This window comes from Mchenga conophoros, linkage group LG9, assembly GCF_057382185.1.
Source record: "Mchenga conophoros isolate Kocher_MC1m ecotype Shallow Benthic linkage group LG9, M_conophoros_male_GT1.1, whole genome shotgun sequence".
Classification (NCBI taxonomy): domain Eukaryota; kingdom Metazoa; phylum Chordata; class Actinopteri; order Cichliformes; family Cichlidae; genus Mchenga; species Mchenga conophoros.
Window position 1 is genome coordinate 11,049,145 of NC_140534.1, and position 127,511 is coordinate 11,176,655.

General features: G+C 42.1%; 13 protein-coding genes and 1 long non-coding RNA gene across 22 annotated transcripts; 8 read left to right on the forward strand and 6 right to left on the reverse strand.

Annotated features, from left to right (window-relative positions):
* Positions 1 to 402: 402 nt before the first annotated feature.
* Positions 403 to 35,206, reverse strand: LOC146566821 (DIS3-like exonuclease 1). 4 transcript variants are annotated; one of them, XM_085286354.1, is made up of 19 exons: positions 35,069 to 35,206; positions 32,176 to 32,332; positions 28,303 to 30,204; positions 26,404 to 26,532; positions 24,742 to 24,863; positions 23,142 to 23,309; positions 21,388 to 21,466; positions 21,105 to 21,278; positions 18,169 to 18,338; positions 17,474 to 17,635; positions 11,225 to 11,472; positions 9,113 to 9,205; positions 8,742 to 9,030; positions 6,074 to 6,309; positions 4,735 to 4,889; positions 4,381 to 4,559; positions 4,145 to 4,290; positions 3,310 to 3,481; positions 403 to 1,741 (listed from the first exon to the last, which is right to left on the reverse strand). In XM_085286354.1, the coding sequence occupies exons 3-19, from the start codon at positions 28,325 to 28,327 to the stop codon at positions 1,424 to 1,426; spliced, it is 2,865 nt and encodes a 954-aa protein (XP_085142480.1). In that variant the 5' UTR covers positions 28,328 to 30,204; positions 32,176 to 32,332; positions 35,069 to 35,206; the 3' UTR covers positions 403 to 1,423. The 4 variants fall into 4 exon arrangements, with proteins under 4 accessions (XP_085142480.1, XP_085142478.1, XP_085142477.1 ...); XM_085286352.1 differs by having other exon boundaries at positions 4,145 to 4,559; positions 28,303 to 28,514; XM_085286351.1 differs by having other exon boundaries at positions 4,145 to 4,559.
* LOC146566822 (serine/threonine-protein kinase pim-2-like) lies at positions 28,389 to 30,202 on the forward strand. The gene is made up of 4 exons (XM_085285822.1): positions 28,389 to 28,568; positions 29,584 to 29,764; positions 29,851 to 30,021; positions 30,111 to 30,202. The coding sequence occupies exons 1-4, from the start codon at positions 28,389 to 28,391 to the stop codon at positions 30,200 to 30,202; spliced, it is 624 nt and encodes a 207-aa protein (XP_085141948.1).
* On the forward strand, positions 33,481 to 37,368 carry LOC146566823 (uncharacterized). Its single transcript, XM_085286436.1, has 5 exons — positions 33,481 to 33,673; positions 34,082 to 34,324; positions 34,459 to 34,611; positions 34,733 to 34,827; positions 34,965 to 37,368. The coding sequence occupies exons 1-5, from the start codon at positions 33,613 to 33,615 to the stop codon at positions 35,103 to 35,105; spliced, it is 693 nt and encodes a 230-aa protein (XP_085142562.1). The 5' UTR covers positions 33,481 to 33,612; the 3' UTR covers positions 35,106 to 37,368.
* LOC146566824 (serine/threonine-protein kinase pim-2-like) lies at positions 35,155 to 36,968 on the forward strand. Its single transcript, XM_085285823.1, has 4 exons — positions 35,155 to 35,334; positions 36,350 to 36,530; positions 36,617 to 36,787; positions 36,877 to 36,968. Exons 1-4 carry the CDS (start codon positions 35,155 to 35,157, stop codon positions 36,966 to 36,968), a joined length of 624 nt encoding a protein of 207 aa, XP_085141949.1.
* A 2,356-nt stretch (positions 37,369 to 39,724) lies between the features above and the next one.
* LOC146566825 (uncharacterized) lies at positions 39,725 to 46,373 on the forward strand. The gene is made up of 4 exons (XM_085285824.1): positions 39,725 to 39,821; positions 39,945 to 40,255; positions 44,864 to 45,011; positions 45,470 to 46,373. The coding sequence occupies exons 1-4, from the start codon at positions 39,725 to 39,727 to the stop codon at positions 45,562 to 45,564; spliced, it is 651 nt and encodes a 216-aa protein (XP_085141950.1). The 3' UTR covers positions 45,565 to 46,373.
* A 179-nt stretch (positions 46,374 to 46,552) lies between these two features.
* On the forward strand, positions 46,553 to 49,060 carry LOC146566826 (TIMELESS-interacting protein-like). The gene is made up of 4 exons (XM_085285825.1): positions 46,553 to 46,590; positions 46,753 to 46,828; positions 47,137 to 47,259; positions 47,346 to 49,060. The coding sequence occupies exons 1-4, from the start codon at positions 46,553 to 46,555 to the stop codon at positions 47,430 to 47,432; spliced, it is 324 nt and encodes a 107-aa protein (XP_085141951.1). The 3' UTR covers positions 47,433 to 49,060.
* A 3,886-nt stretch (positions 49,061 to 52,946) lies between these two features.
* LOC146566827 (DIS3-like exonuclease 1) lies at positions 52,947 to 64,026 on the reverse strand. The gene is made up of 9 exons (XM_085286367.1): positions 63,769 to 64,026; positions 61,657 to 61,749; positions 61,286 to 61,574; positions 58,618 to 58,853; positions 57,280 to 57,434; positions 56,926 to 57,104; positions 56,690 to 56,835; positions 55,855 to 56,026; positions 52,947 to 54,285 (listed from the first exon to the last, which is right to left on the reverse strand). The coding sequence occupies exons 1-9, from the start codon at positions 64,005 to 64,007 to the stop codon at positions 53,968 to 53,970; spliced, it is 1,827 nt and encodes a 608-aa protein (XP_085142493.1). The 5' UTR covers positions 64,008 to 64,026; the 3' UTR covers positions 52,947 to 53,967.
* Positions 64,027 to 86,199: 22,173 nt separating this feature from the next.
* Positions 86,200 to 87,925, reverse strand: LOC146566828 (TOG array regulator of axonemal microtubules protein 1-like). The gene is made up of 6 exons (XM_085286437.1): positions 87,803 to 87,925; positions 87,584 to 87,686; positions 87,246 to 87,484; positions 86,995 to 87,150; positions 86,735 to 86,897; positions 86,200 to 86,645 (listed from the first exon to the last, which is right to left on the reverse strand). The coding sequence occupies exons 3-5, from the start codon at positions 87,404 to 87,406 to the stop codon at positions 86,759 to 86,761; spliced, it is 456 nt and encodes a 151-aa protein (XP_085142563.1). The 5' UTR covers positions 87,407 to 87,484; positions 87,584 to 87,686; positions 87,803 to 87,925; the 3' UTR covers positions 86,200 to 86,645; positions 86,735 to 86,758.
* On the reverse strand, positions 87,799 to 89,035 carry LOC146566829 (uncharacterized). The gene is made up of 4 exons (XM_085285826.1): positions 88,994 to 89,035; positions 88,547 to 88,877; positions 88,084 to 88,323; positions 87,799 to 87,926 (listed from the first exon to the last, which is right to left on the reverse strand). Exons 1-4 carry the CDS (start codon positions 89,033 to 89,035, stop codon positions 87,799 to 87,801), a joined length of 741 nt encoding a protein of 246 aa, XP_085141952.1.
* On the reverse strand, positions 88,738 to 93,700 carry LOC146566830 (uncharacterized). Of its 4 annotated transcripts, XM_085286359.1 has the most exons (13): positions 93,546 to 93,700; positions 93,040 to 93,337; positions 92,666 to 92,818; positions 91,601 to 91,677; positions 91,062 to 91,392; positions 90,599 to 90,838; positions 90,318 to 90,441; positions 90,096 to 90,201; positions 89,758 to 89,996; positions 89,507 to 89,662; positions 89,259 to 89,409; positions 89,086 to 89,194; positions 88,738 to 88,877 (listed from the first exon to the last, which is right to left on the reverse strand). In XM_085286359.1, exons 1-11 carry the CDS (start codon positions 93,618 to 93,620, stop codon positions 89,268 to 89,270), a joined length of 1,941 nt encoding a protein of 646 aa, XP_085142485.1. In that variant the 5' UTR covers positions 93,621 to 93,700; the 3' UTR covers positions 88,738 to 88,877; positions 89,086 to 89,194; positions 89,259 to 89,267. The 4 variants fall into 4 exon arrangements, with proteins under 4 accessions (XP_085142485.1, XP_085142487.1, XP_085142486.1 ...); XM_085286361.1 differs by having other exon boundaries at positions 89,086 to 89,409; positions 92,666 to 92,737; XM_085286360.1 differs by having other exon boundaries at positions 89,086 to 89,409; positions 91,074 to 91,392.
* Positions 93,701 to 94,386: 686 nt separating this feature from the next.
* On the forward strand, positions 94,387 to 97,855 carry LOC146566831 (leucine-rich repeat-containing protein 31-like). Its single transcript, XM_085286460.1, has 4 exons — positions 94,387 to 94,534; positions 94,860 to 95,024; positions 95,167 to 95,322; positions 95,596 to 97,855. The coding sequence occupies exons 1-4, from the start codon at positions 94,480 to 94,482 to the stop codon at positions 96,051 to 96,053; spliced, it is 834 nt and encodes a 277-aa protein (XP_085142586.1). The 5' UTR covers positions 94,387 to 94,479; the 3' UTR covers positions 96,054 to 97,855.
* Positions 97,856 to 101,476: 3,621 nt separating this feature from the next.
* Positions 101,477 to 103,787, forward strand: LOC146566832 (uncharacterized). The gene is made up of 5 exons (XR_014893839.1): positions 101,477 to 101,855; positions 102,385 to 102,604; positions 103,112 to 103,208; positions 103,329 to 103,560; positions 103,659 to 103,787. It is a non-coding gene; the product is annotated as an uncharacterized LOC146566832 (long non-coding RNA).
* A 4,648-nt stretch (positions 103,788 to 108,435) lies between these two features.
* On the reverse strand, positions 108,436 to 112,131 carry LOC146566833 (uncharacterized). Of its 3 annotated transcripts, XM_085286386.1 has the most exons (3): positions 111,243 to 112,131; positions 109,670 to 110,266; positions 108,436 to 109,318 (listed from the first exon to the last, which is right to left on the reverse strand). In XM_085286386.1, the coding sequence occupies exons 1-3, from the start codon at positions 111,258 to 111,260 to the stop codon at positions 108,641 to 108,643; spliced, it is 1,293 nt and encodes a 430-aa protein (XP_085142512.1). In that variant the 5' UTR covers positions 111,261 to 112,131; the 3' UTR covers positions 108,436 to 108,640. The 3 variants fall into 3 exon arrangements, with proteins under 3 accessions (XP_085142512.1, XP_085142511.1, XP_085142510.1); XM_085286385.1 differs by lacking the exon at positions 111,243 to 112,131 and having other exon boundaries at positions 108,436 to 109,315; positions 109,670 to 110,522; XM_085286384.1 differs by lacking the exon at positions 111,243 to 112,131 and having other exon boundaries at positions 109,670 to 110,522.
* Positions 112,132 to 122,200: 10,069 nt separating this feature from the next.
* Positions 122,201 to 123,300, forward strand: LOC146566834 (TIMELESS-interacting protein-like). Its single transcript, XM_085285827.1, has 4 exons — positions 122,201 to 122,238; positions 122,401 to 122,476; positions 122,785 to 122,907; positions 122,994 to 123,300. The coding sequence occupies exons 1-4, from the start codon at positions 122,201 to 122,203 to the stop codon at positions 123,078 to 123,080; spliced, it is 324 nt and encodes a 107-aa protein (XP_085141953.1). The 3' UTR covers positions 123,081 to 123,300.
* The last annotated feature ends 4,211 nt before the right edge of the window (positions 123,301 to 127,511 follow it).

The following is a 127,511-nucleotide window of genomic DNA, read 5'->3' on the forward strand; positions in this document are numbered from 1 at the left end:
CGAGTAATGTTGTGCATTTCTGGTGGTTTATATCTTGAGCACATGTTCCTACTGTGACGTCAGCTTTGGGTTAGCAAAGACATTTATAATCAATGGAAATAAATGTTTTTCTTATTTTTAAAAGTCCAAATCCTAAACGTATTTACCATGTGTTGGTATCTGTTACAGAAAAATATTTGAACTGATCCACAGTTCCTGCTCTGATGCATCTTCTTTCTCCAGTTTCACTATTGGCAGAATTTTGGTTGCAAACATGTTTCTATAAAAGGCCTCTGTGTGTGTGTGTAGTATGTGAGCTGTCAACTGACCATCACCCTCTTCCAAGCATTAAGTGCTCGTTCAATTATGAACAGTTCTTTCTTAAGCTACTGCAGGGACATGAAACGCAACACGATGAAGTGGCTCCATCTGCGCTAATGAAAACACCATTTTTAATTACAGGCCACTGCACACATATTGAAATAGTTATGTACAGTTCATATTTCTGTTGGTAGTTCTAGAAAACAATCTTAAAATCCACAAACCAAAAAACGCTTCTGATTATTTACCAGTTCAAACAATAAAAATGTCCTTGGTGTTGGTGTCTTCTATACAGGCTCTTGATATACAAACTATAAGATAAATACATCCTAGTTTTATACATCACTTCCAACACAACCAACCTCAGGTGTGTTCATTACTCTACGGGTTTATTTTAAAGTCTGCTAATGAGTGACATGAAGTTTTATCAGTCCGGTGACCTGTCCAGGGCGTATCCTGCCTCTCACCCTATGACAGCTGGGACAGATTCCAGGACGTGCAGAAGAAAATGGACGAGTGGACGTTTTATCATCTCCAGAACAATACTCGTGCTGGGTTTTGTATGAAGTGGTCACAGGTAGTACAATATGTGTGAACTCACCAAAAATGGTTCTATAACACAAGACATTTAATTTACACAAGACATTGATCCCACCAGTGAGATATTGAGATCACTGGTGCTGAGAGAAAAGCCTTTTGTTACCAGACTTCTTTAACCTGCTGCAGTTGACTAGTTTCCTGCAGGATTGAACCACATTTGCAGTGAGTACTAGGTCTTGTCAAAGTAACTGCTGACACTTCACTGGCATTAACACGTTCCCTATCCTCCTTACAACTAAGTTTAACTTGATGTGATTTTAAAAACTAACTTTTACAAAACGTATCCACTGATTCGGTTTGACTCTGGTTTCTAAAAAGATGGCGGGACATGTTTTTACTTAATATTGTGTTTGCTTTCCTGTGACTTCACACACTCGTGTGGTTTGTCCACACACAATCTGGAGCTACAAGAATGACCTGGATGACTCAGCACGAGTGATCTTCAATGATCACCGTTCTGTTAGCGCACAGCGTGCAGTTCTCACAAGTGTCTGCTTGGAGGTAAAGCTGGGCTACAGCGTTTCTATGCTGTTGTTGCCGGGAGGCGTGAAGCCCTTTCCAGATCCATCAGAGCCAACTCTCTGATTTCTTCCAGAATAGAGTACAGACTGGGAGTTTTGCTCTGACGAAACTCTCTTTCCTCTTTGGAGAGTTTGGGGCGCCGGGCTGTCTTCTCCTGAGCCAGCGCCTCTTCATTCTGACGCACCACCTCTTTGACCAGCTGACTGCGGCCCTGAGGGCTGGGCTGCTGGGACTTGGCACTGTGGTGAGGCTTGTTGCTGATGACCTCGAGGTTTAGACGGTCAGCGTGGCAAGTTGAAGAGTGGACAGAAATACGAACCTGAAGAGAGCAGAGAACGTAAGTCACAGTATTCCTCAGTTCGATCACTACACAGTAATGGCACCTACTGAAAATAGTCTAATGGAATGCTATGCAAAGACAGGCCCACTTAAGGTTTGTGACGTAATATATAACAGCAGTCCTCTCAGCACTGTGCGCAGCGTCACAGCTAAGTAGACAGTGGTGTAGAGTGGAGAAGTTTCCGACTGTGCCACAATTTTGTTCATAAATAGGATAAATTGGATACGTATGTTACACACACGTATCCAATGTAACAAACGTTCATCCATCCGTACACGAACTTTCTTTACTGTGCTTTCTAACATTCACACGACGTGGAGACTGGAGCAGAGGGGGAGAAAAACATTCATTAACACTGTGACCTCGGTCAAGTGTCACAGTGAGGTTGTTGTTTTGTTGATTTGTTTGTTGAATATCATCATCATCTCTTTGTTTGATATGATCATAGCTTGACAGCAGTCAATGCTGTGGTGGACAACTTGTGTTTGGGCTAATGTTTCTTTCTATCTTGTTTTGGCCACATGTGTCATCCATCATCATCCATCAGTAAGCTATGTTGTTAGCATTGCCTTTGCCCTTTGACATTTATGACCCCAGGATAAGTCCATGAAAGAAAGAAAAGATGTTGATAACAGTGGAAGCAGCAGTACTCTGTCACTTTTTCATGTCTTAAAGCCAAAGATGTGAGAATAACACACCGTTACTTCAGTTTCTTTTTGTTAGCTAACCTTAGGGTAATGTTTCCTGCTCTTTTTGCTTAAATCACATGCACTTATTCCTCACAATCATCGTGTGTAACATGCCTGAACTTAATATAACTTGACGCCAGTGATGGGCAGCAACGCATAATTAGATTACTTTTTTCAAGTAACGAGTAAAGTAAGGGATTACTGTTGCAAAAAAGGTAATTAGATTACTGTTACTGTCCCGTAAACACGCTGCTCTACTGTGTTACTAAACCGTGAGTTTGTTTGCAAGAGTGTCTCATGACAATGACATAAGTGCATGCGACGTTTGTGGTAACAAACGTGTGCAGAGCAACAATGGATCATTTATCGAGTGCGAGAGAGAGAGTGCGACCGTGCAGCGTTTAAAGGCGTTTATGTGAAAACAATTACCGCCCACTGTCATTTTTTATCTCCCTTTACAAAAAGGTTTGTGTAGAAACGCCACAAACTGGAAGCATTACATTTCTTGTCTTGGAGGAGAGCCTCCCCCCCCCCACACTTATGTTTTTGTTTTCATATAATATTTAAAAACAATAAACTGAATAACTTTAAATGATTTATTTTCAGGAATCATTTTCGTCTCATTCATCTTACTGACGTTTTGTTACCTTGAGATTAGCTAACAAAGCAGCAACCACACAACACTTTATCACAACAAGATCATAAAACGTCTCTTAATGTTGGACCACAAAAGATCCAGTAGTCGTATGAACCTGTGATTCATATACACTCATGCATATATATTTGGAATCGTCGCCTTTAGGCGCTGCATTGCTGGAAACCTTCTAAAATGATTGATTAGCGTTTTCTGTGACTTACGGTGATGTGGTCAAACAGTTTGAAGGTGGAGGTGCCACAGCTGGAGGTGGTGGTAATGCGGTCCGGGTATTTTCGCACAGTGCCACCCTGCCAATCACAGCTGCCGTCCTGTCCCGCTACCACCACCAGGCCCTCTTTGTTCTTCAGATACACAGGCCCCCTCACACCATACCTGTGAACAACATGGCTGTGGTCAGAGGCAGCCTTACTTACTCAGTGATATTACTCAACCTGCTTTGCGCCCTGTGATTTTAATCATTACATGGATTCTACAGCCTTCTCAAAATGACCACAGGTTACATTTTAATAAACTGTTAATATTGCATATCCCTGTAACACCACAAGCATGGAGAACACTGATGTTATTAAATTACACTTTCCTTGCAATAAACAAGCAGCAACCTCCAGAGGTTAGCTAAGCTAACGTAGAAGTGCCACAAACACAAGGCTGGCTCCAAAGCACCGTCCCTCCCCACAGACTCAACTTCAGCAATGCAATTAACTTATTTAAAGCCTGGTAGAGAAAAGATTCGGGGTTTTAGCCGATTTTCCCTGCTCACAATAAATGTTTAAGGAATTAGTTTAGTAAATTTATACAATTTAAAACTCATTTTGAGGTTTTTTAAGAGAAAATAAAACTAGCGTGTATACTGTTAAATATACATTGATTAGCGTGCAATTACATCTTCCAACAAATTCATTCATTGTCATAAACTTTGAATTCGTCTATTAAAAATACACGAGTGGTTGGCCGTCTGTGAGCTGCTGTACAGCTCCATTAAACAAAGGAAAAGAAGAAGACTGCAGAACAAAACACAGGACTGAAGGTTCTTACTCTGGGATAAACACCAAGACACCGTTGTCTCGAATGGAGTAGACAGCAGCGTCAGCCACACAGCACGGGTCTGTCTGAGGGTCTCGTTCTCTGAAAAACAGACACTGAAACAGTGCTGTGGATCGCATTTGGGCTGCCTGTGCTGCCTGCAAATGAAACACAGACGTCAGCACAGCTTCTGTTAATAGAGTAAGAGGTGAATCATTGAAAAACACAAACAATAAAACACCCCTGACCCTGTTCTTGCTGTTGACATGGTGAGCCATTTCCTCCACTTCTTTGTTACTGGCTGGTGCTTTACCAGATACAACGCCCCTCTGCATGTGCAGGGCTGCGGTAAGAAGGCGGTGCACGACAATGTCTGCGTACCGACGGATGGGTGAGGTAAAGTGTGTGTAGCGATCCAGAGCCAGACCTACGACAACGAAGCAAATATCAGCACGTTAGCCTTCTTTCTAGTTCTCAGTCGAATAATTCTTCACAAACAACAGACGTTGGACAAGTGTGTGCAGACGTGTGATGGATGGACTGACCCACAGTCACACTGAAACTCTAGTGCAGCCAATAAAAGCTGTGCAGCGGTATCGTACCATAATGGTAGTATTGGTCTTGAGGATGAGCACCAGTGGAGAAGTACAGAGCCTGTGACATAGCAGTGGTGGCCATCATTCTGAACAACCTGTTCACCAAGGGGTCCTGTGGGTCCACAGCTCGGTCCAGTGAGGCAGCTAAAGCCTTGTTGGACCTGAAGGAACAGAGCCAGAAACCAGGGATGAGTGAGGCCTCTCATCTCAGCAGTCAGTGACACAAAGCTACTTGCATCACCATGTCTCTTGTCCTGGGACCGGTTCTGCTGTTGGTTTAACCCCCCCCCCCCCACAATCCTCCAACCGCACATTCATATTTTGTTTTCAAACTCCATTGCAGTTCATTCCACGCCTCAGATCCTCAGACCTTTTGTAAACAGTTAAACAAATAAAAGTTAACTGTAATAGATTACAGGTTGTAATTAAATAAATCACTGCCTCTTTTAAAAAACAGAAAAACAAACCATCTTTAATTATTTGAGTTGTTTGTTTTGTTCCCGTGTGAGAATATTCAACACTGCTCTCTGTGCAAAACGGGTTTAAAAGCATAAACAGCTGTGGGATCCTGTTTGTCCGGGATTTGAACCGGGGAACAAACTGCGGCAGGATCAGCGTTGTGCCGAGGTCGGCATCGCCGACAGCATGTGTTCCCCCTGCGTGGCGAGCGTTCGCTGGGCACGGAGTGTGGATCCAGGTTACGCCGCCTCCATTACAAACAGTCAGACGTGGAAGTAGTGATGTTTTAGTTTTGTAAAAAAGTGAAACCTGAGTGTCGTTACATTACCATTCAGTTTAAGGGTTACAACAGAAAATGAAATATTTATTGTCCTCTCGTGGTATCAGACGGGATTATTTTAACAAACGAAGGACATTTTGCCTGATAATTATATTTATCCTGTAACTTTACTGTGTAAAGAGCTAAAACCTCCAAAGTTTCAGGAGTAGTTAGTCGTTATAAGAAGTGTTTGTGAACTGAAAATCAAGAATGTGGGATCCTGTTTGTCCGTGATTTGGACAGCCCAGCGTGTGCTCCCGACGCAGGGGAAACTAATTCTGTCGGGGAGACCGACCTTGCCACGACAGCTGTTGTGAAGCTGAAGCCAAAGGCAAGATATGCTTCATCATATGTTCTAGTCTTTGGTTTGGAAGCATATTTGGCTTCAACCTCAACCTGAGCTGAAGGAACATGTCTTCTTCTTGTCTGACTGCTCATGTGACACCTGAGTGTGTCCCCGTGTTATCAAACATTTCAGGTTCACACACTTGTGTGTCTGAACATGATGTGCGTTGGACTACAATATGCATTTCCTCAGTTTCTATACTGAACAGTCAAAAACATTACCTGGTGTCAATGGTGAAACCTTTGGCCTTTGCAGTGTCCACCAGCTGGTTGAATAGCTCCTGTTGTGGTGGTGGGTGACACCTTAGAAGGGCCTGGTTGGGGAAAGCTTCCTGGATCTTGCGGGCCACCCAGTGGTTGGCGTAAATCATGCACTCTGCCACGGTCTCATGGACCTCCAGGGGCTGACGAGGGACCAGGGCCGTAATGTTCCTCTCCTCATCCAGCTGGGCACCCACCTGAAAAGGGAAAATGCTTCTAACGTGACTTCAATGAAAAAGAATATGAAAATGCATCAGTGGGCCACATTTTACTACAGTTTACTTTAACTCAGTTGAACATGCACCATTCCACCGGAACAAATGCTGCACGGAGAACCAAATGTGAATGAATCTCAACCTGAAAACAGTCTACTGTCTTTCCTACGTTCAGCTCTCTATCATACCAGTAAGAACACATATCCCTAACAGGCACACAGCTCTGCTCATGGGCACAGAAACTCCACCGATCTGCTGTTCATGCTTTTTGTTTATAGTGGACAGCCAATCAGAGTTTAAGTTAGCTCAAAGGAAATGTGCCTTAAAGAGAGAACAAAACTTTTCTCAGACTAAGGATGAACTGAGGGGACCCAAAGCACTTCAGCAGGAACCAAAAGAAGCCAGAAAGTTTGGATTTGAACACAGTTTTGGCCGTTTTATATAATAGATCAAGATGAAACATCTGTTGTCCTTATCCTTCAGGACAACAGATGTTTCACCAGCGGTCAATAATCCAGCTTTGTCAAGATAAGAACTTGATTTTTGGGTGGCAGCTCAATCATTAAACACACTTTTAGAAATATATTGGTTTTTCCACTATCCCAGAAGCAACCCGAGAGAATCATTTTTACTTCATATCAATATTCTGTGTGCGTACAGCCATAACAGGAATGCAATAACTGAATAATAAATAAATCCAAGACATCCTATTAGAGAGCATCTTATAGAACAACAGGAATTGTCCATATGAGGTTTTAACAGATGGCCGACCAGCCGCTGTAGATAAATGGCTGTGATCTAATGTGAAAACTGTCAGTGGTTTCACAGTGGAGTGCTTGGTTTCTTTATTCCAATATTCTCACTGAAATGACTTTCTGATAAAATGTTTTCTGCTGAGGAACGTGTTCTGCTTAGACGCCTGATTTTAAAAATAACGTCTCTATTAGACCGTACTATAATTTATTATCGATGAAAAGAAATATATGGTATCCATCTGTAATTCTGTAAATAACACAGCAAAAAACCAAACTAAACATAAAGACCTGGAAGACTCCTGCGTCTAAATTCATTCAGTTATTGTACTGAGTCCTGAACATGTTAGAAATATGGTATCTAAGCAGATTCTTACTCTGGATGGCATTACCTTGGCCTCCAGTAACGCTGTGAGGAACCTTGGAGTCATGTTTGACCAGGACATGTCCTTCAATGCACATATTAAACAAATATGTAAGACTGCGTTCTTCCATTTGTGCAACATCTCTAAAGTTAGAAATATCCTGTCTCAGAGTGACGCTGAAAAACTAGTTCATGCATTTATTACTTCCAGGCTGGACGACTGTAATTCATTATTATCAGGATGTCCAAAAAACTCGCTGAAAAGCCTTCAGCTGATCCAAAATGCTGCAGCAAGAGTCCTGACAGGGACTAGAAAGAGAGAGCAGATTCCCTTCATTGGCTTCCTGTTAAATCCAGAATTCAAAATCCTGCTCCTCACATACAAGGTCTTAAATAATCAGGCCCCATCTTATCTTAATGACCTTGTAGTACCATATCACCCTATTAGAGCACTTCGCTCTCGCTCTGCAGGCCTACTTGTTGTTCCTAGAGTATTTAAAAGTAGAATGGGAGGCAGAGCCTTCAGTTTTCAGGCCCCTCTTCTGTGGAACCAGCTTCCAGTTTGGATTCAGGAGACAGACACTATCTCTACTTTTAAGATTAGGCTTCAAACTTTCCTTTTTGCTAAAGCATATAGTTAGGGCTGGACCAGGTGACCCTGAATCCTCCCTTAGTTATGCTGCAATAGACCGTGGCAGCTGGGGGATTCTCATGATGACGCCGAACATCATCATCACCTCTTTGTCATCATTATCACTGACTACATGTTTATAGACCAATCTCCATTTAATCATTAGTTATCATTAATCCCTGGCCCTTTTCCACAGGTGTCTTTTGACCTGATTTCCTCCCCTCGGCTGTATGAAGTGTTTCGGGGTGACTGATACTGAATTTTCTAACCATGATGTCATCTGACAAAATGACCAAACACAGAGGTTAAGTCAAACTTTCACTTAGACAGAAGCTTAGAAGGGAGAATCTTCTGCAGCTGAAATGTGCGAGAAAGATAGTGGTTCCAGTTTTTAATGTGCAGAATGGATTTCTCTCCACTGAAGCTATGTGCACGGTTTACTTTGTTTGATTCACTTCAGATTCATTGAATCATTTTGTGTCGTATGTTAGACGTCAGTAGTGACGATGTGTTAGGGTTAGACACTCAGCTATAACATGCTTACGCTTTCAATTAAGAACATGAACCTTAAATGTTTGCAGTCTTTATTTATATAGTCTTACTGTTAAGTACACACATTACCAAAACACACAAAATACTCTATGAAGATACAAGAAACCAATCATACCTCCACTCCTTCCAGCTCCAGCGCTCCTCCTCTGTCCCTCTTTGCCCGAAGATGTCTGGCTACATGTGTGAGCATCTCAAGTGCCTCAGTGAGTTGAGCTAGCTTAGAACCCTTTTCCTGAGGACCCAGGTTGGCCAGTTCCGCTACCTCAACCTGTTCTCCGTTGAGGAGCGCCTGAGCCAGCTCGTAGTGGAGCTGATAGGAGGAGCGGATGAGTGTACGACCATACCAGACCTCTTGGACTTCAAGGGATTCTGCGTCAAGCTCCCAAAGCACGCTCATTGCATACCTGAATTTGAAAGTGTCAGTTACACAACTAGCATGCATTTTAAGCATATGAAAATGAAACGTGTGATGGGAAGTCTACTAACCTGTCAGCACCTCCCAGCAGTGAGCAAAGGTCTGCGCTGAGAATAGCAGGCAGCATGTCGTACCTGCGGTCTGCCAGGTAGTAGGTTGTAGCCCTTAAGAAGTGACATAATAAATATAAAAAGGCAATGAGATCAAAGCAGCAGCTTTATCATCTTCTTTCTAATCAAAAGTGAGACATAATTTGAAAATAAGTACTAAATATTCAGAGTTTGTTCCACCTTTGTCATTTTCATCCTTCTGTTTATTAATAAGTCAGGAAGGATGAAATAAATAAGCAAAATGTTTTTCTTATGATTTAATAAATATTCCCCATTTTCTGAAATAGAATTTAAGGCTTCAAACCACAATCATGAGATTTTAATTTACTTCTTTAAAGTGTGGAGGCGAGCTGGACAGGTGGGTGATCTGCACGCTGCTTTGTGGACAGCTATGAAATGTAAAATGGAATTTTAGAGTAAGTCAGAGAGAAAGCAGAGGACCAAAACTACATTAAAAATCACAACATAAAAAATATATAGTAAGATTTCAGTATTATTTTATAAGTGCACGTTGTTAACAGTCTACACGGAGTTTCTCTCCTCACTCGGCTCTCAATCATCTTCTGTACATGCTGCTGCTGCTGCTGCTGCTGCCTTTAAAAAACGACATGCACTTCATGGACCTTCTTACTAATTTATCTGCAGACTACACTTTATCAGATACATTTTATTAGCACTGGGTTAGACACTTCTGCCTTCTGAACACTCCTTTCTTCACTTCCAAGACTCAACAAGGTGCTGAAAGAATTCCGTAGAGATTTTGGATTATAGCGAGATTACACCGAGATGACAGCAGAATGCATTTGCTGCAGATTTGTCGGCCGTTCAGCTGTGACACAAATTTTTTTGGGCTGCTTCCCTGTCACATGGTGTCATCGCTGCATGTTCCCAGGAAGGAAAATTTGTGGAGATCAAGTGCAAGCATTACTTTTGCAGCCCCGACCTTCACTTCATTTACTGCAGATATTTTAAACTCAGTTTTATTCATTTGTACAATACAGCACAAAATAAATAAATAAATCAGAACATGTGCATATATCTGGACATAAACACAGATGAATATCTTCTTGTTCTATTACTGTGGTTCAACTGTCTTGTATCATCATCCTCTTTATTAATAAGATGCACTGAAAGCCAATTATAGACAAACCATTAACACCAGGTACTCAAGGTCACATGCCATCATGTGACCTCCGGTGTTTTCCTGACACCCGTAACTGTACAAAGGGGATCTGAAAACAAATGATGTGTGACACACTGTTCTTTACTTCTACCACTCAGTAGAATAAAACTAATTTAGTTGGAAGCGGACTCATTTTTCCTTTTTTTGCTGCATGACCTTCTGGTTGAATGTTGTGTACAAGTATGGCTGCCATGTCCCGTAGTAATATATGTTTATGAAGGCCACAGTGAAAATCACTCAGGCTTTCCCACAGCGGAAACATTCCCCTGTCCTGTTAATGGCATCGTACTCAAAATGAGCACAAGTTCTTCGTAACAACATGGACCACTGTGTTCTGTGTGTAGCAGTTCTCTACTGTGAGAACCCCAACCACCTTTTAGCACGACCAGCATTCGTCCATTCGCACACATATTCATACAGCGCGTTAGTCTATACCTTTAAGCATTTTCTCTCACATGCACACTCACACTAACGGATGCATCCAGGGAAATTTGGGGGTTAAGTATTTTGTGCAAGGTGACTTTAACATGAAGCCCGAAGGCACCAGGGATTGAACCAACAACGTGCTGACCATTGGTTCAATTCCTGGTGCCAGTGATACTTTCAAAGCCATCATGGACCCTGTGAAGTCCTTCTACATGTGATTAAATGATAGACATTTAAGGCTTAATGCTTCACATCAGACACGAGCCTTATTTAAGGTGGCCCTCTGTGTTATTTATAATTGCGCTACAAGGCATGCTGCTGATGCAACATTAATTCAGGCAACAACTTTCTTGCCTCTTTGTACTTCTGAAAGTTCCTCTGAACACTTATGCAAGATGCTGTAATTTTCTTTTATCCTTTTATATCCCACCTACTCTACCCAACCACTCCAACCAGTTCCTCACCTTGAACGTGCCTCCAAGTCTGTGAGCGAACCCTCTTTGACAAAGTGAGTGACATCAGCAATGTGAACTCCCAGCTCCAGCCTTCTGTTGGGGAGCTTGTGTACAGACAGCGTGTCGTCTACATCTTCACAGCCGCGTGGATCGATGCTGAACACCAGGCGACTGTCCCTAAGATCCCGCCGCTCTGCCACCTCAGAGGGGTCTACCGTCCACGGCTTCTCCAGAGAGTTGACCGGCATCTCTCTCAGCTGATGGCAGACGGACAGGCACAGCTAAACAGCCGCATAGTCTTTTGAACTTTTCACATTTTGTTATGATTCTATACAAAACATTAATAATAATAATAATAATAATACATTTTATTAAGCGCCTTTCAAAACACTCAAGGACACTTTACACAAAGACAAAGCAAAACAGTGTTTCACTTTCAGTTGCTCCCTTGTCACAAGGGGTCACCACACCTGATAGCTCAGCATCTTTTGATACGGCAGAGTTTTATACCAGATGCCCTTCCAGGCACAACCCTGATTTGTATCTCCGGTTGCAATCGAACCAGTGACATTTTGCCTGCAAGCCAGTGTGTAAACCACTGATGAAAAAAGGAAAGAATGAACTATTCCACATATTTAATGATTCTTTAATATTTTGTTGATTTGATAATAATAATAATAATAATAATGGATTGGATTTATATAGCGCTTTCCAAGGCACCCAAAGCGCTTTACAATGCCACTATTCATTCACTCTCACATTCACACACTGGTGGAGGCAGCTACAGTTGTAGCCACAGCTGCCCTGGGGCAGACTGACAGAAGCGAGGCTGCCATATCGCACCATCGGCCCCTCTGGACAACAATAGCTATATTGCAATCTTTAAAACCTTTGGTTACTATGGTAACTCTCTGATAACCAAGCACTCTCTGATGTGACCAATCACAGAAGCTCTACTGCCACCCCCTTTATAACATAAAAAGTTATGAATGATGTTCCAGTCTATGATAGTGGACTCATCTGTGCTTGTCCTTTGTTACAGCCCATTGCAACCCTTACACTCCTTACAGTGGAAATGCAGTTGTCTTCAGGTGTTGCCTAGGTTTAACTGCCGATTGTCTACACCTGGTGAGGTGTGGCTAAAGGCGTTCCTGAAGTGGTCTAGTCCAATCACCTTCTCCAGGCCAATCAGCATTCATGCTGTGTCCTCGGTTATTCTTCCTTGTACACGCCTCATCTCATCACTCATGCTCCATTCAACCATTCCACCACCAGCTTCCAGGCTCTCGGGGCTCCTGCTCTAATCCTTTTCACAGACGGGGTTCTGTTCCGCTGAGATAGGCCATCTGAGTCTAACGGCAAATCACCTGTTTAAATTCTGTTCATCAGTAAATCAATTTCATTCTTTCAAATAACCTCTCCTTATTAAAATATCTGTACTGTATTTAGTGATGAACAATTGTTAAACTCTGGTGTTTGCTCCCATAATTTCCCTTTTATTTTGACGCTCTCTGCTCTTTCCTCTTTCACCTGATCTCTGACTGCGATTGTTTGGAGGTGAAAACCAAACATCACCTGGGTTTCAGAAAACCAGAGTTACCCTGGTAAGCAACCATTCTCTGTATCTCACTATGGGAGATATAATCTACTTCCAGGTTGTAAGTTCTTTATCCTTAACAAGGTATGGAGCAGGGTAAGCCCACACTAAGGACTGAGTGTGCCAGTGAGGATGCAATAATATCAAAAACGCATAACCTAACAAATGTAATAGATGGTCCTCTGGTGAACTGTGAAGGTCACACTCTCAGTAGCCTTCAACAGCCACACAGACAGATACACTCAACAAAACAGGAACACACAGATGCTTCAATCTATGCAAAGGAGTGCAAGACACAGAAAAGCGCTATATATGGCTACATTTTCAGCAATTTACCGTTTAAAAGTGGGCCCTGCATAAACAGGATGTGGACCAATTGGTGCATTCCCAAAGTAAATGTGATACGAAAGAGTAGCTAAATGCAGTTTAATAAATGGAAAATAATCCTCTCTTATTTAGCTAATCCTGAAGGAAACATAACATGTGGAACAGAGTTAGGAATGGGTACCGGCAATGTTTCCTCGAAGCTGTGTGTGTGCACAATTGCGCACTGCTGGCACGGTCTCTGCGCACAGAAAATCTGCGTTGCGCACAAAAAAAAAAAATCTAACCTGAATTGAAATTAAAATCAATACTTTAACAAGTCTGTTTTGCAGTGTTAGTCAGTGACTGGCTGCTCCCGTATGGGATCCAGCCAGTAATGCGATTCACATTCGTATATACGCAGCTAATCAATGTCGTTGACAGGCTCTGACAGCGTCCTTATGTGCCGACACCGGTGTTTTAGCGAGCAAAGCGGCGTGGCGACGTTTAGTGTGTGTCAGAACAATGAGGCGACTGCTGAGTGTTACAGGTGTTACAGCAGTGACACATCTGCTGCTGTCAGGCCTGCAGGTATCAGGCTGTTGTTCTCCTTCATCTCATAGTTGACAGAAATTATTTTTGGAGTGGCACAAATAATTTGTGTGGCATCAGATTTGATGCAATTTGATGATTGTTCTCTAAATAATTTAAAATGTTTATTTAAAAAAACGCCTTGGCTGCATTTTTAGGTAAACAGCTGCAAAAAACTTTGTTGTTTGCATAACTCAGTTACTTTTTTGAAGAAGTAACTATATAATTAATTACCCAACATTGGTCATTATTTACTGTATTTTGCAGACAGAGTTACAGACTCTCTCCCAGACCACAGACTCATAATACAAGTCAGAGCTTTATGAAAAAAAAAAACAAAAGAAACTTGTGTTTTCAAAATTGGAGTTCAAGTTATTTTTACTTCCAATAGTGTTAACATGCTACACAGGTCATGAACAAGATTTTTTTGTTTTGTTTTTTTAAATTTTCATTGTAAGTGGGCTAAAATAGTTAATTAAAAGTAGTCTAACATAAATGTAAATGCTGTAATTTTATTATTTTAATAAACCATGTAACTTGCATGGATTCAATGCTGGCGTCACCACAGTGCACACGTCTGCTGTTGCTCACAGTGGTCCAAGGGATCGCTCAGGGAGTTTCTGTGTTCGCTCAGACACATGAAAAATTAGAGGGAACATTGGGTGCGGGTATACCGGATACGGGTGGCTTTTTTTTTTCTTGAGATGTCATACACTTTGGATTCTAGCCAATCATTTTACGTTTCCGAGGATAGTAGGCGGGTCCAGGTACGTATGTTCTTTGAGAGCAGAGCTACAGATTAAATGTCCAAGGCAAAGCGGTCAAAAGTCTGGCTGTACTTCACAGCAAAATATGCAAACTCAGCAGCAACAAGTGCTTTAAGGTGATACTGTGATACTGTGCAAAGGAAGTAACACCTCGAATCCAATGAAAGACCTGGCAACGCAATAGCGTTTTTTTAAAAGCAGAGAAATGCGCAGTATTTGATAGCTTGCTGCGAGACTTCACACCGAGCACATCTGCTGCGGGTGGGTTGCCTGTTATTGGACCTGGAGTTAGCAACATCCCCCAAAAACCCGAAGAGGAGAGTCCTGGCCCCTAGCCCTGCCAGTGTAGCAGACGGATGATGATGCAGCAGCAACCGTTCTTCTCTGCGTGAGGAGCTTAATGTTGTTCGTGTGTAATTTACGTTGAGTAGGCTAACCACGTTATTACATTAATGCATGTAAGGTGAACTAGCAAACACCGTCGTAGTTACATGCGACTGTCTTCTTGTTTGATAGAGTGATACCATACATGCCCTGTAGCTGCAGAAAAAGCTAACACCGTTATCTTTTTACAAAAAAAACAAACAGCTAAACATGTTTTCCATTATTCACCGGTTCCAAACAAAGTAGGTATGTTGTATCAAAAGAAAAGGCTAACTTGGTTATCATTTTGCAGAAAAAAGAGACTGCTAAAAATAAAAACATAAGAGGTTTTTGGACAAAGTTTGTGTTCTCCATTCTTTAAGCAATTCAATTCAATTCAATTTTATTTATATAGCACCAAATCACAACAAAAGTCGCCTCAAGGCGCTTCATAGATACAGAGAAAAACCCAACAATCATATGACCCCCTATGAGCAGCACTTTGGCAACAGTGGGAAGGAAAAACTCCTGTTTAACAGGAAGAAACCTCCAGCAGAACCAGGCTCAGGGAGGGGCGGGGCCATCTGCTGCGACCGGTTGGGGTGAGAGAAGGAAGCAACGGTTAGAGCACCATTTAAGCACCCGCACAGTTTCAAAAGTACCGGTATCGGATAAAACCTAAACGATACCCATCCCTAAACAGAGTATAGATAAGGAATCTCTCAAATACTTCATAAAATGAGCATGTAGAAAGTGATCTAGCATTCTGAATGTTCACAATGACTCTCAGAGAGAGACCTGCTTCATTTTAAATCAGCCACTCGTGTGCCACGCCCAGAGTGCTGACCATTTGGGATGTGGAAGAAAAAAATCACGCCAAGTCAATGTTCAAAGGCAATGGTCATGGCCAGTAGTGGAACAGAAAAGCTAGTTCTGCCATCAATGGCCTGATGGGCCAGTATGGGATCTATAAAAATGAGAGACAGCTACTCCTCCCTCACCCCACTCAGTATCACTGGTATGAGGTTGAGAAGGGGAAAATGCATACAGGTGCCCTTATCAAGCAGGTGGCCAATGTCCTGAAAGAGCTTAGCCAAGTAAGCTGACAGTAGGGTGACCACATTAAGGGTTATTATGGACCGAGCTGTCAACTTGCAAACCTTTTGGTCATATAAGTCTGTGAAGGTTCTCAGTCATCCAGGTCATCGTAGTCTAAGGAGCTTGGAAAGAAAAGCGTCCAAACTTCTATAAGTTCCTTGAAGACGTTTCACCTGTCAGAAGCTTCTTCAGGTCTAGGAGTAACTGGTGGAAAGAAAGGCTGTTGGCTCTTTTAAAGGGACAGTACCTAACCACTGGTACAGATATGTTGATGACACATGGGTCAAAATCAAAACCCAGGAAGTAGAATCCTTCACTGTTTACATCAACGCTGTGGATAAAAACAAAGTTCACCAGGGAAGACACAAAGGATAACAGTATGCCATTCCTGGACTTTGCCGTGCGCATTAAAGAGAACGGAAACCTCAACATGAAGTTTACTGGAAGCCCACACACATGGACCAGTACCTCCTGTTTGACTCCCATCACCCTCTGGAACACAAACTTTGAGTAATCAGGACCCTACACCACCGGGCAGAACATGTTCCCTCTAAGCCTGAAGGAAAAAAGAGGGAACACACACATGTAAAGGAAGCTCTTAAAATGAGACAAGACTCAGCTGTCAGAAGACATAGTTTGAAAGAGAAGTAAAAGAGGCATCTATGTCCACTGTGAGCGACCATCTTTGAACAGAGGCAGCGGCTTACGACACCAACTGTCTGCCATCTATAATCCAGTTTTGAGATCCCTTCCCAGACGCTTCCACTCACATCCTGGGCCATCTGACCTCAGGAAATCACATGATAGGCTGGGGCTAGGATTCACAGTGGGTTCACCCGAATACTTGGCTGATTGTGACCCACACCCATTTTCACACCTTGGCTCGTGTGATTAGGTAGAGGATCATTAGGGGGTCCATCTCTCCTGGGGGACACTCCCATAGGGCTTAAAATCTGGGACTCTGCACCAGTTTCTCCTAGAACTGAAGAAACCTCTCAGATGAGAGGTGAAACATCTTCAAGAAAAAGTCCAGACTCTTTTTTTCCCCAAGCTTTTGGTATATGGAGCTGCTAGGGTTCTTTCACTGCTTGGTGATTTGGTAATAATGTTTTAATAATGTCCAGCTGTTTTTGGACAATTCTGAAGCTTATTAATCCTTAACAATCAAAAACCTACATCCAAAGTACAACCAGAGCTGGGAATTAGTAACAAAAACATATTTTCTGAAATTACTTAACTTACTAGAATCCTGCAAGTTTTATCACACAGGATGAAGCAAATTACTCACCAAAGTATTTCCAAACTGTGTAGATGGGTATTTGCCACCATTTGCGTCAATTATGGTTGAATTTAACTGTTTAATTGCAATTTATAGACATCAAAAAAAATCACATTTTATCATAATATTTATATTCACAATAATTGCTGATGGGTTCACAACAGCTAAATACGAAAGGTGAAACATACTATATAGGCTTGTGGAATTTGCCTTTTAGAGATGTAAAAACTTGAATTTATCTCTAACGTAGGTGCTCTCACCTGTGCGTCTGAGAAAGGAAGAATATGGATGCAGTTCTCTAGGAGGATGGTCTGGACCTCAGTCTCAAGCTCTCCAGCTCGACCCAAAACCCGTACACTATGGCCGTTGGGATAGAATGACATGCTTTCCCATGAATCAATGCGCACCACAACTCTGTGGTCCTAGGTGAGGATGAGAAGACAGGGATAGAAATGAGACAGCACTTAGTAAACACTGGTCACACTATGAGACAAAAGCATAATGCTATAGTAACACTAGAGACTGGAGCGCAAACAAGATCGGTGTTGCTATGTGCAATGAATTTGCAATATTGTTGGCTTTGAAATGCTTCTTTGGAAGACGGGGACTAATTCTGCAACTACTCTCAGTCAGTTACTTTTATTTAAAGGGTGCAAAACACCAATCAAATGGTGATAAGATGGTCTGGAGATAGAGTCCTGCTTTTCAAGGCAATCACCTTGAAAGCGTTCATCCAGAGGTTGACAGTGTTGTATTCTCAACCTTTGATCGACCAGTTGGTTGCCGTAACTACTTGTAATTGAACGCTGAATGCAAAATATTCACTGCAATCACTGGAAAAGCAGCGTTTTTTCTTTGTTACAAGGCAGGTGCCGTCCTATTTTTACTCATGTGACTAAGCCATAATGTACATCATGAAAATAAAATCAACCTATAGATGTAAGTCAAGTCAGACCTGCAGAGCTTCAGCCTGTTGAGTACTGATGCGGATTTTAGGAATACGCTGGTCCCAAGGTATGGTCAGTATCCGCTGGGAATTCCTGCTCTGGGACTGAATCCCATCCCTAGTGGGGAAAGTTACCACGTAGTCTCTCCAGTTCCTCTGCAGGATCCCTACAATACGACCTGTGGGGTTAAATGTCAGACATCAGTACAGAGAGACATTTATGGAGTAAGTGAGGATGGACTCGATGATTGCGGTGTAGAATTGCATCATCGTCCGTGTTGGCAGGTTGAATTTCTTCAGCTGCCTCAGGAAGCACATCCTCTGCTGAGCCTTCTTTATGACGGAGGTGACGGAGGCTCCCACTTCAGGTCCTGGGTGATGGTGGTACCCAGGAAGCGGAATGAGTCCACAGAGGTGATGGGGGTGTCAGTCAGGATGATGGGGGGGAGTGGGGCTGTGTGCTTCCTGAAGCCCACAATAATCTCCACTGTCTTCTGGGCATTCAGCACCAGGTTGTTGTGGCTGCACCAGGACACCAGACGTTCAACCTCCCTCCTGTAGGCAGACTCATCCCCGTCCGAGATGAGTCCAATAGCGGTGGTGTCATCTGCAAACTTGATTAGCTTGACAGACTGGTGGGTGGAGGTGCAGCAGTTGGTGTACAGGGAGAAGAGCAGAGGAGAAAGAACGCAGCACTGGGGGGGAGCCGGTATATACATATGTACTACATAATTACATATGTGTTCATTCATAGTTTTGATGCCTTCAGTGAGAATCTACTATGTAGAAGTACCAGGCCATGACAGAAAAACCACTAAAAAAAAAGGCGTGTCCACACTTTTGACTGGTAGGGGCTTCAGGTGTGCTTAGTGAATACCTCAGGCACCAGAAACCCAAGAAAGAGGAGCAAGAAGAGGAACCATCATGGAAGGACAGGATCCTGCACAGTACCACCAACAGATAAAAGAACTAGCTCACATCCAGAAATCCTACCAGTGGCTGGACTGGACTGAAATAGAGCACAGAGGCACTAATAATGGCAGCACATGAAGCCATAAGTACAAGATCCATAGAGGCTGGGGTCTACCAGACCAGTCAGTCAAGACCCCAGATACAAGCGTAAAGATGCCCCTGAGACAATCCAGCACATAACAACAGGGTGCAAGATGCTAGCAGACATACATGGAACGCCATAACCAAGTGGCCGGCATAGTATAAAGGGAATATCTGTGCCGAGTATGGCCTGGAAGTCCCGAGGTCAAAACGGGAGACGCCCCTTAGTGTGATGGAGAATGACCGAGCTAAGATGCTTCGGGGCTTCCAGATACAGACGGACAAAATGGTGATGGCTAATCGGACATAGTGGTGGTGAACAAGCAGAGGAAGACGGCTGTAGTGACAGATTTAGCAATCATCAGGAACATCAGGACGAAGGAACATGAGAAGCTAGAGTACCAAGGGCTCAGAGAAGAGCTTGAGAAGATGTGGAGGTGACGGTAACAGTGGTCCCCGTGGTAACCTGAGCACTCGGTGCGGTGACTCCCAAGCTAGGCGAGTGGTTCCAGCAGATCCCGGGAACAACATCTGAGATCTCTGTCCAGAAGAGCGCAGTCCTGGGAACAGCAGAGATGCTGCGCAGGACCCTCAAGCTCCCAGGCCTCTGGTAGAGGACCTGAGCTTGAAGGATTGACCGCCCGCAGGGGGGGGAAGTTTTTTGTCCTTAGGACCTCGTGTGTAAAAATAATAACAATAAGAAGGGTTAACAATGGTCAATTGCCTCCAGTTAGATTAAAATGTATTTTATGTGTTGCATATTTTTTATGTAAAAACACAGGGTGTTCCCATTAGCCAAATTAAAAGTGTGACAAGCTAAAACAGTATTTTTGCACCTGAACTATCCCTCCCTGTTCTAGGTCTGCCACAGCTGAAAAGATTATTGATTATTTGTGCGAGTCCACGTGTATAGTTGCAGGAGTGTTCCTCGCCTTTTGAATACTGGGCCCTGAGTTGTGTGCTTAATTAATTAGTGTTTTTCTTTCTTTCTCTCTTTTGTCATTTGCGAGGTTACACTGGCAAACTTATGGGGCCCCGTCTGTCTCTGTTCTGTTGTGTTTGGTAAAGGGAACTGTATGTTAGTGGAAGCTCAGGATGCGTTCCCTGCCATTTGTGTCTCCTAGACTTAAAACTTTCTTTTGTATTGGACGAAAGAAAAGGTGTCAGACGTAAAAAAAATTCTACAGAAGATGAACAATATCTGCCATGTCATTAAAAAGCAGGAAAAACCAGCAAAGACGTGACACAGAACCTGAGAGATGCATTTGGCCCTTGAGTTGTTCGACGAAACTTCATCGTTATTTGAATCTCTGGAAATGTGGCTGTCAAGAAGCTATTCCCTGACGAATGGAACCATGGAGAAGAGGTTCAGTTGTGCCAAATTACACCAGAACTGTAATAAAAATCAGTAGCAACTTTAAAAAAAGTTTAATTGTGAATGCCTGTCCAGAAAATAGCTTCCAAATGTTATTTCACCCAAATATGTTCTTATAATGTTGCTTCATGCAGGTGATATAAACAAGAATGGTGAATGGACTAATTCTTATACAGCTCTTTTCTACTCTCACCCAATCACCCCATTCACACAAGCACTTCCTTCTATGCGTTTAAGTGCTTACTAAGCAACATTCACACTCACTATACTCCAATGGATGCATCGGAGAGCAACTTGGGGTTAGTATCTTTCCCAAAGATACTCGGCTTGCAGACTCGGGGAGCCACGGATCGAACCATTCATGTGGTTCGATCAAGATGCTTCATTGTTTTCATTACTTATTTGTGAGATATCCTGAACATATTTTAGGCAAATCAGACAGAAAATATAATACACAAAATATCATTAAATACAAAAATAAATCAAATGTGAATGAATGGAGTACAAACATTCCCACCTGTTGGCAGAGGTGTACTCTCATTGTCCTCTCCAGTTTTTTCATCCCCATCAGTCAGGGCTGTGTCCCTCCCTCTCCACTCGTTCTTGGGCAACAACTCCACCACAACCTCGTCCCCATGCACCGCTCTGTTTCGATTTTTTCGACCATACACAAGCACATCCCAAGTCAGATCTAAGATGGATAGGGGGGGTCAAAGTCGGGAGAAGAGATCAGAAACGTCTAGCAAATATAAGTTTAATGTGTCTGTTCCACCTGTTTTGAAAATGTAAGGCATTTTCACCTGTGCTCTTGGTTGAGAAGTTCTTCGGCCTGACGAAAGCCTCGTTCTGTGCCCGATGCTTGTTAACATTCAGTGTACCCTAGTAAAAAGGAATGAAACAAGACATTTACTCTTCTGCCACTGAGGTTGTGTTAAACAATCTGGTGAAAAACTCCACTGCCTTCTCTTTGTGACATCTCCATACCTGCTCAGGTACAGTTGGGGAAATAATTATCACTGCTGAATTTGTAGGTTTCCTCAGTTACAAAGAAAGAACAATTATTCATGTTATTTCTTTAATGTTAGTTTCATTTAATGGAGAGCGATAGAATATCAACCAAAAACTGTCTGTGAAGGTTCTCAGTCATCCAGGTCATCGTAGTCAAAGGAGCTTGCAAAGAAAAGCGTCTGGACTTCTTTAAGTTGCTTGAAGACGTTTCACCTCTCATCCGAGAAGCTTCTTCAGTTCTAAGGTCAAATGGTGGAGAGTCCCAGATATAAACCTAGAGGGAGTATCCCCCCACAGAGGGACAAAAGGACCCCCTGATGATCCTCTAATCGCCTGAGCCAAGGTGTGAAACTGGGTGTGGGTCCCAATCAGCCAGAGTTTCGGGTGTGTTCATTGTGAAACCTGGCCCCACCTTATCATGCGAATTCCTGAGGTCAGATGGCCCAGGATGTGAGTGGGCGTTAAGGCGTCTGGGAAGGATCTCAAAACTGGATTATAGATGGCAGAGAGTTGGTGTCGTAAGCCCCGCCTCTGTTCAAAGATGGTCGCTCACAGTGGACATAGATGGCTTCTTTCACTCCTCTTTCAAACCATCTGTCCTCTCTGTCCAAAATGTGAACATTGGCATCCTCGAAAGAGTGACCTTTGACCTTTAGACGCAGATGTCCATCTGCCTCAGGAAACTCTTTCTCCCCATCGTCACCCTCTGACTACTCCACTTGATACCAAGAAAAGTCTTACCACTGGCAACAAAGGTCTCTACCCCAAATACTAAGCCATGTTTTGCTTGGGGACTCACTGAAAGTAACTTGCCAATCCCTTTATGACTTTTTAAAATAATAATAATAATAATAATGATGTGTTTTTTCTGTCTCTCTCCTTTAAAATTAAACTGCAAGAAAACTTAGAGACAGTTCATATCTTCTTCATTCAATAACAGTCCTGCTCTTCATCTCATTTTCTTTATTCGTCAGCCCCTCAAATACTCCTACCTCCTCAGCACACTCCCTACACTCATCAGTGTATTTCGTTAGTATAGATTAGTATATGTATTAAAGGTACCTGCAGTTTCTCTGAAAAATGAACAGGCTTAAAGCTACTAAAATATTTAAACGTTGTTCCTGCAGTTGTTTTAAACTCGTGTTTTAAAGAGAGATCCGGTATACTTAAAACAGGAGTTAGAGAATTGTGGATCAATATGTTTGTCATTGCACAAGATGATCAGATCTTTAGCATGAATGCTCACCTCTGTTTTCTACACACACACATCACTGATCACATCACATGCTCACAGAGACACATTCACATACACACACATCACATGTTCACTCTTGCAGAGACACACGTTCACATGTGCGTGTCTTATCTGTCGCATCATTAATGTTGATGTTTGTGTGACCACTGAAGTTAATAAAAGGGCTTTGAGGGAAGGCTGGAGTTGGGCTAAGATCAGATGAAGACCTTCTCCCCTTGCAGCAAGTAAAAGAAAGCGCTGAGTCAGCGGGGTTTGAGCGTTAGACCCAACAACAGGTTGGTACATTTTTACCTGAATGTAACGTTCAGACTTTATACCAGCCTCCAGGACTTCAGCGGGAAGATGTTCGGGAAACTCTTTCTCCCCATCGTCGCCCTCTGTCTCTTGTTGTGCCTGAGAAATGGAGCTAAACAGTTCATGGGCTGCCTGCAGATCTGACCAGAAGCTTTGCAAATAATCCTGGCAAAGGAAAAACACACAGGTCAAGAAATAAATTACTTCAGTTGGCCTTCTTAGCTCCAGTAACATCCCTTCAAGGGCCTAAGTTTTGGATCCTCTTCCACTTAACCTTATCAGGTTCGAGAAAGAGAAATAGAGTAAAATCTTTCAAATTCACCTCAAATCAACAGCCAGATGCTTAAACCTTTTGATACAGTTAGACGTCCTCAGTATTAGTATTACAATAATAGTTAAATAGATATAAGAACTGGTTTCAGAATAAATAAAGCGAGTTTTTGGAATGGGCTTCCCAAAGCAACAACCTCAACCCTGTTGTTAATTGTTGGACCGTGCTTAAACGCCACGACCGTTTTAGGAAACCAACCAATTTAAATGAATTCTACCAATTCTGGTTGAAAATTTCTGTTTTCAGTGACCGAAAACGCCGTTTACGTGTGGACGAAAGGCGCAAACACATAGAAAAATCTGCGTTTTCAAAAATACCCGGGTACGTATGTTTGGATAAAAATATACAAATCTGGCAGCAATGTATCAAAAATGTATCACAATAGAAAGCGATGTAATATTAATTTCACGGCTACTAGCATGTACTGCTCTTTTTCCTTTAAATAAACATCAGACTTGATATCAGTCCTTATTGAGCAATGAGTTTACTCTCTGACCGACTCGTGTTTGCGGCGTTCCAAACACGTTGCCAAGAGGGAAGATGCAGAGTACCTGTGAAGCCAAACATATAATATCAATACCCATAACATGGCTAAAGGCTGTTTCTAACCTCTCTTCTTTACTTTAACTGTCATTTATTGACCATTTTAAATGGCGATACCAGTGTATCGACAAATAGGTAAAAAGTGTAACTGTTTTTTTCTGACAGAGCTCGGATCAATCAGTGCAATTACAAACAAGGCTGTGACCTTCACCTTTAGCGAAATTCTCATTTACATACTAGTTTAATAGTTTTCTGACTCATTGTCACTGTGTTTTATACAACCACAGCATGCTTGCTAGGCTGACATGAATTGAAAAACGAAGTGCAGCTCTCCGTATGTAAACAGACTAAATGCCACATATATTTACATTTTGTCACTTAACCAAGAAATCATGTGTAATGACCGAAAGTTTGACAACAACCACCAATTTCACTTCTAAGTGAGACTGTTCTAATACTGCTGCCAAAAATGTAAGTGTTTCAAAAACCCATGCCTGCTACATGCTACAATAGTCCCACTGAAGATTAGTGAAATAATACAGACCAACCAACTGTTCCATCATATAGGCTCCAACACAACGACTTTAACACAAAGAGCTGACTTTCAGTTTTAGGTGTTCAAACCACGTGTTTCTCTAAATGCATGATGATAAATCCCTGTAAGGTGGCTACATATAAGAAGCCGATATAGAGTAGATGGTATTATAAAGGTATTTCATATACCTGGACGGAGATGACGTACACTCCAGACGTCAGGCTGCTGAACTGAGCTACGGCCTCAGGATCCTCAGTGATCATCACTATATTCATCATTCCTGCCAGGTGGTTGTAGTACCACACTGCAGCTGAGTACACACACACACACACACACACACACACACACACACACACACACACACACACACACACACATTAAATGAACTCACAAGTTTAGCATAAGATGCATGAAAGCAAATTGCCCGCTAAAGCAATAATCTTTAACATATCCCACTAAGTTTTTGCTGTTTTGTAGGTGGAAGTTATGATTTCACACTACTTGTAATTCAAATGGTGCTTCCACAGAAAGAATATAAAAAATAAATAATTGAGTGCCTTATCTATATAATAAACACATTTCATGAGAACACACTGCACTTCTAGCTTCATTTGTTGGCACAACATAAAAGTTTGTCAGATCGTGATTAACATTACAACCAAGTCTCTATTATTAAAAACACTCATTAAATCCTTTTGGTGCTTTTCTCTATTAAACTGGTATAAATATTAATCACTTTTAAGCTGCCATTCACAAGTCCTCCTGACTTCTTTGTTCCTGCACTTGTTTTCTACCTGAAGTGGAGGAAAAACATTTTTGAAAATGTTAAAATGACCCCTTTACCCATTGAACCCCTATTGGGACAAAACACTATGAATGCTCGATTGACATCTTAGCCAGTACGTGTGCTCTAAGTGCCATATGCATCTGCACCGCTGGCCTGTTGCACAATTTGAAAGAAAGTTCAAATGTAATGTTTACATTTTTAAATCTCCCAGATGAATTTTGCACACGTGTGAACTATACATTTATGTCACTTTCACAAAATATTTTTTAAACCCAGAGACTTAACATTTTTAGAAACACAATTTCCTTTCAAGAGTTGCTGAGCAGAAGTAGTCAGCAGGTGCAGTCAAAGACATTTTGTGTGATTGGATGATTATCAGGATGTCCTAAAAGCATCATTTGAAAAACCTTCAGTTAATCCAGTCCAAGAACAAAAGAACATATTTCTCCCATACTGGCTTCCCTGTTAAATCCAGAATTTAATTTAAAATCTTCTTACACAGAAAAGTCTTGAATAATCAAACCCCTTTTACACACCCACTTTACTCTCAGGCTGCGGGCTTATTTGTGGGGTTTACAAAAGTAGAATGGGAGGCAGAGCATCAGCCTTCATGCCCTTTTTTGTAGAACCAGCTTCCTATTTGCACACGGGAGACTGACGCCCTCTCACTATTAAGATTAGGATTAAAACTTTCCTTTTTGATTTATAGTTAGGGCTGGATTGAGTGACCCTGAATCCTCCCTTAGTTACGCTGCAATAGGCAAGATTGGGGACTTCCCATGGTGCAAGTATTTCATCTTTACTGAAGAACTGAATATGTTTTATTAGCATAATCTCCATTATAATTAATGAGATTTACAAATTTCACCTAGTGAAACATGTAACGTCACACTTTGACCCAGAAAAACAAAATGAAGTCAAAGAAGTATAAGTAGAAGAAAAAACATGACAAAGAGGAAAAAATGAGAAAGGAAAAGACTCTATAGACTCTATTTCTATGCTACATGTGCTGCAGCAACTTGACTGTACACTTCAGTGAGTGTGGTAAATAATGAGCACTGACCTGGTCTGCCATTTTTCCTGGCTCTCGCCCTTCTCTTGTGGACAGTAAGAGTACTTCTGAAATTCATTGGCAAACAGCACGCAGTCGTGTCGAGGGTCTTTGACAAGGGTTTGCAGCCGCTTGTAATATCTGCACAAACGCACATTACAAAAACAAGTACATTCAATAAAATCATAAATTACACTCAAGAAAGCCTCTCATTAGTTTGGGAGAATGGTGGGGATGTTAGGAGAACGTTAACCCTGAAGCACGAGGGAGAAAAAATAGACCAACGTATGTTGACTTTTCCTAACATAATTTATGTTCCTTTGTTCATTTTGGCTCATTTTTTAAATTCACTCTTGTTTGTAAAAATCAAAATAAAACAAAGACTTGTCTGTCAGATAATATGCATTAGACCTAAACATAAGATCCTGATCTGAAATTATTGAAAGAGGATGACACCTGGCTTTGTTATCCTTTGAGTTTCACAATAAAAGCCCAGTTGGTGAACTAAAGCAGCAGATTGCTTTTTTCTGAAACATGTTGACTATGTGTGAACACTATACTGCACTAACTTTAACGTGGCACATTTCAGAGTACATGTAGTAGCTGTTTCACACTAAAAATGAACACTTGTACTGATCAAACAGATGAAATAAGAAATAAAGGCCTACAAATGCCCCGATCACTAGTTGAGTTAATATAGATGATGTATAGAAAATTCAGCGATTCTGCAAAGTGAAACTGCAAAGAGAGTCCACGATGAAGCTTTTTTCTCTTTGCTGTGTACGTTAAATTCAATGGAAAACAGTAAGTAGTGATTCAGTATGACAACTCTGTATGTTTCACCAGATGTCCACCTAACGCTATCAAAGTGAAGCCTCATCACATTAATGATGCAACACTCTAAAATGGCTGTGTGAGCACAAATCAGGAATAAACTGGACTGAAACCCGAGTTCACGTGGGACTTCTTATTTACAGTGCTCATCAAGTTTGTCCAAAGCGCTCCTGCATGTTTATGCTGGACACATATTTCAAGTCACAGGCTGCGTCTCTTTCAGCTTTGTCAGCAGAGCTCTGATATAATGAGGCTGACCCCTGGTCAATGTCTACAGACATGTGTAGCTAGGTTAAGCTGGGCACACAGCTAACAGCTTGATTATGAATGCAACTCAACATTTCAAACAGAGCATCAGAATGGGGAGGAAAGTCGTTTAAAAGACTTTGAGCACGGCTGGTTACTGGTTGCAGATGAGCTACTCTGAGCATTTCAGGAAGCAGGTGCCGTGTTTGGGGATAGTTAACAACGCAGACAAGTTGCATTCATTTTAATGACATCACCACTAACTGCATTTTAAGACATGCAGTTAGTGGTGACAGGTTAATTGGAAACACTAAATTGCCCATAGGTGTGAATGCAGAAATGCGAGTGTGAATGGTTGTGTTAGTCCTGTAAGACTGGCTGACACATACCCAGGTACTTATATTCAGGTGAAGAGCAAAATGAACATTTAGGGTACAGCAGAGAGTAATTTGTGTGACAGCTGTAGTAAAACCCAATTTGTGTTTGTCTGTTTAGGTGACTTCCAAGCAAGATACGTGGAGGAGCACCGGCTTGGAGAAGGAGGCTGTGGAGCAGTGTTTGCTGGCTACCGCATAAAGGATCATTTACCAGTAAGTGTTCAGATGGTGGTAGTAAGACAGGCAGTAATGCAGATAAGGGATAATATCGTAAGCTGAGATGTATGCTGTTTTACACCTTTAATGATGTCATACTGAGGAAATGCTCATCAATGCCCTGTGTCTTTTAGGTGGCCATCAAACACATCCCAAAGGGGAAAGTGTACTGCAAAGTGAAGGTAAATGTGCAAGACTTGAATTGTTTTTACATTAGTGGATTGCATGCAGCGTTCACCTGTGGAACGTCTGTGCCTCATCATCCACTTTGTTGAAATATTTCAGGATGATAACGGGAAGAATGTGTCAGTGGAAGTTGCCATCATGCTGAAGCTTGCAGCTGAAGCAGATGGATCAGTGGAAACATCAGCCCCAGTGTCTCTGTTGGAGTGGTTTGACTTTGGCAGAGAGCTGATCCTGGTGATGGAGAGACCTGTCCCCGCTGTGGACCTGGATAAATACATAGAAGAAAATGGAGGATTTTTGCCAGAGGACAAGGCCAAGGCAAGTTGACTTGCCTTAGAAGAGTCTTAGACTGTACATCATTCAATCAAAGCACAGAGTATTAGAGAAACATTAACCCATTGATTGATTATTGTCTTTTTCATCGTTTCCAGGTAGGGCTGGGCTATATCATACCATTCACGGTAATACCGGTGTAATTTTGGGCAACGATAGGAAAATGAGATATCGCGCTAGAATAGGTAAAACGCGCATGCGCAGTGCCTATGTTTACATACGCAGATGGCGGTGACGCAGAAAGAGAAGAGCAAAAGTGGATCGTTGAATGAAACGGATGAACCAGAACTGGTTTGTAAAAATGCTGCAACTTTAGTGGTGTGGAACTGGTTTAGCTTTCGTCCGTCAGATACACAACAAAGCACGATTTTTGGTAGCGCATGCTAGCGGGCCGCCGTTATTACCGTGTTGTTTGGAAAATACGGCACACTTAAAATCAATCCTTTGATTTTTCTGAAACTCGACAGTGCCCCTTATAATCCCGTGTGCCTTATGTATGAATTCTGGTTGTGTTTACTGACCTCAAAACGATTTTATGTACACGGCGACTTTGCTAAGCTACAAAGCCGCACCGCTCGATGGATTGTCGGAGCATTACGGCTATCGTAGGCAGGCGCCTCGCGGAGTGATACGTACTGCACCTCAACGTGATATTACCGTATTGTGTGTGTATAACCTCTTTTTAAGCTTTGTGGATATTTTACATGGTTATGCTGAGGATATGTCGGCCAATTTCCACTGGAAATGCCTTTTGGTTAAACTGTCAGCGAGGAATTTGCATTTGCACTGTTACATTTTTATATAACTTTAATGCACATAAAAAAACAGCTGCTTGTTTAAGTGAAAATACATTTATGGGGTTTTTTGCACTAATAAAGTTGTGGCGTTGTAAAGTATTTTGTCTAGTGTCAGTTATATCGTCAGTTATATCGTTATCACAACTTTTCAAATGTATATCGTGATAAATATTTTTGGTCATATCGCCCTGCTCTATTTCCAGGTCATTCTGAAGCAGCTGGTTGATGCTGCGAAGCACCTGGAGGATAAACACATCTTTCACCGGGACATCAAGAGTGAGAACATTCTAATTGAGACCGGCTCAGATGTACCGCGTGTTCGTATCATCGACTTTGGACTGAGCTGCTTTGTTAAGGAGCAGTCGCAGTACCGCGTCTTCTATGGTAACATATTCTGCTCTTGCTCTTCACAGATGTCACAATTTTCGCCTTTTGTTTTAGAAGAAATTGCAATTGTGTCTGTTTATTAGGTACAGAAATTTACTCCCCTCCCGAGTGGTACGGGCGCAGTTGCTACAGGTGTGGACCCACCACGGTATGGCAAATGGGAGTGGTTCTGTACGAAGCGCTTCATGCCGGGGACTTTAACACCACGAGCTTCCTCAAAAAGCGCCTGAAATTCAAAAGACATCTGTCCAAAAGTAAGAAAACGTCACACTTCAAGACTGACTGATGGCTTGGACCACTGGAACTATCATCTTCATGTTTTTTCTCTTTCCTTTCTTTCCAGACTGCCGGGATTTCTTGGACGCGTGTTTAACCAAAGTCCCGGAGACGCGGCCGACGCTGGAGGAGCTACAGCATCACACTTGGCTGAGATAAGCCTATCACACACACACACACACAAACACACACAATTCAGACGTTATCATTTATGTGTGATGTATGAATTACCTTTCTTTTTTTCAGGAAATAATTTTTTTTAATTGGCCCACTTTAAATTTCAGTGTTTTGGAATTCCTGTAACCCCCCCCAGCCATCCCAGGAAAGGGGATCTCTCTTTGAATGGGCTTTCCCGAGGTTTCTTCCCGTCAGTCTGGCCCCCCCAGGGGAGTTTTTCCTCGTCTTCATAGAGAGCTTGGGCTGGCTCAGGAGCTCCATCAAAACTGTCTTTATTTAATTACTCTAATGTAATCATATACTTTAAAGTAATCAAATAAAAGACAGTAAAAATCTGAAGACTTGAAGTAAACTTCCATTAAAATAAAACTTGTTTAATTCATCTTTGCTGAGGATACTGTGTTATTACTATTTCAAGGATTATGTCAGAACACCGGATACTGGTACCCATCCCTACCCATCACTAGGGAACAGAACAAACCAGACATCAATTACAACAAAAATGACACTGACCCAGCCAGCATGACTCGTCTGCCTTAAGAAATGTTTAGCAATATTACAAATTGGGTGATATGCCTTAAAGTAGCTTCTCATGTGTTCAGCATTGTCAAAGGCTACATTTTAATTAAAACCACAATCTAGTAATGTTCTGTCTTTAACCTTCCTAATTTGTTTTTTGTCCTAACCTAATACTAAATTGCCAGTGAAAACAAAAGTTACATAAATAAAGAAGAGTAAAGAAAATTACGGTCTTTTTTTATTGTAACAGTTTACCAGTGTACAGTTTGGTTTGTGACATATCTATCTAATAGACTCCAATTTGTGCATGTAAATGGAGAGTCCTCTTCACACACTGAGGTTAATTATGGAGTTCCACAGGGTTCAGTGCTAGGACCAATTCTGTTTACATTATACATGTTTCCCCTAGGCAGCATCATTAGAAGACATAGCATAAATTTTCACTGCTATGCAGATGACACCCAGCTCTATCTGTCCATGAAGCCAGATAACACACACCAATGAGTTACACTGCAGGAATGTCTTAAAGACTTAAAGACCTGGATGGCCGCTAACTTTCTGCTTCTTAATTCAGATCAAACTGAGGTTATTGTACTCGTCCCTGAAAAGTTTAGAAATATGGTATCTAACCAGATTCTTACTCTGGATGGCATTACCTTGGCCTCCAGTAACGCTGTGAGGAACCTTGGAGTCATGTTTGACCAGGACATGTCCTTCAACGCACATATTAAACAAATATGTAAGACTGCGTTCTTCCATTTGCGCAACATCTCTAAAATTAGAAATATCCTGTCTCAGAGTGACGCTGAAAAACTAGTTCATGCATTTATTGTGTGAATGTGTGTGTGAATGGGTGGATGACTGGATATGTAAAGCGCTTTGGGGTCCTTAGGGACTAGTAAAGCGCTATATAAATACAGGGCATTTACCATTTATTACTTCCAGGCTGGACGACTGTAATTCATTATTATCAGGATGTCCAAAAAACTCACTGAAAAGCCTTCAGCTGATCCAAAATGCTGCAGCAAGAGTCCTGACAGGGACTAGAAAGAGAGAGCAGATTTCTCCTGTTAAATCCAGAATTGAATTCAAAATCCTGCTCCTCACATACAAGGTCTTAAATAATCAGGCCCCATCTTATCTTAATGACCTTGTAGTACCATATCACCCTATTAGAGCACTTCGCTCTCGCTCTGCAGGCCTACTTGTTGTTCCTAGAGTATTTAAAAGTAGAATGGGAGGGAGAGCCTTCAGTTTTCAGGCCCCTCTTCTGTGGAACCAGCTTCCAGTTTGGATTCAGGAGACAGACACTATCTCTACTTTTAAGATTAGGCTTAAAACTTTCCTTTTTGCTAAAGCATATAGTTAGGGCTGGACCAGGTGACCCTGAATCCTCCCTTAGTTATGCTGCAATAGACGTAGAGTTACACACTTACTCTCTGTCCCACCACTGCATTTACGGCTGCATTTCCAGGGATGTTGAGTTCAGCAATGACCTTTGGCCTCTGCTCTTTGAGATAGAGCATGAAGGCATTTGGCGGCTTCTTGACGTATGGCCCATCTTCATCCTGCTGGGCTGGGCACTTTCTTTTTCTTCAGGAATAAAACACAGAGTAAGAGCACATGTTAGCACTGTGTACAACTGTGAGGGAAGCAGTTCAAAAACACGAGACAAGCTGTAAAACTGAATGAAATCAGGCACCATTAATGGATCATTACAATAATTCCTGCAGACATCTGCAAACAAATGACAGATACTTGCAGATCAGTGAACCAAAGCAGCCGAGCAAACTTAGTTTGGAGTGGAGGTGTTAGGTGGAGGAGCAGGAGTGACATACTCATACATCTGTACACCGTTCCTACACAGATGAAGGGAGACAGATATGAGATAACAGGAAGAAGTTATGAATATAGAGATGTTCAGCAGCTGTGTTCACTCCAGTGTTTGTGTGTTTTACGTACAGTACTCCAACAGGACGCAGGTTCTGGAGCACACAAAACACACAACAGGTGACGAGACAAGCTGCAATACTATCATCTATCCACTAGGTGGAAGAATTGATCAGTAGAAAGAGGAGATGTGCTCAAAACGACATTCATACATAGATTTATTCTTCTTAGTTAGTCTTAAGAATTAGGATTCACTGACAGTGAAGAAGTTTCAGACGTGCACTCGCGTTTCCCCTTTTGCCTTTTCCTGCTCCAGCCAAGTCCTCCGCCTGCTCGACATCTCTCCTATTACCTTTTATTACGCTTGCACTCATGCCTTTGCCTTTCACCACTTCAAAACTGCGCCTTCTTCAATATTACCTTCATATGCTCTCTTTGCTTTTCGCCTTCCTCACTACACTAAGTACCATTTTTTAACGCTGTGTACTCACTCTTGCTAAAGTACATGTGAACAGATCTTGAAGAAAAAAAACAAAACAAAACATACTTTTCTTTTCTCTTCTGATACTATTGAATGATCCTAACAGAAAAAAACAGAGTTAACACTGACTTAATAAAAAAGTGTTATATTTTATCTCAGATAAACTAGTCAGTGTTTATTAGTGTTTGCTCAACTAGAAGTCTTCATAGTAGCATCCACACATCAAGTCTTTAAACAAATAATGAAAGGATAATGAAAGAAAGTTTAATGTGAAATTACTGAATTATATGAAATGCCAGAGTGTTTTTCTTTAAACTACTTGCCTTTTAGTGATGTCACTAAAAGGCAAGGTTCTAATGTTGTGTTGCCATAGACTCCGGAGTTTACTTTTAAAGCTCACTTACAGAACTGACTTATACAGCTTAGTTAGAAAAGTCAAGCATCCAGACATTTGAAGGACTATTCACTCATTAAGGTGACATTTTCTATTTTAAAAATTAAGATGAAAAAGGAAACAAGAAAAGTTACGACTGAGGCAGATAAGAAAGATCCAGGAGATCAAAGTAAGTAAAAAATAAAATCCCCTAAATAACAGAATGTACATTTCTAACAATGTTGAGGCTCTGTGTATAAAATGATTCATTTTTAGAGGATTTAAATCCTGGTTTTGATTGAAACTAACCTGAGTGCAACATGTCTAATCAAAGAAAGGTTACTGGGGCACTTTGTCTTTTGGTAAAATAATGTGACAAGTTTATTCTTGGACTGAGCAGTGAAAACAGAGCAACAAGTGTCATCAGTATCTAGACTTAGTAGACCTGGTATGGACTCGTTTTGGTGTGTTTTTTATCAAAAGGATAAACTTGTTATTATATTGTAAGCAATACTAATTTAAAATTCAATGACATCAAAATCCTTCTAGTCCTGATGTCGAGCGCTCTTTTTCACTAATGTGTTGTTGTTGTTTATAGATTGTAAGAGCAGGATGGCTAAAAGAAAGGCCAGTCCTGAAAAAACGACCCCCATAAAAAGAAGGAGGGTCACTGAGCAGGCTGGTCCTTCCACCAGCTCAGATGCTCATGTGGTCGGGGGAGTCAAGCGAAAGGTCCAACAAGATGAAGCGGGGACAACCAATACAGCAAAAAAGCGTAAACTTCTTGAGCATGTGAGCGGTGACAAGGGGCAGGCATCTTCCTGGTTGGACACTGGTAAAGGTAGGCTAATTAGTTGAGTGAGGGGTAGATTAAGTGTACATCTGGTTGCTAGTTTGAAGATATTAGTGTTTGGGAGATATTTGTGTCTATTATCTAATAAGCTGATGTGCTTTTGGTGTTTTCCACATCTGCAGACTGCAGCATAGAGATTTCAGAGAGCTGCAGTAAAAACAAAAAGGCTGGCAAAAGGAAAGCTGCGGGAGACACCAGGGACCCACCTAAGAAAAAGAACGTGGACCAGGACAAAACCAAAACCGTTGCCAAAAAGTCAGTGGCTGAACAGAAACGTAAGTAGCAAGCAGCTTAGCTTTTATATTCAGGTGAAGAGCAAAATGAACATTTAGGGTACAGCAGAGAGTAATTTGTGTGACAGCTGTAGTAAAACCCAATTTGTGTTTGTCTGTTTAGGTGACTTCCAAGCAAGATACGTGGAGGAGCACCGGCTTGGAGAAGGAGGCTGTGGAGCAGTGTTTGCTGGCTACCGCATAAAGGATCATTTACCAGTAAGTGTTCAGATGGTGGTAGTAAGACAGGCAGTAATGCAGATAAGGGATAATATCGTAAGCTGAGATGTATGCTGTTTTACACCTTTAATGATGTCATACTGAGGAAATGCTCATCAATGCCCTGTGTCTTTTAGGTGGCCATCAAACACATCCCAAAGGGGAAAGTGTACTGCAAAGTGAAGGTAAATGTGCAAGACTTGAATTGTTTTTACATTAGTGGATTGCATGCAGCGTTCACCTGTGGAACGTCTGTGCCTCATCATCCACTTTGTTGAAATATTTCAGGATGATAACGGGAAGAATGTGTCAGTGGAAGTTGCCATCATGCTGAAGCTTGCAGCTGAAGCAGATGGATCAGTGGAAACATCAGCCCCAGTGTCTCTGTTGGAGTGGTTTGACTTTGGCAGAGAGCTGATCCTGGTGATGGAGAGACCTGTCCCCGCTGTGGACCTGGATAAATACATAGAAGAAAATGGAGGATTTTTGCCAGAGGACAAGGCCAAGGCAAGTTGACTTGCCTTAGAAGAGTCTTAGACTGTACATCATTCAATCAAAGCACAGAGTATTAGAGAAACATTAACCCATTGATTGATTATTGTCTTTTTCATCGTTTCCAGGTAGGGCTGGGCTATATCATACCATTCACGGTAATACCGGTGTAATTTTGGGCAACGATAGGAAAATGAAATATCGCGCTAGAATAGGTAAAACGCGCATGCGCAGTGCCTATGTTTACATACGCAGATGGCGGTGACGCAGAAAGAGAAGAGCAAAAGTGGATCGTTGAATGAAACGGATGAACCAGAACTGGTTTGTAAAAATGCTGCAACTTTAGTGGTGTGGAACTGGTTTAGCTTTCGTCCGTCAGATACACAACAAAGCACGATTTTTGGTAGCGCATGCTAGCGGGCCGCCGTTATTACCGTGTTGTTTGGAAAATACGGCACACTTAAAATCAATCCTTTGATTTTTCTGAAACTCGACAGTGCCCCTTATAATCCCGTGTGCCTTATGTATGAATTCTGGTTGTGTTTACTGACCTCAAAACGATTTTATGTACACGGCGACTTTGCTAAGCTACAAAGCCGCACCGCTCGATGGATTGTCGGAGCATTACGGCTATCGTAGGCAGGCGCCTCGCGGAGTGATACGTACTGCACCTCAACGTGATATTACCGTATTGTGTGTGTATAACCTCTTTTTAAGCTTTGTGGATATTTTACATGGTTATGCTGAGGATATGTCGGCCAATTTCCACTGGAAATGCCTTTTGGTTAAACTGTCAGCGAGGAATTTGCATTTGCACTGTTACATTTTTATATAACTTTAATGCACATAAAAAAACAGCTGCTTGTTTAAGTGAAAATACATTTATGGGGTTTTTTGCACTAATAAAGTTGTGGCGTTGTAAAGTATTTTGTCTAGTGTCAGTTATATCGTCAGTTATATCGTTATCACAACTTTTCAAATGTATATCGTGATAAATATTTTTGGTCATATCGCCCTGCTCTATTTCCAGGTCATTCTGAAGCAGCTGGTTGATGCTGCGAAGCACCTGGAGGATAAACACATCTTTCACCGGGACATCAAGAGTGAGAACATTCTAATTGAGACCGGCTCAGATGTACCGCGTGTTCGTATCATCGACTTTGGACTGAGCTGCTTTGTTAAGGAGCAGTCGCAGTACCGCGTCTTCTATGGTAACATATTCTGCTCTTGCTCTTCACAGATGTCACAATTTTCGCCTTTTGTTTTAGAAGAAATTGCAATTGTGTCTGTTTATTAGGTACAGAAATTTACTCCCCTCCCGAGTGGTACGGGCGCAGTTGCTACAGGTGTGGACCCACCACGGTATGGCAAATGGGAGTGGTTCTGTACGAAGCGCTTCATGCCGGGGACTTTAACACCACGAGCTTCCTCAAAAAGCGCCTGAAATTCAAAAGACATCTGTCCAAAAGTAAGAAAACGTCACACTTCAAGACTGACTGATGGCTTGGACCACTGGAACTATCATCTTCATGTTTTTTCTCTTTCCTTTCTTTCCAGACTGCCGGGATTTCTTGGACGCGTGTTTAACCAAAGTCCCGGAGACGCGGCCGACGCTGGAGGAGCTACAGCATCACACTTGGCTGAGATAAGCCTATCACACACACACACACACAAACACACACAATTCAGACGTTATCATTTATGTGTGATGTATGAATTACCTTTCTTTTTTTCAGGAAATAATTTTTTTTAATTGGCCCACTTTAAATTTCAGTGTTTTGGAATTCCTGTAACCCCCCCCAGCCATCCCAGGAAAGGGGATCTCTCTTTGAATGGGCTTTCCCGAGGTTTCTTCCCGTCAGTCTGGCCCCCCCAGGGGAGTTTTTCCTCGTCTTCATAGAGAGCTTGGGCTGGCTCAGGAGCTCCATCAAAACTGTCTTTATTTAATTACTCTAATGTAATCATATACTTTAAAGTAATCAAATAAAAGACAGTAAAAATCTGAAGACTTGAAGTAAACTTCCATTAAAATAAAACTTGTTTAATTCATCTTTGCTGAGGATACTGTGTTATTACTATTTCAAGGATTATGTCAGAACACCGGATACTGGTACCCATCCCTACCCATCACTAGGGAACAGAACAAACCAGACATCAATTACAACAAAAATGACACTGACCCAGCCAGCATGACTCGTCTGCCTTAAGAAATGTTTAGCAATATTACAAATTGGGTGATATGCCTTAAAGTAGCTTCTCATGTGTTCAGCATTGTCAAAGGCTACATTTTAATTAAAACCACAATCTAGTAATGTTCTGTCTTTAACCTTCCTAATTTGTTTTTTGTCCTAACCTAATACTAAATTGCCAGTGAAAACAAAAGTTACATAAATAAAGAAGAGTAAAGAAAATTACGGTCTTTTTTTATTGTAACAGTTTACCAGTGTACAGTTTGGTTTGTGACATATCTATCTAATAGACTCCAATTTGTGCATGTAAATGGAGAGTCCTCTTCACACACTGAGGTTAATTATGGAGTTCCACAGGGTTCAGTGCTAGGACCAATTCTGTTTACATTATACATGTTTCCCCTAGGCAGCATCATTAGAAGACATAGCATAAATTTTCACTGCTATGCAGATGACACCCAGCTCTATCTGTCCATGAAGCCAGATAACACACACCAATGAGTTACACTGCAGGAATGTCTTAAAGACTTAAAGACCTGGATGGCCGCTAACTTTCTGCTTCTTAATTCAGATCAAACTGAGGTTATTGTACTCGTCCCTGAAAAGTTTAGAAATATGGTATCTAACCAGATTCTTACTCTGGATGGCATTACCTTGGCCTCCAGTAACGCTGTGAGGAACCTTGGAGTCATGTTTGACCAGGACATGTCCTTCAACGCACATATTAAACAAATATGTAAGACTGCGTTCTTCCATTTGCGCAACATCTCTAAAATTAGAAATATCCTGTCTCAGAGTGACGCTGAAAAACTAGTTCATGCATTTATTGTGTGAATGTGTGTGTGAATGGGTGGATGACTGGATATGTAAAGCGCTTTGGGGTCCTTAGGGACTAGTAAAGCGCTATATAAATACAGGGCATTTACCATTTATTACTTCCAGGCTGGACGACTGTAATTCATTATTATCAGGATGTCCAAAAAACTCACTGAAAAGCCTTCAGCTGATCCAAAATGCTGCAGCAAGAGTCCTGACAGGGACTAGAAAGAGAGAGCAGATTTCTCCTGTTAAATCCAGAATTGAATTCAAAATCCTGCTCCTCACATACAAGGTCTTAAATAATCAGGCCCCATCTTATCTTAATGACCTTGTAGTACCATATCACCCTATTAGAGCACTTCGCTCTCACACTGCAGGCTTACTTGTTGTTCCTAGAGTATTTAAAAGTAGAATGGGAGGGAGAGCCTTCAGTTTTCAGGCCCCTCTTCTGTGGAACCAGCTTCCAGTTTGGATTCAGGAGACAGACACTATCTCTACTTTTAAGATTAGGCTTAAAACTTTCCTTTTTGCTAAAGCATATAGTTAGGGCTGGACCAGGTGACCCTGAATCCTCCCTTAGTTATGCTGCAATAGACGTAGGCTGCCGGGGATTCCCATGATGCATTGAGTTTTTCCTTTCCAGTCACCTTTCTCACTCACTATGTATTAATAGACCTCTCTGCATTGAATCATATCTGTTATTAACCTCTGTCTCTCTTCCACAGCATGTCTTTATCCCATCTTCCTTCTCTCACCCCAACCGGTCGCAGAAGATGGTCCCGCCCCTCCCTGAGCCTGGTTCTGCTGGAGGTTTCTTCCTGTTAAAAGGGAGTTTTTCCTTCCCACTGTCGCCAAAGTGCTTGCTCATAGGGGGTCATATGATTGTTGGGTTTTTCTCTGTATCTATGAAGCGCCTTGAGGCGACTTTTGTTGTGATTTGGCGCTATATAAATAAAATTGAATTGAATTATCTGAGGAAGAAGCAGAGTTGGTTTGTTTCCAGCTGAAATCATCCAGGCTCAGGAATTTGAATCGATCCACATCATTTCTGCTTGAACTAGAGAACATGAGTGTCGACTTACATTTGGTCTGTGAGACACATGTCATAGTGACAGTATTTGGGTTAATATGGCATTACTCACCCTGGTCGCATTTCTTCAATATCAGGCACCAAGTTCAGGAACTCGTTCTTTGCAGCCCGCGCAAGGTAGGAGGTCTCCAGAGTGGGAACCATCGGGAAGTTTTCACAGTCTGAGCAGGAGGGACTGGAGGCACGTGAGCTGTTCTCAGGGGTCCTTTAACACAAATCACACCAAGTTAGAATCAAATGGATAACCTGTCAATAACCGTTTGCAGATCGAGGTCAATGTTCCTAAAAATATGTTTACTTCTGGCCCATGGAGCCACAGCGCGAGTCCGAGAGAGAGGGGCAGGTAGAGGAAGGGGTGAGGGTGGCACTGCTGAAGCTCGTCACGGATGGATCACGTCCGATCGGTGAGATGAGAGAAAGCTGAAGTGAAACAACAGCAGGATGAGGTAGACGTCAATATAGGAACTCCCTGATGTGACACAGAAAGGCTATTTTTTTATTTCTTTGTATTATTTCTCACCTTGCAGTCACTGATGCTGTTCACCAGCTGCTTGTATTCAGTATTGAAGGTGTGTGTCAGAAGGCGCAGGCACTACAACACAACAGGAACAAGACCGAGCAGAGAAGGAAGAAGGCAGCAACAAGAACGCCCACTAAGCCCACGTTTTTCTCACCTTGGTGGCCAGCTCCTTCTCACGCTTTCAAAGGTGGTGCTGGAGATCTGCGAGGAGGCGGAGGTGGACGTGGACAGAGTGCTGGAGCTCACGCTGGGGGACAGAGACTCACTCAGGGACTTGGTGGTGGGAGCTGTTCCCACGGGAGCCGCCACTCCCAGAAGGTGACGGGTCTTTTCCACCTGGAAGAAAGATGGGGGCTAATGTGAGGTAGGGAGAAGAGGGGACGTTAGTCATGTAAAGGCCATAGGTGAGGGTAGGGACGTAGATCGACCGGTAAATTGAGAGCTTCGCTTTTACACTCAGCTCCCTCTTCACCACGACGGACCGGTGCAGCGTCCGCATTACTGCAGCTGCAGCCCCAATCCGTCTGTCGATCTCCGGCTCCCTTCTCCCATCACTCGCGAACAAGACCCCGAGATACTTGAACTCCTCCACTTGGGGCAGGAACTCATCCCCGACTCATCCTATATTTCCGTTTTTATATTTCTAATGTTTGCCTTGTTTTCTTCACTGTCTGGTCTGCCTCTGTCTTGCCTGTATGGATGCATTTACACCGAAATGTCCCCAACAAAGGATGTTTTAATTCACCACTATTCCAGTGAAACACGAGTCTCCCATCTTCCTGCTACCAGTCTGGAGTTTTTGTTCACCAAAGCACACACCAACTTCATACTGACGGACAGATCACTGCCCTTTTGCCGCCTTGTCTGACCGTGTTTTGTGGCTGTGGTTCACTTCACCTCACTCTTCCCCATTCTTGTCATTAAATCAGGCTGTTCTGCAACCATGGCAGCCATTCACTCTATGGCTTTATTCATGGTGTATTTTACCCCTTCACTAAAGGCCGTTCTCGTTTCCAACATTATATTTGCAGTGTTCGTCTATCTATCTATCCGGTTGTTCAGTGATGACGCGACGAATCCTACTTCCGGGTCTAAAGTAGTCTGCGTTTAATATGGCTTTTGTGTTGTTAACATGTTTAATGTTATGTATTTTCTTCTATTTGATCTCAAAAAGCTCCTAAAACAGTCAGTGATCCCTGTTGACCTCCCTCGGCTTTTATTACCGCTAATCATTTATTTAAGCTCAGTTTTTAAAACCTTACGATGTAACTACAGCCCAGCCCATGCAGCAGTATATGAATGACTAACCTCGTATTGTGGATGGATTATCTCAGTTGTTCTCCTGGCTGAAGTTTGGTCCTTTTACAGCATCCTGCCATGCGATTACATTTGTTTCTGACCACCGAGAACACTCACGTTAACTTTTATCGAGTGGAAAAAAAAAGTTAGCTTGTTTATATTATGCTAACATAGCTATGTCGCTAGCGGTCACGTAGCACATCATTATATACCAGCTAGCCCAACTTCAGTAACCCTACAAACGTCACTGCTGTTTAGTTTTCTGTCTTCATTTATGCTGGAAGTGATAACAGAGCTGTATGTTTTAATTTGTTTCCAAAACCCCGCAGTCAGGACATGCTATATTGTATTTAGATAGAAGCTAGCGAGCTAACTCCCTGCTAACTTCTAACTCCATTAAATGTCATAAATTCCGTTTTCATGGATGCCTGGATGTTAAACTCAATTGTTACACCTGGTAGAGCAGAACGCTGATCATTTTATTAAAGATGAAAGACTTTAGACAGTTTTTCAACTCTCAGTAATGCCACAGTGATCGTTTGATATATGGACCTGCAGCGGAGTTTAGACCCAGACACGGCTAGTGACGTCAGACTGAACAACCGGATATCTGCGGAGTATTTTTTTTAACGAGTATCCTATTTTCTAAAGCACAGCATGTAAAGGGTAGCTCGGTTAGCAGGATGCTAGCATGTAGCGCTTAGTGAGACACGCCTCAGACGAGTTGAGCAAAGACCCCGTCTGTGTACTTTATACGTGAGCAACGGATTTAAATAAAATTAAGGTTTCAAAAGACAAACTTGAAGATAAAAAAAATATATATATATATATATACACTCACCGGAGAGCCGCCAGGGTTTGCCGCTGCCATCTTGGCGCTCCTAAATTCAAAACTGCCTCTGCAGTCAGGCAGGGGAGGCGTGGAAATTGTCTTTGAGTTAGTCAAACGTTTTCCTTAGTTCGAGTAGATGATAAAAAAAATAATAATAATAAATGGGATTTTAAGTAGGACTAGGCGTTCTGTAATGATCTCTATTTAGGAGAAAAACTTAATCACTCACCTTTAAACAGCTCTCTTTTAGGAGACACACTGCTGGCTAACGGTGTCATGTGATCAAACAGCGTAATTTAATTGGCTGAGAGCCACTCGACTCGATCTGGTGCTGATTGCTCTGGCTTGGGTCATTAAAGTTCATCACTTTTGCAGTTGAATTTTTGCAGGTGAATTTTTTTCAGGTGAATTTTTGCAGGTGAATTTTTTTCAGGTGAATTTTTGCAGGTGAATTTTTGCAGGTGAATATTTTTGCAGGGAAATTTGGAGGATAAAAATTCAGTGTCATAAATTCAATGTCTAAAAATACTTGAATTCTGATGATACTATATTTCTTCCATAGATATCCGTGCTCTCTGTTTATTAATAAAAGCCAAACTTCATTAATGGTAAGTGACAGAGATCTGATGAGTTCTTGCTGGTTTGTATCCACAGGAGGATACAAGCAGCTGCTTCTGTTTGCAGTCACCGTGCACCAGTGTTGTGTTTAATTGTGTCAGTGTTCATTTTTAAACACGTTTTTTAAATCAAATGTTTATGTATACATCAAGATTAATGTTCCAAACAAATGACACTGTACAGCAAATACATACATAGACATGTGCAGCAAAAGGAATCCGAGAAGATGTTTAACTTCTAAATGTTTAAATTGTTTGTTTTATATCCAAAGTCTGTCAGTTTGTCATTCCCTGTTATTGCTGCTGACTAATCACTCAAAGTGACACAACATGACCGTGGGTCTGATTTTTCTGGTAAACTTGTTTAGCAGCCCACTGGAGACGGATACCCTGTTCTTTGAACTTTAATACTGGACAGAAAATCGTCTCCTTCCAGAAACAAAGGGTAGCATTAGAACTTGTGTGAACAGCAAAACAATGTAGAAGATTTCCTTTTGTGTCTGTGTTGTGTCTAGGGCTGCCACGATTTGTCGACTAGTCACGATTACGTCGACTATCAAAATCGTCGACGACTGATTTAATAGTCGACGCGTCGTTTGAAGCTTTGTAAGATCCCAAAAGACGCAGGAATAAGTAGCAGGATTTAAGAGTGTAATAACGGACTGAAACAGAAGATGGCAGCACTGCATGTACAAGGATGCCAGCTGCCGTTAAACCCCGAAGAAGAAGAAGAAGAAGAAGAAGCAGCAGCTGTGTCCCAGAATTCATAGCGCGGCCCAGCTCAGTTTCCAACAATGGCGGCAGCTAGTTAGTTTTAATATTACTCTTATTATTCTTTCTGGGTCACAAAATAAACGTTTAACATATTTTCAGCCGAGAATGTAGCTGTGTAAACCTCAAATATCGGCTCAGTTTATCAGGACACCACATATTTTCAAAAGCGCTCCGACGTTTTCAGAGTCCTCTGTTACCCACTAGCTCGATAGCTAGCCGGGGGCTAGGTCACTAGCACGGTGAGAACACCGGACTCCAGGCAAATTGTTTTCAAACCCACCGCCGTCTTTCGCTACTCAGGTTAAATATATATGAGTCACTTAGATAAATTAAAAATGTTGTTGTTTGGCTTTTTTTTTTTTTAGTATTTTATTTGTTCCTGAGTAAATCGGTTTGTCTGAGATTAAAGTTATAGTTTTTACACAGCTGAATAAACGTCAAGCAGACAGCTGATTATCAGAAGTGTGAGATGCTGGAGAATATACTCCGTTGTCCTGTTATATTTTAGATAGCAAGGAGTTTATTAAACTTCACCGAAACAATCTGCAAATTTCATTAAAATTGAATAAACTATCATCTTGTCTTTATTTTTAGTTAGCACCTTAAAAGCTTAAAGCTATAAGCTAATGATAGTTATATAAGAGCATATGCTGCATGGTGCAATAAGCTGTAGTTTTACGTCCAGTGGATGATGATCTGATTAGTCGACTAATCGCATAAATAATCGGTGACTAGTCGACTATCAAAATAATCGTTTGTGGCAGCCCTAGTTGTGTCACATCATTTTGGCTCAAGAGTTTACTTTATTGCTATGTTTGTTTTTTGCTATTTTATTACTACATTTGTATTGTGCAGCACTTCGGTCTGCCAGGTGTGTTTTTAAAGTGCTATATAAATGATGATGACGATGATGCTTACGGAACAGCTGAAAGACTTTAAAACAAACCTGTTACTTTAATGATATTTCTGTGGTACTACAGAGTCCAAAAGAAGTATCGCAGTAATAATTCATCCAAATTGTAACTTTTAAATGTCATTATCAGCCCAAAGGTTCACAACCAGTTCATCCCTGATAGAATGTAAATATATACAAATCTATAAATTGTATTATGTATATAACTGTGAAACAAACATAATGGACCATTAATGTATCATAATAGTACATTTCTGAATTTGGGGTATAATTCCAGGTGGGATGAGTGTCTGTACAGCTCCTCCTGTTGATGTAAAAAAAGAAAAAAGTAAATGCCAGTTTTTTTAGGTTTTCATGTTGATGTTGTAACACAGTAAAGAATTACTCTTACAGAAATAAATGTCATTTTTTCAACTTGCAGTTAAATTCATGTAACTTAATGCTGATGCTGTTGACGACTGGGGCTCACACGTCTTTTACTTTGTCTCCAGGACCGACTCACCATGGTTGACCCACAGGAAAATAGCCCGCAGGACATTCCTGACTATGACGGCATAGAGGATGAAGCTTTCCCCCCACTCCCACCACCACACTCCCCAGGCCGGGGAGGCCAGGAGGAAGGAGACCCTTTTGCAGATGGTAGATGCTGCTGTGCTCTTACAGGATTACTATGAGGTCTTTAAGATGTGATGATTCAGAACTTTGTATTTTAAATTCATGGTTTAATGAAGAATCATAGAAAAATAAGATTCAGGAAAAAAGGCTAATGTGGGAGAAATACAACCTCTCATAGTCCTTCCACAAAGCTTTTTGGAACAGCTTGATAATAATGAATTTGTTAGTTCAGCCTAGAATTAACAAATGCATGAACTGGTTTTTCAGCATCTCTCTGAGACTGGATGTTTCTAACAATAACAACACACATGTTTTTGTTTGCGTGAGCAAATGAAACCTATCAGATACTGTTCAAACCAGCACATTTCTTCTGTAACCTCCAGTCTATAATTTGTCTGGATTTAAAGATAAGCTTGAAGTTTGCCACGCTGCCAACAGAATGAGTTAGAAACACATCCTGTTGTCATGTGTTTTCAATGCAGGAGATGAAGGTGAGGTATCACAGCTGGCTGATGTCCCTACTGCTAAAAGGAGAGGCGTGAAGAGACCCCAACCCAAGCTGGACTCCCACAGGTAGCAAAGACATTTATATCACGACAGAGGGTTGAAATGCATTAAAATGCGCATTTAAATAGGAATTTGATGTCATCTTGTGTGAGCTGGGACACAAGGAGGCCAAAATCATTGATTGACGTGTGCAGACTGTCAGTGTTGCAGCCAGGTTGAACACGAGTCTGTGACTGCACTGGTTTTTATCACCGTTTCACTAATAATCGTGCACAGAGGCTCAGAGACACACTGACACACAGAGTTGTTGCAAATGTTTGAAAACGTAAGTTTGTGGAAAGAACTTTGCACAAAAAAAGTGATGTGATATTATCTGAGTGGCGACACCTGTCGTTTCGCAGAGTACTGCAGCGTCTTCTTACGCTTTAGCGGCGGGTACAAATGACTGCATCTGTGTGATGATGGTGCAGCTTCACTCTGCCAGTCATTTAAAGAAGAAAGACTCTAATACCATTGTTGTTTTCATCATTTGGATGGGCAAAATTCCCAGACTGAAAATTGTCAGAGCGTTGGAGACATCCCTGGATGTGTGTGAGAAAGATGTTTCCAGTCTCTGTACACCTATAGTGTGAACCTGGTTAGTATTGCCAACCATAAGTCAGGCTCGTTCCCAGTAGTCTCCCAGTGGGTGTTCCAGTGGCACTCCTCTGTTACTGTTCTGTTCACAATGTTCCTGGACAGAACTAAGTTATACTAAATCAAAGGATGTTAAATAAGCTTTTAAGTAAGAACGTCGATTATACTTAGGATAAAACTTGCAAGCTGTATTAAAGAAAAACATAGATTTTCATTTGATAAAATATTCAAATTAATTGCAACTTTGCTATAAATATATATATATATATATAGCAATTTTTTATTTTTTATTTTTAGATGGAGAAATTTGACTATTTCTCATTATACTGCCTTATGTACAAACAGGTAGGAAAAGAAAGGTTGTGGGCACCCTGAAAACCAAACACCCTACCCCCCCCCCAACAAGCTACTGCCTTCTGAACATGGTACATCTGAAGGCACTGACATTTCCATTCAGAGGGTCTGTCTGTGTTGGCCCTGTGACAGGCTGGCGACCTGGCTGCTGGGATGGGCTTCAGCCATCCACGATCCTGAATTGGATAAGCCAAATACGCCTGGATGTGCTGCTAACCCTGCTTGTAATCCATTAATGGTTTAACTTAGTCTTAATATTTTTTCCCAGGCTGATATCAGATCGAGGGCTTCCAGCTCTGGGCACTCTCTTTGACAATATCCAGTTCAAAGGCAAAGGACACGAGGTAGGATATGATAACATCTGTCCCACCAATTACCAGATGTGAATGAACATTGGTTTTTGAGCTAAATCTGTTTGGCCTGTCAGCTTTTAATTAGATGTCCTAAATTTGGTTTGAGACTAAAAGGTCAAAAGTTGCCCTTTCTGTCGTGGTCAAAAATGAGTGAGGGGAACCAGAGGTTGGTTTACCAAATTAAGATGTCTTTTGTTCCAATGACTGGAAGTCATTTTTTAGTGGGAAGAAGAAGCGTCCTATCACACACAGCCCTCTTTCATATCACTACTCGCTGTTTTTGATGTTTGCCCCATTAGGCTGCAGACCTGCGGCTGCTGATGCAGAAGATGGAGAACTGGGCCCACAGGTTGTACCCCAAATTGCAATTTGAAGATTTTATTGACAAAGTGGAAAGGCTCGGCAGCAAAAAGGAAGTGCAGGTGAGAGGAAGCAGTAGAATATTTCCTGCAAGCGTGTGGGATTCCTAATGTTCAGAATTTGTAATTTTTTACTCATTCTTCTATAGACATGTCTTAAACGAATACGACTGGACATGCCCCTGACACATGAAGATTTTACAAGTACAGATGGTAAGAAGAAAAATCATTACTGATGGGGATACGGTGGACTAGGGCTGTGCGATATGACCAAAGTCTCATCTCCCGATATAAGAATTCTATCGTCCGATAACGATATAAATCACAGAAATGTAACATTTTCTGTCAATTCTGTGAATCTCGACTTGCGTGAAGTGTTTCCAGCTGCGCGTCATGTAGCTGGAGTCGAGTGTTTTAACCGATGCATGAAACGACACATTTTTAGACAGAAGTTGTAACGGCGCCGTTTTCTTTGTGAGTATTTATTACACGGCGTGCTGCGGGGGAAAGCCTGTTCTAACGTTTGAGTCTAAGGTTTATTTTTTAGCACCTGGCGGCTCTGTTTTACTTCTCATCCGTAAACACTCTGCTCTTTCACGTGATTCCGTTTATTTTGAAAAGCCTCAACAGGATCTTGAGCTTTATTCTGAAAGGTTTATGTGGAACATAAACAAGCGGACACGCGATGGTTTTACCGTCGTTGTTGCTAACGACAACGCATAAAAACAGGCGCTTGTCCGTCCGTAGTGTGGTTATATATAAGAGAAAGAGAGAACTTTACTACAGTGACATCAGAACCATGAAGAAATATTGCCGTAAACAGTTTATTTTGCGACACCACGAAACAAACGATAGCGTAAAATGAAATAGACGTTTTTGTATATATCGTTGTATCGAACAGCCCTACGGTGGATTCACACCTGCAGGTGCACATAGGAAATACTTGCCATATTCCACAGGACTTAATTATCAGCACTGCTTGAAATTGTGTTCAGGTGCTGGTGACGAAGAGGTACAACGTGAACTGGAAACATTTGGGGATCCTGATCTGTTCAGCAGAGAGAGTTTTATTAATGCTCCCCAAGGGCAGATTGCCGAAGCCCTCGCTCCCCCACCTACTCCCTCTCTGACCGAAGAGCAGCAGAAACGTATTGAGCTGAACAGACAGCGGGCCCTGGAAAAGAGGCGCGCACGCCAGCAGCAAATTGGTAAGAATGGCAAAAATGTATCATACAGCTGGGACACAATATAACAGAAATAATTAATGATTCTGCTACAAAACATCCAGCGAAGGTTCATAAGGATCATCTAGCTTCATTGGTGTATTAACTTTATATGAAAATACAAAAAGCAAAACATTGAATGTACAGTATATTGCCAAAAGTGTTTGCTCATCTGCCCCCACACTCATATGAACTCGAGTGACATCCCATTCACGACGTCCGCCTGTGCAGCTATATCAGCTTCAACTCTTCTGGGAGTGTTTATGGGAGTTTATGACCATTTGTAAGGTCAGACACTGATGTTGAAGGCCTGGCTCCAAATCTCTGCTCTCATTCATCCCAGTGGTGTTCTGGTCAGGACTCCCATGCCAGAGTTCATGTCTTTGTGGACCTTGCTTTGTGCACTGGTGCCCAGTCATGCTGGAACAGGAAGAAGCCATCCCCAAACTGTTCCCTTAAAGTCGGGAGCCAAAATGTCTTTGCATGCTGAAGCATTAAGAGTTCCTTTCACTGGAACGAAGAGACTGAGCCCAACTTCTGAAAAACAACCCCGCACCGAAATCCCCCTGCCACCAAACCTGGAGCTCTGTTGTCCTGGCAACTGCTAAGTTGACTTGTCTATCGGCTTTCCAGATTGAGAACTGTGATCCGTCACTCCATAGACTGCATCTCTCCTGTTCTAGAGTCCAGTGGCGGCGTGCTTTACACCGCTGTGTCCCATTGCTTTGCGTTGCACTCTGTGATGTAAGGCTTGGACTACAGCTGCTCGGCCATGGAAATGGATTCCACGAAGCTCTCTGTGCACTGTTCTTTAGCTAATCTGGAGACCACGTGAAGTTTGGAGCGATGGACTCCACAGAAAATTAGCAACCTCTGTGCGCCTCAGTATCCACTGACCCCCACTCTGGGATTTTACGTGATCCACCACTTGATGGCTGAGTTGCTGTCGTTCCCAAACACTTCCACTTAGTAGCAGCAGTCTGCATGCCTAGGTGCTTGATTCTATACAGCTGTGGAAGTTACTGGATCACCTGAATTCAATGATTTGGATGATGGGTGGTGAGTGAATACTCCTTACAATATAGTGAAGTGGATCTAGTGTATATATCCACCAGAAACCCTGAAGGTCGAGTGACGAGTTCCCGTATTGCACAGTTCGTCCAAACCACCAGAGATTCCTCACATTAGTGTGGAGTTTGGTAATAAGAGGCAAAGCATGTAGAAAACATTGATTTCTTTACTGCCTGTCTGATGTCAGCTTCAATTAGGCGTAGTATTTTTGTTTTTGCCTTACACTTGTGATCCAAACTGTTTTTACTTCCTCTTTAGTTAAAGCGGAGCCAGCTGTCTGCGATCTATTGTCTACAAATCTTTAACAGTGACATTAAATCGTTCTTCAGGGTCCTCATTTACTGCAGAAATGATGTAATGTGATTTAAATGAGACCCATAGAAAAGAAAATGACCTGTTGATCGGTCTCTATTATGAGCCTTCACCCATAAAAATGTGTTTACAGTTTATAACACTAGATGGTGATATGAGACCGTTTCCATTGTATTACCCGAGCATGATTTACTCATCGACTTTAAACTTTCACATTTTAGTCATTAGTCCTCCTTAAGAGGAGCCAATCCACCCCCCCCCCTTTTTTTTTTTCTGTCCAGTATAGAAACTAAACAGCTGACATCGTTCGGGTAGTGTAGCTTCCAGAGATCTGAAGTTAACGTGAACTCTGGAGGGCAGTCAAAAGCTTAATTTTTTATAATGCAACATACTATTATTTACATACATATTATTTTAATAAGCAGTTTCAGGGTTCGTGCTGTTTTAATGAGTGTTCGATGGAAAACGACACTGAAGGAATTTGTACTCTTGAGTCACATGACAGTAAATAATTTCGAGTATGTGTACATAACACAGGCTAATGTTTAAAACTATGATTATTATTTTGCTAGCTATCAAACTTGCTGGAGAAATGATTGAAATGCACTGAGTGTGATAGAGTACGGCAGTGCTAGCACAGCAGTTAGTTATGGCATGGTGATTTATGCAGTGTGCTTTAAACTTGGCTAACATTACTTAGCAGTAGCAGTAATATTAGTGACTTCACTCAAGTGAAAGCTTTAATCGTTAGTCCGACACTTAACTAGCCAACTTAAGCCTTAAAGAAAAACTGGTAAAAAGAGGGACTGATGCATGTGGGCACAAAGAAGCCATTTCTTGTGCTGCTGAAGTTCCCTGGCTTTCATTCAAAATGTGTTTATCGTGAGCACCGACACATTAAACCATTTAAAAATTATAAATGGCTTTAAGCTCACATTGATGCCTGTGGGGCTCTATCAGCCACGGAGACGACAGACACATTTTAGTGTTTTAATGAATGAATGTTTCATACTTTAAGGCTGCCTGTTTATTTAAGGGAGATGAACAATACATTATTATTTGACATAATTCTATGACAGGTGATGGACTGAATAAATAGATTTTAGGTCGATGTTTGTGCGTTTTTAAAGTCTTATATGTTGAATTGAACTGAGTGTGTCATCTGTTCAAAGCCTCCCGTCAGTGCTGTTCTCCATGCCTGTCTTACTGTACATGGTGTTATTAGCACAAACACTTTAAAGCTGATCATTTAGGACTGTAACAATAATCCAGAGAGCAATGTAGTCAAACATCTCACAGTTAGTTTTATTGGGAATGAACTTTGACCTGTTAGGCCCCCAGGGCTTTTCTGAGCTTCCTGCTCGAAAATGAAGAGGCCAAAATAAATGGAGTATTTCTCTGCAATTACAAACTCTGTGTAAACAGTCTTGGTATCAAAATAAAGCTAACGCTTGTGAGCTGTCATCAGAGGGGTAAATATTACTGCAGATGTTACTATGTCAAAGTTACTGGGACTCAAACATAGAAAAAAATGATTATTTCCCTCACCTAATTTTTAAAAGTATTTTATAGCTTATATGCTATAAAATATACTTTGGGTCACATTTAACTCCAGAAAATCATAAATCAAAATATGGATGTTACCTGTCCACAGATTCATGGTGATGTAACTGCTCTTTTAACTGTTTGGTGTTTGTAGAAATGGTTTACAGCTGAGATTCAGAGGCTTCTGTGGACACTCATGTCTGCACTTATATTTCTGACCTCGTGTTATAACCGATTAAATGTGATCTCCTCTCTTTTCCCCCATTTTTGGTGGTGTGGGTGCTTAACTAGTTAAAGTACCAAACATCTGTCTCCTGTTGTTGTGTCACGTAGGAAAGAAGCATCAATATCTGATGAGCAGACTTGTTCATTTGTGCAGATTTCTTCTTTTGTGTGGTTGTTTTTTCCAAGTGGAGATGAGCATCTCTAACAAGTTGATTTGTTCACATTTGCACATCTGCATTTTTGAGAGAAATGAGTTTTTTGAGTTTGTGCACTATATGCATATAAGACAACCATTTCCTTTTTCAGTATTTTTGTGTGGTGCATTTTTCTCTGTTTTAACAAAAGAGGAACAAAGAACATTTAAGTCAACCTAAGACGATTTGTTTTAATTTTTACATGGTCTTACTGAGGTGATGCAAAGTGGAACATGCAAACTGTTTTTTTGGTAATGTGCTGGAAAAGCTTGATAATGGACCTTGAAAGTGCTTAAAGTGCTTAAATTTGACCCTGAACAATGAGTTTGAACCCTGCAGTTTACAGTTTCATTTTTCATTATCTCAGCTTTGCCTGTCTTTTATAAATCGTAGTAGACTGAGTGTGTCTGTGTTGACTGAAACCATCACTGTTTCTAATTCTCAACCCTTTCAGGCCCTTCAGCCTCTCAGACTGCTGACATGTTAGGAGACAAACCTCCAGCTGCATCCTCACCAAATGTCATCAAAGGTTCTACTGATGGAGATGAAACTGTAGAAGATCCTGACCTCGAGCCTTCCAACAACACCTCCACGCAACAAACCAGCCCGCTTCCCCCCAAAGACTCTGAGCCCGCTGAGGCTGAGACCGGCCTCAGCCCTGAGCAACAGCTCAGCAACGACTGTGTAGAGGGGGATTAAAGTTCACGTGCAGCAGTTTCTGCTGAAAAGCTTTGGCAGTGAGCAGATTTAAAGGTTTCCCAATGTTCGTGCCTGCTCATTCGAGTAATGTTGTGCATTTCTGGTGGTTTATATCTTGAGCACATGTTCCTACTGTGACGTCAGCTTTGGGTTAGCAAAGACATTTATAATCAATGGAAATAAATGTTTTTCTTATTTTTAAAAGTCCAAATCCTAAACGTATTTACCATGTGTTGGTATCTGTTACAGAAAAATATTTGAACTGATCCACAGTTCCTGCTCTGATGCATCTTCTTTCTCCAGTTTCACTATTGGCAGAATTTTGGTTGCAAACATGTTTCTATAAAAGGCCTCTGTGTGTGTGTAGTATGTGAGCTGTCAACTGACCATCACCCTCTTCCAAGCATTAAGTGCTCGTTCAATTATGAACAGTTCTTTCTTAAGCTACTGCAGGGACATGAAACGCAACACGATGAAGTGGCTCCATCTGCGCTAATGAAAACACCATTTTTAATTACAGGCCACTGCACACATATTGAAATAGTTATGTACAGTTCATATTTCTGTTGGTAGTTCTAGAAAACAATCTTAAAATCCACAAACCAAAAAACGCTTCTGATTATTTACCAGTTCAAACAATAAAAATGTCCTTGGTGTTGGTGTCTTCTATACAGGCTCTTGATATACAAACTATAAGATAAATACATCCTAGTTTTATACATCACTTCCAACACAACCAACCTCAGGTGTGTTCATTACTCTACGGGTTTATTTTAAAGTCTGCTAATGAGTGACATGAAGTTTTATCAGTCCGGTGACCTGTCCAGGGCGTATCCTGCCTCTCACCCTATGACAGCTGGGACAGATTCCAGGACGTGCAGAAGAAAATGGACGAGTGGACGTTTTATCATCTCCAGAACAATACTCGTGCTGGGTTTTGTATGAAGTGGTCACAGGTAGTACAATATGTGTGAACTCACCAAAAATGGTTCTATAACACAAGACATTTAATTTACACAAGACATTGATCCCACCAGTGAGATATTGAGATCACTGGTGCTGAGAGAAAAGCCTTTTGTTACCAGACTTCTTTAACCTGCTGCAGTTGACTAGTTTCCTGCAGGATTGAACCACATTTGCAGTGAGTACTAGGTCTTGTCAAAGTAACTGCTGACACTTCACTGGCATTAACACGTTCCCTATCCTCCTTACAACTAAGTTTAACTTGATGTGATTTTAAAAACTAACTTTTACAAAACGTATCCACTGATTCGGTTTGACTCTGGTTTCTAAAAAGATGGCGGGACATGTTTTTACTTAATATTGTGTTTGCTTTCCTGTGACTTCACACACTCGTGTGGTTTGTCCACACACAATCTGGAGCTACAAGAATGACCTGGATGACTCAGCACGAGTGATCTTCAATGATCACCGTTCTGTTAGCGCACAGCGTGCAGTTCTCACAAGTGTCTGCTTGGAGGTAAAGCTGGGCTACAGCGTTTCTATGCTGTTGTTGCCGGGAGGCGTGAAGCCCTTTCCAGATCCATCAGAGCCAACTCTCTGATTTCTTCCAGAATAGAGTACAGACTGGGAGTTTTGCTCTGACGAAACTCTCTTTCCTCTTTGGAGAGTTTGGGGCGCCGGGCTGTCTTCTCCTGAGCCAGCGCCTCTTCATTCTGACGCACCACCTCTTTGACCAGCTGACTGCGGCCCTGAGGGCTGGGCTGCTGGGACTTGGCACTGTGGTGAGGCTTGTTGCTGATGACCTCGAGGTTTAGACGGTCAGCGTGGCAAGTTGAAGAGTGGACAGAAATACGAACCTGAAGAGAGCAGAGAACGTAAGTCACAGTATTCCTCAGTTCGATCACTACACAGTAATGGCACCTACTGAAAATAGTCTAATGGAATGCTATGCAAAGACAGGCCCACTTAAGGTTTGTGACGTAATATATAACAGCAGTCCTCTCAGCACTGTGCGCAGCGTCACAGCTAAGTAGACAGTGGTGTAGAGTGGAGAAGTTTCCGACTGTGCCACAATTTTGTTCATAAATAGGATAAATTGGATACGTATGTTACACACACGTATCCAATGTAACAAACGTTCATCCATCCGTACACGAACTTTCTTTACTGTGCTTTCTAACATTCACACGACGTGGAGACTGGAGCAGAGGGGGAGAAAAACATTCATTAACACTGTGACCTCGGTCAAGTGTCACAGTGAGGTTGTTGTTTTGTTGATTTGTTTGTTGAATATCATCATCATCTCTTTGTTTGATATGATCATAGCTTGACAGCAGTCAATGCTGTGGTGGACAACTTGTGTTTGGGCTAATGTTTCTTTCTATCTTGTTTTGGCCACATGTGTCATCCATCATCATCCATCAGTAAGCTATGTTGTTAGCATTGCCTTTGCCCTTTGACATTTATGACCCCAGGATAAGTCCATGAAAGAAAGAAAAGATGTTGATAACAGTGGAAGCAGCAGTACTCTGTCACTTTTTCATGTCTTAAAGCCAAAGATGTGAGAATAACACACCGTTACTTCAGTTTCTTTTTGTTAGCTAACCTTAGGGTAATGTTTCCTGCTCTTTTTGCTTAAATCACATGCACTTATTCCTCACAATCATCGTGTGTAACATGCCTGAACTTAATATAACTTGACGCCAGTGATGGGCAGCAACGCATAATTAGATTACTTTTTTCAAGTAACGAGTAAAGTAAGGGATTACTGTTGCAAAAAAGGTAATTAGATTACTGTTACTGTCCCGTAAACACGCTGCTCTACTGTGTTACTAAACCGTGAGTTTGTTTGCAAGAGTGTCTCATGACAATGACATAAGTGCATGCGACGTTTGTGGTAACAAACGTGTGCAGAGCAACAATGGATCATTTATCGAGTGCGAGAGAGAGAGTGCGACCGTGCAGCGTTTAAAGGCGTTTATGTGAAAACAATTACCGCCCACTGTCATTTTTTATCTCCCTTTACAAAAAGGTTTGTGTAGAAACGCCACAAACTGGAAGCATTACATTTCTTGTCTTGGAGGAGAGCCTCCCCCCCCCCCACACTTATGTTTTTGTTTTCATATAATATTTAAAAACAATAAACTGAATAACTTTAAATGATTTATTTTCAGGAATCATTTTCGTCTCATTCATCTTACTGACGTTTTGTTACCTTGAGATTAGCTAACAAAGCAGCAACCACACAACACTTTATCACAACAAGATCATAAAACGTCTCTTAATGTTGGACCACAAAAGATCCAGTAGTCGTATGAACCTGTGATTCATATACACTCATGCATATATATTTGGAATCGTCGCCTTTAGGCGCTGCATTGCTGGAAACCTTCTAAAATGATTGATTAGCGTTTTCTGTGACTTACGGTGATGTGGTCAAACAGTTTGAAGGTGGAGGTGCCACAGCTGGAGGTGGTGGTAATGCGGTCCGGGTATTTTCGCACAGTGCCACCCTGCCAATCACAGCTGCCGTCCTGTCCCGCTACCACCACCAGGCCCTCTTTGTTCTTCAGATACACAGGCCCCCTCACACCATACCTGTGAACAACATGGCTGTGGTCAGAGGCAGCCTTACTTACTCAGTGATATTACTCAACCTGCTTTGCGCCCTGTGATTTTAATCATTACATGGATTCTACAGCCTTCTCAAAATGACCACAGGTTACATTTTAATAAACTGTTAATATTGCATATCCCTGTAACACCACAAGCATGGAGAACACTGATGTTATTAAATTACACTTTCCTTGCAATAAACAAGCAGCAACCTCCAGAGGTTAGCTAAGCTAACGTAGAAGTGCCACAAACACAAGGCTGGCTCCAAAGCACCGTCCCTCCCCACAGACTCAACTTCAGCAATGCAATTAACTTATTTAAAGCCTGGTAGAGAAAAGATTCGGGGTTTTAGCCGATTTTCCCTGCTCACAATAAATGTTTAAGGAATTAGTTTAGTAAATTTATACAATTTAAAACTCATTTTGAGGTTTTTTAAGAGAAAATAAAACTAGCGTGTATACTGTTAAATATACATTGATTAGCGTGCAATTACATCTTCCAACAAATTCATTCATTGTCATAAACTTTGAATTCGTCTATTAAAAATACACGAGTGGTTGGCCGTCTGTGAGCTGCTGTACAGCTCCATTAAACAAAGGAAAAGAAGAAGACTGCAGAACAAAACACAGGACTGAAGGTTCTTACTCTGGGATAAACACCAAGACACCGTTGTCTCGAATGGAGTAGACAACAGCGTCAGCCACACAGCACGGGTCTGTCTGAGGGTCTCGTTCTCTGAAAAACAGACACTGAAACAGTGCTGTGGATCGCATTTGGGCTGCCTGTGCTGCCTGCAAATGAAACACAGACGTCAGCACAGCTTCTGTTAATAGAGTAAGAGGTGAATCATTGAAAAACACAAACAATAAAACACCCCTGACCCTGTTCTTGCTGTTGACATGGTGAGCCATTTCCTCCACTTCTTTGTTACTGGCTGGTGCTTTACCAGATACAACGCCCCTCTGCATGTGCAGGGCTGCGGTAAGAAGGCGGTGCACGACAATGTCTGCGTACCGACGGATGGGTGAGGTAAAGTGTGTGTAGCGATCCAGAGCCAGACCTACGACAACGAAGCAAATATCAGCACGTTAGCCTTCTTTCTAGTTCTCAGTCGAATAATTCTTCACAAACAACAGACGTTGGACAAGTGTGTGCAGACGTGTGATGGATGGACTGACCCACAGTCACACTGAAACTCTAGTGCAGCCAATAAAAGCTGTGCAGCGGTATCGTACCATAATGGTAGTATTGGTCTTGAGGATGAGCACCAGTGGAGAAGTACAGAGCCTGTGACATAGCAGTGGTGGCCATCATTCTGAACAACCTGTTCACCAAGGGGTCCTGTGGGTCCACAGCTCGGTCCAGTGAGGCAGCTAAAGCCTTGTTGGACCTGAAGGAACAGAGCCAGAAACCAGGGATGAGTGAGGCCTCTCATCTCAGCAGTCAGTGACACAAAGCTACTTGCATCACCATGTCTCTTGTCCTGGGACCGGTTCTGCTGTTGGTTTAACCCCCCCCCCCCACAATCCTCCAACCGCACATTCATATTTTGTTTTCAAACTCCATTGCAGTTCATTCCACGCCTCAGATCCTCAGACCTTTTGTAAACAGTTAAACAAATAAAAGTTAACTGTAATAGATTACAGGTTGTAATTAAATAAATCACTGCCTCTTTTAAAAAACAGAAAAACAAACCATCTTTAATTATTTGAGTTGTTTGTTTTGTTCCCGTGTGAGAATATTCAACACTGCTCTCTGTGCAAAACGGGTTTAAAAGCATAAACAGCTGTGGGATCCTGTTTGTCCGGGATTTGAACCGGGGAACAAACTGCGGCAGGATCAGCGTTGTGCCGAGGTCGGCATCGCCGACAGCATGTGTTCCCCCTGCGTGGCGAGCGTTCGCTGGGCACGGAGTGTGGATCCAGGTTACGCCGCCTCCATTACAAACAGTCAGACGTGGAAGTAGTGATGTTTTAGTTTTGTAAAAAAGTGAAACCTGAGTGTCGTTACATTACCATTCAGTTTAAGGGTTACAACAGAAAATGAAATATTTATTGTCCTCTCGTGGTATCAGACGGGATTATTTTAACAAACGAAGGACATTTTGCCTGATAATTATATTTATCCTGTAACTTTACTGTGTAAAGAGCTAAAACCTCCAAAGTTTCAGGAGTAGTTAGTCGTTATAAGAAGTGTTTGTGAACTGAAAATCAAGAATGTGGGATCCTGTTTGTCCGTGATTTGGACAGCCCAGCGTGTGCTCCCGACGCAGGGGAAACTAATTCTGTCGGGGAGACCGACCTTGCCACGACAGCTGTTGTGAAGCTGAAGCCAAAGGCAAGATATGCTTCATCATATGTTCTAGTCTTTGGTTTGGAAGCATATTTGGCTTCAACCTCAACCTGAGCTGAAGGAACATGTCTTCTTCTTGTCTGACTGCTCATGTGACACCTGAGTGTGTCCCCGTGTTATCAAACATTTCAGGTTCACACACTTGTGTGTCTGAACATGATGTGCGTTGGACTACAATATGCATTTCCTCAGTTTCTATACTGAACAGTCAAAAACATTACCTGGTGTCAATGGTGAAACCTTTGGCCTTTGCAGTGTCCACCAGCTGGTTGAATAGCTCCTGTTGTGGTGGTGGGTGACACCTTAGAAGGGCCTGGTTGGGGAAAGCTTCCTGGATCTTGCGGGCCACCCAGTGGTTGGCGTAAATCATGCACTCTGCCACGGTCTCATGGACCTCCAGGGGCTGACGAGGGACCAGGGCCGTAATGTTCCTCTCCTCATCCAGCTGGGCACCCACCTGAAAAGGGAAAATGCTTCTAACGTGACTTCAATGAAAAAGAATATGAAAATGCATCAGTGGGCCACATTTTACTACAGTTTACTTTAACTCAGTTGAACATGCACCATTCCACCGGAACAAATGCTGCACGGAGAACCAAATGTGAATGAATCTCAACCTGAAAACAGTCTACTGTCTTTCCTACGTTCAGCTCTCTATCATACCAGTAAGAACACATATCCCTAACAGGCACACAGCTCTGCTCATGGGCACAGAAACTCCACCGATCTGCTGTTCATGCTTTTTGTTTATAGTGGACAGCCAATCAGAGTTTAAGTTAGCTCAAAGGAAATGTGCCTTAAAGAGAGAACAAAACTTTTCTCAGACTAAGGATGAACTGAGGGGACCCAAAGCACTTCAGCAGGAACCAAAAGAAGCCAGAAAGTTTGGATTTGAACACAGTTTTGGCCGTTTTATATAATAGATCAAGATGAAACATCTGTTGTCCTTATCCTTCAGGACAACAGATGTTTCACCAGCGGTCAATAATCCAGCTTTGTCAAGATAAGAACTTGATTTTTGGGTGGCAGCTCAATCATTAAACACACTTTTAGAAATATATTGGTTTTTCCACTATCCCAGAAGCAACCCGAGAGAATCATTTTTACTTCATATCAATATTCTGTGTGCGTACAGCCATAACAGGAATGCAATAACTGAATAATAAATAAATCCAAGACATCCTATTAGAGAGCATCTTATAGAACAACAGGAATTGTCCATATGAGGTTTTAACAGATGGCTGACCAGCCGCTGTAGATAAATGGCTGTGATCTAATGTGAAAACTGTCAGTGGTTTCACAGTGGAGTGCTTGGTTTCTTTATTCCAATATTCTCACTGAAATGACTTTCTGATAAAATGTTTTCTGCTGAGGAACGTGTTCTGCTTAGACGCCTGATTTTAAAAATAACGTCTCTATTAGACCGTACTATAATTTATTATCGATGAAAAGAAATATATGGTATCCATCTGTAATTCTGTAAATAACACAGCAAAAAACCAAACTAAACATAAAGACCTGGAAGACTCCTGCGTCTAAATTCATTCAGTTATTGTACTGAGTCCTGAACATGTTAGAAATATGGTATCTAAGCAGATTCTTACTCTGGATGGCATTACCTTGGCCTCCAGTAACGCTGTGAGGAACCTTGGAGTCATGTTTGACCAGGACATGTCCTTCAATGCACATATTAAACAAATATGTAAGACTGCGTTCTTCCATTTGTGCAACATCTCTAAAGTTAGAAATATCCTGTCTCAGAGTGACGCTGAAAAACTAGTTCATGCATTTATTACTTCCAGGCTGGACGACTGTAATTCATTATTATCAGGATGTCCAAAAAACTCGCTGAAAAGCCTTCAGCTGATCCAAAATGCTGCAGCAAGAGTCCTGACAGGGACTAGAAAGAGAGAGCAGATTCCCTTCATTGGCTTCCTGTTAAATCCAGAATTCAAAATCCTGCTCCTCACATACAAGGTCTTAAATAATCAGGCCCCATCTTATCTTAATGACCTTGTAGTACCATATCACCCTATTAGAGCACTTCGCTCTCGCTCTGCAGGCCTACTTGTTGTTCCTAGAGTATTTAAAAGTAGAATGGGAGGCAGAGCCTTCAGTTTTCAGGCCCCTCTTCTGTGGAACCAGCTTCCAGTTTGGATTCAGGAGACAGACACTATCTCTACTTTTAAGATTAGGCTTCAAACTTTCCTTTTTGCTAAAGCATATAGTTAGGGCTGGACCAGGTGACCCTGAATCCTCCCTTAGTTATGCTGCAATAGACCGTGGCAGCTGGGGGATTCTCATGATGACGCCGAACATCATCATCACCTCTTTGTCATCATTATCACTGACTACATGTTTATAGACCAATCTCCATTTAATCATTAGTTATCATTAATCCCTGGCCCTTTTCCACAGGTGTCTTTTGACCTGATTTCCTCCCCTCGGCTGTATGAAGTGTTTCGGGGTGACTGATACTGAATTTTCTAACCATGATGTCATCTGACAAAATGACCAAACACAGAGGTTAAGTCAAACTTTCACTTAGACAGAAGCTTAGAAGGGAGAATCTTCTGCAGCTGAAATGTGCGAGAAAGATAGTGGTTCCAGTTTTTAATGTGCAGAATGGATTTCTCTCCACTGAAGCTATGTGCACGGTTTACTTTGTTTGATTCACTTCAGATTCATTGAATCATTTTGTGTCGTATGTTAGACGTCAGTAGTGACGATGTGTTAGGGTTAGACACTCAGCTATAACATGCTTACGCTTTCAATTAAGAACATGAACCTTAAATGTTTGCAGTCTTTATTTATATAGTCTTACTGTTAAGTACACACATTACCAAAACACACAAAATACTCTATGAAGATACAAGAAACCAATCATACCTCCACTCCTTCCAGCTCCAGCGCTCCTCCTCTGTCCCTCTTTGCCCGAAGATGTCTGGCTACATGTGTGAGCATCTCAAGTGCCTCAGTGAGTTGAGCTAGCTTAGAACCCTTTTCCTGAGGACCCAGGTTGGCCAGTTCCGCTACCTCAACCTGTTCTCCGTTGAGGAGCGCCTGAGCCAGCTCGTAGTGGAGCTGATAGGAGGAGCGGATGAGTGTACGACCATACCAGACCTCTTGGACTTCAAGGGATTCTGCGTCAAGCTCCCAAAGCACGCTCATTGCATACCTGAATTTGAAAGTGTCAGTTACACAACTAGCATGCATTTTAAGCATATGAAAATGAAACGTGTGATGGGAAGTCTACTAACCTGTCAGCACCTCCCAGCAGTGAGCAAAGGTCTGCGCTGAGAATAGCAGGCAGCATGTCGTACCTGCGGTCTGCCAGGTAGTAGGTTGTAGCCCTTAAGAAGTGACATAATAAATATAAAAAGGCAATGAGATCAAAGCAGCAGCTTTATCATCTTCTTTCTAATCAAAAGTGAGACATAATTTGAAAATAAGTACTAAATATTCAGAGTTTGTTCCACCTTTGTCATTTTCATCCTTCTGTTTATTAATAAGTCAGGAAGGATGAAATAAATAAGCAAAATGTTTTTCTTATGATTTAATAAATATTCCCCATTTTCTGAAATAGAATTTAAGGCTTCAAACCACAATCATGAGATTTTAATTTACTTCTTTAAAGTGTGGAGGCGAGCTGGACAGGTGGGTGATCTGCACGCTGCTTTGTGGACAGCTATGAAATGTAAAATGGAATTTTAGAGTAAGTCAGAGAGAAAGCAGAGGACCAAAACTACATTAAAAATCACAACATAAAAAATATATAGTAAGATTTCAGTATTATTTTATAAGTGCACGTTGTTAACAGTCTACACGGAGTTTCTCTCCTCACTCGGCTCTCAATCATCTTCTGTACATGCTGCTGCTGCTGCTGCTGCTGCCTTTAAAAAACGACATGCACTTCATGGACCTTCTTACTAATTTATCTGCAGACTACACTTTATCAGATACATTTTATTAGCACTGGGTTAGACACTTCTGCCTTCTGAACACTCCTTTCTTCACTTCCAAGACTCAACAAGGTGCTGAAAGAATTCCGTAGAGATTTTGGATTATAGCGAGATTACACCGAGATGACAGCAGAATGCATTTGCTGCAGATTTGTCGGCCGTTCAGCTGTGACACAAATTTTTTTGGGCTGCTTCCCTGTCACATGGTGTCATCGCTGCATGTTCCCAGGAAGGAAAATTTGTGGAGATCAAGTGCAAGCATTACTTTTGCAGCCCCGACCTTCACTTCATTTACTGCAGATATTTTAAACTCAGTTTTATTCATTTGTACAATACAGCACAAAATAAATAAATAAATCAGAACATGTGCATATATCTGGACATAAACACAGATGAATATCTTCTTGTTCTATTACTGTGGTTCAACTGTCTTGTATCATCATCCTCTTTATTAATAAGATGCACTGAAAGCCAATTATAGACAAACCATTAACATCAGGTACTCAAGGTCACATGCCATCATGTGACCTCCGGTGTTTTCCTGACACCCGTAACTGTACAAAGGGGATCTGAAAACAAATGATGTGTGACACACTGTTCTTTACTTCTACCACTCAGTAGAATAAAACTAATTTAGTTGGAAGCGGACTCATTTTTCCTTTTTTTGCTGCATGACCTTCTGGTTGAATGTTGTGTACAAGTATGGCTGCCATGTCCCGTAGTAATATATGTTTATGAAGGCCACAGTGAAAATCACTCAGGCTTTCCCACAGCGGAAACATTCCCCTGTCCTGTTAATGGCATCGTACTCAAAATGAGCACAAGTTCTTCGTAACAACATGGACCACTGTGTTCTGTGTGTAGCAGTTCTCTACTGTGAGAACCCCAACCACCTTTTAGCACGACCAGCATTCGTCCATTCGCACACATATTCATACAGCGCGTTAGTCTATACCTTTAAGCATTTTCTCTCACATGCACACTCACACTAACGGATGCATCCAGGGAAATTTGGGGGTTAAGTATTTTGTGCAAGGTGACTTTAACATGAAGCCCGAAGGCATCAGGGATTGAACCAACAATGTGCTGACCATTGGTTCAATTCCTGGTGCCAGTGATACTTTCAAAGCCATCATGGACCCTGTGAAGTCCTTCTACATGTGATTAAATGATAGACATTTAAGGCTTAATGCTTCACATCAGACACGAGCCTTATTTAAGGTGGCCCTCTGTGTTATTTATAATTGCGCTACAAGGCATGCTGCTGATGCAACATTAATTCAGGCAACAACTTTCTTGCCTCTTTGTACTTCTGAAAGTTCCTCTGAACACTTATGCAAGATGCTGTAATTTTCTTTTATCCTTTTATATCCCACCTACTCTACCCAACCACTCCAACCAGTTCCTCACCTTGAACGTGCCTCCAAGTCTGTGAGCGAACCCTCTTTGACAAAGTGAGTGACATCAGCAATGTGAACTCCCAGCTCCAGCCTTCTGTTGGGGAGCTTGTGTACAGACAGCGTGTCGTCTACATCTTCACAGCCGCGTGGATCGATGCTGAACACCAGGCGACTGTCCCTAAGATCCCGCCGCTCTGCCACCTCAGAGGGGTCTACCGTCCACGGCTTCTCCAGAGAGTTGACCGGCATCTCTCTCAGCTGATGGCAGACGGACAGGCACAGCTAAACAGCCGCATAGTCTTTTGAACTTTTCACATTTTGTTATGATTCTATACAAAACATTAATAATAATAATAATAATTAAAGCTGCAAGCAGCGTTATGAGGGCCCTCGCACCCCCGGCACGTCGAGCCACTGCCAACACCTCAAACCGGCACGTCCGATGTGATGTCACATTGATGGATTTCATGCTTTTAATCACCAGCTAACATTTCATCTTATTCGACCAGGATTATAGTCATGCCACTAGGTGGCGCTCTAACCATTATTGACAAATAGCATAACAAACATTTCCAAGCTCGAGTCTCATCACACCTGCGACCTTTGGGAGAGATTGGACATTGTGTTTTTTAGTGACAGCAGATTACTGCTTTTTGCGAGTGATTGAAACTCTACGTGCCGCCATGACCACCCCGTTTCCCTGAACGGAAAAAGCTTCGCAATTTAACATCACAAAGGTCTTTAGATTCTACACACTGAAGAATGGTTCAATATGATGAAATCCCTTGGAGGAGTTCGTCAAAGTATGAGGCCTGAAAAGGGGGGAAAATGTCATCAAAATTACACATTAATTTTAAAATGGCTGACTTCCTGTTGGATTTGGGATATTGCTCCAAGAGACTTTTTTGTACATCTTGATATCTCCTATAAGCTTACCAGGTTTCAGAATCATACATAGAACACAGAGCAGGGGCTGTGGTTTTGAAATATTGTAGGGGGCGCTGTGGAGCAATTTCGCGCTATTCAATGAAAATGATCACATGACAACAAAGCCTTCATCAATTTGGAGGTGTGGGCCAAATTTCAAGCCTCTATAAACTTGCAAGCCCCTCAAAAGCCACTTCATCTTTCATGTTGAACAGCGTTGCCACCAGGGTGTGCCGTTCAGTTTAAAGTCACAATTTTTGCACTGAAGCATCACGAGGGACTGATGTTGATATTCACCGCTTTTGAGGTGGCCACGATGAACCTGTGAAAATCAGTACAACAAAATTAAAGCCATGACATTTCCTGTTGCCACTAGGTGGCGCTGTACGTATTCCCGACAATGGGCACATCAATCTGTTCAGGGCGGGTCTGACATCATGCCTGTAAAGTCTGGTACTGAACAGACTGGATTTCATTGAGTTATACTAATTTGTTTCTTCATGGCGTGACATCAAAGTTCGCCATGCTGCTGGGGTCACACCCTTTTGCGAAAAGTCACAGTTTTCACTGTAACCCAAGACCAACTCCTTAAGGCTTTCCTGGAGAAATTTGAGGCTGCAGGTGTCACCCATCACTATACTGTACCCCAAAGTGTAAAACATGACATTTCCTGTTCCCACTAGGTGGCGCTGTCCCTGGTGTCAAATATGGCAGTTGAAATATGTTCAGGGGTGGAGCCTTATCATATGTGTTCACTTTGGTCAAGGTCAGAAAATGTATGACAAAATGAGAGGCAATAAGATTTTCATGGCGAGTCATCGAAATTCGCCATGGCGCCACGGCCTCATAGTATTGTGAAAACTCAAAAGCTCCGCAATTTAACATGGCACAAGGGTGTAGTTGACACTGACCAAATATGAAGGTTATGAAATCAAACCCCAAGGAGGAGTTCGCAAAAGTTCGAGGCATGGAAATGGCAAAATTAGAGCCAAAATGTCACCTTCTCTTCCAAATGGCGGACTTCCTGTTGGGTTTGCGTCAATGGGCCCACAGACTTTTTTGTTCGTCTTGGCATGATACACATATGTGCCAAATTTCATACATGTAGCTCAAACGATGTGGTCGTAGGGCTGCATTTAACAAGGCATAGGTGGCGCTGTAGAGCCATTTCCCAGTGCTCATATGTAAAACCATTAAAATACAAAATTTTTCACCAGACCTGGCATGTGTGCAAAATTTCATGAGTTTTTGAGCATGTTTAGGCCCTCAAAAAGGCCCTTGTTTGGGGTGAATAATAATAATAATTAAAGCTGCAAGCAGCGTTATGAGGGCCCTCGCACCCCCGGCACGTCGAGCCACTGCCAACACCTAAAACCAGCACGTCCAATCTGATGTCACATTGATGGAATTCATGCATTTAACCACCAGCTAACATTTCAATTCATTCATTCATGATTAGCTAGTCGTTCCACTAGGTGGCACTCTAACCATTATGTACAAATGGCATAACAAACATTTCCGAACTCGAGTCTCATTATGCCTGCAACCTTTGGGTAAGATTGGACATTGTGTTTTTGAGTAACAGCAGATTACTGCGTTTTGGCGAGTGATTGAGAGTCTACGTGCCGCCATAACCACCCCGTTTCCCTGAATGTAAAAAGCTTCGCAATTTAACAACACAAAGGTCTTTGGATTCCACACACTGAAGAATAGTGCAATCTGATGAAATCCCTTGGAGGAGTTCGTCAAAGAACGATGCCTGAAAAGAGGGGAAAATGTTGCCAAAATTACACATTAATTTTAAAATGGCTGACTTCCTGTTGGATTTGGGATATTGCTCCAAGAGACTTTTTTGTACATCTTGATATCTCCTATAAGCTTACCAGGTTTCAGACTCATAGATGAAACACAGAGCTGGGGCTGTGGTTTTGAAATTTCGTAGGGGGCGCTGTGGAGCCATTTCGCGCTATTCAATGAAAATGATCACATGACAACAAAGCCTTCATCCATTTGGAGGTGTGTGCCAAATTTCAAGCCTCTATATACTTTCCAAGCCCCTCAAAAGCCACTTCATCTTTCATGATGAACCGCGTTGCCACCAGGGTGCGCCGTTCAGTTTAAACTCACAATTTTTGCACTGATGCATCACGAGGGACTGATGGGGATATTCACCGCTTTTGAGGTGGCCACGATGAACCTGTGAAAATCAGTACAACAAAATTAAAGCCATGACATTTCCTGTTGCCACTAGGTGGCGCTGTCCCTATTTCCGACAATGGGCACATCAATCTGTTCAGGGCGGGTCTGACATCATGCCTGTAAAGTCTGGTACTGATCAGACTGGATTTCATTGAGTTATACTAATTTGTTTCTTCATGGCGTGACATCAAAGTTCGCCATGCTGCTGGGGTCACACCCTTTGGCGAAAAGTCACAGTTTTCACTGTAACCCAAGACCAACTCCTTAAGGCTTTCCTGGAGAAATTTGAGGCTGCAGATGTCACCCATCACTATACTGTACCCCAAAGTGTAAAACATGACATTTCCTGTTCCCACTAGGTGGCGCTGTCCTTGATGTCAAATATGGCAGTTGAAATATGTTCAGGGGTGGAGCCTTATCATATGTGTTCACTTTGGTCAAGGTCAGAAAATGTATGACAAAATGAGAGGCAATAAGATTTTCATGGCGAGTCATCGAAATTCGCCATGGCGCCACGGTGTCACCGTATTGTGAAAACTCAAAACCTCCGCAATTTAACATGCCACAAGGGGGTAGTTGACACTGTCCAAATTTGAAGTTTATAGGACCAAATCCCAAGGAGGAGTTCGTTAAAGTTCGAGGCATGGAAATGGCAAAATTAGAGCCAAAATGTCACCTTCTCTTCCAAATGGCGGACTTCCTGTTGGGTTTGCGTCAGTGGGCCCACTGACTTTTTTGTTCGTCTTGGAATGATACACATGTGTGCCAAATTTCATACATGTAGCTCAAACCATGTGGTCGTAGGGCTGCATTTAACAAGGCATAGGTGGCGCTCTAGAGCCATTTCCCAGTGCTCATAAGTAAAACCATTAAAATACAAAATTTTTCACCAGACCTGGCATGTGTGCAAAATTTCATGAGTTTTTGAGCATGTTTAGGCCCTCAAAAAGGCCCTTGTTTGGGGTGAATAATAATAATAATAATAATAATAATAATAAGAAACGGAGCAGATACAATAGGGCCTTCGCACTCTCAGTGCTCGGGCCCTAATAATAATTAAAGCTGCAAGCAGCGTTATGAGGGCCCTCGCACCCCCGGCACGTCGAGCCACTGCCAACACCTCAAACCGGCACGTCCGATGTGATGTCACATTGATGGATTTCATGCTTTTAATCACCAGCTAACATTTCATCTTATTCAACCAGGATTATAGTCATGCCACTAGGTGGCGCTCTAACCATTATTGACAAATAGCATAACAAACATTTCCAAGCTCGAGTCTCATCACACCTGCGACCTTTGGGAGAGATTGGACATTGTGTTTTTTAGTGACAGCAGATTACTGCTTTTTGCGAGTGATTGAAACTCTACGTGCCGCTATGACCACCCCGTTTCCCTGAACGGAAAAAGCTTCACAATTTAACATCACAAAGGTCTTTAGATTCTACACACTGAAGAATGCTTCAATATGATGAAATCCCTTGGAGGAGTTCGTCAAAGTATGAGGCCTGAAAAGGGGGGAAAATGTCATCAAAATTACACATTAATTTTAAAATGGCTGACTTCCTGTTGGATTTGGGATATTGCTCCAAGAGACTTTTTTGTACACCTTGATATCTTACACAAGCTTACCAAGTGTCAGACTCATAGATGAAACACAGAGCAGGGGCTGATGTTTTGAAATATTGTAGGGGGCGCTGTGGAGCCATTTTGCGCTATTCAAGGAAAATGGTTACATAACAACAATGCCTTCGTCCATTTGGAGGTGTGTGCCAAATTTCAAGCCTCTATAAACTTTCCAAGCCCCTCAAAAGCCACATCATCTTTCATGATGAACCGCGTTGCCACCAGGGTGCGCCGTTCAGTTTAAAGTCACAATTTTTGCACTGAAGCATCACGAGGGACTGATGGTGATATTCACCGCTTTTGAGGTGGCCACGATCAACCTGTGAAAATCAGTACAACAAAGTTAAAGCCATGACATTTCCTGTTGCCACTAGGTGGCGCTGTCCGTATTTCCGACAATGGGCATATCAATCTGTTCAGGGCGGGTCTGACATCATGCCTGTAAAGTCTGGTACTGATCAGACTGGATTTCATTGAGTTATACTAATTTGTTTCTTCATGGCGTGACATCAAAGTTCGCCATGCTGCTGGGGTCACACCCTTTCGTGAAAAGTCACAGTTTTCACTGTAACCCAAGACCAACTCCTTAAGGCTTTCCTGGAGAAATTTGAGGCTGCAGATGTCACCCATCACAATACTGTACCCCAAAGTGTAAAACATGACATTTCCTGTTCCCACTAGGTGGCGCTGTCCTTGATGTCAAATATGGCAGTTGAAATATGTTCAGGGGTGGAGCCTTATCATATGTGTGCTCTTTGGTCCAGATCGGAACATGTATGACAGAATGAGAGGCAATAAGATTTTCATGGCGAGTCATCAAAATTCGCCATGGCGCCACGGCCTCATACTATTGTGAAAACTCAAAAGCTCCGCAATTTAACATGGCACAAGGGTGTAGTTGACACTGTCCAAATTTGAAGGTCATGAAATCAAACCCCAAGGAGGAGTTCGCAAAAGTTCGAGGCATGGAAATGGCAAAATTAGAGCCAAAATGTCACCTTCTCTTCCAAATGGCGGACTTCCTGTTGGGTTTGCGTCAATGGGCCCCAAGACTTTTTTGTTCGTCTTGGCATGATACACATGTGTGCCAAATTTCATACGTGTAGCTCAAACGATGTGGTCGTAGGGCTGCATTTAACAAGGCATAGGTGGCGCTGTAGAGCCATTTCCCAGTGCTCATATGTAAAACCATTAAAATACAAAATTTTTCACCAAACCTGGCATGTGTGCAAAATTTCATGAGTTTTTGAGCATGTTTAGGCCCTCAAAAAGGCCCTTGTTTGGGGTGAATAATAATAATAATAATAATAAGAAACGGAGCAGATACAATAGGGCCTTCGCACTCTCAGTGCTCGGGCCCTAATAATTAAAGCTGCAAGCAGCGTTATGAGGGCCCTCGCACCCCCGGCGTGTCGAGCCATGCCCAACACCTGAAACCAGCGCGTCCGATCTGATGTCACATTGATGGAATTCATGCATTTAACCACCAGTTAACATTTCATTTGGTTCAACCATGAGTATAGTCGTCCCACTAGGTGGCGCTCTAACCATTATAGACAAAGGGCATAACAAACATTTCCGAGCTCGAGTCTCATCACGCCTGCGACCTTTGGGAGAGATTGGACTTTGTGTCTTTGAGTGACAGCATATTACTGCTTTTTGGCGAGTGATTGAAACTCCACGTGCCGCCATGACCACCCCGTTTCCTTGAACGTAAAAAGCTTCGCAATTTAACATCACAAAGGTCTTTAGATTCCACACACTGGAGAATGGTTCAATATGATGAAATCCCTTGGAGGAGTTCGTCAAAGTATGAAGCCTGAAAAGAGGGGAAAATGTCGCCAAAATTGCACATTAATTTTAAAATGGCTGACTTCCTGTTGGATTTGGGATATTGCTCCAAGAGACTTTTTTGTACATCTTGATATTTTCCATAAGCTTACCAGGTTTCAGACTCATAGATGAAACACAGAGCAGGGGCTGTTGTTTTGAAATTTTGAAGGGGGCGCTGTGGAGCAATTTCGCGCTATTCAATGAAAATGATCACATGACAACAAAGCCTACATCCATTTGGAGGTGTGTGCCAAATTTCAAGCCTCTATAAACTTTCCAAGCCCCTCAAAAGCCACTTCATCTTTCATGGTGAACCGCGTTGCCACCAGGGTGCGCCGTTCAGTTTAAAGTCACAATTTTTGCACTGAAGCATCACGAGGGACTGATGGTGATATTCACCGCTTTTGAGGTGGCCACGATGAACCTGTGAAAATCAGTACAACAAAATTAAAGCCATGACATTTCCTGTTGCCACTAGGTGGCGCTGTCCGTATTTCCGACAATGGGCACATCAATCTGTTCAGGGCGGGTCTGACATCATGCCTGTAAAGTCTGGTACTGATCAGACTGGATTTCATTGAGTTATACTAATTTGTTTCTTCATGGCGTGACATCAAAGTTCGCCATGCTGCTGGGGTCACACCCTTTTGCGAAAAGTCACAGTTTTCACTGTAACCCAAGACCAACTCCTTAAGGCTTTCCTGGAGAAATTTGAGGCTGCAGATGTCACCCATCACTATACTGTACCCCAAAGTGTAAAACATGACATTTCCTGTTCCCACTAGGTGGCGCTGTCCTTCATGTCAAATATGGCAGTTGAAATATGTTCAGGGGTGGAGCCTTATCATATGTGTTCACTTTGGTCAAGGTCAGAAAATGTATGACAAAATGAGAGGCAATAAGATTTTCATGGCGAGTCATCGAAATTCGCCATGGCGCCACGGCCTCATAGTATTGTGAAAACTCAAAAGCTCCGCAATTTAACATGGCACAAGGGTGTAGTTGACACTGTCCAAATTTGAAGGTTATGAAATGAAACCCCAAGGAGGAGTTCGCAAAAGTTCGAGGCATGGAAATGGCAAAATTAGAGCCAAAATGTCACCTTCTCTTCCAAATGGCGGACTTCCTGTTGGGTTTGCGTCAATGGGCCCACAGACTTTTTTGTTCGTCTTGGCATGATACACATGTGTGCCAAATTTCATACATGTAGCTCAAACGATGTGGTCGTAGGGCTGCATTTAACAAGGCATAGGTGGCGCTGTAGAGCCATTTCCCAGTGCTCATATGTAAAACCATTAAAATACAAAATTTTTCACCAGACCTGGCATGTGTGCAAAATTTCATGAGTTTTTGAGCATGTTTAGGCCCTCAAAAAGGCCCTTGTTTCGCCTGAATAATAATAATAATAATAATAATAATAATAATAAGAAACGGAGCAGATACAATAGGGCCTTCGCACTCTCGGTGCTCGGGCCCTAATTAAAGCTGCAAGCAGCGTTATGAGGGCCCTCGCACCCCCGGCACGTCGAGCCACTGCCAACACCTCAAACCGGCACGTCCGATGTGATGTCACATTGATGGATTTCATGCTTTTAATCACCAGCTAACATTTCATCTTATTCAACCAGGATTATAGTCATGCCACTAGGTGGCGCTCTAACCATTATTGACAAATAGCATAACAAACATTTCCAAGCTCGAGTCTCATCACACCTGCGACCTTTGGGAGAGATTGGACATTGTGTTTTTTAGTGACAGCAGATTACTGCTTTTTGCGAGTGATTGAAACTCTACGTGCCGCTATGACCACCCCGTTTCCCTGAACGGAAAAAGCTTCACAATTTAACATCACAAAGGTCTTTAGATTCTACACACTGAAGAATGCTTCAATATGATGAAATCCCTTGGAGGAGTTCGTCAAAGTATGAGGCCTGAAAAGGGGGGAAAATGTCATCAAAATTACACATTAATTTTAAAATGGCTGACTTCCTGTTGGATTTGGGATATTGCTCCAAGAGACTTTTTTGTACACCTTGATATCTTACACAAGCTTACCAAGTGTCAGACTCATAGATGAAACACAGAGCAGGGGCTGATGTTTTGAAATATTGTAGGGGGCGCTGTGGAGCCATTTTGCGCTATTCAAGGAAAATGGTTACATAACAACAATGCCTTCATCCATTTGGAGGTGTGTGCCAAATTTCAAGCCTCTATAAACTTTCCAAGCCCCTCAAAAGCCACATCATCTTTCATGATGAACCGCGTTGCCACCAGGGTGCGCCGTTCAGTTTAAAGTCACAATTTTTGCACTGAAGCATCACGAGGGACTGATGGTGATATTCACCGCTTTTGAGGTGGCCACGATCAACCTGTGAAAATCAGTACAACAAAGTTAAAGCCATGACATTTCCTGTTGCCACTAGGTGGCGCTGTCCGTATTTCCGACAATGGGCATATCAATCTGTTCAGGGCGGGTCTGACATCATGCCTGTAAAGTCTGGTACTGATCAGACTGGATTTCATTGAGTTATACTAATTTGTTTCTTCATGGCGTGACATCAAAGTTCGCCATGCTGCTGGGGTCACACCCTTTCGTGAAAAGTCACAGTTTTCACTGTAACCCAAGACCAACTCCTTAAGGCTTTCCTGGAGAAATTTGAGGCTGCAGATGTCACCCATCACAATACTGTACCCCAAAGTGTAAAACATGACATTTCCTGTTCCCACTAGGTGGCGCTGTCCTTGATGTCAAATATGGCAGTTGAAATATGTTCAGGGGTGGAGCCTTATCATATGTGTGCTCTTTGGTCCAGATCGGAACATGTATGACAGAATGAGAGGCAATAAGATTTTCATGGCGAGTCATCAAAATTCGCCATGGCGCCACGGCCTCATACTATTGTGAAAACTCAAAAGCTCCGCAATTTAACATGGCACAAGGGTGTAGTTGACACTGTCCAAATTTGAAGGTCATGAAATCAAACCCCAAGGAGGAGTTCGCAAAAGTTCGAGGCATGGAAATGGCAAAATTAGAGCCAAAATGTCACCTTCTCTTCCAAATGGCGGACTTCCTGTTGGGTTTGCGTCAATGGGCCCCAAGACTTTTTTGTTCGTCTTGGCATGATACACATGTGTGCCAAATTTCATACGTGTAGCTCAAACGATGTGGTCGTAGGGCTGCATTTAACAAGGCATAGGTGGCGCTGTAGAGCCATTTCCCAGTGCTCATATGTAAAACCATTAAAATACAAAATTTTTCACCAAACCTGGCATGTGTGCAAAATTTCATGAGTTTTTGAGCATGTTTAGGCCCTCAAAAAGGCCCTTGTTTGGGGTGAATAATAATAATAATAATAATTAAAGCTGCAAGCAGCGTTATGAGGGCCCTCGCACCCCCGGCACGTCGAGCCACACCCAACACCTAAAACCAGCACGTCCGATCTGATGTCACATTGATGGAATTCATGCATTTAACCACCAGCTAACATTTCAACTCATTCATTCATGATTAGTTAGTCGTTCCACTAGGTGGCGCTCTAACCATTATGTACAAATGGCATAACAAACACTTCCAAGCTCGAGTCTCATCACACCTGAGACGTTTGGGAGAGATTGGACATTGTGTTTTTGAGTGACAGCAGATTCCTGCTTTTTGGCGAGTGATTGAAACTCTAAGTGCCGCCATAACCACCCCGTTTCCCTGGACGTAAAAAGCTTCGCAATTTAACAACACAAAGGTCTTTGGATTCCACACACTGAAGAATGCTTCAATATGATGAAATCCCTTGGAGGAGTTCGTCAAAGTATGAGGCCTGAAAAGAGGGGAAAATGTCATCAAAATTGCACATTAATTTTAAAATGGCTGACTTCCTGTTGGATTTGGGATATTGCTCCAAGAGACTTTTTTGTACATCTTGATATCTTACACAAGCTTACCAAGTGTCAGACTCATAGATGAAACACAGAGCAGGGGCTGATGTTTTGAAATATTGTAGGGGGCGCTGTGGAGCCATTTTGCGCTATTCAAGGAAAATGGTTACATAACAACAATGCCTTCATCCATTTAGAGGTGTGTGCCAAATTTCAAGCCTCTATAAACTTTCCAAGCCCCTCAAAAGCCACTTCATCTTTCATGATGAACCGCGTTGCCACCAGGGTGCGCCGTTCAGTTTAAAGTCACAATTTTTGCACTGAAGCATCACGAGGGACTGATGGTGATATTCACCGCTTTTGAGGTGGCCACGATCAACCTGTGAAAATCAGTACAACAAAGTTAAAGCCATGACATTTCCTGTTGCCACTAGGTGGCGCTGTCCGTATTTCCGACAATGGGCACATCAATCTGTTCAGGGCGGGTCTGACATCATGCCTGTAAAGTCTGGTACTGATCAGACTGGATTTCATTGAGTTATACTAATTTGTTTCTTCATGGCGTGACATCAAAGTTCGCCATGCTGCTGGGGTCACACCCTTTCGCGAAAAGTCACAGTTTTCACTGTAACCCAAGACCAACTCCTTAAGGCTTTCCTGGAGAAATTTGAGGCTGCAGATGTCACCCATCACTATACTGTACCCCAAAGTGTAAAACATGACATTTCCTGTTCCCACTAGGTGGCGCTGTCCCTGGTGTCAAATATGGCAGTTGAAATATGTTCAGGGGTGGAGCCTTATCATATGTGTTCACTTTGGTCAAGGTCAGAACTTCTATGACAAAATGAGAGGCAATAAGATTTTCATGGCGAGTCATCGAAATTCGCCATGGCGCCACGGCCTCATAGTATTGTGAAAACTCAAAAGCTCCGCAATTTAACATGGCACAAGGGTGTAGTTGACACTGTCCAAATTTGAAGGTTATGAAATGAAACCCCAAGGAGGAGTTCGCAAAAGTTCGAGGCATGGAAATGGCAAAATTAGAGCCAAAATGTCACCTTCTCTTCCAAATGGCGGACTTCCTGTTGGGTTTGCGTCAATGGGCCCACAGACTTTTTTGTTCGTCTTGGCATGATACACATGTGTGCCAAATTTCATACATGTAGCTCAAACGATGTGGTCGTAGGGCTGCATTTAACAAGGCATAGGTGGCGCTGTAGAGCCATTTCCCAGTGCTCATATGTAAAACCATTAAAATACAAAATTTTTCACCAGACCTGGCATGTGTGCAAAATTTCATGAGTTTTTGAGCATGTTTAGGCCCTCAAAAAGGCCCTTGTTTCGCCTGAATAATAATAATAATAATTAAAGCTGCAAGCAGCGTTATGAGGGCCCTCGCACCCCCGGTGTGTCGAGCCACGCCCAACACCTAAAACCAGCACGTCCGATCTGATGTCACATTGATGGAATTCATGCATTTAACCACCAGTTAACATTTCATTTGGTTCAACCATGAGTATAGTCGTCCCACTAGGTGGCGCTCTAACCATTATAGACAAAGGGCATAACAAACATTTCCGAGCTCGAGTCTCATCACGCCTGCGACCTTTGGGAGAGACTGGACTTTGTGTCTTTGAGTGACAGCATATTACTGCTTTTTGGCGAGTGATTGAAACTCCACGTGCCGCCATGACCAACCCGTTTCCTTGAACGTAAAAAGCTTCGCAATTTAACATCACAAAGGTCTTTAGATTCCACACACTGGAGAATGGTTCAATATGATGAAATCCCTTGGAGGAGTTCGTCAAAGTATGAAGCCTGAAAAGAGGGGAAAATGTCGCCAAAATTACACATTAATTTTAAAATGGCTGACTTCCTGTTGGATTTGGGATATTGCTCCAAGAGACTTTTTTGTACATCTTGATATCTCCTATAAGCTTACCAGGTTTCAGACTCATACATAAAACACAGAGCTGGGGCTGACTTTTTGAAATTTTGTAGGGGGCGCTGTGGAGCCATTTCGCGCTATTCAATGAAAATGATCACATGACAACAAAGCCTACATCCATTTGGAGGTGTGTGCCAAATTTCAAGCCTCTATAAACTTTCCAAGCCCCTCAAAAGCCACTTCATTTTTCATGGTGAACAGCGTTGCCACCAGGGTGCGCCGTTCAGTTTAAAGTCACAATTTTTGCACTGAAGCATCACGAGGGACTGATGGTGATATTCACCGCTTTTGAGGTGGCCAAGATGAACCTGTGAAAATCAGTACAACAAAATTAAAGCCATGACATTTCCTGTTGCCACTAGGTGGCGCTGTCCGTATTTCCGACAATGGGCACATCAATCTGTTCAGGGCGGGTCTGACATCATGCCTGTAAAGTCTGGTACTGATCAGACTGGATTTCATTGAGTTATACTAATTTGTTTCTTCATGGCGTGACATCAAAGTTCGCCATGCTGCTGGGGTCACACCCTTTTGCGAAAACTCACAGTTTTCACTGTAACCCAAGACCAACTCCTTAAGGCTTTCCTGGAGAAATTTGAGGCTGCAGATGTCACCCATCACTATACTGTACCCCAAAGTGTAAAACATGACATTTCCTGTTCCCACTAGGTGGCGCTGTCCTTGATGTCAAATATGGCAGTTGAAATATGTTCAGGGGTGGAGCCTTATCATATGTGTGCTCTTTGGTCCAGATCGGAACATGTATGACAGAATGAGAGGCAATAAGATTTTCATGGCGAGTCATCAAAATTCGCCATGGCGCCACGGCCTCATACTATTGTGAAAACTCAAAAGCTCCGCAATTTAACATGGCACAAGGGTGTAGTTGACACTGTCCAAATTTGAAGCTTATAGGACCAAATCCCAAGGAGGAGTTCGTTAAAGTTCGAGGCATGGAAATGGCAAAATTAGAGCCAAAATGTCACCTTCTCTTCCAAATGGCGGACTTCCTGTTGGGTTTGCGTCAATGGGCCCCCAGACTTTTTTGTTCGTCTTGGCATGATACACATGTGTGCCAAATTTCATACATGTAGCTCAAACGATGTGGTCGTAGGGCTGCATTTAACAAGGCATAGGTGGCGCTGTAGAGCCATTTCCCAGTGCTCATATGTAAAACCATTAAAATACAAAATTTTTCACCAAACCTGGCATGTGTGCAAAATTTCATGAGTTTTTGAGCATGTTTAGGCCCTCAAAAAGGCCCTTGTTTTGCCTGAATAATAATAATAATAATAAGAAACGGAGCAGATACAATAGGGCCTTCGCACTCTCAGTGCTCGGGCCCTAATAATAATAATAATAAGAAACGGAGCAGATACAATAGGGCCTTCGCACTCTCGGTGCTCGGGCCCTAATTAAAGCTGCAAGCAGCGTTATGAGGGCCCTCGCACCCCCGGCACGTCGAGCCACTGCCAACACCTCAAACCGGCACGTCCGATGTGATGTCACATTGATGGATTTCATGCTTTTAATCACCAGCTAACATTTCATCTTATTCAACCAGGATTATAGTCATGCCACTAGGTGGCGCTCTAACCATTATTGACAAATAGCATAACAAACATTTCCAAGCTCGAGTCTCATCACACCTGCGACCTTTGGGAGAGATTGGACATTGTGTTTTTTAGTGACAGCAGATTACTGCTTTTTGCGAGTGATTGAAACTCTACGTGCCGCCATGAGCACCCCGTTTCCCTGAACGGAAAAAGCTTCGCAATTTAACATCACAAAGGTCTTTAGATTCTACACACTGAAGAATGCTTCAATATGATGAAATCCCTTGGAGGAGTTCGTCAAAGTATGAGGCCTGAAAAGGGGGGAAAATGTCATCAAAATTACACATTAATTTTAAAATGGCTGACTTCCTGTTGGATTTGGGATATTGCTCCAAGAGACTTTTTTGTACATCTTGATATCTTACACAAGCTTACCAAGTGTCAGACTCATAGATGAAACACAGAGCAGGGGCTGATGTTTTGAAATATTGTAGGGGGCGCTGTGGAGCCATTTTGCGCTATTCAATGAAAATGGTTACATAACAACAATGCCTTCATCCATTTGGAGGTGTGTGCCAAATTTAAAGCCTCTATAAACTTTCCAAGCCCCTCAAAAGCCACTTCATCTTTCATGATGAACCGCGTTGCCACCAGGGTGCGCCGTTCAGTTTAAAGTCACAATTTTTGCACTGAAGCATCACGAGGGACTGATGGTGATATTCACCGCTTTTGAGGTGGCCACGATCAACCTGTGAAAATCAGTACAACAAAGTTAAAGCCATGACATTTCCTGTTGCCACTAGGTGGCGCTGTCCGTATTTCCGACAATGGGCACATCAATCTGTTCAGGGCGGGTCTGACATCATGCCTGTAAAGTCTGGTACTGATCAGACTGGATTTCATTGAGTTATACTAATTTGTTTCTTCATGGCGTGACATCAAAGTTCGCCATGCTGCTGGGGTCACACCCTTTCGCGAAAACTCACAGTTTTCACTGTAACCCAAGACCAACTCCTTAAGGCTTTCCTGGAGAAATTTGAGGCTGCAGATGTCACCCATCACTATACTGTACCCCAAAGTGTAAAACATGACATTTCCTGTTCCCACTAGGTGGCGCTGTCCTTGATGTCAAATATGGCAGTTGAAATATGTTCAGGGGTGGAGCCTTATCATATGTCTTCACTTTGGTCAAGGTCAGAAAATGTATGACAAAATGAGAGGCAATAAGATTTTCATGGCGAGTCATCGAAATTCGCCATAGCGCCACGGCCTCATAGTATTGTGAAAACTCAAAAGCTCCGCAATTTAACATGGCACAAGGGTGTAGTTGAAACTGTCCAAATTTGAAGGTTATGAAATGAAACCCCAAGGAGGAGTTCGAAAAAGTTCGAGGTATGGAAATGGCAAAATTAGAGCCAAAATGTCACCTTCTCTTCCAAATGGCGGACTTCCTGTTGGGTTTGCGTCAATGGGCCCACAGACTTTTTTGTTCGTCTTGGCATGATACACATGTGTGCCAAATTTCATACATGTAGCTCAAACGATGTGGTCGTAGGGCTGCATTTAACAAGGCATAGGTGGCGCTGTAGAGCCATTTCCCAGTGCTCATATGTAAAACCATTAAAATACAAAATTTTTCACCAGACCTGGCATGTGTGCAAAATTTCATGAGTTTTTGAGCATGTTTAGGCCCTCAAAAAGGCCCTTGTTTGGGGTGAATAATAATAATAATAATAATAATAATAATAATAATTAAAGCTGCAAGCAGCGTTATGAGGGCCCTCGCACCCTGGCGTGTCGAGCCACGCCCAACACCTAAAACCAGCACCTCCGATCTGATGTCACATTGATGTAATTCATGCATTTAACCACCAGCTAACAATTCATCTCATTCAATCATGATTATAGTTGTCCCACTAGGTGGCGCTCTAACCATTACTGACAAATGGCATAACAAACATTTCCTAGCTCGAGTCTCATCACGCCTGCGACCTTTGGGAGAGATTGAACATTTTGATTTTGAGTGACAGCAGATTACTGCTTTTTGGCGAGTGATTGAAACTCCACGTGCCGCCATGACCACCCCATTTCCCTTAATGTAAAAAGCTTCGCAATTTAACATCACAAAGGTCTTTAGATTCCACAAACTTCAGATCGGTCCAATCTGATGAAATCCCTTGGAGGAGTTCGTCAAAGTATGAAGCCTGAAAAGAGGGGAAAATGTCGCCAAAATTACACATGAATTTTAAAATGGCTGACTTCCTGTTGGATTTGGGATATTGCTCCAAGAGACTTTTTTGTACATCTTAATATCTTCCATGAGCTTACCAAGTTTCAGACTCATAGATAAAACACAGAGCAGGGGCTGATATTTTGAAACTTTGTAGGGGGCGCTGTGGAGCAATTTCGCGCTATTCAATGAAAATGATCACATGACAACAAAGCCTTCATCCATTTGGGGGTGTGTGCCAAATTTCAAGCCTCTATAAACTTTCCAAGCCCCTCAAAAGCCACTTCATCTTTCATGTTGAACCACGTTGCCACCAGGGTGCGCCGTTCAGTGTAAAGTCACAATTTTTGCACTGAAGCATCACGAGGGACTGATGGTGATATTCACCGCTTTTGAGGTGGCCACGATGAACCTGTGAAAATCAGTACAACAAAATTAAAGCCATGACATTTCCTGTGGCCACTAGGTGGCGCTGTCCGTATTTCCGACAATGGGCACGTCAATCTGTTCAGGGCGGGTCTGACATCATGCCTGTAAAGTTTGGTACTGATCAGACTGGATTTCATTGAGTTATACTAATTTGTTTCTTCATGGCGTGACATCAAAGTTCGCCATGCTGCTGGGGTCACACCCTTTTGCGAAAAGTCACAGTTTTCACTGTAACCCAAGACCAACTCCTTAAGGCTTTCCTGGAGAAATTTGAGGCTGCAGATGTCACCCATCACTATACTGTACCCCAAAGTGTAAAACATGACATTTCCTGTTCCCACTAGGTGGCGCTGTCCCTGGTGTCAAATATGGCAGTTGAAATATGTTCAGGGGTGGAGCCTTATCATATGTGTTCACTTTGGTCAAGGTCAGAAAATGTATGACAAAATGAGAGGCAATAAGATTTTCATGGCGAGTCATCGAAATTCGCCATGGCGCCACGGCCTCATAGTATTGTGAAAACTCAAAAGCTCCGCAATTTAACATGGCACAAGGGTGTAGTTGACACTGTCCAAATTTGAAGTTTATAGGACCAAATCCCAAGGAGGAGTTCGTTAAAGTACAAGGCATGGAAATGGTAAAATCAGACCCAAAATGTCACCTTCTCTTCCAAATGGCGGACTTCCTGTTGGGTTTGCGTCAATGGGCCCACTGACTTTTTTGTTCGTCTTGGCATGATACACATGTGTGCCAAATTTCATACATGTAGCTCAAACGATGTGGTCGTAGGGCTGCATTTAACAAGGCATAGGTGGCGCTGTAGAGCCATTTCCCAGTGCTCATATGTAAAACCATTAAAATACAAAATTTTTCACCAGACCTGGCATGTGTGCAAAATTTCATGAGTTTTTGAGCATGTTTAGGCCCTCAAAAAGGCCCTTGTTTGGGGTGAATAATAATAATAATAATAATAATAATAATAATAATAATAATAATAATAATAAGAAACGGAGCAGATACAATAGGGCCTTCGCACTCTCGGTGCTCGGGCCCTAATAATAATAATAATAATAAGAAACGGAGCAGATACAATAGGGCCTTCGCACTCTCGGTGCTCGGGCCCTAATAAGAAACGGAGCAGATACAATAGGGCCTTCGCACTCTCAGTGCTCGGGCCCTAATAATAATAAGAAACGGAGCAGATACAATAGGGCCTTCGCACTCTCGGTGCTCGGGCCCTAATAATACATTTTATTAAGCGCCTTTCAAAACACTCAAGGACACTTTACACAAAGACAAAGCAAAACAGTGTTTCACTTTCAGTTGCTCCCTTGTCACAAGGGGTCACCACACCTGATAGCTCAGCATCTTTTGATACGGCAGAGTTTTATACCAGATGCCCTTCCAGGCACAACCCTGATTTGTATCTCCGGTTGCAATCGAACCAGTGACATTTTGCCTGCAAGCCAGTGTGTAAACCACTGATGAAAAAAGGAAAGAATGAACTATTCCACATATTTAATGATTCTTTAATATTTTGTTGATTTGATAATAATAATAATAATAATAATGGATTGGATTTATATAGCGCTTTCCAAGGCACCCAAAGCGCTTTACAATGCCACTATTCATTCACTCTCACATTCACACACTGGTGGAGGCAGCTACAGTTGTAGCCACAGCTGCCCTGGGGCAGACTGACAGAAGCGAGGCTGCCATATCGCACCATCGGCCCCTCTGGACAACAATAGCTATATTGCAATCTTTAAAACCTTTGGTTACTATGGTAACTCTCTGATAACCAAGCACTCTCTGATGTGACCAATCACAGAAGCTCTACTGCCACCCCCTTTATAACATAAAAAGTTATGAATGATGTTCCAGTCTATGATAGTGGACTCATCTGTGCTTGTCCTTTGTTACAGCCCATTGCAACCCTTACACTCCTTACAGTGGAAATGCAGTTGTCTTCAGGTGTTGCCTAGGTTTAACTGCTGATTGTCTACACCTGGTGAGGTGTGGCTAAAGGCGTTCCTGAAGTGGTCTAGTCCAATCACCTTCTCCAGGCCAATCAGCATTCATGCTGTGTCCTCGGTTATTCTTCCTTGTACACGCCTCATCTCATCACTCATGCTCCATTCAACCATTCCACCACCAGCTTCCAGGCTCTCGGGGCTCCTGCTCTAATCCTTTTCACAGACGGGGTTCTGTTCCGCTGAGATAGGCCATCTGAGTCTAACGGCAAATCACCTGTTTAAATTCTGTTCATCAGTAAATCAATTTCATTCTTTCAAATAACCTCTCCTTATTAAAATATCTGTACTGTATTTAGTGATGAACAATTGTTAAACTCTGGTGTTTGCTCCCATAATTTCCCTTTTATTTTGACGCTCTCTGCTCTTTCCTCTTTCACCTGATCTCTGACTGCGATTGTTTGGAGGTGAAAACCAAACATCACCTGGGTTTCAGAAAACCAGAGTTACCCTGGTAAGCAACCATTCTCTGTATCTCACTATGGGAGATATAATCTACTTCCAGGTTGTAAGTTCTTTATCCTTAACAAGGTATGGAGCAGGGTAAGCCCACACTAAGGACTGAGTGTGCCAGTGAGGATGCAATAATATCAAAAACGCATAACCTAACAAATGTAATAGATGGTCCTCTGGTGAACTGTGAAGGTCACACTCTCAGTAGCCTTCAACAGCCACACAGACAGATACACTCAACAAAACAGGAACACACAGATGCTTCAATCTATGCAAAGGAGTGCAAGACACAGAAAAGCGCTATATATGGCTACATTTTCAGCAATTTACCGTTTAAAAGTGGGCCCTGCATAAACAGGATGTGGACCAATTGGTGCATTCCCAAAGTAAATGTGATACGAAAGAGTAGCTAAATGCAGTTTAATAAATGGAAAATAATCCTCTCTTATTTAGCTAATCCTGAAGGAAACATAACACATGTGGAACAGAGTTAGGAATGGGTACCGGCAATGTTCCCTCGAAGCTGTGTGTGTGCACAATTGCGCACTGCTGGCACGGTCTCTGCGCACAGAAAATCTGCGTTGCGCACAAAAAAAAAAATCTAACCTGAATTGAAATTAAAATCAATACTTTAACAAGTCTGTTTTGCAGTGTTAGTCAGTGACTGGCTGCTCCCGTATGGGATCCAGCCAGTAATGCGATTCACATTCGTATATACGCAGCTAATCAATGTCGTTGACAGGCTCTGACAGCGTCCTTATGTGCCGACACCGGTGTTTTAGCGAGCAAAGCGGCGTGGCGACGTTTAGTGTGTGTCAGAACAATGAGGCGACTGCTGAGTGTTACAGGTGTTACAGCAGTGACACATCTGCTGCTGTCAGGCCTGCAGGTATCAGGCTGTTGTTCTCCTTCATCTCATAGTTGACAGAAATTATTTTTGGAGTGGCACAAATAATTTGTGTGGCATCAGATTTGATGCAATTTGATGATTGTTCTCTAAATAATTTAAAATGTTTATTTAAAAAAACGCCTTGGCTGCATTTTTAGGTAAACAGCTGCAAAAAACTTTGTTGTTTGCATAACTCAGTTACTTTTTTGAAGAAGTAACTATATAATTAATTACCCAACATTGGTCATTATTTACTGTATTTTGCAGACAGAGTTACAGACTCTCTCCCAGACCACAGACTCATAATACAAGTCAGAGCTTTATGAAAAAAAAACAAAAGAAACTTGTGTTTTCAAAATTGGAGTTCAAGTTATTTTTACTTCCAATAGTGTTAACATGCTACACAGGTCATGAACAAGATTTTTTTGTTTTGTTTTTTTAAATTTTCATTGTAAGTGGGCTAAAATAGTTAATTAAAAGTAGTCTAACATAAATGTAAATGCTGTAATTTTATTATTTTAATAAACCATGTAACTTGCATGGATTCAATGCTGGCGTCACCACAGTGCACACGTCTGCTGTTGCTCACAGTGGTCCAAGGGATCGCTCAGGGAGTTTCTGTGTTCGCTCAGACACATGAAAAATTAGAGGGAACATTGGGTGCGGGTATACCGGATACGGGTGGCTTTTTTTTTTCTTGAGATGTCATACACTTTGGATTCTAGCCAATCATTTTACGTTTCCGAGGATAGTAGGCGGGTCCAGGTACGTATGTTCTTTGAGAGCAGAGCTACAGATTAAATGTCCAAGGCAAAGCGGTCAAAAGTCTGGCTGTACTTCACAGCAAAATATGCAAACTCAGCAGCAACAAGTGCTTTAAGGTGATACTGTGATACTGTGCAAAGGAAGTAACACCTCGAATCCAATGAAAGACCTGGCAACGCAATAGCGTTTTTTTAAAAGCAGAGAAATGCATCGTATTTGATAGCTTGCTGCGAGACTTCACACCGAGCACATCTGCTGCGGGTGGGTTGCCTGTTATTGGACCTGGAGTTAGCAACATCCCCCAAAAACCCGAAGAGGAGAGTCCTGGCCCCTAGCCCTGCCAGTGTAGCAGACGGATGATGATGCAGCAGCAACCGTTCTTCTCTGCGTGAGGAGCTTAATGTTGTTCATGTGTAATTTACGTTGAGTAGGCTAACCACGTTATTACATTAATGCATGTAAGGTGAACTAGCAAACACCGTCGTAGTTACATGCGACTGTCTTCTTGTTTGATAGAGTGATACCATACATGCCCTGTAGCTGCAGAAAAAGCTAACACCGTTATCTTTTTACAAAAAAAACAAACAGCTAAACATGTTTTCCATTATTCACCGGTTCCAAACAAAGTAGGTATGTTGTATCAAAAGAAAAGGCTAACTTGGTTATCATTTTGCAGAAAAAAGAGACTGCTAAAAATAAAAACATAAGAGGTTTTTGGACAAAGTTTGTGTTCTCCATTCTTTAAGCAATTCAATTCAATTCAATTTTATTTATATAGCACCAAATCACAACAAAAGTCGCCTCAAGGCGCTTCATAGATACAGAGAAAAACCCAACAATCATATGACCCCCTATGAGCAGCACTTTGGCAACAGTGGGAAGGAAAAACTCCTGTTTAACAGGAAGAAACCTCCAGCAGAACCAGGCTCAGGGAGGGGCGGGGCCATCTGCTGCGACCGGTTGGGGTGAGAGAAGGAAGCAACGGTTAGAGCACCATTTAAGCACCCGCACAGTTTCAAAAGTACCGGTATCGGATAAAACCTAAACGATACCCATCCCTAAACAGAGTATAGATAAGGAATCTCTCAAATACTTCATAAAATGAGCATGTAGAAAGTGATCTAGCATTCTGAATGTTCACAATGACTCTCAGAGAGAGACCTGCTTCATTTTAAATCAGCCACTCGTGTGCCACGCCCAGAGTGCTGACCATTTGGGATGTGGAAGAAAAAAATCACGCCAAGTCAATGTTCAAAGGCAATGGTCATGGCCAGTAGTGGAACAGAAAAGCTAGTTCTGCCATCAATGGCCTGATGGGCCAGTATGGGATCTATAAAAATGAGAGACAGCTACTCCTCCCTCACCCCACTCAGTATCACTGGTATGAGGTTGAGAAGGGGAAAATGCATACAGGTCAATGCTGAACACATGAGAAGCTACTTTAAGGCATATCACCCAATTTGTAATATTGCTAAACATTTCTTAAGGCAGACGAGTCATGCTGGCTGGGTCAGTGTCATTTTTGTTGTAATTGATGTCTGGTTTGTTCTGTTCCCTAGTGATGGGTAGGGATGGGTACCAGTATCCGGTGTTCTGACATAATCCTTGAAATAGTAATAACACAGTATCCTCAGCAAAGATGAATTAAACAAGTTTTATTTTAATGGAAGTTTACTTCAAGTCTTCAGATTTTTACTGTCTTTTATTTGATTACTTTAAAGTATATGATTACATTAGAGTAATTAAATAAAGACAGTTTTGATGGAGCTCCTGAGCCAGCCCAAGCTCTCTATGAAGACGAGGAAAAACTCCCCTGGGGGGGCCAGACTGACGGGAAGAAACCTCGGGAAAGCCCATTCAAAGAGAGATCCCCTTTCCTGGGATGGCTGGGGGGGGGTTACAGGAATTCCAAAACACTGAAATTTAAAGTGGGCCAATTAAAAAAAATTATTTCCTGAAAAAAAGAAAGGTAATTCATACATCACACATAAATGATAACGTCTGAATTGTGTGTGTTTGTGTGTGTGTGTGATAGGCTTATCTCAGCCAAGTGTGATGCTGTAGCTCCTCCAGCGTCGGCCGCGTCTCCGGGACTTTGGTTAAACACGCGTCCAAGAAATCCCGGCAGTCTGGAAAGAAAGGAAAGAGAAAAAACATGAAGATGATAGTTCCAGTGGTCCAAGCCATCAGTCAGTCTTGAAGTGTGACGTTTTCTTACTTTTGGACAGATGTCTTTTGAATTTCAGGCGCTCCACAGGACGCCTGTCTTTTTCAGGTTCTTCTCCACAGGACGCCTGTCTTTTTCAGGGACAATCTTCACCCACAAATTCATAAAGTCCTTGTGAAGGGTCAGTTTCTCAATGATTGTTCGCCCATGGTACCTGTGGAAGATTACAGTTGTCATTAATTTTCATTAATTGTGTAAACTCACAGAAAATAAAACATTAATGCACTTCAAACCCATTTAAAAGTACCCACCTGGCTTCAGGTGCAGCATCCCCTGCCATTCTAGAGGCAGCAATTAGAAATCTTTCAGTGAAGGTTCCTGTTTTCAGGGTGACGGCTGCTCCAAGTTTGTCAGCCAGCTGGTGCAGGTGTTGAGCCGTGCTATTCCTCACTGCAACACAGCGATGGCTGAGCAAGGACAATATTAGACACACAACTCAGTGAACATGATCTCTCTTTCATGTCTTCTAATAAAATCACTACAGCTTCTTCTCTCCTCTTACGTCAGTCCTGTGTTAAACAGAGCGCTCAGAATCCGTCCATGGCTGCAATTTTCCACCATGGCATCAAGCGCCAGATTGACCTCCTGATGTAGAAAGTTGTTGTTGGTCATTGCAAGCTTCAGCAATAGAGCTCGGCCTGTTGTTTCAACTTCTGGGTCCATTGTTCTCTGGAGCTGAATGTAGAGCTCATTGATGGCATGTATGGCCTCAAAGGCTATTGCTGAGCGTTGGTTTTTCACCTAAAATGTGAGTGAAAATCATCAGTTGAGGCTGTAGTATGCACTTGAAGGGAAACTAGCTGCATGAAACGCATATAAGAAACATAAAGTGTGCAATACCTCCTCAATGAGGACCAGACACACTTCATGTAGTTTAGTCTTCAGGATGTCCGAGTGGTGCTTTGCCAGAGACTGAATAGTTTTCTACTGTCTTTTCTTAATCCTGTATTTACACAACACAACATTGAACACGACTTCAGGAACACCACAAATAACACAGCCACATTATGCAGCACTGTTTCTGTGCAGTATTTAATGTCTCCTTACTACGTTTCTTACCAGTCGTCTGAAGACAGCAGACTAAAGCTGTGGGACAGGCTCTCTACAGGTGTAGCTACAGGCGGGAGTTTGACCCTGCTCTCTCTTGGATTATTCTGACTGCACTGACTGTCTGCTTTCTTGTCTGATAATCAACGAGGTTAGTAAAAAGAAACTTTCATTTCTTCTAATTCGAAGCATGATGCAGTGATTAATTGTTCATTAAAATCTTTTTAAAAAATCTCTTAATTTAAAGTTTGATTATTCAGCATCTTCTACAGTTACTGAGGAAAACCACTTACCGTCTATAGGGACGACTTTTGCACGGCGCAGCAGCGTCCCAGGCCGAGGTCCTCGTTTTTGCGGTATGGGAACTGTTGGAGGTTTTGGAGTCAAAGGCTTTACTGCAGTAAATGTTTTGGTTGGTACTGTGTGTCCAGGTGAGGTTACAATCCCATCCTGGAAATGCTGCAGTTTTTCCAAAATAGGCCCAAATTTGTCTTTTGCTGTCAAGACTCTTATTCCACGAATGACCTTCGTGTCTGTTTAGACAAAAAAATAACTAAATAACTACAAATTGACATCTTACAAAAACAACAATAAACATTTTTCTTCCTGATTTTTTTTTTCTTCAAAAAAGCATATAAAATGAATGGACAGCAAGAATGTGTAATTTAGCATTAAAATAGATAATCTACAGTGTCAAATTTTAAAATCTAAACTAACTGATTAACAGCAGGTGTAACCACTAAAGAAAAGCATCACCTTTGAACCGACCTGCTCCTGAATGTTTAGCAGAGAAAACAGGCAATTGCGATGGACAAGCTGCTCGAGGAGGTGGAGGAACTGGAGTGAGCGGTGTCATCTCAACAGGACTAACAATGAAAGGAATGGCCCTCAGATCACTTGGTGTGTGTGTGTCTGCAGAGCTGAGGCTACTCAGACTTCTTTCAGGGTCCTCCTGATTCCAAAAGGGGTCATCCAAACAGTTCCAGCTTCCCTGGACTATCTCTGGAGAGCCTGCGCATTGCTCAGGTAAAGGTGGGAGTTGCACAGCATAATCTCTGGGTCTCTGTGCGATATGCAATGTGTCTGCCTGTTGAAAGAACACATTTGTCTTACTGCTCTGAGCTTTGTGAAAGTCCAGGATCCTGGACTCTGTGGTGAAGCGCTGACAGTTGCTCTGTCTACAGTGACTTACACAAAAATTACACTGTGCAAAGCAGCAAAATATAACACATCTCTCAGAAACATTTACATTTGATCAGCAGAGAAGTCAAGAATGAGTATGTTTAGTTACTTACATCTCCACCTGTGCGTCCCCTTGTCCGTCAACTGGACACACAGGAACTCCCTAAGCTCTTTCTTCTTCGCAGGACGCCTGTCTTTTTCAGGCTCTTCTCCACAGGACGCCTGTCTTTTTCAGGCTCTTCTCCACAGGACGCCTGTCTTTTTCAGGCTCTTCTCCACAGGACACCTGTCTTTTTCAGGCTCTTCTCCACAGGACGCCTGTCTTTTTCAGGCTCTTCTCCACAGGACGCCTGTCTTTTTCAGGGACAATCTTCACCCACAAATTCATAAAGTCCTTGTGAAGGGTCAGTTTCTCAATGATTGTTCGCCCATGGTACCTGTGGAAGATTACAGTTGTCATTAATTTTCATTAATTGTGTAAACTCACAGAAAATAAAACATTGATGCACTTCAAACCCATTTAAAAGTACCCACCTGGCTTCAGGTGCAGCATCCCCTGCCATTCTAGAGGCAGCAATTAGAAATCTTTCAGTGAAGGTTCCTGTTTTCAGGGTGACGGCTGCTCCAAGTTTGTCAGCCAGCTGGTGCAGGTGTTGAGCCGTGCTATTCCTCACTGCAACACAGCGATGGCTGAGCAAGGACAATATTAGACACACAACTCAGTGAACATGATCTCTCTTTCATGTCTTCTAATAAAATCACTACAGCTTCTTCTCTCCTCTTACGTCAGTCCTGTGTTAAACAGAGCGCTCAGAATCCGTCCATGGCTGCAATTTTCCACCATGGCATCAAGCGCCAGATTGACCTCCTGATGTAGAAAGTTGTTGTTGGTCATTGCAAGCTTCAGCAATAGAGCTCGGCCTGTTGTTTCAACTTCTGGGTCCATTGTTCTCTGGAGCTGAATGTAGAGCTCATTGATGGCATGTATGGCCTCAAAGGCTATTGCTGAGCGTTGGTTTTTCACCTAAAATGTGAGTGAAAATCATCAGTTGAGGCTGTAGTATGCACTTGAAGGGAAACTAGCTGCATGAAACGCATATAAGAAACATAAAGTGTGCAATACCTCCTCAATGAGGACCAGACACACTTCATGTAGTTTAGTCTTCAGGATGTCCGAGTGGTGCTTTGCCAGAGACTGAATAGTTTGCAAGCCGTGTCTTTTCTTAATCCTGTATTTACACAACACAACATTGAACACGACTTCAGGAACACCACAAATAACACAGCCACATTATGCAGCACTGTTTCTGTGCAGTATTTAATGTCTCCTTACTACGTTTCTTACCAGTCGTCTGAAGACAGCAGACTAAAGCTGTGGGACAGGCTCTCTACAGGTGTAGCTACAGGCGGGAGTTTGACCCTGCTCTCTCTTGGATTATTCTGACTGCACTGACTGTCTGCTTTCTTGTCTGATAATCAACGAGGTTAGTAAAAAGAAACTTTCATTTCTTCTAATTCGAAGCATGATGCAGTGATTAATTGTTCATTAAAATCTTTTTAAAAAATCTCTTAATTTAAAGTTTGATTATTCAGCATCTTCTACAGTTACTGAGGAAAACCACTTACCGTCTATAGGGACGACTTTTGCACGGCGCAGCAGCGTCCCAGGCCGAGGTCCTCGTTTTTGCGGTATGGGAACTGTTGGAGGTTTTGGAGTCAAAGGCTTTACTGCAGTAAATGTTTTGGTTGGTACTGTGTGTCCAGGTGAGGTTACAATCCCATCCTGGAAATGCTGCAGTTTTTCCAAAATAGGCCCAAATTTGTCTTTTGCTGTCAAGACTCTTATTCCACGAATGACCTTCGTGTCTGTTTAGACAAAAAAATAACTAAATAACTACAAATTGACATCTTACAAAAACAACAATAAACATTTTTCTTCCTGATTTTTTTTTTCTTCAAAAAAGCATATAAAATGAATGGACAGCAAGAATGTGTAATTTAGCATTAAAATAGATAATCTACAGTGTCAAATTTTAAAATCTAAACTAACTGATTAACAGCAGGTGTAACCACTAAAGAAAAGCATCACCTTTGAACCGACCTGCTCCTGAATGTTTAGCAGAGAAAACAGGCAATTGCGATGGACAAGCTGCTCGAGGAGGTGGAGGAACTGGAGTGAGCGGTGTCATCTCAACAGGACTAACAATGAAAGGAATGGCCCTCAGATCACTTGGTGTGTGTGTGTCTGCAGAGCTGAGGCTACTCAGACTTCTTTCAGGGTCCTCCTGATTCCAAAAGGGGTCATCCAAACAGTTCCAGCTTCCCTGGACTATCTCTGGAGAGCCTGCGCATTGCTCAGGTAAAGGTGGGAGTTGCACAGCATAATCTCTGGGTCTCTGTGCGATATGCAATGTGTCTGCCTGTTGAAAGAACACATTTGTCTTACTGCTCTGAGCTTTGTGAAAGTCCAGGATCCTGGACTCTGTGGTGAAGCGCTGACAGTTGCTCTGTCTACAGTGACTTACACAAAAATTACACTGTGCAAAGCAGCAAAATATAACACATCTCTCAGAAACATTTACATTTGATCAGCAGAGAAGTCAAGAATGAGTATGTTTAGTTACTTACATCTCCACCTGTGCGCTTTCTCTGAATCAAATCTTCAAAGCGATGGAAAAAGTTATCTGATGTCTTTTCAGACATGCCTGAGATAAAAAGTGAACAAATTGTTTAGAAATAGAAAGTTAGTGAGTGCTGCTCAGTGTGTGAGTGGCAAGTTCTAACTGAGCTGCTCAGTAAATAACTGTTATGATGTGGAACTCACAGAGCATTTTTTGAAAATATTCATATATATACACTATTTTGTGTTTACAAAAATATCAGACATGTCTAAATCAAAGGCAGGTTATGATCTCTAATTATGATCTTTAATCAACAAATTTAAATAGACGTCCTAATCACAGCTTCTAAAACTAGACAACACTATACTGATAAATTCATATAAAACAGCAAAAAGGAGATAAAAGCACTGTCATAAATAGAGAAATAAGTACAGTAAATAAATAAATACAGTTTTTAAAAAATATAGAAAAAAAACATGTGTCATTTGTTACAACGACAACAAAATAGCAGCTTGGACAAAGCTGTTTCTTCAAGCTTCGCCTGCATTTAGGGTCTGCAAACCTCTGTCCCACAGGAAGAAGCTGAAATCCTCCAATAAGGGGTGGGAGTCATTTAAAGTAGAGTAACTCATCCTCTACAACTGCCTAGTATTCAAGGACTCTATGTTAAGATGCTCTAACATGGTACAGTACCTTCAGAAACGCCTCAAATTTCTTAGATACTGAAAATTAAATCTCTTCTCAGGAACCTTTTCTCCATTCAGTAGAAGTAGATCTAGTATTCATTTTAAAGTTCTAATGAAGACAGCAGACTAAAGCTGTGGGACAGGCTCTCTACAGGTGTAGCTACAGGCGGGAGTTTGACCCTGCTCTCTCTTGGATTATTCTGACTGCACTGACTGTCTGCTTTCTTGTCTGATAATCAACGAGGTTAGTAAAAAGAAACTGTCATTTCTTCTAATTCGAAGCATGATGCAGTGATTAATTGTTCATTAAAATCTTTTTAAAAAATCTCTTAATTTAAAGTTTGATTATTCAGCATCTTCTACAGTTACTGAGGAAAACCACTTACTGTCTATAGGGACGACTTTTGCACGGGGCAGCAGCGTCCCAGGCCGAGGTCCTCGTTTTTGCGGTATGGGAACTGTTGGAGGTTTTGGAGTCAAAATAGGCCCAAATTTGTCTTTTGCTGTCAAGACTCTTATTCCACGAATGACCTTCGTGTCTGTTTAGACAAAAAATAACTAAATAACTACAAATTGACATCTTACAAAAACAACAATAAACATTTTTCTTCCTGATTTTTTTTTCTTCAAAAAAGCATATAAAATGAATGGACAGCAAGAATGTGTAATTTAGCATTAAAATAGATAATCTACAGTGTCAAATTTTAAAATCTAAACTAACTGATTAACAGCAGGTGTAACCACTAAAGAAAAGCATCACCTTTGAACCGCAATTGCGATGGACAAGCTGCTCGAGGAGGTGGAGGAACTGGAGTGAGCGGTGTCATCTCAACAGGACTAACAATGAAAGGAATGGCCCTCAGATCACTTGGTGTGTGTGTGTCTGCAGAGCTGAGGCTACTCAGACTTCTTTCAGGGTCCTCCTGATTCCAAAAGGGGTCATCCAAACAGTTCCAGCTTCTCTGGACTATCTCTGGAGAGCCTGCGCATTGCTCAGGTAAAGGTGGGAGTTGCACAGCATAATCTCTGGGTCTCTGTGCGATATGCAATGTGTCTGCCTGTTGAAAGAACACATTTGTCTTACTGCTCTGAGCTTTGTGAAAGTCCAGGATCCTGGACTCTGTGGTGAAGCGCTGACAGTTGCTCTGTCTACAGTGACTTACACAAAAATTACACTGTGCAAAGCAGCAAAATATAACACATCTCTCAGAAACATTTACATTTGATCAGCAGAGAAGTCAAGAATGAGTATGTTTAGTTACTTACATCTCCACCTGTGCGCTTTCTCTGAATCAAATCTTCAAAGCGATGGAAAAAGTTATCTGATGTCTTTTCAGACATGCCTGAGATAAAAAGTGAACAAATTGTTTAGAAATAGAAAGTTAGTGAGTGCTGCTCAGTGTGTGAGTGGCAAGTTCTAACTGAGCTGCTCAGTAAATAACTGTTATGATGTGGAACTCACAGAGCATTTTTTGAAAATATTCATATATATACACTATTTTGTGTTTACATGGCAACGGGAGGAAACAACCCGGCAAAATAACACATGACAGCGAGATAAATTTATTGGATTGCCAGTCAGAGAAGTGTGATTCGTCACTCCAGTAAACACATCTCCACTGCTTTAGAGTCCAGTGTTGAGATGCTTAAATCACTCCATCTGACGCTTTGCATTGTGTTTGTCAGTGTAAGGCTGGGATGCAGCTGCTCAGCCATGGAAACCAATGAAGTTTGGACATCTGTAACAACAGCAGACTGCAGATATTGGTGACTTAAGTGCACTATGAGCCTTAGCATCAGCTGACTCGCTGTCATTTCCAATTACTTCCACTTTGTTATAATATCACTAACAGCTGACTATGGAATATTTAATAGCGAGGAAATTTCATGACTGGACTTGTTGCACTGGTGCATCCTATCACATTACCATGCTGGAATTCATTCAGTTCCTGAGAGCGACTCGTCCTTTCACACATGTTTGTAGAAGTAGTCTGCATGCCTAGGTGCTTGATTTAATACACCTGTGTCCATGGAAGTGATTGGAACACATTAATTGAATGATTTGGATGGGTTAGGGAATACTTTTGGCAACATAGTGTATGCCTGACCTTACAAACTCTATGATTATAACAGTCATTTTCACTGTTTTCAGAACACAAGTTATGGTTGGAGATATCATGACCGCCACCCCACCATACAGATGTTTTGGGAGGTATTTGATGAACTAACTGAAGAGCAGAGGAAAGATTTCCTTCGTAAGTACTTGCTGAAGCCTCCATTATGATATGTTACTGAAATCACACTGTATCATATAAAACATTAGATTTTTCTGCACTTTACCAAGATACATTAGAGAGCAGCATTGTTCTGATTAATATACTGTAAAGCTGCTTCTAGCTGGTGGACTGAGCCGCCTCACCTTTCACCTGGCTCACGTCACACACCTGGAGAGACTCGACCTCCACCTGTGTTGCCTCACGCGAGATGATCTAGAGGCTCTGAGTCAGTTGCTACCAATCTCACACGCCGGACACTAATCGCATGCTCGCTGCAGCAGTCATGTGACTCGTTGTTTTTCAGTCCAGGTGCTGCCCTCTCTCACTGCACTGACCGAGCTTGATGTGTCATCCAATAAGGAAGTGGGAGGTGTGGTCCACCTGCTGGTCTCCACCCTCCCTGCGACACAAATGAGGAGGCTGCCATTCAACAGCTGCTACATGAGCAACGAGTCCTTCACTGCTCTGGGTAACACACACACACACACACACACACACACACACACACACACACTTGTTTATTTATAGAAGTTTTCCTTCAAGTCATTCTCCCTGAATACCTCTTCCACCCTCTAGCCTGAAATGGTGAAAACTTTGTGTTTATGCATCAGCCCTGGCGGTGTCCTATCTGCGCACGGTGGATATTTCCTGGTGTAAAGTGGTTGGCGGTCACTTGGCGCTCCTGCTGGATGCTCTGCAGCCATCAGTCGTCAGCGAGCTCTGTCTTTGCAGCTGCGAGCTCACCACTGATGACATGCAACATCTGGGTAACTAACACACAATGACATTATACTTTTTCTTTTTTGGTCTGTAGTGGATCATTAGGCTGCATAAATGTATATTAAGACAAGTAAAGCCTGAAGGAAATTGATATTTCTTTCATTTATTTCATGCTGCCAGCATCTGTAGCTGTCGTATAAAACAAAACAATGAAACTATTCGGTGTTATTTTTGTCTCCATCAGAAACATTGTGAACAAAACAGTAAAGTGAACAGGCATAAAGTGATCAGTTATCAATGGGTCCTCTTCCTCTGTGCAGCTGCCGTGTGCAGACGGGGCTGTCTCTCCTCACTCCGTGCACTGGATCTGTCCTACAACAGCTTGGTGGGAGACAACGGTTGGTGCAGTCTGTTTGCAGCAGGAGGTCTGGGCTCTCTGGAAGACGTGGATGTCAGTTTGCGACCTTCAACCTCTGCTCCGTGCTCAGCCTGGCTGCCCGCTCTGCTCCGAGCTCTGCCTCAAATTTCGGCGCTGGCTCGACTGGCCATGCAGAGGTGGACAGCTGACTGTCAGGAGAGAGAGCAGCTCAGGTACTGTCTGAAAAAGAGGAGCGTCCTGCTGGAAAGGGATCCAGATTTACAAGACACATCATCAGCATGTAAAGGGAACAGTCAGGAGAGCCTAGAAGAGAGTCAGCCTGAGGAGATTGGAGCGGACCGCACTGGAATTTACTGTCAAAGAGCGACCCACTTTGTTGCTTTATTATTATTTTTTTAAGTCTCTGTTACCACAAGAAGGTCAGTGTTGACGTCAGCTGCATCACGTCTGATGTAAACTGTGTCACACGTGATGGTTTCAGGGAATACTGGGAACTTACAGAGTTAAGCACAGCTGGTGTGGGTTATCATATTTGTCGTCTCTCACCTTGGCTGCAGGGTCTGGGTCTTTCCAATGCAGCAGTCCTAACACTTGAGACACACATGCCGAGAAGTGGGGATACCTGGAAATGGACAAAGGCTTTCAGCAGAGTTTTAAAGCAGCTATTCAGGAAAAGAGCTGTGAATTATCTGCATACCTTGTTAGGTAATCAGCTATTTTGGGGTTCTTTAACAAATCAACCAAAAGGTCGACTGAGTATTTTCTCGTCAGAGTACCTTCACCGTTCACGATGATGTTGAGCACAAGCTGGAGCGTTTGATGGATGTTCTTTGCATCAAAGAGCTACGAGGAAATCCCAGAGATTAGAGACAGGATATTATGTGAATCAGCATGAATGTTGTTTGTTGTTCAACAGATAAAAACAAGAAGAGAAAATAGAAACAAAGTAAAAAAGGAACAATTGTTTCTGCCGTTAAGAAAAAAAAATTGAGTCATGGCAGAGACCTGCAGAAGTCTTGAGTCTCATTTGATGACATTTTGTCAGATTGCCTTGTAATTTAAAAAAAACAAAACTGTTTTTTGAGCAAAAGTTCTCCAGGTTTTTTTGGAGTTCTTTCAAAGTTTTCTTATTTTTGGACGTTAGCTGCTTTTTCACTCTTTTTCAGTCCAGTCTGTGCATCTGAACATTTACAGAAAGATTTCTTTGTTTCGTCTTTAGACACTTTGTTAAACGCAGATCCCAGCAGAGTTCGCCTACCTTCTCTCCAACCTTCTCAGGTTTTGTGGATATTATACATGGTTATGCTGAGGATATGTCGGCTACTTTCCACTGGAAATGCCTTTTGGTTAAACTGTCAGCGAGGAATTTGCACTGTTACATTTTTATATAACTTTAATGCAAAAAAAACAGCTGCTTGTTTAAGTGAAAATACACTGATGGGGTTTTTTTCTATTCATGAACAGGAGTGTGATCAGTTTAATAAAAGAAAAAATAACCATAACCAAGATATGAGGGGAAATCTTGGACAAATACAAGCAGACTGGAGCAGCCAGCGTTCAAAACACCGACGTTCAAGGTAACAGAAGGTTCCCGAGCCACATCCACCCAGCTGGTTTCTGTGTTTCTTGTGTATTTGTGTACACTGTGACTTCATGGCTGTCTTGGGCTCCAGCTCTTGTTTTGGTGTCTCATTAATTTGATTTAATGTCCTGCTTAGTGATAACATCACTCTTGGCCTCCCTGCACTGGCTTCCAATTGAATTTAGGATTCATTTTAAAGTTCTTTTATTGGTTTTTAAATCTTTAAATGGTCTGGCACCTGCTGAAGCCCTATGTCCCCACTCGTTCGCTCCGGTCAGCTGAGCAGCTGTTGCTCTCAGTCCCCAAATCACGGCTGAAACTGAGAGGAGACCGAGCGTTCTCTATCGTGGCTCCTAAGCTTTGGAATAATCTTCCTCTTCACATTAGGCAATCGACATCAGTGCTGGTTTTTAAATCCAGATTGAAAAAGCATTTTTATTCACTGGCTTTTGACTCAGTGGTTGACTGACTTGTATTTTATTGTTTTTCGCTATGTTTATTATTGTATCGTATTTATTATTCTTATGGTATCTATTATGTTTCTATTGTTCAGCAGTTTGGTCAGCCTTGTGTGTTTTTAAAGTGCTATATAAATAAACAATGATGATGATGATGAACATAGTAACGTGTGTTGGGTTGCTCTGTCTTCAGACTCACTGTCAGACTGATTAGACAGTGAGTCTGAAGGTGAGAGTCCTCACTGCCCACGCCTGTCTTTGGGTCTGACCAACACCGTTTCCTGTGTGTCATTCCCCCCTCGCCTTCCCCCCATCCGTCCTGTCTGCACTGACCTCTCCAATAAAGACAAAAGGCCTCATTTTCTGAAACTCTTCCTATCCCATCACCTTGCGAAGAATCACTTCACCATGTTGATTAATAAGGACGGTGGGAATGGTTTGAAGTCTCGTCACAGAAAATGTGCCAAAGGCAAAGAATCTGAGCTTGAAATAAAATGAAATGAAAGATCAGCCCCACACAGGGGTTAAATTCAGATGGAAACTCTTATCACACAAAGAGAACAAGCGAATAAATATATCTGAGTGTGGCCCCTCGACTGTCACAGTGTAGCTGACATTTGATCTTATCATGTGTTAAAGCTATTTTAATTACTGAAGAGAACCAGTGTCAAACTCAGCCCAAGTATGGTTGTACGTTAATCCTTAAAGCAACAACGTTTTTAAAGTTGCAGCGTCATTTTTACACCACACCTAAAATCCCACTAATCGTCCGGGCTCTTCACCCTATGACCACACGCTGGGGTATCTAACACCACATGACCCAAATGGAAACTATGTCAGCTGAAAGAAACCCATCGAAATGTGCAACACTTAAAACTTTGCCTGATTGGAGCATGGCTTCAAATACAGCCCTGAAAACAGACAGGCGGTCGTTGGCATTTCGCCCTCGTTCCTGAGAGACTACATCGATGTATCAGTCAACAAATGAACTACTGTGGCGTCACAGCTGGGGCCTTCTCTGTGTCGTTTATAACACAGAGAAGGACCCAGCTGTGACGCTGAAGTGGTATCTTTAAATTAGCTGTAGGTGTGAATGCTTGTCTGTCTCTCTGTTAGCTTTGCAACAGACTGGTGATATTCAGAGTGCACCATATGTCTGGTATTATTTCCCTTCCAAATTAGTGCTTCCTCTTAGTTGCTGGTCTAAATTTGTTTCCTTTCATGTTCAGGCCGTGTTAGTGTTGTCTCTGTGTGTAGCAGGTTTTGTCTCCATGTTTGTTTCACTGTCTGCCTGTCTGTCTCTGTATTCTGTACTTCTGATAGACGTCTAATTTTGCCAGTCCCTCTTTTTGTGCGCCTTGTACCTTGTCACTCTCTGTGACCGCGTCTCACTTTGCCAGTTCCCATGTATTTAATCAGTTAATGGTGGTCTGAGTAACCCTCACCACTTTGTTCTCCAGTGTCTTTGTTCCTGTTCATCCTACATATTTTCCCCCATTTGTTATTTATTTCTGCTGTTCGCTATTTATATTTTATTCCTGCACAGTTTGCTTGAAGCACTCATATTTTGTCTATTCTATTCATGTGGATCTTATCTTTCTATTTCCTTGCTTCCTTTTCTGTTTACTTTGCTTCTTGCCCGTGTTTCGTCCTTTTGCGGTGTCTGTGTTTTTTTAATCCTATGGTCTCTTTTAAGTTTGTTTGTCTCTTTACTTCTTCAAACTGAATTCAAAGTGGAGCAAATGCTATATAACATTCTCATAGTCTCATTCACACTAACGTTGGTTCTGTATCTTGTAACCAAAGGAAGCTTCAGCATGCAGACTGGAGCCAGCGATCAAAACACGTGCTTCCTATTTTATTTTGTTGGTTATGTTGAGTTTTGCTGTAACTGTCTCATTACTCCTGATTTGTCCCTGCCGTCTCCTCTTCCCTAATAACCGTCCTGTGTGTTTATTGTTTAATCTTCTCCTTTCGTCACCCAGCTTCACTGGTCATGTTTCCTAGTGTTATCCCCCAGTATAGGTTTCTGAGTTTCTCAGTTCCCTGTCAGATATTTCATATCATTCTCTCCGTCCAAAATAAACAGGCTGCCTTTAGTTTATCCTTGCCAGCCTGTGAGTCTGCATTTGGGTCTTCTTTTTTCATAACAAATGATCATACTCCCCGCAGATTGTGATAGTGACACCTCCAGGCCATGCTGCAACTCTCTGGAGCTTTCCGCTCTTCAGGAACTCTCTCTGCAGGAGGGGGAGATACAGGAGAGGTGGAGGAAGATCTCAGCCTGGGCGTCTATTGTCTTATGTAGTCTGGAAGATGAGTGGATGGTGGGGTGGGTGCAGTTTTCTCTGTGGTGGGGTTGGGTGGACTGTCCCGGGCTCTGTGGGGCCGGGAGGCGCTGCTGCACTGGGCCCCGGTCTGGATGGGCCTGGGCCCCCTTTCCCTGGCGGGGCGCGGAGTATGGGGGTGTCACCAGGGTGCAGAGGAGGCTACCCCCCCTCTGTCCCCTTCTGGCTGCCTCTGCCTCAATTTTATCCCACAACTTAGACATTCACATTACTCACACTCTCATTACACATACATATAGGATCTTGGGGGTGGGCACAATACATGGATACATGGATACACGATACATGTACACCCCACCCCTGGTGTCGTTGCCCACCTCTCAATTTTAAATACACGTAGACATTGAGGGCTATCAGGAGGGACTATGCGCTTACCTGCTGCTCTCTGGCAGGTAGCTCCATGCCCTCCTGGGTTTTAAATGCACCTTAGAACACACATGCATCAACACTACAATGAGCGGGTGGAGGGAGGTTTGGAGTCTTCTCTCACCCCCATTCTCTGCGGCCTGCTGGAGCAGGGGGGCTAGGAGGAGGAGTTGGCCGTCCGACTGCGGTCTGGAGTGTGGGGCCTCCCTGCTGCTGCGGAGTTGGGGTGGTCTGCCTCTCCCCACCGCAGGGAAAAGGGTAACACCACCTGGGTCTGGGTGCAGTTCCCCCTCCAGGGGCAAGGGTACCTAGACCCGGTTCGTAGAGTACGCTTGGGGAGTGTGATCGTGTGTACAGCGTCTCTTTATGTCTGTCTCCACGTTGGTTGAGTGTGGAGTAAGTACATATGAGAGCATGAGGGTGGGAATGGATGTTTGTGTCTGTGTGTGCCTGTATGTCTGTGTCTATATGTCAGGTTGGGTATCAGACACCACCTCTCTGGGGACATCTCAGGCCCTCCAAGGTTTGGAGGCCTATCTCCCCCTACCACCACTTCCCCTGCCAGTGGCGGACTCCCTCAGACATCGGTGCGTTGGTGGTTCTTTGTGTCCGGGGATGCGCGTCCAGGTACACACCGGTTCACTCCTTGGCGGCCGCTTATCGGGGCCTGGAGCCTGGGGCTCGCTCGGGCCACTTCGGAGGTGGGGGTGCCCCCGGCCTCTCGGCCTGGGGCTCGGTCACTCAGGCACGGCTGGCTGCCGGCGGAGCTCACGGGCGCGTCACTGCAACTCCCCCTGGCTTCTGCTCCGCGGCTGCTGAGTGAGCCCTCATCTGGGACTCTCCTCAGCTCTTTCTGGGACAGTGGCGCGGCTGCCCCTCTGTTGGTCTTCCTTGGTCTGTTGTGTTCTGGGGGCCTCTGGATGTCTGGAGTTTTGATCTCCTCCATACCTGCTTCATGCCCTGGAGGACGGGGCTGTGGCCCCCCCACACCCTCTAGCAGATCATTACATGAAGGAACCTTTTTAAAAAACAAGCGCGTCCATGCTCACAGGTGCTCACACACACAAACTTCACCCTTTTTGGCTCCTACCTCAAAGCACACTGTGTTCTGTTGATCTTATGTGCTGCACAATAATGTTTAATATTTAGTATTTACTGTCATATTCCCATATATCATTGTGATGTTGTTTATTCTATTACTCTTGTTCTCTTCTGCTTGTTTTCTTTTTTCTTTCTCAACAGGTGATCCAGGTGATTAATAGATGCATTTTTTTTCTTTTTTTTTTCTATGGTTTTGTGTCCAGATATCAGCGCTCACCTGGCTGGTACCAAGAAGGTTCAGCAAGTGCTCCCCAGACCTGGAGTCCTGGACAGATTCTTCCCAGACCAGCCTCAAGCTGTGCAGCAGATCCGAGCGACATTGGCTGACCTCTACACTCTAGACATGGTGAGACAAAGGGCACGGTTTTTTCATTGTTTGGAAAATTTGGCATTAGATAATCCTCACCTGGGTGTTGCTGTTCAGTGTAAGCAATATCATTTGCATTTTATTCCTCTGATTTATTTCTCTGTGGCGTTTATGAACTCGTATTTCTTAGGCTGGCTTTTAAGGAAGGAGAAAAGGTATGTATCAGTTGGCTGGGAAGAAAGATGGAGGTGGAAAGGATGTGCGAGCTATGGGACAAAGTTGCTGAGACTAGGTTAAAAAGAGGTTAGGATCAGTGAGCAGGAGTGTGGCTTTGTGCTGAAAAGAGCACAACAGATTGTTTGGAGAGAAGGTGAAGGAAAGTCAGCTGAAGCAAGACAGTTTGTGGAGTTTGTGTTGGACTGTATGTTATGCTGGGAGCCTGGGGATTAGTGCACTTTGATTCCAAGTTAATACTAACTAGTGTTTCTCACTGGTTTTTGGGTGGTGGAGTAAAAGGGATTGGTTGGTGGCTGTTTCTAATGTTAGCCTTTTCTTGGTTTTCTTACAGGCAGGGTAAAGACATGGTGATGAATGAGTGTGTGGGCCGTCTGCTGAGGACCAAGAGCTCAGGACAGTCAGACGGGGGTGTCGCAGCAGGAGTCACCGTGCTCGACAATCCTCTGCTGTCCTGAGATGTCACACTCCTGCCTGCACATACAAACCACACTGAAGTCAAAGTTCCACCTGCACCTCCACCTGTTCTTGCAACAGCATGAAAACTGACAGAGGTGAGACAGAAGAAAAGTTCTTGTCTATTTTTTTTTTTTTTTACTAAGTTAAGGAATTAAGTTAAGAAGAGTGATTAAATAAATAGTTTCTTGCATTTTTGATTTAATGATTGTGTTTAGGATTATTTCAGAAACATGTTTAGAGGATCTTTGTAAGCCTGTATTTACTTTAAAAGAAGGGAAGCACTTCTTCATCCTACAGAAAAGGTGACACATTACAGATGAGTTCATAAAAAGTGTCTCTGTCACTCTTTCAAGGCTCTGTCACTTTTTCTTTTGTACTGGAACAGCATGGTAAAGTAGGCCTAGGCTGCCATCTTGTGGCAGTGTGTTGTTACTACAACATATGAAATTGTGTTTCTATTGGAAATATAATTCAGCACCACTGAGCCGCTCTCTCAGTTACAAACTGAACCTGTTTTGTAGACGTATAAATCACTAAGTACAGTGAAGCTTTTGGTTTTGGAAAAGTGTTTCTTATTCTAAATGCATGTTGATTTTTATCAGGGTGAAGAGCAGTTAGCAGTGCATTCATGGACATCTTTAAACTATTAATTGAAGAATCTTTGGTGATGATGGCATGAACTAGAAGCGTGAGCTCCAGGTGAGACTGCACAGAACAACAAGTGTCCTTAAACTGCATCAACTGATGACGTCTTACAATTTTATTCCACTGTGTGTTTTTATCATTGAATGTTTCTGTCTTTGTGTACATGTAACGCAGACACTAAAGCTGAGCCAGAACTTCATGCTGAAGAGAAGGATTCTTTTAAAATGCATGGGGGAGCAAGCGAGTCAGATACCAAGGGCACAAAGATGAAGCAGGTCTGATCGGAAACCGTTTATTTCCAGGCCAGGGAGCACAAATAAAAACACCCTTAAAAGGTTCCCTCCTGCTCAACCGCGTCACTCCCTACGGAGAGAAGATCTACATGACCTTATCTGCGTATCTGGAGGTCAGCCGCTGCTCCGCCGTGTTGTACCTGTTTGTACGTGTTTTTAAGTCTCTTGATGTCATCGTGTCTAACACACACCCTTTATCTCCTCTCTGCAGCTGGACCATTGCATCCAGCCTGCCATTATCACCAAAGACATCTGCACGGTCTTTTACTCCCGAGACGCCAAGATTTCCCCACCCCGTTCTCTCAAGAACCTCTTTGGGACTGGATACTCCAAAACTGCTGACTGGTAAATCTGGGCTGCTGCACTGTGGCCATCTCTGTTTCACAATCAAAGATATCTGCCCTGTTACAAAGTTTCCTTGTTCAAAACTTCTGCTTCATTATAGCAACCGAGTGACTGGGATCTACGAGCTGAGCTTGTGTAAGATGTCTGACACTGGAAGCCCAGGTGAGCGGCCATGAAACATGTTTAAAGAACGGCAGCTGTTTTATCATAATTCTGTGGAGAGCTTCATCCTAATGAGGGCTCATGTCCTGAGCAGGGATGCAGAGGAGGAGGAGGAAGGTCCTGGACACATCAGTGGCTTATGTGCGTGGAGAGGAGAACCTGGCCGGCTGGAGGCCCAGAGGAGATAGCCTCATCCTAGAGCACCAGTGGGAGCTGGAGAAGATGGAGCAGCTGCAGGAGGTGGGGCCTTAAAAGATTCATAAAGAAATAAATCTGTTTAATATCGTAGAGGGAAAAATGACTTTTCAACTCAAAGACCAAAGTGCTATTCTAAAAAGTTTTTTCTTAGAGTACAGACTTTACATGACTAACCTCCCCTCTTCTCCCCACCTCACATTCGCCCCCATCTTTCGTCCAGGTGGAAAAGACCCGTCACCTTCTGGGAGAGGCGGCTCCCGTGGGAACAGCTCCCACCACCAAGTCCCTGAGTGAGTCTCTGTCCCCCAGCGTGAGCTCCGGCACTCTGTCCACGTCCACCTCCGTCTCCTCGCAGATCTCCAGCACCACCTTTGAAAGCGTGAGAAGGAGCTGGCCACCAAGGTGAGAAAAACGTGGGCTTAGTGGGCGTTCTTGTTGCTGCCTTCTTCCTTCTCTGCTCGGAGCTGATCGGTCTTGTTCCTGTTGTGTTGTAGTGCCTGCGCCTTCTGACACACACCTTCAATACTGAATACAAGCAGCTGGTGAACAGCATCAGTGACTGCAAGGTGAGAAATAATACAAAGAAATAAAAAAATAGCCTTTCTGTGTCACATCAGGGAGTTCCTATATTGACGTCTACCTCATCCTGCTGTTGTTTCACTTCAGCTTTCTCTCATCTCACCGATCGGACGTGATCCATCCGTGACGAGCTTCAGCAGTGCCACCCTCACCCCTTCCTCTACCTGCCCCTCTCTGTCGGACTCGCGCTGTGGCTCCATGGGCCAGAAGTAAACATATTTTTAGGAACATTGACCTCGATCTGCAAATGGTTATTGACAGGTTATCTATTTGATTCTAACTTGGTGTGATTTGTGTTAAAGGACCCCTGAGAACAGCTCACGTGCCTCCAGTCCCTCCTGCTCAGACTGTGAAAACTTCCCGATGGTTCCCACTCTGGAGACCTCCTACCTTGCGCGGGCTGCAAAAGAACGAGTTCCTGAACTTGGTGCCTGATATTGAAGAAATGCGACCAGGGTGAGTAATGCCATATTAACCCAAATACTGTCACTATGACATGTGTCTCACAGACCAAATGTAAGTCGACACTCATGTTCTCTAGTTCAAGCAGAAGTGATGTGGATCGATTCAAATTCCTGAACCTGGATGATTTCAGCTGGAAACAAACCAACTCTGCTTCTTCCTCAGATAATTCAATTCAATTCAATTTTATTTATATAGCGCCAAATCACAACAAAAGTCACCTCAAGGCGCTTCATAGATACAGAGAAAAACCCAACAATCATATGACCCCCTATGAGCAAGCACTTTGGCGACAGTGGGAAGGAAAAACTCCCTTTTAACAGGAAGAAACCTCCAGCAGAACCAGGCTCAGGGAGGGGCGGGGCCATCTTCTGTGACCGGTTGGGGTGAGAGAAGGAAGACAGGATAAAAGACCTGCTGTGCAAGAGAGACAGAGGTTAATAACAGATATGATTCAATGCAGAGAGGTCTATTAACTCATACTGAGTGAGAAAGGAGACTGGAAAGGAAAAACTCAATGCATCATGGGAATCCCCGGCAGGCTACATCTATTGCAGCATAACTAAGGGAGGATTCAGGGTCACCTGGTCCAGCCCTAAATATATACTTTACCAAAGAGGAAAGTTTTAAGCCTAATCTTGAAATCTTGTCTTCTGAATCCAAACTGGAAGCTGGTTCCACAGAAGAGGGGCCTGAAAACTGAATGTGTTCACTGACCGGTGTTGCCAGCTTTGGTGGCTCGTCTCCCGCTCGAAGAGGACCAAAAAGAGAACAATACAGTGTTCAGCTGCCTGGCTGTGCTCTACACACACAGCCCTGCTCTGGTACAGTAAAAACCACATTTACATTTGTTTACATTTCCAATGTAGAGGATGAGTTTAGATCACTGTGGTCCAAGCTTGTCGTCAGTTATAGAAACTGGATGTTGCACAGGAAAGTGTGTTTCCTTACATTTATTTTGTGTTGACAGAAGTCTTTGATTCATATTGATTATTAAAGCGGGCTTTAACCTGTGGAGAAAAGCGTGTGCTCTTGCTCCTTCAAACGGTTTTCTTCAGAGATTTCTCACTGTTTGTACACATGCTGAGTGGCTAGTTTTGAAAACACTTACTTTACCTTTACTACTCTGCTCAGAAATGCAACCTGTGACCTTACACAGCCCAAAAACTTATCCTAAAACATAAATTAACAAGGACAGAAGCTTTTTACAAATGCTTCAACAGTGTAATTCTAACAAGGTATGCAATACATCTAATGTCAGTTCAGAGGTATGAAGTGATGACACTTTGACATCACTGAATAAAAGCAGTCTTGTCATAATAAGCTTTGCTGTGGACAGTTGGCGCGTTAAACTTTTTCTTATAAATAAAAAAGGTAATCAGATGTTAAGTTTGTTCAGTTTTAGTTGTTCTCATCGTGTTGCTCCTCAGATCTCCCGTTGTCCCTGAGCCTGACTAAAGCTCGGCAGCTTGTTTTCAGGGCATGGCAATGCAGATATGAGCTAAATGTGACACAGCAAAGAAAAATCAGAATCAAGAAACCCTGAGCTGACTTTCATGGCTGCAGACGTGACATTAAGAGCCTCACAGATCAAAAAAGTATGGGATTTAAACTGCTTCTAGACCTGCACACGTCTGTTTCCAGGGCAGGATACCCATATGGAAAAGATATATATAAATCTTATAAAGTTTGTATCTGTCTTGTGTGAAACTTGTATGAAAAGCATATAAGTGTGAAAACAGATATAAGATCCCTTGAAAAATTATATAATGAAACTTGTATGTTTTGGATACTTACTAAAACAATGTATGAAAGTAATGCGAAAGTGGCCACTTTCATGAGTAAATCATGTAAGCCTTATATGATTTACTCATGAAAGTGGCCACTTTCATGCCCAGTAATCAGTAATTACAAGTTTTTACTATTTCTTTTCCGTATGGGTATCCATTCCAGTGCAGCAGAAGGAGCGGTCAGTGTGGACCTCGGTGCTGTACAGGACCTCCTGGAGCTGCTTGTCTCCTGGCATCTGGGCTTTCACTCGTATCTGAAGGACAAAATAGGAAAATCAAGTTGCTCTCACTGTCACCTGATTTCCACAGACTGCCATCTGACCACATCCCTGCAGTTGGATCCCACCGCCGTACCTCTAGGATGGGTCTTCTTGGTGTCAACCCAAACCACCCTCTCCTTCAGCTCTGAGCTGAATATATACACATGATTGCTTCTTAAAAAACAAACAAAAACAAAAAAACGTCCCCACACGGAGTGAGACTCAGTCTTGGATGCCCAGATCAGCCAGTGTGGTGTCCAAGAAAGGGAAGGGTTGGTTTGCCAAGTTGGGCTGTACCTCGATGGGCAGTGTCACCAACATGGGGATATCCTGCTCCGGTCTGACGCGCAACATCTTGTTGTGGGACCCCGGGAGCTTCCTGTCTGCCGATCCGCCTCTTCGTCGGCCTGCTCCACAGTCGCCGCCTCCTCCAGAGAGCGTTTTGTGTCGTCTGCTGCCAGCTTGACTTGCTGATCTTTATCTCAGGAGGCAGTGGGTTTTTACCCTCTCCCCCTTTGATCCTGTGCGTTATCGTTTAAAACTCGCTATCTGCATCTTTTGGCTCCAGCACGTCTTTATTGTTAGAGTTGTTGCTTGCTGTGTTCTTCTGCGGGGTGCTGATGATTCATTGTTCTGCTTCTTCTGATGGTAAACGCCTCTGGAAAGCCTGAATATGTGAGCGCGTCTGATTCATACAGAGTTCTGCTCTGCCCCCCCGGACTGATATATGCAGCCAGTGTGAATGTGTGTTATGTATCACTCACATGTTAGGTTCATTAGACTGACACAAGGGTGATGCACGGATGTTGGTGTTTTTAGGGCCAAGTGTGAAAGTGGAAGAAAGACAAATTCTTTTGAAATGTTAAAAGAATGTTAGAAATTTGATCAGAATACAGTAAAAATGAGAGAAACAGATATTTTTCTCAGATCATTGTGTTAAATTGTCATAATCGCCGTGTTCTCTTTAAGACTATCAGCTCTACTCTAAACAACCCTGAAAGCCTCTGCTGACACATGTCATCAGTTCCTTTCTTTCTTTGTAAACAAGGTCGAGTCTGTCAGGTCAGCAATAGAACTTCCTACAGATGACCCATCAGTGTTTATTCCATGACTGTAAACATGTTTCCATTTGTTACTTCAGTCTTTACTCTGAAATACAGGAAATGACATCATGGCTCAAAATCTTTGTCGTTCAAACAATTCTTTATTTAACAATATTTTAACTTTATTTAACAAAATACATTCAATAAAAACTTAAACAACAGAAAACTGATTTTTAATCCAACCACTGAAAAAAAAAGGTAACGACTGAACACAAACAGAAGAACAATTTATAAAGATTAAAATGGAACTACAGGAAGTTTGATTCACAGCCTCATTTGAACTTTAACTTAAACTTAAGGAGAGCCGACCTGAGCTCTGTGGAGCCTGATCTCCAGGGTTTTAAGTTGGACTCTGAAACCAGAGGATGTTTCTCTCTCTTCAGATTCACTCTGATCCTGTGATGGGAACGATTTCAGCCCTGCGTGATCGCGCTGATGTTTGCACAGAGCAGATGATGAAGTGAATGTTTTGGCACAGTGGTAACAGTGAAACAGTTTATTAGTAACGTGGGATCGTTTGTGTGCAGAGTATGAACTGAGATTACTGAAGCTCTTGTCACACTGCTCACAGCTGTAGTTTCCTTCCATGTGTGTACGTTCATGCTCGTTACGATTACTTGAACGTGAGAAGCTTTTGTCACAGTGTCTGCACTTGTATGGTTTCGCTCCTGTGTGGACTCGTTTGTGTGTTTTAAGCTGACCTGCAGTGGTGAAGGATGACCCACACTGATCACAGAGGTGCTTCTTGACCCCACTGTGAAAGAGTTCATGTCGTTTTAACTCAGCTGATGTGGGGAAGCTTCTCCCACATTCTTTGCAGTATTTCAGTTTGTCTCCAGTGTGTTTACGTTGATGTATTTTTAGGCTGGCTTGCAGACTGAAAGTTTTTCCACAGATGTCACAACGAAAGTCTTTCCCACCACCACAGCGATGACAGGGTTGAGAAGTGGATCCATCTGTGTCGCTCTGCTTCTAAACAAAGACACAAAGACAGTGTAAGTCAGTCCTTCAACACTTTTATCCTGAAAGTCGCCTGAAATAAAGAGCATCTCTGCAGACGTCCAATTACATTTTACTGTTTCAATTAACACACTCAGTTTACTGGGCTACAATAACTACAATACTACCACCATAATACTACAGCAATACTTATTTAATATTACAGTAACCTCTGACTTACACTTAAATGAAATGAAAACCTGAATAATGGCTCAGAGCTACTCTTCGGTGCAGTAGAAGTGCTAACATGCTAACACAATTTAATGAGCAGACTTGTTCCAAACAGTCAGACTGAACTTACAAGAATAAAATAAAAATACAAACCTCACAGTAACTGCACTTGTAGAGTCTCTTTCTGGTGTGGATCTGTTGGTGTTGTCTCAGGTACTGTGGAGTTTTAAAAGTCTTCTCACACAGGTCACATTGATAAGGTCTCTCCTCAGTGTGGGTAAACATGTGGCGTTGTAACTGTGCGTCTGTTGTAAAGTATTTGCCACACTGATCACACCAGTACACATCTTCTCCGGAGTGAATGCGTAGGTGTATATTTCGGTACCCTAGCCGGCTGAAGGTTTTTCCACAGATGTCACAGCTGTATGCCTTAACTCCAGAGTGGGTAACTAGATGACTCTGTAAGTGGCTACTGTGAGTAAAAGCTCTGCCACACTGATCACAGCTGTAAGCTTTAACTCCACTGTGGACGACTTGGTGTCTTTTCAGGGAATTCTTCCAGGAAAACGACTTTCCACACAAGTCACAGCTGAACGGTCTCTCTCCAGTGTGGATGAGCTGATGTTGTTTTAGTTTAAACTTCCAGGTAAAATCCTTCCCACACTCGTCACAGGTGTTTTTTTTCTCTCTCTTTCTTCTGTGAGGTTTGTCGGCCTCCTGAGAGCGCTGACTTCTCGGTCCACGTTGGTCCTGCAGTGACAGAGATACAAACAGAGGCAGTGAGTGAAATGCAGTCATTAAACAAACTGAAGCTTCAAACTCCCTCCATTAACACTAGTTTTAAACCTGAAGGTGGAGTGTGGCACCAAACACCACCAGAACCTGAACGACTGCAGGTGCTGATAAGTTGCGGTCGCGGTATTTCAACATCTAGTTAGCAATACAGAAGACGAGCGAGAATAAATGGAGTAATATTTTTTATGTGGCAGGTAATTTCAAATGCAGCGATTCTATCAGCCCAACAAACATCAGCAAACACACAAACTGTTTGTGTGCAGTTTGTCTCACAATGTGATGTAAAGACTGCAGTAAAATCCTCTGCAGGTTAGTGCAGGATAAGCAGGCAAGTTTACTGTAATGTGATGGATTTAAGTAAAGAACAGTGTGTGAGTGGTGCACAGTGACTGTGGTGCTCATGTCAGAGTTAGATTACATCAAGTGTAGCAGAGATTAACTTAAACTTAAGCTCATGATGCTGACATTCATTCACTGAGCTCCACCCACATACCAACAGTTTAGTGTCTAATATAAAGACAGTGTACTGTCAGTGTAGAGAAAGGAAATCAGCCAGGACAACTCGTGAAACATCTGCTGACATCTGGTTGAATTCACAGAGAGCAGCAGGTCAGCTGATCACAGCCTGCACATTAAAAAAATCTACTGGAGCTCTCAATAGAAATGATTGTGAGCTGTGACCCTTTTCCCCACACTGAGCCACTACAGCTGATTTTAGGGTTGAATCCTGCTGAATCCCACTTTAACATCTTCCTGCTCATTTTGATGTTTAGAGGCAACGTCACCGTCTAAGATGTAGGCATTGTATACATTGTATACATTATTTCTACATTACATTAATATTGCACAAGGTTCATTTAGTTTAGCATAAAATATACATATCAGTACTTCAGCTTTTAATGGAGTATTTCTTAACACTAGTATCTGTCACCTTCTGTGTTGAGCTCATTGTTTTCTCTGCAGTGGCTGAGCTGAGTCCAAGTAGCTGAAATTTCCTCTGCTGCTCCGTCAGACTCTTCTCCTCCTTCTGATCAGCTGGGACACAAAACAGAACTTTGTTAAGCTCCACACTGCACTGAAGAGTCAAAGTGTCTCATATGTTCATCTGAGAACACACAGAACACATTTTAGCTTCCCTGGGTGGACAACTTGTTTGAAACAAACACAAAAGGTTTGAGCACCGATACCAAATTCAGCAGTATGGCACACCAGTACCAGGAGAGCAATTCCTCTTTAAAATATGCCCTGGCCAAGAAAAAACCCGACAATATACGTGTGCCGTGAGAAATGATAGATAGATAGATAGATAGATAGATAGATAGATAGATAGATAGATAGATAAATTTTATCTATCTATCTATCTATTTCAAACATGCAAATATAATTGAAATAACAACAGAAAAAAATAAAAATAACAAAACTTAAAAATCATCAAGTTTTCATGTAAATATCTATGTCTACAGAATGTGTGTGCTCGAAAAGGAGTAGGATGAAGTTTTCTTGTTCCTACCCCCTTATTTCAAATTTCATTGCTTACAAATCCATATCCAGGATTCAACATTATTTGATCATATATTTAACTATGTACAAGTCTAACACATTGAACATACACAAATAAAACCATTTTCAGCACATAAACCAGAACAACAACAAACTACATTTTTTACATAAACTAATCACTCTGTTTATAACAGCCGCTTAATCTCTGAGTTTATTTTCTATCTATGTGACAAAAACCTTAATGAACACTTAAGGTTGGGTTACTCCGGCCTTGATTTATAAAAAATGAGGACACAATGAGACAACTCAGTCACTGAGAGGAAGATTTCCTATATTCATGCAATTTATTATTTTTGAACAATCCTGTGAATTTTTGTATTGATGTACTTGTCTTGATTTCATCTGTATATCCGAGTGGGTGTAGAAATCTGAGCCATCATCTGAGTAAGCCTCATCACAACTTTGCGCTGATAAAGGCAGCTGTGTTTTAGCCTGGAACACATTTATTTTTACATTTCTCATAAATGTATTTCATTATAGCACTTTTACCGCCAACATGTTGGGTCTTTTGGAGCCGGAAGTGACCTTATATGGAAGAAGGGTGGCGCTAGCTAGCTTAGTTAGCAAGCTGCATTCATAAGCTGTGCAGGTGCCACAGAGATGCTAAGTAGCCTTAATAACAGGCTAATAAAACAACAGAAACTCTGATTACAATGAGCTCATTTAAAAGCTTTCTTCTAATAAATTCTTTTCTTCTCTGTGTTTCACAACCTTTTGCTGATATCTTTCTGTAAATTAGTTTAAAGCAGCTTGAGTCAATTTAGAAAGATTTTTTTTTCCAACTTGTTCACAAAAACTTGAGAAGAGACACCGAGGAGAGCAACAGAAAGCCTCATTCAGGAGCTAAACTCAAGATTAACTAGACTCGGATTAATATTAGCTCGGTGCTTACCTTTAAATCAGTCTTGACAATAATCGGAGGGAAAAACGCCATAAAGCGGGAACTCGGCTTCTTCTTCTTCTGCTCTTGTATTTTTTTGGCGGTTAAAGCTTTAAGGCGCATTACCGCCACCTGCTGGACTGGACTTTTCATGTCCCAAACATTATCAATTGGGCACAAATTTGTTGGAGTTTCTGTTAATAAAAAAGATGGAATTCAAGGATCTTGTTATTTGGTTTGTTTGTTTTCACCATTTACTCTACAATTTTCTGCCAGTGTATAGCAAACCCCACAGCTCAAATCAATGAAGAATTTAGTATTTTTAACATATTGCTTAAACTGGAACCAGCAGCTATATAGGCCTAATTTTTAATCCAAACATGTGATAGAGGTTTACCACCAGGAGAAGCAGACTGTAAATAAAAGACTGTGCTACTGAAAACTGTTAGTCTGACTTTGGATTGTAAATATGTTTCCATTTGTCACTTCTGTATTTGTATATGGCTCAAACTATTTGTTATGAAAGCAAAACAAACAAACTGATGTTGTATAAATTGATTCAGGATTATTTACTTCGAGTCCAGAAATCATAGCTGTCTCATCAGATCCAGTTGTGACATTAGCTATAGTTTCCGCGGAGGGTACTTGGTTCTGTATGACAGCACAGCTTTTAGGTTGAATTCAAGCGCTTGAGTACAGCCTGATAATTAGAGGCCTGCAAACTGTTTGCTGATGAACTTTGGAAGTAAAAGTACAGACAGCTATAGAAGACACAGGACACGAGATGGGTTCATTATTTCTTTTGAGTTCCATGTAACAATCCGTAACTCTGTAATTAATGAATGTGCCATTTAATCTTGGCTGCAGCCAAGATTAAATGGCACATTCATTAAATGGCTAAAATGGGTTGGCTGCCGTTCAGCATTTAGCACAAGTCAGCTTTTGATCAGAAAGTTTTCTGGTTTGATCCCTGGCTGCTCCAGTCTGCAGGCGAAATATCCTTGGACAAGATTGTAATCCCAAGCTGCTTTCTGATGCATCCATTGGAGTGTGAATGCTTTATAGAGTTTGTGAAACAGTTGTACGTGTGGTCAGATTGTTTTGTATTTGTGTGTGGATTGAAGCACATGTCTGAGAGCACATCAATCACTGCACATATTTTTTAAAATCTTAGTTTAAATAAAGTTTTTGATTATTTATTATAAAAAAGAGATGATATATATATAATGCAGTGGGCACTCTACCAGCTAACATGTCAGTTAATTTGACACATTGATTTATTTATCATTTCTTTTTCTCTCTCAGCTTTTCAGCTCCATATTTTTGCCATTTCTTCCACACTCAACTCTGTTCTACAAGGTGAGCCCACAGTTAATGTAGGAGAGGGCAGGTGGCATTAAGAGATTTGATTGGGCAATCTAGGGCCCAGTTAGTTCTTCCTTTTGGTGAAAGCTGGGCTCTTCAGTTCAGCATGGCACAGCTCCAAAGATTCTGCAACATCAAACCCTCTGTCTGCTAATGTTACATCACCTGGGCTGAGGCAGTCCAGGTAATTGCAACAGTTTCTTGAAATTAGTTAATTCAGATATAAACAGAGTGACAGTTTACAGATTCAAACATGTCTCAGAGAAAACAGAAAAAAAACAGTAAAGCCCAACTCTCCTCTTTGTGATCAGGAAGACAAAATTCAACTTCCTGATCAAGTAGACAAATCATTCAACCAGCTTCTAGAAAAGGAAGATATTCAAAAGTTGAAAGAAATGGAACTCCTAGACAGGGAAGAAACTTTGAGCTCCAAGCAAAGCTTGATAAAGCACTAGAAAAACTAGTGCTGAAGGACAAAAAGAATCAGGAGCTGCAAGTAAAGCTTGATGAAAGACCGCACACAAATGAAGAGTTTCTTCAAGAAAAAAGGCTACAGGAGATAAAACAGAAGGAAATGGATTTCAAGCTCCAGGACATGGAGAAACACAACAAAGGCTTGCAAATCAAGCTTAATGAAGCTCTGCAAAAAATGAAAGAACTCCTCCAAGAAAAACAACAACAGGACATGAAGCAGTGCAAACTCCAAGGCATGGAGGAAAAATACAAAGCGCTTCAGGTAAAGCTTGATAAAACACTGAACAAAAATAAAGAGTTGCTTCAAGAACAAAAGCAACAAGAAATTAAACAGAAACAAACGGACTGCAAGCTTGAAGACGTGCAGGAAAAATACACAGCGCTGAAAATGAAACTTGATAAAGCACTGCAAAGAAATAAAGATTTCCTTCAAGAGAAAGAACAGCAAGACATGAAACAGAAACATCTGGATTGCAAACTTCAGAACATCGAGAAACACAACGAAGGCTCGCAAGTAATGCTTGATGAAGCTCTGCAAAAGAATAAAGAAATCCTTGAAGAGAAAGAAAAACTGGACCAGAGAGACACGCAGTGCCAACTCCAAGGTGTGCAGGAACAATACGGAGCGCTGCAGGTAAAGCTTGATGAAACACTGCACAAATATCAAGAGCTGCTTCAAGACCAAGAACAACAGGAAATAAAGCAGAAAGAAGACAAAGAAATTCTCCAGGACTTTGAGAGGAAAAACCAAAACCTGCAAGAACTTTATAACAAACTGAACTACAAAACACCTGAACTGGAAGAGGAAAAGGAAAAACTGCAAAACCAATGCTCAGAGATGCAGAGTAAGCTCAATGACATGCTGAGAAAAAACACAGAAGTCGAGGAACTTTCAGACAACGTGAAGTGCAAAAACACTGAGATGCAGGTGCTAAAGCAACAACTAGAGAAAACAAACGAAGACCTGCAGTGTTCACTTCAAGAAATCGAGAGCAGAAGTCAGCAGTTGGAAGACACGCACAACAAATTACAACAGAGTTATACAGAGCTGCACGAGGCAAAGCTAATGCAGGAGGCAACATCTAAAGAAATGAAAGAAAGGCTCGAAGACAAACAAGCCAAATTAGAAGAAGTGGAGAAAACATGCAAGAGACTTGAGCAGGAGAATGCAGAAACAATCGATCAGTTGAGAACCCTCATCCTAGAGAAAAAAGTGCTCGTGGAAAAGCTCATGGAAAAGAAGAAAAAACGCTTCTGCTTCTTCTGGAGGAGGGACACTCCTGCTTTTTCTACTTTTTCTACTTTTTCTACTGCTAATGTCACCTCGTCTGTTCCATCTTAATTTTCACCTCTCCTCTCTCTTTCTCTCCCTTTCTCTCCTGACACCTCTCCCTCCCCTGTCTCCCTTTAACTCCTATCACCTGTCCCATCTCCTCCCCCCCCCCCCCCCCCCTCTCTCTTTTCACCCTCACCCTCCAACCAGTCCCGACAGTTGACTGCCTCCTCTAGAGCCTGGTTCTGTCATAGGTTTCTTCCTTTAAAGGGAGTTTTTCCTATCCACTGTCGCACCTAGTGCTTGCTCAGAGGGGATTGTTGGGGTTTTCTCTCCTCTATCTCTTTCCTCCTTTCTATCCCTTTCCTTTACCTTCTTCTTTAAAACCCCTCCCCCCTTTCTATTTCCTCAATAATTTAATAATAAACACAATTGGCAAAATTTTAAAAAGTCAGATCAATGTCTTCATTCAAGAATGAATTGTCTTTGTCACGGGGTCATGTGTATTTTGTGTTTTCCTCGGGCTGGTGATCCTTGCAGTTGTTGAGCCCAAGAGTCCAGATTTTTAGTGTTTTAATCACATTTAGTGTTACATTTTAGATCACAACAAAAGGATATCCACAATTTAGGATTCAGGCATTTGTCTTTTTCAATATCATAATCATTCTATGATTGAGTCGGTTACAGAAGCAGCAGTTAGCAGCAATAACTTCAATTCATCAACATTTGCAAGCATTTCTTTATACACAGCATTTCTGTCAGGTTGAGGTCTGGACTTCCATGCAGTAGATTTGCTGCTGTGCTTGGGCTCATTATCCTGTTGCATGGCCTAATTTAGGAGAAGCTTTAGCTGTTGGACAGACGGCCTCACATTTGACTCTAGAAAACTTTGGCATACAGAGGAGTTCGTGGACTGCAAGGTGCTTATTGCTTGTGTCTGCAGAACAAGCTCAAATCACCACAATTGAACCAGCGTACTTGACAGTGGATTTGAGGTGTTTGTGCTGTGTTTGATTTTTGCTGAAGTTACTGCTGTGCATTATGACCAAACCTCCACTTTAGTCTCATCTTTTAAAAATATGTTGCTCCAGAAGCTTTCAAGGGCAAATTTGCAAACCTCAACTGAGTTGTTGTGTTCTCTTTAGAGACAAGAAGCTTTCTCCTGGCGGCCCTTCCAGACCAACCATACTTGTTTTGTCTTTTTCTAATTAAACTGTCTTGAACATTAACATGCTGTTTAAGGCCTGTAGAGGCTCAGATGCAGCTCTTGGGTATTGTGCAGTTTCTGTGAGCACTGAACAGTCTTTGTGGTGGATCTGAATGCTCCAGACTAGCAAACTTGCTCATGGTCAGTTAATCAAGTGCATAGAGCCCTGTGATGAATTTTCACATTTACTCTGTGAATCTTCATTCTTCTAGCTAGTCTTTACTCTTCTAGAAGCTTTCTTTGCTCAGACGTCTGCAGCATTGAATCTATGTCTTCTCCACTGCTATTCCAAACAAGGTGCTGATGCAGGGGTCATTAGCACAGTAAGATTTAAGTGCACAAAATGTTCACATCATAATAGTAATAATAATTAGAGGAGAGTATTATGTAGTCCAAGAAGTGTGTGGAGAAGTTTTCAGTGCGGAGGAGGGAACCATGGTGTTCAGGAGCCAAACTGCTTTGGGGGAAAATGCTATTGCACAATCTTGCCGACCTGCTCCTGATGACGCAGTCGTCTTCTGGAGGGAAGTGTGGTAAACAGTTGATGGGAAGGGTGATGCGGGTCAGCCATGATGCTAGTGGCTTTCCCAGTGAGGTGTAAATATCCTGTAGACTGGGTAGAGAGCTGCCAATAACACGCTGTGCGGTCCACACAATCCTCTGGAGGGCTCTGCGGTTGGACGCATGACAGTTTTCATACCAGACTGTGATGCAGCGGGTTAGGATGCTCTGCATGGTACCTCTGTAGAAAGTATTAAAAAAGGGTTTGGGGATGTGCACCTTCTTCAGTCGTCTCTTAAAATGCAGTCGCTGCTGAGCTCTTTTAGTCACTGATTTGGTGTTGCTGGTCCAGGACAGGTCCGGGGGCGGATCTAGAGAAATTTTTCCAGGCTGGCATGGAAATCAAATGGGGTGGCAAAATCAAAGCCTTGTTTTAAAGACATATGCAGGTGTTACATATGATTAATATACATTAAGCATATGTTTCATATAAATATGGTCTATAACTTAATTATTTTCTATAGCCCACATAATTAAACATTTCAGTTACATAAAATGTGTGTACTGTATAGCCTGTATAATAAATAAATATGTAACCAATAAGTATAAAATCCAGAAAGCTACACAACACTGGGCGGGGGCTCATTTCCAAACACAAGTCTAACTTAAGTTTCATACTGTTTTTGTTAGAAAAAAATCAAATTGTACTGACTACTACTACTGCCAGAAAGCTGCACTGTCACAAACAATTATTGAAACCTCATTTTTCATGATTTGTTGGGTCAATATTCTGAGGTCCAAAATATAATTGGCCATTTTTGGCTGCTTTTGATTGTTGTTGTTTTTTTTTACCTTGTCTTTCTTGGTATCATTCTTTTCAGCACAACCTCACACGTCCAAATTTACAGTTATTAAAACAACTGGTCTGAAATCACACGAACACATAAAACCCTAGTAGTAGTTATATTTTCTCTTTACTATAAAAACCACAGACATGTTTAGTAAATTATTTTCACAACTTGAAATGCAAATATAAGTGGTAATTTTTTTTAAAATAAAATTAAACAAAAATTTTGTAAATAATAAAGTTATATACAACTATTCATCTAAAAATGCAGGCAATGCATCTGGGGTTCTTATTTTTATTTTTTTGCACAGCCATTTTAAAAATACTACAACAATCAGGTGTCACAATAAGACGCCCCACAAATTATTTGTGCCAGTAAAAAAAAAAATTGTCAACCACAAGACAGAGAAGAACATCACAGGGAGAAACCCTGCAGGCCTGACAGCAGGTGTATCGCTCATTCTGTTTTCCACCTGGAGACAGTGTTCACAAAATCGTCGACGACTGATTTAATAGTCGACGCGTCGTTTGAAGCTTTGTAAGATCCCAAAAGACGCAGGAATAAGTAGCAGGATTTAAGAGTGTAATAACGGACTGAAACAGAAGATGGCAGCACTGCATGTACAAGGATGCCAGCTGCCGTTAAACCCCGAAGAAGAAGAAGAAGAAGAAGAAGCAGCTGTGTCCCAGAATTCATAGCGCGGCCCAGCTCAGTTTCCAACAATGGCGGCAGCTAGTTAGTTTTAATATTACTCTTATTATTCTTTCTGGGTCACAAAATAAACGTTTCAGCCGAGAATGTAGCTGTGTAAACCTCAAATATCGGCTCAGTTTATCAGGACACCACATATTTTCAAAAGCGCTCCGACGTTTTCAGAGACGTCTGTTACCCACTAGCTCGATAGCTAGCCGGGGGCTAGGTCACTAGCACGGTGAGAACACCGGACTCCAGGCAAATTGTTTTCAAACCCACCGCCGTCTTTCGCTACTCAGGTTAAATATATATGAGTCACTTAGATAAATTAAAAATGTTGTTGTTTGGCTTTTTTTTTTTAGTATTTTATTTGTTCCTGAGTAAATCGGTTTGTCTGAGATTAAAGTTATAGTTTTTACACAGCTGAATAAACGTCAAGCAGACAGCTGATTATCAGAAGTGTGAGATGCTGGAGAATATACTCCGTTGTCCTGTTATATTTTAGATAGCAAGGAGTTTATTAAACTTCACCGAAACAATCTGCAAATTTCATTAAAATTGAATAAACTATCATCTTGTCTTTATTTTTAGTTAGCACCTTAAAAGCTTAAAGCTATAAGCTAATGATAGTTATATAAGAGCATATGCTGCATGGTGCAATAAGCTGTAGTTTTACGTCCAGTGGATGATGATCTGATTAGTCGACTAATCGCATAAATAATCGGTGACTAGTCGACTATCAAAATAATCGTTTGTGGCAGCCCTAGTTGTGTCACATCATTTTGGCTCAAGAGTTTACTTTATTGCTATGTTTGTTTTTTGCTATTTTATTACTACATTTGTATTGTGCAGCACTTCGGTCTGCCAGGTGTGTTTTTAAAGTGCTATATAAATGATGATGACGATGATGCTTACGGAACAGCTGAAAGACTTTAAAACAAACCTGTTACTTTAATGATATTTCTGTGGTACTACAGAGTCCAAAAGAAGTATCGCAGTAATAATTCATCCAAATTGTAACTTTTAAATGTCATTATCAGCCCAAAGGTTCACAACCAGTTCATCCCTGATAGAATGTAAATATATACAAATCTATAAATTGTATTATGTATATAACTGTGAAACAAACATAATGGACCATTAATGTATCATAATAGTACATTTCTGAATTTGGGGTATAATTCCAGGTGGGATGAGTGTCTGTACAGCTCCTCCTGTTGATGTAAAAAAAGAAAAAAGTAAATGCCAGTTTTTTTTAGGTTTTCATGTTGATGTTGTAACACAGTAAAGAATTACTCTTACAGAAATAAATGTCATTTTTTCAACTTGCAGTTAAATTCATGTAACTTAATGCTGATGCTGTTGACGACTGGGGCTCACACGTCTTTTACTTTGTCTCCAGGACCGACTCACCATGGTTGACCCACAGGAAAATAGCCCGCAGGACATTCCTGACTATGACGGCATAGAGGATGAAGCTTTCCCCCCACTCCCACCACCACACTCCCCAGGCCGGGGAGGCCAGGAGGAAGGAGACCCTTTTGCAGATGGTAGATGCTGCTGTGCTCTTACAGGATTACTATGAGGTCTTTAAGATGTGATGATTCAGAACTTTGTATTTTAAATTCATGGTTTAATGAAGAATCATAGAAAAATAAGATTCAGGAAAAAAGGCTAATGTGGGAGAAATACAACCTCTCATAGTCCTTCCACAAAGCTTTTTGGAACAGCTTGATAATAATGAATTTGTTAGTTCAGCCTAGAATTAACAAATGCATGAACTGGTTTTTCAGCATCTCTCTGAGACTGGATGTTTCTAACAATAACAACACACATGTTTTTGTTTGCGTGAGCAAATGAAACCTATCAGATACTGTTCAAACCAGCACATTTCTTCTGTAACCTCCAGTCTATAATTTGTCTGGATTTAAAGATAAGCTTGAAGTTTGCCACGCTGCCAACAGAATGAGTTAGAAACACATCCTGTTGTCATGTGTTTTCAATGCAGGAGATGAAGGTGAGGTATCACAGCTGGCTGATGTCCCTACTGCTAAAAGGAGAGGCGTGAAGAGACCCCAACCCAAGCTGGACTCCCACAGGTAGCAAAGACATTTATATCACGACAGAGGGTTGAAATGCATTAAAATGCGCATTTAAATAGGAATTTGATGTCATCTTGTGTGAGCTGGGACACAAGGAGGCCAAAATCATTGATTGACGTGTGCAGACTGTCAGTGTTGCAGCCAGGTTGAACACGAGTCTGTGACTGCACTGGTTTTTATCACCGTTTCACTAATAATCGTGCACAGAGGCTCAGAGACACACTGACACACAGAGTTGTTGCAAATGTTTGAAAACGTAAGTTTGTGGAAAGAACTTTGCACAAAAAAAGTGATGTGATATTATCTGAGTGGCGACACCTGTCGTTTCGCAGAGTACTGCAGCGTCTTCTTACGCTTTAGCGGCGGGTACAAATGACTGCATCTGTGTGATGATGGTGCAGCTTCACTCTGCCAGTCATTTAAAGAAGAAAGACTCTAATACCATTGTTGTTTTCATCATTTGGATGGGCAAAATTCCCAGACTGAAAATTGTCAGAGCGTTGGAGACATCCCTGGATGTGTGTGAGAAAGATGTTTCCAGTCTCTGTACACCTATAGTGTGAACCTGGTTAGTATTGCCAACCATAAGTCAGGCTCGTTCCCAGTAGTCTCCCAGTGGGTGTCCCAGTGGCACTCCTCTGTTACTGTTCTGTTCACAATGTTCCTGGACAGAACTAAGTTATACTAAATCAAAGGATGTTAAATAAGCTTTTAAGTAAGAACGTCGATTATACTTAGGATAAAACTTGCAAGCTGTATTAAAGAAAAACATAGATTTTCATTTGATAAAATATTCAAATTAATTGCAACTTTGCTATAAATATATATATATATATAGCAATTTTTTATTTTTTATTTTTAGATGGAGAAATTTGACTATTTCTCATTATACTGCCTTATGTACAAACAGGTAGGAAAAGAAAGGTTGTGGGCACCCTGAAAACCAAACACCCTACCCCCCCCCAACAAGCTACTGCCTTCTGAACATGGTACATCTGAAGGCACTGACATTTCCATTCAGAGGGTCTGTCTGTGTTGGCCCTGTGACAGGCTGGCGACCTGGCTGCTGGGATGGGCTTCAGCCATCCACGATCCTGAATTGGATAAGCCAAATACGCCTGGATGTGCTGCTAACCCTGCTTGTAATCCATTAATGGTTTAACTTAGTCTTAATATTTTTTCCCAGGCTGATATCAGATCGAGGGCTTCCAGCTCTGGGCACTCTCTTTGACAATATCCAGTTCAAAGGCAAAGGACACGAGGTAGGATATGATAACATCTGTCCCACCAATTACCAGATGTGAATGAACATTGGTTTTTGAGCTAAATCTGTTTGGCCTGTCAGCTTTTAATTAGATGTCCTAAATTTGGTTTGAGACTAAAAGGTCAAAAGTTGCCCTTTCTGTCGTGGTCAAAAATGAGTGAGGGGAACCAGAGGTTGGTTTACCAAATTAAGATGTCTTTTGTTCCAATGACTGGAAGTCATTTTTTAGTGGGAAGAAGAAGCGTCCTATCACACACAGCCCTCTTTCATATCACTACTCGCTGTTTTTGATGTTTGCCCCATTAGGCTGCAGACCTGCGGCTGCTGATGCAGAAGATGGAGAACTGGGCCCACAGGTTGTACCCCAAATTGCAATTTGAAGATTTTATTGACAAAGTGGAAAGGCTCGGCAGCAAAAAGGAAGTGCAGGTGAGAGGAAGCAGTAGAATATTTCCTGCAAGCGTGTGGGATTCCTAATGTTCAGAATTTGTAATTTTTTACTCATTCTTCTATAGACATGTCTTAAACGAATACGACTGGACATGCCCCTGACACATGAAGATTTTACAAGTACAGATGGTAAGAAGAAAAATCATTACTGATGGGGATACGGTGGACTAGGGCTGTGCGATATGACCAAAGTCTCATCTCCCGATATAAGAATTCTATCGTCCGATAACGATATAAATCACAGAAATGTAACATTTTCTGTCAATTCTGTGAATCTCGACTTGCGTGAAGTGTTTCCAGCTGCGCGTCATGTAGCTGGAGTCGAGTGTTTTAACCGATGCATGAAACGACACATTTTTAGACAGAAGTTGTAACGGCGCCGTTTTCTTTGTGAGTATTTATTACACGGCGTGCTGCGGGGGAAAGCCTGTTCTAACGTTTGAGTCTAAGGTTTAGTTTTTAGCACCTGGCGGCTCTGTTTTACTTCTCATCCGTAAACACTCTGCTCTTTCACGTGATTCCGTTTATTTTGAAAAGCCTCAACAGGATCTTGAGCTTTATTCTGAAAGGTTTATGTGGAACATAAACAAGCGGACACGCGATGGTTTTACTGTCGTTGTTGCTAACGACAACGCATAAAAACAGGCGCTTGTCCGTCCGTAGTGTGGTTATATATAAGAGAAAGAGAGAACTTTACTACAGTGACATCAGAACCATGAAGAAATATTGCCGTAAACAGTTTATTTTGCGACACCACGAAACAAACGATAGCGTAAAATGAAATAGACGTTTTTGTATATATCGTTGTATCGAACAGCCCTACGGTGGATTCACACCTGCAGGTGCACATAGGAAATACTTGCCATATTCCACAGGACTTAATTATCAGCACTGCTTGAAATTGTGTTCAGGTGCTGGTGACGAAGAGGTACAACGTGAACTGGAAACATTTGGGGATCCTGATCTGTTCAGCAGAGAGAGTTTTATTAATGCTCCCCAAGGGCAGATTGCCGAAGCCCTCGCTCCCCCACCTACTCCCTCTCTGACCGAAGAGCAGCAGAAACGTATTGAGCTGAACAGACAGCGGGCCCTGGAAAAGAGGCGCGCACGCCAGCAGCAAATTGGTAAGAATGGCAAAAATGTATCATACAGCTGGGACACAATATAACAGAAATAATTAATGATTCTGCTACAAAACATCCAGCGAAGGTTCATAAGGATCATCTAGCTTCATTGGTGTATTAACTTTATATGAAAATACAAAAAGCAAAACATTGAATGTACAGTATATTGCCAAAAGTGTTTGCTCATCTGCCCCCACACTCATATGAACTCGAGTGACATCCCATTCACGACGTCCGCCTGTGCAGCTATATCAGCTTCAACTCTTCTGGGAGTGTTTATGGGAGTTTATGACCATTTGTAAGGTCAGACACTGATGTTGAAGGCCTGGCTCCAAATCTCTGCTCTCATTCATCCCAGTGGTGTTCTGGTCAGGACTCCCATGCCAGAGTTCATGTCTTTGTGGACCTTGCTTTGTGCACTGGTGCCCAGTCATGCTGGAACAGGAAGAAGCCATCCCCAAACTGTTCCCTTAAAGTCGGGAGCCAAAATGTCTTTGCATGCTGAAGCATTAAGAGTTCCTTTCACTGGAACGAAGAGACTGAGCCCAACTTCTGAAAAACAACCCCGCACCGAAATCCCCCTGCCACCAAACCTGGAGCTCTGTTGTCCTGGCAACTGCTAAGTTGACTTGTCTATCGGCTTTCCAGATTGAGAACTGTGATCCGTCGCTCCATAGACTGCATCTCTCCTGTTCTAGAGTCCAGTGGCGGCGTGCTTTACACCGCTGTGTCCCATTGCTTTGCGTTGCACTCTGTGATGTAAGGCTTGGACTACAGCTGCTCGGCCATGGAAATGGATTCCACGAAGCTCTCTGTGCACTGTTCTTTAGCTAATCTGGAGACCACGTGAAGTTTGGAGCGATGGACTCCACAGAAAATTAGCAACCTCTGTGCGCCTCAGTATCCACTGACCCCCACTCTGGGATTTTACGTGATCCACCACTTGATGGCTGAGTTGCTGTCGTTCCCAAACACTTCCACTTAGTAGCAGCAGTCTGCATGCCTAGGTGCTTGATTCTATACAGCTGTGGAAGTTACTGGATCACCTGAATTCAATGATTTGGATGATGGGTGGTGAGTGAATACTCCTTACAATATAGTGAAGTGGATCTAGTGTATATATCCACCAGAAACCCTGAAGGTCGAGTGACGAGTTCCCGTATTGCACAGTTCGTCCAAACCACCAGAGATTCCTCACATTAGTGTGGAGTTTGGTAATAAGAGGCAAAGCATGTAGAAAACATTGATTTCTTTACTGCCTGTCTGATGTCAGCTTCAATTAGGCGTAGTATTTTTGTTTTTGCCTTACACTTGTGATCCAAACTGTTTTTACTTCCTCTTTAGTTAAAGCGGAGCCAGCTGTCTGCGATCTATTGTCTACAAATCTTTAACAGTGACATTAAATCGTTCTTCAGGGTCCTCATTTACCGCAGAAATGATGTAATGTGATTTAAATGAGACCCATAGAAAAGAAAATGACCTGTTGATCGGTCTCTATTATGAGCCTTCACCCATAAAAATGTGTTTACAGTTTATAACACTAGATGGTGATATGAGACCGTTTCCATTGTATTACCCGAGCATGATTTACTCATCGACTTTAAACTTTCACATTTTAGTCATTAGTCCTCCTTAAGAGGAGCCAATCCACCCCCCCCCCCCCCCTTTTTTTTTTTCTGTCCAGTATAGAAACTAAACAGCTGACATCATTCGGGTAGTGTAGCTTCCAGAGATCTGAAGTTAACGTGAACTCTGGAGGGCAGTCAAAAGCTTAATTTTTTATAATGCAACATACTATTATTTACATACATATTATTTTAATAAGCAGTTTCAGGGTTCGTGCTGTTTTAATGAGTGTTCGATGGAAAACGTCACTGAAGGAATTTGTACTCTTGAGTCACATGACAGTAAATAATTTCGAGTATGTGTACATAACACAGGCTAATGTTTAAAACTATGATTATTATTTTGCTAGCTATCAAACTTGCTGGAGAAATGATTGAAATGCACTGAGTGTGATAGAGTACGGCAGTGCTAGCACAGCAGTTAGTTATGGCATGGTGATTTATGCAGTGTGCTTTAAACTTGGCTAACATTACTTAGCAGTAGCAGTAATATTAGTGACTTCACTCAAGTGAAAGCTTTAATCGTTAGTCCGACACTTAACTAGCCAACTTAAGCCTTAAAGAAAAACTGGTAAAAAGAGGGACTGATGCATGTGGGCACAAAGAAGCCATTTCTTGTGCTGCTGAAGTTCCCTGGCTTTCATTCAAAATGTGTTTATCGTGAGCACCGACACATTAAACCATTTAAAAATTATAAATGGCTTTAAGCTCACATTGATGCCTGTGGGGCTCTATCAGCCACGGAGACGACAGACACATTTTAGTGTTTTAATGAATGAATGTTTCATACTTTAAGGCTGCCTGTTTATTTAAGGGAGATGAACAATACATTATTATTTGACATAATTCTATGACAGGTGATGGACTGAATAAATAGATTTTAGGTCGATGTTTGTGCCTTTTTAAAGTCTTATATGTTGAATTGAACTGAGTGTGTCATCTGTTCAAAGCCTCCCGTCAGTGCTGTTCTCCATGCCTGTCTTACTGTACATGGTGTTATTAGCACAAACACTTTAAAGCTGATCATTTAGGACTGTAACAATAATCCAGAGAGCAATGTAGTCAAACATCTCACAGTTAGTTTTATTGGGAATGAACTTTGACCTGTTAGGCCCCCAGGGCTTTTCTGAGCTTCCTGCTCGAAAATGAAGAGGCCAAAATAAATGGAGTATTTCTCTGCAATTACAAACTCTGTGTAAACAGTCTTGGTATCAAAATAAAGCTAACGCTTGTGAGCTGTCATCAGAGGGGTAAATATTACTGCAGATGTTACTATGTCAAAGTTACTGGGACTCAAACATAGAAAAAAATGATTATTTCCCTCACCTAATTTTTAAAAGTATTTTATAGCTTATATGCTATAAAATATACTTTGGGTCACATTTAACTCCAGAAAATCATAAATCAAAATATGGATGTTACCTGTCCACAGATTCATGGTGATGTAACTGCTCTTTTAACTGTTTGGTGTTTGTAGAAATGGTTTACAGCTGAGATTCAGAGGCTTCTGTGGACACTCATGTCTGCACTTATATTTCTGACCTCGTGTTATAACCGATTAAATGTGATCTCCTCTCTTTTCCCCCATTTTTGGTGGTGTGGGTGCTTAACTAGTTAAAGTACCAAACATCTGTCTCCTGTTGTTGTGTCACGTAGGAAAGAAGCATCAATATCTGATGAGCAGACTTGTTCATTTGTGCAGATTTCTTCTTTTGTGTGGTTGTTTTTTCCAAGTGGAGATGAGCATCTCTAACAAGTTGATTTGTTCACATTTGCACATCTGCATTTTTGAGAGAAATGAGTTTTTTGAGTTTGTGCACTATATGCATATAAG

Bases quoted from the DNA above. Each gene is read 5' to 3' on its own strand.
- LOC146566821 (XM_085286352.1), bottom strand. From the start codon at position 28,327: ATGATGAGGCACAGACGTTCCACAG. The intron at 21,467-23,141 runs GTAAAAATGTAC...CCTTTTTACTAG, and splicing joins AGTCTGAACGTTACATTCAG to GGTACACTGAATGTTAACAA. The intron at 6,310-8,741 runs GTATGATTGGTT...TTCCCTTTTCAG, and splicing joins TGGAGCTGGAAGGAGTGGAG to GTGGGTGCCCAGCTGGATGA.
- LOC146566824 (XM_085285823.1), top strand. From the start codon at position 35,155: ATGCTGAAGCTTGCAGCTGAAGCAGATGGATCAGTGGAAACATCAGCC. The intron at 35,335-36,349 runs GCAAGTTGACTT...CTCTATTTCCAG, and splicing joins TGCCAGAGGACAAGGCCAAG to GTCATTCTGAAGCAGCTGGT. The intron at 36,788-36,876 runs GTAAGAAAACGT...CTTTCTTTCCAG, and splicing joins CAAAAGACATCTGTCCAAAA to ACTGCCGGGATTTCTTGGAC.
- LOC146566831 (XM_085286460.1), top strand. From the start codon at position 94,480: ATGTTTTGGGAGGTATTTGATGAACTAACTGAAGAGCAGAGGAAAGAT. The intron at 95,025-95,166 runs GTAACACACACA...TTTATGCATCAG, and splicing joins CGAGTCCTTCACTGCTCTGG to CCCTGGCGGTGTCCTATCTG. The intron at 95,323-95,595 runs GTAACTAACACA...TCCTCTGTGCAG, and splicing joins TGATGACATGCAACATCTGG to CTGCCGTGTGCAGACGGGGC.
- LOC146566833 (XM_085286384.1), bottom strand. From the start codon at position 110,314: ATGACTGCATTTCACTCACTGCCTCTGTTTGTATCTCTGTCACTGCAG. The intron at 109,319-109,669 runs GTTTGTATTTTT...GTCTTTGTTTAG, and splicing joins ACAAGTGCAGTTACTGTGAG to AAGCAGAGCGACACAGATGG.
- LOC146566829 (XM_085285826.1), bottom strand. From the start codon at position 89,035: ATGTTTCTGAGAGATGTGTTATATTTTGCTGCTTTGCACAGT. The intron at 88,878-88,993 runs GTAATTTTTGTG...TTCTTTCAACAG, and splicing joins ATTTTGCTGCTTTGCACAGT to GCAGACACATTGCATATCGC. The intron at 88,324-88,546 runs GTGATGCTTTTC...TTGTCTAAACAG, and splicing joins AGGAGCAGGTCGGTTCAAAG to ACACGAAGGTCATTCGTGGA.
- LOC146566834 (XM_085285827.1), top strand. From the start codon at position 122,201: ATGGTACATCTGAAGGCACTGACATTTCCATTCAGAGG. The intron at 122,477-122,784 runs GTAGGATATGAT...TTGCCCCATTAG, and splicing joins TCAAAGGCAAAGGACACGAG to GCTGCAGACCTGCGGCTGCT. The intron at 122,908-122,993 runs GTGAGAGGAAGC...ATTCTTCTATAG, and splicing joins GCAGCAAAAAGGAAGTGCAG to ACATGTCTTAAACGAATACG.
- LOC146566827 (XM_085286367.1), bottom strand. From the start codon at position 64,007: ATGCCGGTCAACTCTCTGGAGAAGCCGTGGACGGTAGACCCCTCTGAG. The intron at 61,750-63,768 runs GTGAGGAACTGG...TCACTTCTTAAG, and splicing joins GACTTGGAGGCACGTTCAAG to GGCTACAACCTACTACCTGG. The intron at 57,105-57,279 runs GTACGATACCGC...TCGTTGTCGTAG, and splicing joins AGACCAATACTACCATTATG to GTCTGGCTCTGGATCGCTAC.
- LOC146566825 (XM_085285824.1), top strand. From the start codon at position 39,725: ATGGAGCCACAGCGCGAGTCCGAGAGAGAGGGGCAGGTAGAGGAAGGG. The intron at 39,822-39,944 runs GTGAGATGAGAG...CTCACCTTGCAG, and splicing joins GGATGGATCACGTCCGATCG to TCACTGATGCTGTTCACCAG. The intron at 45,012-45,469 runs GTAGATGCTGCT...TTTTCAATGCAG, and splicing joins AGGAGACCCTTTTGCAGATG to GAGATGAAGGTGAGGTATCA.
- LOC146566828 (XM_085286437.1), bottom strand. From the start codon at position 87,406: ATGGACCCAGAAGTTGAAACAACAGGCCGAGCTCTATTGCTGAAGCTT. The intron at 87,151-87,245 runs GTAAGAGGAGAG...GTCCTTGCTCAG, and splicing joins CTGTTTAACACAGGACTGAC to CCATCGCTGTGTTGCAGTGA. The intron at 86,898-86,994 runs GTGGGTACTTTT...AATCTTCCACAG, and splicing joins GATGCTGCACCTGAAGCCAG to GTACCATGGGCGAACAATCA.
- LOC146566822 (XM_085285822.1), top strand. From the start codon at position 28,389: ATGCTGAAGCTTGCAGCTGAAGCAGATGGATCAGTGGAAACATCAGCC. The intron at 28,569-29,583 runs GCAAGTTGACTT...CTCTATTTCCAG, and splicing joins TGCCAGAGGACAAGGCCAAG to GTCATTCTGAAGCAGCTGGT. The intron at 30,022-30,110 runs GTAAGAAAACGT...CTTTCTTTCCAG, and splicing joins CAAAAGACATCTGTCCAAAA to ACTGCCGGGATTTCTTGGAC.
- LOC146566826 (XM_085285825.1), top strand. From the start codon at position 46,553: ATGGTACATCTGAAGGCACTGACATTTCCATTCAGAGG. The intron at 46,829-47,136 runs GTAGGATATGAT...TTGCCCCATTAG, and splicing joins TCAAAGGCAAAGGACACGAG to GCTGCAGACCTGCGGCTGCT. The intron at 47,260-47,345 runs GTGAGAGGAAGC...ATTCTTCTATAG, and splicing joins GCAGCAAAAAGGAAGTGCAG to ACATGTCTTAAACGAATACG.
- LOC146566823 (XM_085286436.1), top strand. From the start codon at position 33,613: ATGAAAAAGGAAACAAGAAAAGTTACGACTGAGGCAGATAAGAAAGAT. The intron at 33,674-34,081 runs GTAAGTAAAAAA...TGTTGTTTATAG, and splicing joins GAAAGATCCAGGAGATCAAA to ATTGTAAGAGCAGGATGGCT. The intron at 34,612-34,732 runs GTAAGTAGCAAG...TTGTCTGTTTAG, and splicing joins GTCAGTGGCTGAACAGAAAC to GTGACTTCCAAGCAAGATAC.
- LOC146566830 (XM_085286359.1), bottom strand. From the start codon at position 93,620: ATGTCTGAAAAGACATCAGATAACTTTTTCCATCGCTTTGAAGATTTG. The intron at 90,442-90,598 runs GTAAGTGGTTTT...GTTGATTATCAG, and splicing joins AAAAGTCGTCCCTATAGACG to ACAAGAAAGCAGACAGTCAG. The intron at 89,663-89,757 runs GTAAGAGGAGAG...GTCCTTGCTCAG, and splicing joins CTGTTTAACACAGGACTGAC to CCATCGCTGTGTTGCAGTGA.